Raw genomic sequence first — 144,179 nt, 5'->3', positions numbered from 1 at the left:
CGCTCCTGGAACGCCCATGGCCCGCCCCTTTCCACAGTTACCAGGATACACGGGCGTACGCAGGCGCCTTTTAAAACCCACGTGGTGCGCACCGGCCCAACTTCTTGGTGAATCTCCCGGCTTTGGCACGCGCCAGGCTTTTAAAATTCACCCCTTATGTGAGCACACTTAGATGACATCAGCGCTCAACACCGGTCTCGCAGCCTCCTGTAAGTCTGGGGCCAAACATGCAAGCTCCTAGGCAGGGATCAGGGTGTGCACGGCCCTGGCAGGATTATAGCCAGCACAGACGGAGGGAGCAGCATCAGGAGGGGTGCCCACAGCAGAAGCATTCCTCGCTCACTTCTCCAGTTGCTGGCACCACAGGAAGAGGCAAAAAGGGAGACCACCACCTAAAACAAACTAACTATCTGCTTGCGTGACTATTAAGCAGCAGAGTAATTAGGTCGCCTCTCTCAAAACATTTATTTACACACTACATTTCATAGACTGCATTTAAGAAACATGACTGAAAGGCATCGGAGCCGAGGTGCCATGGCATATCGTGTGCACCAACCCTCATGAGTATCGGTGGCGGGAAAAGAATTTTCTTAATACAAAATGAGCCCAAGCGTACACCGGCAAACATCAGGCCCGCTTACTCACCGAGCAGCCCGTTGCATTATGGACTTTCTGCACCACTTCTTCCATCTGCTCCTGGAAATCCTCCGTCTCCTGCGGCGCACTGCTCTCCTCATCTGGCCGGTTTTTTGTCTTCTTGTTTAAACTGTCTTTGCCGAGCATCTGGAGAAATAAAAGTAGTAGCAGCAGCAGCAAGCTAACTAAACTTTCCAAGAGAATCTATAAACCAAGCCATCAAAGGAAAAGGGAGCACATTTTATATCAGCTCTGTGGCCAAAATTAGCCCTTCCAGGAGAGGCAGCAGCTCCCAGCCAAACTCTACAATCGGCTACTCGGGGAATTTTGTAAAATTGATCAATTGTATTGTTTCCTTTAAGTTAATTAAAAAAAAAAAAACACAAAAAAAAACAACCCAAGTTTTGTTGAACCCTAAAGGTTCAGACATGCAGAAAGAAAATGACCTGCTGGCAGCAAGGACTCCTCCTGAGACCCACCAACAAAAAAAAAAGAGAACGGGTGACGTCACTGACCTCCGTCCGAAGGCAAGCTGGAGTCTCTGAATTATCATTAAAGCGCCGCACACTGTCATAGTGCTCGCCATAGCGGTATGCAATGTGCAGCTCCCGGGCATTGGCCTTGTCCGTTCCACGGATCTAGGGAGGACAAAAAGGAAGATGCTTAACAGTTTTGTCCTTTCTTTCTGCTTGAATTAGTGTTTAATATTAAAGGTGACTTCATTAGCATCAATCCCTCTCCATGCACATTGCAAAATACCGAGGCATCCAAGGCTTCTAAATTCACCCAGGACATACAGTCTTCCAAACCACTACCTCTCTCGAACATGCGTATCGATGCACCCAGACAAAGAAAACAAGGCCTAGGAGCTCACTCTTGGGTTTCACTAGCCTTTGCACCACCATCAATCTTAATTCAGGTTCTGAATTCCATACCAAGAAAATAGAATGAGCGGACGACTCTCCCCCCCCCCCCCCCCTTCCCCACAGATCAGGTGAGTTCTGGACTGATCTGTGCTACTACAGGAATGAAAACTAGCAGGTAAGAACCAATTTTCCTTTCCCTTACGTACCCAGATCAGTCCAGATTCCTGGGATGTACCAAAGCTCCCTACTCAGGATGGGACCTGGAGAGTCCCGCTCGCAAGACACCCTCGTGGGAAAAAAAAAAATCAGGACCCTATCCCCCCCCCCCTTCCCCCCCACATCCAGACAATAGTGCCTTGCAAAAGTTATGCAACTTCCAAGTCACTGCTCTGCAAATTTCCTGCAAAGAAACTGAGCCTTTCAAATCAAAAATCATTTCCAGACTACAGAACTGCAAGTTCTGGAGACAGAGAAATACTGAGGAACTGTAGGTGGCACACATGGTAATGTAGTAGTGTCAGTAAAGTGTTGTCTCCATCCGCTGGCAGGGAGGGCAAAACCCAGGAGTCTGGACTGATGCTAAATTAGCCCATCCAGTCTGCCCATGTTTTTATGATAGACGTTTACAGAATAATGAGTGGTGAGGAAGAAATTAATAGGAAAAGGTTATTTATTCTTTTAAATAGTACTAAAACTAAGAGGCACGCCATGAAACTTAACTTGTAAAAAAATTAACACAATTGGAGAAAGCATGTTTTCAGTCGACCCACAATTGTGACCTGCCCCTTCCCCATGTTTCTGTAAAGTCAGAATTGCAAGTCAGGGCCTGGGACTAGCTTGGTGGCATGTGTGTGTGAGAGCTATATGCCTGTATGGAGCTGCGGAAATGCATGTATTTGAGATTACACGAGAGAGATTGTGACCAAGGTGTGATTGTGTAAATTTATAGCAGAAATGAAAGGTGAGATGAAACAATAGTAGGACAGAAAATCAGAAACAAGATACTTAAAAACAAGACATAGTTAAAGTATAGATAATGAGAAACAGGGAGGCAAGCTGCAAAGAAATGAAACCAATAACAGAAATCTGAAAAACATTATGATAATTTTAAAATCTTTATACATTCAGTATACAGGATGTGCTGGGAGTATTTATTTGTAACCACCATGGTGTATCCATTGAAGGTAACCTAATGTGGCATCAATGACAATACTCGGCTCCCATCATTTAACACTAAGAAAACAGATGGACCAAACAAATGATTTCTCAGTTCTGTAATATTTGGTTTAATCTACGAACCTAGTTCATAAATATCTTCTATGTTAGCAACCATATAAACCGTTTTTTGGAAACATTGTTAAACATTGTAACTTTGTAAACTGTTGTGATGGCAAAACCGAATGACATTATATAAAACTCGATAAATAAATAAAATACAGCAACCACCACTGGGACAACAGTACCACTGGCACCCCCAGTGGCTCTGTCATTGTTTAGGAAAGGGAAGAACAAGCCACAGAATGGCCTGCGTTATCTATTTTAAAGACCTGCTTCAGTCCTTACCTGCCAAAGAGGTTTGTTCAGTTGATGAATCACCACATTCACTTCATTGTTTCTTGCAAAGGCCACAATGGCATCGTTGCCAGCAAACGTGCCAGGTTTTGCCAAACTGGCAACTAGGAAAGCAGAGGGAGGGGGGGGGGGGGATAAGTTTTAGAAGCAGTTGAACTGCATTCAAGTGAGATGCTAGCCTGGTACACAAAAAAAAGACAACTGTACGGCAAATGCCAGCTCTCATGGTGGTTACAGATATGTCCTAGAACAATGTTCTCTCCTGCTTGATATTCAGCACTTACTGTGTCTGTCAAAGGGAATGTCATCCTCCACGAAGGGCTCAAAGTCAGTGCGCTGCCTCACCATGTAGTCCACAGTTTCCTGGCGGTGCTTGAGGTGGTTTCGAGAGTGGCCCTCCAGCTGATCTCCCAGAGCTCGGAACAAGCAGTTGCTGGAAGTTGAGATTCGATGAGTCAGATACAACTGTCAGCATAGAGTGAAAAAAGGGCCAAGTCGGAAAAAAGAAAGGTAAATAAATGGGGAAGTGGGACAGAACTGAACAAAACAGGGAAAGGAGAGAGAATAATGCAGGGGGACCGGTACAACCATAACACAAAAAAAATGGAAAGAGACCAATGGAAAAATGCACAGAGCAGAAACCATTTCACAGACTCAAATTTTCACCTTTAATCATTCTAATGCCTCTATAGTTTAATAAGCACCTCAGTATAAACTTATTAAATCAGGAGACTGATGGACTTTCTGCCTAACAGAATCTCCTCTACAGGCAGCAGAGTGGGACTGAGTGGCTAAGTCCCACTCTGCTGCTGCCCCTTTCAACTTTCAGAAACAAATCCCAGCTCAGTCCTTCCCTTATGATCCTGCCAGCTGGCAGGAGAAATGGTACTAAATACTGGATCTACTTCCTCTGTGCTGCAGAGCCAGTCTCACTGTATGATCCTAGACACCCGGACTGAACGGGGCAGAATTGGAGTGAAATTCGGCAGGATTCAAGCATCATACAGGGAAAGGGCAAAAGGTTGTAGAGAGGACCTTGAAAGCATGTGGGGAGCTCAAAGGGGGTTCATGCAAGCCAAAGGTGTAGACAAGGTGTGTGACAGACCTGAAGGGAAAGGGAACAGATGGTGAGTGAGCTGGCAAGGGCCAGGAGGGTGAGAAAGCTCCTGTAACACACACACGCCTGGATTAACTATAACACACATACACCCACCTGAGGCTCTGGTAAACACACACTTCCAGCTCATGCAGTCATATAAAGTATATTTAAGATACAATATAGTTATAGACTTGTTGAAGACTATAACTGAAAGTAAAACAAACTAAACATTAAAAGCATAATGCTGCACTTTTCAGATATCAGTTATGTTACTAGTAGTGTTTTGGTGGTGTGGTGAATGCAATTATGGTAAAATAAGTCAAATACAAAAAAATCACGGAGAGGGATCACTATTCCCAAACCAAATAATTGTTAATATTTTTAATTATTTATATATAAGGAGACAGGTATCAAAAAACTCAGTGCCTATTATTGTCTATCCACCGTCTCCCGCCCACATAGGGCCTCAGACAGTATCAGCTCTTATGGCACCATAATTATAATCATGTACCATCTCCCTTGTTGGGTTTTTTTTTTTAATTTTTACTGTTTTTTTTATTTGTCACTTTATTATTGTAAACTAATCATCAATATAAAAAGCTTTATCTTAGTTGTAACCTTGGTTGTAACCTCTAGTTACTTGATTTCCAAAAGAGATACTTAGCTCAGGCAGCTGGCGGTTAGATAGAATTCCTGTGAAAGTGACAATAATAAAGTGACAAAAAACAGTAAAAAAAATTGTTTTTAAATGATATAAGGGAGATGGTACATGATTATAATTATGGTGCCATAAGTGCTGATACTGTCTGAGGCCCTATGTGGGCAGGAGACAGTGGATAGACAATAACAGGCACTGAGTTTTATGATACCTGCCCTCCTTATATATAATTAAAAATATTAACAATTATTTTGTTTGTTGGGAATAGTGATCCCTCTCCGTGATTTTTTGGTATATATTAGGAGAGGAGTTGGCTTTTGTGTGGTGATTAAAATAAGTCAAATGCCATGGGCCGGATATACTAAGCAGTTTTCTCAGTGTATGTGCCCCTATATGAGTAGTTCATCTTGGCTTAATACATGCCAACATCTGCATTAACTGAAAGAAATAAGCAACTTCTTTATCAAGGTATTTCCCTCCCTCCCCGATTAGTGAAAAAATGCTAAATATTTGATTTCCACCTTCTGAGTGCTTAAGGGACTACTGCAGCTATATATAAAAATATTTCTTTAAGTGAGCACTATGTTTTATTTGATCTTCCATGCACATTTGATTTAGCACACACTAAACACAACAAACAGCACATCCCTGCCTCTCAAGCATCCCAACCAACACCATCCTCAGGACGGTTAAGGGCACAATCCAAAGTAAAACGATGTTTGTCCTTTATTCGTTTGCTACAGGTGAAAACATGTACATTATTCTCTATTCATTACCACCCCGCCCTCCCCTTGAAAACAAGTCTATTCATTATGACAGAAGAGATTATGGAGACTAGAGAGGGTCCAGGGAAGAGCAACCAAATTGGTGCAGGGTACAGTCCTATGAAATGAGGCTGAAGGAACTTAACATGTATACCCTAGAAGAGAGGAGAGATGGGGAGGTTACGATACAGATATTTAAATACTAGAATGGTATTAACGCACAGGAAGCTGTAGAATTAGGGGGGGGTCACGGTAAGAAGCTCCAAGAGGAACTGTCAGGAAGCATTTAAAAAACCTGCGAGACGTGGCATGAAACTAAAAGGCACTTCCTTACGTGCAAACAGACGAATGAATTCGGCCAAGGCCTCGCGGATTTGTTTATAAAGCTGTCGGCAGCACCACTCCTCCCCCCCCCCCCCGGTTGCAGCCGTCAGCACGGGTCCCCCCTGCGTGTTGATAACAACCTCACCCGCCCCCTCTCCTCAATCCGTCCCCCCCCCCCCTCCCTCCCTGGCCGCGCACTCACCCGTCCCCCGGCACCTCGCGCAGCCGCAGCCCCAGCGCCTGCAGCTGGTTGGCGAAACTGAGGAACTCCTCGGCGGCCTCGCCGCCCTCCGCCTCGGGCCGGTTCCGGCGCTCCTTGGCCAGGGCCCTCCGCGCCGCCCTCTCGTCCCTCTTGCGCTCCACCTCGGCCTTCCTGCCTGGCCGGGCCTTCACCACCTGCTTTCGGGACATTCCCGCGAGCGGAGCCCCGGTTGACTAGGACGGAGGCGACGCTTCCGGAACGGAGAGCCACGCACGCGACCCAGCCCCGCCTCCCGCGCTCTGGAACAAAAGAGGCGTCAGGGCGTCCCCTGTCACGTGACGAGGAATAACCATAGAGATCGAGGCCAAAGAGAGGCTAGAAGAAAGCCGGCAGCTGCCTGCCTAGGGATGGGGGCAGGCAGACGGTGCTTTCTTATTCAAATAACTTTCTGGCTTGTTTTTGTGCGAAGTAATATTTGACAACATGGCCTTTCTTTTTTTTTCTTCGGAGTAGGAATAAAACTTTGAGAATGCACAAATATCTAGGCAGGGCCGGCGCGTCCCAATAGGAGAACAAGACGGTTGCCTAGGGTGCCAGCCATTAGGGGGCGGCAAAGAGCAGCCATATGGGGCCGTTTGCGGAGCCAATTCACTCACGGCTGAGAGGAGTAGACTTGGTGGACCGCGAGCAGAGCCTATCCCGCTTATGGCCGAGAGGAGTAGGACCTCATGTAGCCAATGACCATGTAGCCATGGGAAGCCGAGGTTTCATGAAAGTTTTAACATTCTTCAATGATGGACTATGTCTTTTAATATCTGTTAAATGTAGAAAAGTGATTGAACTGGCACAAGTTTAAATCCTATTCATCAGACGCTCATTTGAGATAATACTTTGCTAGGTGGAGGTCTGAACTGAGAAATCATCATGGAAAATAAAGTTTAAAAAAATAAACTGAATAAAACTAGATGGATAAACTAAAATGTGCTTCTTGGAATATGTTGCATTCGGCTGGCCATGGGTCTGGCCCATGACCGGCCGCCCTTACCTCTCTTCCGGCTCTCAGAGCAGTCCACAACGCTGAAGATGTGGCCGACCGCCATGAAGGCCCAGAGTGCAAAGCTAGGGACACCACTCAGCTGAGCCGTGTGTCTCGAGGCGTGCACGCGGCTCATCACCATTTAAAGAGCCCATGGTGGGAAAAACCACTGTGGCGCCCACAGATGATATCACAGGCTCTCCAGTATTTAAAGCCTGTTCGGACCTGCTACTGATGCCTCAGCAATAGGTCAAACTTGTTGAGTAACTTGGTTGCCATGCAGTACCTGTGCTCTGTTCGGTTCCTATCAGCAAAGTAATATCAACATTGAATACAATATCACAGTAAGCTGTACATAAATCAATACAGGTAAATAGGAAACAGACAATAATAAAGATAGAATATTAACAAAGAACAATAAAGAAAAAAAGAACAGAACACCTCCCTTATACGCCCTCCTCTATATAAGCCAGTGTTTATAGGAAATCTGGAGGAATCGAGCCTGGGGACTCTGAAGAAGAACAACTTGCTCTCAGTTCATCCAACTAAAATAAGCAAATGCTATGCTTTATATATCCCTCTGCAAGTTAGATGTTTCAAAGGCATTTCAATACCAGTCTTTGATCTCCCATTTGGTAAAAGACACAAACTGCTTAACTTATTATCAGCTTATTGATATGGGTACTAGTCTTTAGCATTTCAACTTCCCAGGTGATAAGAAATACTAAATGTCTTCGTTTTTTATGTCCCCAGAGATACCAGATGTTCCTTGGAGCCATCCCAGCTCTTTATCAGCTCATTGTTGCCAGAATGTCTCAGGCATGCAGGGAACAAATGGCGTTAGTGTCACGCCTTTATACAATCTCTGCACTCAAATCACATGCAATATATTGATTTATACTCATCAGTCATTAGAACCTGCTCTGATCCATAGCTGTCTATTCGCAGTACAAAGTCTTCCTGAGATTTAGCTGTCTAAAATTATCTTCCCACAATCCTTGCTTCCTGTTCTTGTGTCTCCGTTGGTTCCTGTCTCCTCATCTGGTGGTTCCTGGTTCATCTTCTCCCTGCTGACTCACCTTGATTTTTTCCTTTCGATTGACTCTTCAGCTTTGGACTTCGGCTTCTTCTTCGGTATTGGATTCTTAGCTGACCTTGGACTTCGATAGATTGCTGCCTGCCCCGACCTCGGTTTGTCTTTGTTTCTGCTGCCTGCCTCGACCTCTGCCCAAACTGACCTGTCTTCTTTTCGCTGGCCTTCTAACACGATGGATTCTCCTTCATCCAGAGGCCCGGGCCTAAGTCCAGCCAGCCCCAGCACCCAAGGGCTAAACCTGCGGGGAACGTGGTGTGGTATTGGTGAAGTCCCTGTTGGGCCTCTGCTCCAGCCAGCTCCGCCTGCCGACAGTGACGATTTGCAGGGCTTCTTCCTGTGGGTAGTGCTAACCTCACCTCTGTCCAAGGGTCCACAAATGCAACAGAATATAGCAGGCCTGGGCTCTCCTATAACACATAAGAAAGGCTTTGCAAGCTTTGAAAAGATATAAAACTCAGATAGCAATATTACACAAAACAGATTATGTGGAACATGAGAAACAAAGGGGAGAATGGGTAGGAGAACCTAATCTTGCTTCCTTGTGAACAAGGAAAGCTGGAGTAGCAATTGTTATAGGGAAAGCCGTGCCCTATAAAAAAAAAAAAAAGGACCACCCATGATCCACAAAGCCAATAAGTTATTATAGAAATTACTGTATTTGATAAGGAGATTATTCCTTGTAAAGCCTATGCTCCAAATGTTTGTCATAATTTTTTTACACAAGAGGTCAAAAAATGATTAGAGCTAACTGACATACCAATCATTTTAGATGAAGACCTCATCTGTGAGCATGATTCCATATTAGATAGTTCTGTCCTTGCTGCTAAAAAAAGTCTTGGTAAAATAAAAAAGAAATAACTTATTTATGAAAAAGGTAAAGCTGCTTATGCTAGGTTGTTGCACCCAACATAGAGGGGACTGTACACATGTCTCTAGAGCACACATAATCCAATCAAGAATTGATTAGTTTCTAATTTCTGAAAAAAAGTCTCTAAAATTATCAAAACAGAGTTAGGGCTACTTGAAATTTCAGATCACACATCCAAGTGGATAGATGTGATGAGCTATTTTCTGATACAGCCCAGACAAGAAACAACATTCCCAGAATATATATGAATAGCAATTCTGAATTCATGAAATATCTCATGTATGTTTGTCTTGACTAGATTGTCAGCTTCATGGAACAGGGACTGTCTCTTATGTGTATCTTGTACAGTGCTACATATGGCTGGTAGAGCTTTATAAATGATAAATAGTAGTTGTAGAAGTAGTAATATATTAAAAAGAAGTGGGGTGAGTTCCTGGAATTCAACAAACATCATAGGAAAACACCAATATTGCTATAGGAAAGTGAAAAGGTTCTAATGAGGGTAGAAATAATAGCATGTACGATAAAACACAAGTGGGATACAATTAGAAACTTCTTAAACCTTCAAAAATTTACTAGAGAATGGCAAGTCCCGGCAGCCCAACCAAACTCCAACATTACGCTCTGCATCAATGACAGGGGATGGCAGGAAATTTGAATCGAACAGTTACCAACAAGAGCCCTGAACTTGGCGGTTGGTGAAACAGATAAGTATGGGAAAATAAGTGTGGGAGCTTGCTGGGCAGACTGGATGGGCCACTTGGCCTTTTTCTGCCATAATTTCTATGTTTCTATGTTTCAGACCAGACCAATACAGAAAAATGTAAATCTATTCAAACTATGCTAAACACTTTGATGCATTGGTGTACAAAAAAATTCCATACAGGTTATTTCAATTTAGCAACAAGTTGGGGAAGATGATGGCAAAATTGGTTAGAATGTGGGAATGTGTTAAATTGATTCTTATACTTAAATATAATAAGGGGAAACTGCAATTCTAGTAAAGATATTGTCAACATTATTTGTGACTTCTATCAATCTTTAAATGCAGAGGAGAAAGTTAATTTGTCAAACGTGAAGTCTTATCTAGAAAGAACTTCATTTCCTAAACTGTCACAAGACCAACTAGACCAATACACCTGAAACTATACAAGACATTCAATATTAAGAGGGCAAATTTCAAAATGCCCACAGAAATACAAAATTCATGGGCACTTTTTATCGGTGGATGTTGCACCAGTTTTCAATGGGAAAACTTTCCCTTTGAGAATCACTCAAGAAAAAGTTTCCAAACAACTATGCACTGGCTTTTTGTGGGGGGTACTTTTTCCAGGTAAAAGTACTTGCAAGTCCCTCGCCTACTCCAGCCTTGGAAATGCCTCCTTTTACTGTGGGTAAAATTACACGCGGAGGGCCACTATGCCTGGATGGGCAATTTTCAAATAGCTATTTATCCGCAGAAATGGGGGTCTTTGAAAATTGCTCTACTAATTAGCTAAAACTGCAGAAGCCCCAAGCCCAGATGGGTTCAGTGCTGAATACTGTAAGATTCTCGTAGACCAGATCAGCATCCCCCCCTGGCCTAGGTGTTCGAAGCTGCTTTGAATGAAGGTATATTCCTTCTCTCTTCCAAAAACCCCATTACTACAGTAAACCCTACGAAAGGAAGGAACCCAGAAAATCCAGCCTTCTATCAACTCATCTCTATTTAAAATAATTTGCAAAAATCATAGCAACTAGAGGGCCTGATTTACTAAGGCTGTTTTCCCATTCTGTGTCTATTAGGGGAGAAAAGGTTTAGTAAATCAGCTTCAGTTAATTTCCCTAGATGTTCCAGTACACATAGTCATAAAATTATATCATCCTTGGAGTTTTGTAAAAATAATAACATTCCATCATTGCTAATTAGTTTTGATGCAGAAACAGCCTTCAGTCATACTTATATCCTGGAAATGGCTTTTCCTTACGTTTAAGACTTTTGGATTTACTGGGGAAGTACTTAAAAATGTTTCACTTCTATGACTCTCTTACTGCTACAGAATTAGTAAATGGAGAGACATCAGGTGACTTTATGTTACAAAGGGGAACCTGACAAGGATTACTTTTATTGGCGTTATTTATTTTAACCCTAGATCAGCTGATTAGATTGTTACAAAATAATAAATATACGGGGACGGTAACTTTCAAACCGGCATGTGGGTGCACTTTGGCGTGCGTGTCAGCGCACATGTTCTAAAATAGCCTGACCACGCGCGCAACTGCACCCAATTTTAAGTGGGCGCGAGCCTATGCGCGCAAATCCCACTTCTACTGCATAAGTCGGGGAATTTTAAAAGGGGTGTGCATCCACGTTGCTGGGTCCTCCAAACCCCCCTTGTTTGATGGCGCGTATTCCCCTCGGTTACCCCAGGTCCTTTAAGTCCCTGAGAAATGGCTCTCTCTTTTTATTTTTAAACTTACACCTCCTGCACAGCAGAAGTAATACTTAGGCAACGGGGGATCTGGACGGGCGCCCAGGCGCGTAAGTAATTTACGCGCACATCTCTTGGCCACGCCCCAAAACACCCATGCCCCGCCCAGACCACGCCCTCCCCTTTTTGAAAACTCGAGGCGTGCGCACAGCGGGAGATACGCGCGCATCTGGGCAGCTTTTAAAATTCGGTTGGTGCGCAAGCCCGACTCCCGCGTGTATCTCCCGATTTTGGCGTGCGCCGGCTTTTTAAAATTCACCTCTAAGAGCGTAACTGTAGCTTAGACAGAGTTTAAAACAGCAGCATTTGCAGATGACAGGCTGATTTTTGTTCAATCCTCTGACTTGTCCTTGCAACAAGTTTTGGAAGAGTTTAGCATGTATGGGAGTGTCTCTGGATTCACATTGAATATGGACAAATCTGAAGCATTAGATGTCTAAGTAACCTAAAAGATTACTAGCCAGGTTTATTTCTGCTAAAGCAGGTCACTGAATTGTTTAAATGTTTAGGGTCTCCTGGAATTACTATTCCTAACTTAACTATACCATATTAATATATTGCCTTTAATTCATCACGTGAATCCTGGAGAACGGGATGGTTTTACCAACCTCTCTATCGGGATGAATATAAATAGTTAAAATGGCCTTCCTACCTAAATGGCAGTATACCTTGCAACTGCTTCTGATACTTTTAACAAAGATTTACAGAAAGTTCATAAACTATTCAATAACTTCCTAGGGAAAAAGAAACGGTCAAGACGTGGCCATTTTATAATATATGCGCTCATGGTATAAAGTAGGCTGTGCGCACGTACATGTGCACAATTTATACAGATGCACGCATGTCCACACAAATGCTGCCTCTACCGCGTAAGTGGGGGGATTTTAGTAGATGCGCGCTGAAGCCATTACCAGTTTCCCCAATACATTCCCAGTTTGCCCAGGTAACGGATAGGACTTCCTAACCCCCTTAAACAGTCTTCCTTTTACCCTGCTAGCACCAACTCTTAAAACCCCGCTGACTAGCCTAGAATTTTTATTTTATTACTTACGCGCCATCCATACCATAAAGTTACGCGGCAGGGGACCCCAGTGCGTGAATGTGTGCGCAAATACGCACACATTTCATGTTAAAGTCCCGGAACGCCCAATGCCCCAACCAGATGATGGCCCCTAGTTGTGTGCGCACCGGGAGATTCGCGCGTACACGGGCAGCTTTTAAAATCCGATCGGCCCCCGTCGGCTGGACATACTCGTGCAGCTCCTGGTTTTGGTGCGTCCCTGGCTTTTAAAATTCACCCTTATGTGCGCTCACGGTATGTCGTCCCATTTGAATACATTTTGTGTGCACAAAATACATGCCTTCGGCGGGGCAGGGTCGGGGGAGAATATTTAAAACTCGGCTTTTGTGCACGCAACTCCAAAGGTTTTTCAATATTGACCTCGGTGGTGAGTGAGGCCTTCTCGTTCCAGACTTCAGAGTCTCATCACATGCCACGTATGGTGAGATGCGCAAACAACTGGTCACATGACACAGCTTCAACTATTAAGATATCAAAGCTTATTTAAAAAAACAAAAAACACAATTATTACTTCAATCAGGAAATCTTGGAAGATTTTATGTAAGAAAACAGGTGCAAACGAGACCATCTCTTCCTTTTTAGGAGTTCTTTACGTAGGACGCCTTATGGGCAGGTCGTGCCCGGCAAGCTGTAGTATCGGTGGAGAAACGAGGCATCTTGGAGCGTGGGGGCGGGGAGGGTAAAGCACGCTGGCATTTCTGTGTCCAATTGGTGGAAGTAAGCATCGTCTACTTGTTACCTGCCATATTATTGACAATCCAGATTTCCCCCGGTACGCAAGAAGCTATTTTCCAACACTGGAAAAAGGGTTTAAATCACATTTGCGATTATTTTGCAGAGGGAAAATTTGAACTGGAGACATTTGAGCAACTGGTTCAGATGCGTGATCCACAGAATGAAGAATTCTTTGGGTATTTACAATTAAGGCATTCCATTGAGATTCTGATGCATGAAGACCCCCAAGCGCATACTTTAGTAAACATTTATTTAATATTTTTTCTAGAAAAGGTGCATCAATCTCATCAAGTTTATTCTCGTTTAATTAAGATGCGGATGGATTTTCACATCAGAGCTTTTTTAGATATTTGTCCAATTGATTTATTTTATTTATTTAACATTTTTTATATACCGCTTTTAACAAACATGTTCATAGCGGTTTACATGATTACATTCATAATTTAAAACAAACTTTACAAAAAACATACATAGGTATACAGCTGAGCTTGTCCCACTTTCTTGGTTGTTATACAAGAGTTAAACATCAGCAACAACAGTATTAAGAGTACATTTACAATTTTAAAGCAGATGCATCTACTCTATGTATATATTCACACACACGACAAAAAAGCATACTGCATAGGGCAGAAACTGTGACCTCCGATACATGTATAAAATGTAAGATACTGGAATTTTCTGGTCTTCTCCATAGTTATACAATAAGCAAACTCTACAAATGTAGGCGAACACCATCCTCTATCTGAGGATTTAGGTAATATAGGCCCCAGTCATCTGGAGGGCCATTTTCCAAGGTATTTCCCTGGGGTAAAAAGGTGCTTTTAACCCTCAGCAATGAACTGTAAGAAAATTGCCTGCCCGATCGGCAGCCCGAGCTGAGGTGCTGCCAGGGGAGGGGCTTGCATACCGTTGCATTTTCAAAAGCGTGCCCGCAAAATGTAAAGAATAAGCCTGCACCCAAAGTTAGCGGATGAAACCGATTGCCGGTAGTTGTGGTGGGATCGTTTTCAAAGTGAACATACGGACGTAAAACTCACTTTGAAAATTGGTGAAACTTATGAGCGGATTTGCGGCCTTTCATATGCAGGCTGTTGTAAAATGACTTCCCTCCTGGGTCCAAATTAAGGAGATTTTATATTTTTGGATATCAGGTGAGATTCCATCGCCAACAAGCTGGAAAGACCAAATGCACGAACCATGCATTATGGAACATCAACCAGGAACATCTTTAAAACATTCTAGATAGGACCCTTTTCTACAGATCTGGGGAAACCATTTCTTGGCACTCCCAAGCGGTACCCACACCACGTTTCTGAATTACTAAAGCTTGTTTAACTTGCTCCTGTCTTGGGCATACGTACTGAATAAGGTTAAACCATAGCACAGAACTTATCAAGACCTCAACCCTCAGACTTCATATATACAGGAAAGAGGCATCATTCATCAGTACATGTGCTCGAGATAGCTCCTGGGGAAGGGGCAGGCTGGAAGAATTTAAAAGGGAAAAACGATAAATGGCAGTGTTTACAGCCATGCTCAATGTATGTCAAAGGAACAACCATGTGCCATAGGGTTTCATTCTGTAATTCAATCAACAGATTTGAGCTAACAAAAAACAAAACATTGCATTCACTCACCCCAGCAGGATTTAGGGCTGGGAAATGTAAATATCATTGGAGTTTGTAGGGCAAGGTGCTAGCACAGGGAAAGGTCCCAAGTAAGGGGTACAGCAGCTTGGCAATGATCACCCATTGCCTGCCACAATCCTTGTCCCTCTTTCTTCCTGCGTACATTTCTGAAACGTGGAGAATCCTTCTTGCCATTGGGAAGCTGGTCAAAGGGTTTAGCTGGCTAATTTCAGGAGTTAGCTGCATAAGCCCCTGCTTGTTAATATTTTACCCCCCTTTTAGTGGCTAAATTTCACTAAATTTAGTGCTTGAGAAAAAGTGGCCTCGAGGGCAGGGTGAAGGGAAAACATTACCCCAGTGAGCATTACTTTTCAGCACTAGGCAGAAAACTTGTGAGCCCGAAAAATCAATAGCAGGCTTCAGTCTAGGTGGTCAGAATTTGGCCAGCTTAGATGTAAGTGCATTTTCCTCTGCAAACAGAAAATTCTCTCACTTTAGCCAGCCAAAATCCGGTCGGCTAACAGAGAGCTTTGAAAATCAATCCCATGCGGCCACAGACAAAGTGTACACTAGGTGGCGCCAAGCAACCACAGTTCGCAATCTCCAGCCTTGTCCAGAGAAAGCAAAGGAGCTGGCAGTGCAAAACAGAGCATCCATGGAGCACAGAGTGCCACTGGCACTTCTCAGCTGAAATGGGCCCCAAGAGTCAAACCATTACATTTTTTGGTTCAGTTCCAGTTTGGGTTTAGTTGCAAATGAAGTCGTTCCAGGTTGGTTCTGGTTCACGTCAATAGAGGCGTTGTAAGTGGGTCAGCACACACGTATAAGGCATACTATAATGATCGCTTTCAATGTGAGGCAGGGCAAGCTAACGGATCTGAATTTGTTACAGCGAGTGTCAGCCAGAAGTCTGTGCGGTATGCAAGAAACCAGAAATACATTTGAAACTTAAGAATCAATTTGAAAAGCTTATTTGTACCATTAAATCCAAAATGCAAATCTTTCTAGATATATGTTAGGTGCTCATTCTTGCTCTGGGTCCAGTGATGTAGTATTCAAGTTGTGGGTTTTTTTGTTTGTTTGGTTTTTTTTAAGTTGATCCTTTATTCTGTGCCAGTGACCTGGAATGTATTTATTTATTTTTTGCAGGTTAGTCCCATTCAGGTTCACCGATGATGCTGAGTGCTGAGTCAAGGAAGCAACCTTCTCCAACCAGCATTAATTTAGCATTCAGGGGAATAAAGGTTGATGGGATGATAGGAAATTGTGAAGAAGAGGGAGGGAGGGAAAGACTGGGTATAGAAGGAAAAGCTTCAGCTCTTTACTCATATTGAAGGCTAAATGGCTTTCACTGCTTTTCAGTTTTATTTTTTAAGTCAGTCATTATTCTTTCATCTGGAGTGGCAAGAGTGGGAAAGCTGTCATCTCGCTGACGAACGTCTAAGCTTCCGGCCATCAAAGTGCACGCTGTGCTGGTAATCCCCAACCAGTCAGAGCAGAGGTCCTGCTGGGGACCATTGTGGCCGGAAAGAACCCTCCGCGCTGAAGATGAGCTGCTTTTTCTGCATGCAGTTCTGAGTGATATTGATTTTTGCTCTTCTGGACAGAGTTAACATGCTGAACTTACACTCCCTTGAAAAAATTAACTAAAAAAAAAAAACAAAACAGCAATAAAAGAAAAGGAAATTTCCAAAATCTTTTACCATCTGAATTACTTCTTTCATTTATTTGTATTATACAAACACAAGAAAAGTGAAAATCCCAAAAATATAACAAAGAGTTGAGAAGCCTTAAGTTGTGGTCTTTCCTTACTACGTTGTCTGCCTTCTTCTGGCATCACCCAGGACCAGATTTAAGATTATGACACCCATAAGCCGAATATTGGGGGTGGGGAATTTCACCTCTGGACATGAAAGAGTAACGGGACAGGCCTAGTTTTTGGATACCTTCAGAATTTGGCCCTCCTAGGCCCTTGCCTATGTTGCCTGTACCTAAATCCGGCCCTGACATCACCCTGTCCCCATATCTGTCTCTGGATATAAATGGAGCTGAGGAAGTCAGCAGAAAAGGACCATTTTGGTCCACCTGGCCTGCCCATTTGTGCCTTCCCTCTGCTGCTAAGGTCCTCTTGGGACAGTTTTCAGCTATAGCTAAGTCTCCAACAGCCTGCTAAAAACGCCCACGTACTTCACTCCTCCTGTTTCTGCAGTGGCGCAGGGGGAGTGAGGTGAAATAGTGTCGCCTACTTTTGGAAACGGAAATGCATGCGCATTGTTTTCTTCCCCTAACCTTGACACACTCCCCGGAAATGCCTTCTCGCAATCTGGCTAAAAGCTTGCACGCAGCAGGATCACGCACTTCCTTGTAGCCGGGCTGAAGCGCGCAACTTTCAGACAGGCCAAGTTACCAGGTAAATTGTTTTAAAAATTAGCCCCCATGCTGCCAACTCCTGGCCTAGAGGTAGGGTAGGCCCGGCAAGGCTTAGACGTCAAGTTGAAAGAGCAGAAAGCAGAAATGAACTATGCAGCTCTGGTGACTCGATGGCCTGGACTACGGAGAGGGGAAAGGACGATCTCAGGCTGAAAGTTAAGGAGAGGGGAGAAGAAAAGAAGCACTAAAATAAAGCTTGCATGTAGGCATTGAGAAGAAACCCAACCCGGTACACAAGATTAAGGCTCGAACCTCATCTACAAAACCAATCTCCCGCTGAAATAAATGAAAGGGAAAAAAGGAGACGAGATAAGAGGGTAACTGGGAAACAGAGAAGCAAGGAAGAGAAAGAATTCATAATCTCTGTGCGAACCTCTGGTTTCTCCTCTCTTACCAATGCAGGGCCCCACTGGGGCTTCCGTGATGGTGAGATTTAAAGATAAATGACAAAGCCAAAAAAAAGGAGAAAGCTGGGGACGAGGACTGATGTGGTATCAGAAAATGGGAAAATCCTTTTTCTTATTGTACCAGGAAACAGCCGTAGTGACCTTTCCAGCCATTTGTCAAAAAAGCTGCTTCTTTATATTAAGTGCTTTAACTGCACATAAAACATGAAACATATCCAAAGCCCATTTTTTCTTAAGAAACAAATCAAAAATACTTAACTCATAGTCCAATGTCCCATGAGTAGAAGTCCAAACAAACAATCAAAAGATGTTATTAATGCTGCAGGTCTGAAGCCGGCACGATTCACTTATATATCACCACCAGAATACATCACAAAACCCTCACAATTATCCATAAAACGTTGCACAACCAAAATATTCATTGGTTTAAGGACTCCTTAGACCGACCAGAGCTGCCTACAAAGGATCCCTAGCTTTACCCTCCCACAAACTCACCCACCGTATCTCTACAAATGATCGCGCCGTCTCCATAGCGGGACCCACTCTATGGAATTCCATGCCCCCTGAACTGCGCCAAGAACACTGCACTAAAAAGTAAAAAAAAACCCAACTAAAAACTTGGCTATTTAATAGAGCCTATTCATAATAATCACTCCCACCACCCTCTACCTATAAAATCCCCCTCCCCCTAGAAAATCATCAGACATTTATTTACGCAACTTTTTAGCTAATCTGCTTGAACAATAGCCTTCAATACAGAATCTTGTATATAGTTTATCCATTTCATTTCATGTCATGTTGCTTGCATCATTTTATTTCTTTTATTAGGCTACCCAATCTGCCACCTGGACCCGTTTTTCTCTTCCTCTACATCCCCATCTTGTTCCTTCGCATCCCTGTTTCATGTAACTATATTTTTCACTTTCTAAATCGTTTTGTATTATCCCCGTTAATTGTGAACCGATGTGATATGCAAACGAATGTTGGTATATAAAAGTTCTGAGTAAATAAAATAAATAAATATAAACTCCCCAATGCTGGCAGCGTCTCAGCGAGTGTCACCTGCTCCGGGGGGGGGGCTTTACTTTGCAACAAAAATTTAAAAAGTACTCGCATCACCTCGCTCCCCCAAAAAAACATTCTGTGCTTGTAGAATCTGTAGGTCTGATTTTGCCCAGGGCCTTCTCTCATTCCATGCCCACATGAAAAAAAAACAAAAAACGCCTTTAACAAATCAGTCTGTGTGAACCTATAAGAGGGGTAAACGTGAAAGGCAGCAGTTTACATGTGGAGTCCAGGGCGTTTGCATATGGACCAGGGTTTAAAGCTCAAAATAAATATCGCAAGCTCTGCTAGAACATTCTGGGATTTCTTGGCAGCACTGGCATTTTCTGCTTTCTGAGTTTGCCTTCTAGAGCGGCTGCCAGGCCTCGGCTCCAATGCTCTCATCCATCACCAGCAAATTAAGCAAAACTAATTTTGGGGCCAGGACTGATTCATCTGCAAGCTGTCCAACAGTCAGTAGCCTGCGTTTAATTTAATCTTTGCCCTGATTTGTTCTATCAGAACCCCACTTCTCTAAGCAATTTGTCCAGCTCCATTCAGTTTAATAAACTAAACTTTGATATTCTATTTTCACATATCCAGAAACAAAAGAGAGTTACGAAACTAGGGTCTGTAGAAAATTGTTATGGAAGGAGCCAGAAGTCCAACTCTAAAATCTGTCTTGAAGCAAAAGTAGTGCAATTGTTTGGAAAAATATTGCACAAACATAACTTCTTATCATCAATCTGCTTTTGCAAAAATGTGAGATTTAAGGAGTGCTATGCTGGGTAGGGCCAATGGTCCACTGAGCCCAGCATCCTGTCTCCGACAGTGACGAATCCCAGGCATTTGGATGTGCAGGGATAAGGATGTGCATTATGGCAGACTAGAAGTGAAAGTGTGCCTGTTTGCAAGGGACATGAACATCTGTTACAGAGCAGACATATCAGGAGGAGACAGATAATTTGTAGGCTCATCTATCCAAAGTAGACAACTGGGCAGACCAGATGGGTCAATTGGTGATTTTATCTGCAGTCATTTTGTTGTGGGCTGAAAGAAAACACTTAATACCAATAAGCTGGAAGAGAAAAATCTAAAAACCTTTATTCAACACATTCAAGATATCTTAAGGAGATACCTTAACATTTAAAAGGCAGATGCAGACCCGAGGATTTCTAGTGATTCAATGGGGTAAACACAGTAGGTCACCACTTCTAAATGACAAACAAATGAGTTAGTTACTTTGTTAGTATAACATTTTTCCAACTGGTTACTGCTTATTCCTTATCTCTAATATGCAAAAAGCTGTCTTCTTGTAAGACGAGCCTGGAGCTAGCATAGCAAGCAGCATTGACCTTAATACCTACAGCATCCTACAATTCTGAAAACTTCCAGAAAGATCTCTGTATGCATGTTCTCACCCACAACGAAATTTCTAGGCACTCCTGGCTTAATAAAGACGCGGATAGTGGTTGATGTGCGCCCCTGATGCAGCCTTTGAGCGAAGCATAAAGTTATGTCGGGTGCATTAGGAATAAGCACCGCTGCTGCCGGCGCTTCTGATGCATGAGGGAAGTTGCTTGATTAATTCTATTTTACCTTGCATGCTAAAAAATCTTTAAAAAAGTTTAAAAAGAATTGAATTGAATTGAACAGGGACCAATGATTAAATATGACTCGGGCATTTTGTGCTAGAAATTATTCTGCATGTACGGGTGTAATAAAGGTCTTTTTGCAGCCATTGTCCTAATGTTTTTGTGTCTTTGTGAGAATTCTTTAAAAATTCTGAATTATAAGAATAATAAAATGAAACTCGAAGCGAATGCTATTGATGCCTGCACAAAAGCAACCTGGAGCCACCACTGGTAGGGATGTTGTTATAATGGGGGCGAGGGCAGGGAGAGAGGGAGATTCTTGGATAGAGGAGGGTAGAGAGAAGGAGATGCTGCTAAGTGGATGGGAGGGAGAATCTGCTTAATATTCTTCTATTGTCTGGGCTTCTGTCCTCCAAAATAAGCTCCGATATTTACCTGGAAAAATAATGAGTCATTTTTTTTCAACTGATTTTTTTCCTAATTTGTTCTTGACATAACAAACCCTGATAATTTCCCAGGAAAAGTAATGAACAATAAAAACTGAAAATAAAGGTCCCTAACTATGCTTTAATTAAAAAAAAAAAAAAAAAAAGCAAAATTATCCATTTGGGGTGTAGAATTCCAAGAGCCAAATAGCATTTTGGTGAGGAAGATCTAGCAGTCACCATCTCTGAAGACCTCTTGCTAGCCAGTCAGCCTGACAAAGTAGTTGGAAAAGTTAATAGTATAGCTGAGAGCATAAAGAGAGGTATCACTAGCAGAAAAAGGGAAGTAATATATATGTAGGTCTTTGGTGAGATCCACCTTGAGTGATGTGTGCAGTTCTGGAGACCGCACGTATAAAAGGACATTGACAAGATGGAGGCAATTCAAAGGAAGGCCATCGAAACCATGCACGGCCTGCATAGAGAGAACGAAGCACCTGAAGAAGAGAAAGGGGAGATCTGATACGAGCATTCAAATGTCTGGAAAGGCTGCAATAAGGCACCAGAAGGTAGCATTTTCCATACTAATGGAACGCTGAGAGGAAAGAGGCTCTAAACATTTCGGCCAGGAGCATCATTAACTGACATTTTGTGGGGTGGTTCTGAACGGGAAACCACAGCCCAGATATCTGAGATTCTGGATTAAGTGGGATGGCTAGTTAAGTTTACAGATTCAAGCATCCGAAGAGGTGTACTCAAACAGTAAGAGAAATAAATAGACCCAAGGCATGACTTTAAATGAGGCGCGGCGTTCAAACGCATACCGGTAGTGAACTTGCTTTTGAAGGGTCATAGGGTTTTGTAACAGCAATGTCTGTTGACTCAGTTGAAGGCTGCTAGCCAGGGCAGAGACAGATGACAGGGTCTGATTTTACAGGCTGGTGAGGTGAGGCATATACACAAAGGAGTAACACCGATTTCTAAAAGGTTATGAGGGGAAAGGGAGTACTAATTTTCCCATGTTAATTCTTGGTTTTCAGTACTATCTAACAGTCCTAGTTTCTAGTGTTGCCATGAAATTTTGATCTAGTCCTGGATGCTGAACATTCATTGCAACAAAGAGAAAAAAAAGACCAGGTAGCTGTAGAACAGAAATTAGAAAGTGGGAGCTCGACTTGCATCTCATGGTGACCTGGAATTGAGATTGGTCACAGTGGACCTGTTCATGTGTTCATCATTCGTCAGTGATAAGGATAAAAACTCCTCATCCTAAGCCTGACCAGCAGATGTGTTACCAGACTGTCCGATTTAATAACCCCAGCTCTGCCTGTCATCACATCCACCAGTTTCTTGCCTGCTGCCATAAATCTTATCTTTGCCGTTGGTAACTGATTAACGACTAAGTGCTTAGTAGTGACAACAAGTAATTGAGGGAAACCTGCCAAAAGATAACTAGCACTCAAGCCTTCAAACATGTGACAGGCGTAATGTGTTAAATAAAAAGGGTGCAAACAGTGTGCTGAAAGGATCCTTCATGGAGGGCTCAGTTGATGGGCTACGCTTTGAGAAGGAAGCGGGCCCTTCCGAATTATCTAGGGCACGCAAGGACTGCTCCGACTTCCGTGCACTTTCCGTAGCAGAAACGGAGTGCCCAGCCTCTTCTGAATTATCCACTTCAGACAGGGATCGCACAGCCTTTCCTGAATCACTCGCCACCACAACAGCAGATCTTCCTGGACCACCTGTGGCAGACAGAAACAGTCTCAGTTCTAAACGCCCATCAGTGGATGCAGACCATGAAGGCTCTCCAGACTCATCACCACCTGCTGGACCCAATTACTTAGACTGCCCTGATATGTCGGCGGCAGGAAACCACCACACAGACTCTCCTACGATCAGAGCCGTAGAAACAGATTCAAGGAAGCCTGGAGCTGCAGAAAGAGACCGCTCAAGGTCTCCACAGCCATCAGTTACAGCAATGGACCACAGGCACTTTTCAAAACCCTCACCTATAGAGCCGGATTGCCTGCTCTCTTATAATCCATCGTCTGCAGAGATGGACTGCCCAGTCTGCTTCAGCAGGTATGATATCCACAGGACACCCAAGCTCTTAGCCTGCAAGCATACGTTTTGCGCCGTCTGTCTGAAACTCCTCCTCAGGAATGAAGATGGTGCCTGGCTGATCACCTGCCCCCTCTGCAGGACATCCACAGTGGTCTTTGGGGGACTGATCTGCAGCCTCCCTACCAGAGAAGATCTGATGGGCAATGCAAGTCCTAATGCTGAGATTCACCATTCCACTCAGAGGGGGGCATGCCCCGATGAGTCTACTGTTGGTAGACGCCCACACTTGGACGATGATGAGGGCAATGTTAGCGTCACTGCCCGAAGACTTGTGATGCTGCTGCTGATCCTGGTAATTCTTGTCATAATTGTCCTTCAGTTCATGTACTCAGGCTTGATGAAATGGATCCTGTGCTTTACCGCAACTGTACTCATCATTATGTCTGTGATACTGTGCAGCAGAATCAGCTTCCAGCGAGCACTGCACTCCACAGACCTCCAGAAGGACAATCAGATTGTATCTGCCTCTTGATTGACTGACTGATTCTACTAATTTTTTGTTTGCCTCTCCAATTATCATCAAGGCAAATTACAATAAAACATTCATAAAATAAAATGCACAAATACAAAGTGTAAAATGAACATTCTAAGCTAACTTAATAACAGTCAGGGATGTGTGGATTAACATAATCCAAAAAGTAGTCATAAAATACAATAAAACAGTAGTTGATCTTAAATCAGCAGGGATTGAAAGCTATGATAATCCACATATGTGCCCTCTAGGAAAACGGATTCTAAGACACAGGGAAATATGCCTAATTCTTACAAAAAGCCTCCAGAAAAAGATGGGTTTTGAAAAAGGTAAGACAATGCAGACTGTTGTCCTTCAGTGCAGAGACCAACTAACAGAGAGACTCATGCAATCAGCTCAGACCCAGGTATAACAAGGTACTGGTGATTATATCTGATAGCCTTGCTTAATTTTATTTGCCAGAAATATTTTGAATAAAAGGTCTGATATCAATAAATGTTCCGATGCCCTAATTTAAGTTTGATTTTTGGCTGAAGGGGGTTGGATGACGTCTGTGAAAAATGAGGTGGTGGTCTCAATTCCCTGGCAGGTAGGGACGTCACCTAATTCACCATCACAAGAGGCCAAAGATTGCATGAGCTCATGGAAACTTATCAGCCTCACTACCTGGAGGTGGTCCCAAACAGCTTTGGAGGGGCACATGGGCAAGGCGGTATGGAGAGGCTCGCACCATTGCCTCTCATGTAGTACCTGCTCTGTGCATTCATGGGCAACTTCCTTATCCATTAATTTCATTCCTTCTGCAAATGTCACGTTTGCAAAGTGTTTAATGGAGTTATGTTAAAAATCCTAACAGGGCCTGAATATTTGCTGTAGATTAGGGAAGTCTGGACCACACTTGTCTAATCCAAATGCATGCAATGTGTTTAACAGAATCTCTTTTCACTACTGTAAAGATAAGATACCCATGGTTATTAGTTTTTCAGAACTCTTGACTCACTCTACAGCTAAATTTGCAGATTAACTCTTAAAACGTTCATTTCCAAGGATCTATAATTTCATGCGTCTTTTCAATTTTATTTAGAGGATTTATAGTTCACAGTTCATGGCATGGTATGAAATATACCTCACTAGTGTAATTTGAAAACAAAGGAGAATTAAAATGTATTAAACATTATGAGGTCCATATTCAAACTCATATTTGGGCACCTATCTGGCTACATTCTGGCCGCCTAAAACTTAAGCAGCTAGAATTTAACAGGCTAAGTAAGGGGCATTCCAAGGGCATAACTGGGAAGAGTTGCGTTAGCCGTCGAAGGCCTGGATTTTCCTATGGCGCAGAGCTCTTTGAATCGCGTGGTAACAGGGGGGGGGGGGGTTGAAGTGGGGGGCAGGCCGGCAAAAGCCGGCAGCGATCGCACCACCGTGGTGTTATCGCTGCCGGCTTTCGTACCCAATAGCGACATCGTAAAAGGTGGTGCTATTGGGCGCCCTTCTGGCAGCGATAAGGGGTCTTACCTTTTTGCTGCCAGCGATGGTTCCGCCGCGTCTGCCCCGGTGCCGCCCCGACTCCTCCTCTTCCGGTGCTGACGCCGCCCCGGTGCTGCCCCGACTCCTCCTCTTCCGGTGCTGATGCCGCCCTGACTCAGCTATCGCACGCGAAAAGTCTCTTTTTGCGTGCGATAGGGTTAGAAAATAACCCCCTAAGTTAACTGGCTAACTTACAGGCCGATACAGTACAGCACGCTCCGACGGAGCGCACTGTTAGCCTGCTCTTGGACGCGCGTTTTCCCTTAACCCTTATTCAGTAAGTGGCGGAAAATGCGCGTCCAACCCGCGGCACCTAATAGGGCCCTCAACATGCAAATGCATGTTGAGGGCCCTATTAGGTATTCCCCGCGATACAGAAAGTAAAATGTGCAGCCAAGCCGCTAATTTCTTAAAGTATTTCTTAAAGTAATTTCTTAAAGCTATGATATTAAGTCGGAGGGTGCACAGAAAAGCAGTAAAAACTGCTTTTCTGTGCGCCCTCCGACTTAATATCATAGTGATATCAAGTCGGAGGTCCCGAAGGGTAAGAAAAAGAGAAAAAAATCAGTTATAGGTAGGGGCAAACATACTGTGTAACTTTTTTATTTACTTATTTATTTTATTTAAAATTATGTATTAACTGCACCCTCCAACAGATCATGGCAGTTTTACATAAAAAAAAATAAACCATACATAAAAATTACCTAAAATATATATATATATGCAAATCAAACTAACATTAGACATACAGTTTATTCACAACCCAATTGATGGAAATAAAGACTTTAGACAAAGAACGTGCCTCCTAGCTGTTGTGACAGAGTATTCAACTACTCTCATTCCTACTGAATATTCAGTAACTACTGGTACCAGCAACTGCTCTAAAAAAGGATTGGATAAGTTCTCGAAGAAGAAGTCCATTAACTGCTATTAATCAAGCTGACTTAGGATAGGTGTGTAGGCATCAGTAGCGTGGCATCTGCTTAGTGGTTTGGTACTTGCCAGGTTCTTATGGCCTGGATTGGCCACTGTTGGAAACAGGATGCTGGGCTTGATGGACCCTCGGTCTGACCCAGTACGGCAGCTTCTTATGTTCTTAATTTTCTGTAAAGGCCATGTTTTTTAAAGAAGCCCAAATTTGGCATGGCCCTAAGCTGTTCAGACATTGATTTCCAAAGCAAGGGAGCAGCCACAGAAAATGCATGATCTCTGATTTAATCTAAGGGTGCTCCATGATTAGTCAGAATTATGAGAAAACCTTTAGTAGTTTATCGAGCTGAGCACGATGGAGTATAAACAGTAACACTGATACTAACCGTGGGGAGGTCCCTATTCAAACACATTTAGCCAGATAACTAAAAAGTTGATGCCCCACCCCACCCCACCCCACCCCAAACCCCTCCCCATTCAATCCAAAAGCCCCTGATCCAATAGCTGACCCCCCTCCTTAATACAACCCCCCCAAGAGCTGCCCTCACCCCTCCAGCCCCCCTTTCCATTAAATTTAAAGCCAGATAGGTGCCCTCCTCCCCCAAAACATTCGCTCCCCCGCCCCAAATCCCCCTGACCCTGCCTTACCTTTAAAAATATCATTGGTGGGTAGTGAAGGGCCTAGGCTGCTCACCGGCCTTTGCCCCTTTAACTTATCGGGCTAACTCTGGCCGGCCTACACACCTGTCCTAAAGTTAGTCAGATAAACTTATCCAGCTAACATTAGGATATCCAGGTATATTCAGCGATACAACTAGCACTAGTTAGCTGGATAAGATTATCACATCTGCCCTTCCCAGTCCTCCGGGACTACTCCAGACTCTAAAGAATCATGGAAAAGATCAGCAGCCAGCAGAGCTGCCAGGACATCTCTAAGTTCCCTCACTACCCTCGGATGTATCCCATCCCCTTATCTACTTTAAGTTTAGTTAGCTCTGAAAACCGACTGAGGTTTACCTCACTGCCAATCTTATTTGTGTTTGTTTTATGTGCTCCTGCTCCAGGCCCTTCCACTGTGAACACAGAACAGAAATATTTAAGTCATTCTGATTTTTTTCTCATCAGTCTCCACATATTCCTTCCCTTCACCTGAGTCTCACAATACCACGATTGCACTTCCTTCTATCACTAACATATCTAAGACAAGGTCTTGAGCCCGTTTTACCATATTGTCAAACCACTGGTCCAACTTATGGCAGTTCTAGAACCTACTTTAAACTGAAAAAGATTTGCCTTAATCAGGGTTACACTTGCCCAACACCCTTTGGTTGCAAAAGCTACTGGAATTCGTTACGAAGAGCTTAATTTGTAATGGAACGCTCCAGAGTTTGCAAAATAGCTTACTTATAAAGAAAAACAAGGCAAGATTTAAAAAAAAAAATCTGGGCCCCATCAGCCTTTGATGCATCCCATCAGCTCCATCTCCTTATGGCTCCCTGGAACAGCAGCAACCATGCAGAGGCCAGCTGCAATGAGGTCTGAGCCACGGAGCGGGATGGAGATGCGCCACTTACAGCTGCAGCCGCAGGGTACCAGCACTGGGGGATGAAGCCAGGCAGGCTGGACGCTCAGAGCAGCACGGAGGCTGGCAAGCTGGTTTGAGCTGTGCGGGCCCATCTTGAATGCTGTCGCCATTGGCCTGCCTGGAGGCCAGGGCGTGTTCAGGCAGCACACGCAGACAGGTCATACGTATGCCACAGACAAAGGCTTGGTGTAGCCCCGAGGTGCTGGAGCGGCAAGGATCAGGTGATAGCGCTCCAGGGCTGGACTCCCACGCATATGTATGCACCAACCCCACCATCATCCTATGCGGTACCACCGTGGTCCTTCCTTTTTATCTGTTAACTAAGCCCTGACTACCCCAAGCCTAATCTCGGCTCGACACCCCACTCAAAATTCACAGGGGCTCTGTTAGACATGATTTGAGCAAGGGCTTTTCTTTCAGCAGAATCACATTCTCTGCAGTGGAACAAGTCAGGAAAGCTCATCTCTTCTAGCATGAATTTTATGTATAACTTTGGGTAAGTGATTTGCCTACAGAAAAAGGGAATATGAAGGCAAAGACTCTAAGACCCATCTTTGTCTATTCAGTTGTATTCCTGCTGCAGTGCACTGTTGATCCCTGATATCAGACTTTCCCCTTACTTATTCACTGCCCAGGTTCCTCTGGGCTTATTCCGGGCCTTCTTCAATTCTGGTTTTGTCTCCACCACATCCACTGGCAAGCTGTTCCGACTCAAAGTTCTTTTTATCAACATGCCATTTTCTCCATTGCTCTCGCTGCAGGTAAATTACCGATGCTACCCAACAGTTGATACGGCAAAGAGACTAACTGACCCAGTTGGCTAGTGATCAATCCTTCTCCGTTCTTCACTCCTTAGGGGGCCAGTGTATGAAGTGGAAAAGATTTTCACTGAAATGAGCCAGCACAGCGGGAAGCAATTTTCACAATGCTGGCTCATTTTAGTATTAGACTTACATACAATATACCCGTATTCACAATTTAAATACTTTATTCCATATATTCATTTACAAACATACATAAAACATCCTACATTCCATACACTCACTCATTCATTCAACTAAACACCATGTTATGAACACACTTTTTCTTAAAACATCACTTTAACAATGTTACAATAAACAATAATACAATGTAAACATATCCCTGCAACTACAATGTATCACCTTGTTTTTTGTGTGAAAAAACAAGGTGATACATTTTTTTGTGTGAAAAAACAAGGTGATACATTTTTTGTGTGAAAAAACAAGGTGATACATTGTAGTTGCAGGGATATGTTTACATTGTATTAATGTTTATTGTAACATTGTTAAAGTGATGTTTTAAGAAAAAGTGTGTTCATAACATGGTGTTTAGTTGAATGAATGAGTGAGTGTATGGAATGTAGGATGTTTTATGTATGTTTGTAAATGAATATATGGAATAAAGTATTTAAATTGTGAATACGGGTATATTGTATGTAAGTCTACTATATAGAATACCTGTATTGAACCCAGTACGGGGAGTTATATTTTCTGGTCATTTTAGTATTATACAATTGTGAAGATTTTCTTTTTTATTTTGCACAAAATTGCAAAATACAGCCTGCACTAAATTTTGCAAATGCTATTGTGCAAGTTATCAGCCCTTGCATGGCTGCACAGAAACCATAAAACTGTTGACGAGTTTTAGCTTTGGTTCAAATAAGACAGGTCTCCCTACCCTTACTAATCAGCACATGATATTCTGGCTTGAGTACACAAGTAATGGATATACAGATATGTGATATGAAATACTGCAAAAGATGCGAGAAACACCTATAACTTTCCTCCTACTCTGAAGAAACCTTTGCCTTTATATCCTAATTTATTTTTTTTTTTATTTCGTACGGCTTTGCTCTCATTACAGTTTCTTCTGAAGGGGAATTACTCAGTCCCTGTTACAGCAGAGGCTTGGCCCCATCCAAGTCCTACATTATAAATTCATTCTGCAAAGCGTGCCAGGGCAGCACTGATAAAAATGGAAATGAACCGGCAGGGCAGAGCACAAAAAGTAAAAAAAAAAGCAAAAAAAAACCCAACCCTCGGCTCAAAGTCCGCAGCGGCCGCCACGCCCGCAGCCGCCGGCCGCGTGCTGCGCGCTCCAGCCCGATTCAGCGCCACGGCTTGCGTCATCGCCGCCGCGGGGAGCCTCGCGCCGCTGACGTAGGTGCGGCCTGCGCGCCGGTTGGTGGGCCCGAGGCGGAAGGAGGCCGCCGAGCAGGCACGGTAGGACGTGGGTGGCCGAAGCCTCGGTTTCCCCTCGAGTCGCTCTTCCTCCTCCTCCTCCGTGGCGGCCCTAGTGCAGCACTTCCGGTCGGCGCGGGTTGTTGGATGTCGCCTCGCTCGCTTCCTGACAATACACAAGGTCTTAGGTCTGGTTGCTGAGGCGCCCTGGCGTTATCTCGGGGCGCTCGCTCCATCCCCTGCCTGTTTTCTGTATTGTGCTGTAATGGGGTTTGGGCTGCTGAGAGGCCTGGGCTGAGCCTCCTTGGAGACAGAGCTGGGTCATTTACCTTCATGAGATAGGAGTGGTCAGGTGTCCTGCTCTGTACAAGAAAGTCTATTATTATTATTATTTTGTAATAAATTCTCCCATGTCTTACCTAAACTAGAAACAGGAGGCACAGTTATGTTTCTGTAATCTGGTCCTACAGAGGAAATGAAATTGAAGTACGTTTAATACATGACACACACAGGCAGATATGGTTTTTACTATGTATGTTGTACATGTAAACCGCGTAGACGGTCAGATTACTGCCCTATTCTGAGGTGTATAAAAACTTTTATAAATATCATTTTGAAAAAGGGCTGGAGGAGATGTGGTGCATGAACGTCTCCTCTGCCCATTCCAGGTTCCTCTCCACCTGCTGTTTCTGTCTCATAACGTAGAAGAGACAGCAGAAAAGGACCAAATGGTCCATCTCGTCTGCCCAGCAAGCCCACGGCAGCACCTGCTGTGCCATACAGGTCACCCCCATACTTATCAGTTTATTCGTCTGTAAAACTCGGAGCCCTTGTTTATTGCTGTCTGACTCCAGTTACCTCTTGCTGTTGAAGCAGAGATCAATGTTGGAGTTGCATCAACAGTATCAGGCTTATTGGTTAAGGGTAGTAACCACCACAAACCAGCAAGTTATCCCCATGCACTCTTTTTTTTTTTTTTTTCATTTCCATCCTCTTGCCTTTAGGGATCCATAGAAATATTTTACTGTTTTTTTTTAAATCACCTCCTCTTAAGGAAGGGCATTCCAGGCATCCACCATCCTGTCCATGAAGAAATATTTCCTAATGTTGATTCTGAGTTGTCCTCCCTGGAGTTTCATTATGTGACCCCTGGTTCTGATTTCTTTCCAACAGAAAAGGTTGTCGATGGTGCATCATTAAAACCTCTCAGGTATCTGAAGGTCTGTATCCTATCTCCCCTGCACCCCCCCCCCCCCCTCCAGGGTGTACATATTCATATCGTTCAGCCTCTCCTCATAAGTCATTTGATGGGGACCCCCCCCCCCCCCACCACCACCACCATTTTGGTCACCCTTCTCTGGACCGCCTCCATCCTGTCAATGTCTCTTTTGAGATACGGTCTCCAGTACTGAACACAATACTCCAGGTGAGGCCTCACCAAGGACCTGTACGAGGGCATCATCACCTCCTTTTTCTTACTGGTTATTCCTCTCTCTATGCAGCCCAGCGTTCTTCTGGCTTTAGCTATCACCTTGTCACATTGCTGTCTTCAGATCACTAGACAGTATCACCCCAAGGTCCCTCTCTTGATCTGTGCACAACAGCCCTTCACCCCCCATCACATTCAGCTCTTTTGGATTACCGCACCCCAGATGCATGACTTTGCACTTCCTGGCACTGAATCCCAGCTGCCATATCTTCGACCACTGTTCAGACTTCCTTAAATCACATCTCATTCTCTCTGTGCCTTCCGGAGTGTCCACTCTGTTGCAGATCTTAGTATTATTCACAAATAGATAAACTTTACTTCTGTCCCTAACACAATGTCGATGACAAAGAAATTGAACAGAACCAGTCCCAACACGTTCCTCGTGGCACTCCGTTTAACACTGTTCTCTCTTCAGAGTAGGTTCCATTTATCATTATACACTGCTTTCTAGCCATCAACCAGTCTATAATCCACTCCACCACCTTGGCGCTCACTCCCAAGTTTCTCATTTTATTCACAAGCCTCCTATGTGGGACTGTATCAAAAGCTTTGCTGAAATCCAAGTAGATCACATCAAGCACTCTTCCTTGATCCAATTCTTTAGTCACCCAATCAAAAAATCAATCAGATTTGTCCGACAGGACCTTCCCCTGGTGAATCCATGCTCTACTCAAAACTATTTAGACCCTGACTAAACTGGGAGGAATAAACCTGTTAAAAAAAACAAACCCCAAAAGTGTCTGTTCATCTTTGATGGTGTTTTGACTTCTCATGTTCCTTCTACCAAGTATGATCTCATTCAGAGATGGTCGTCTATTCTTGTTCTCTAACTTGGCCACACCTGCCACTTTATATATCCCTTTGTAAAATCGGTGAGTTATTCGGTGTAATTACAGTGCAAGTCAGTGTTGGGGGTTATATGAAAAAAACAGAAATATTGCTATTTATTTCTTCCTCCAGGTCACCAGTAACAATATTGAATAACAGTATACGGAGCTCAAACCTCTGTGGAATCCCAGTTGTCAATTTTATTCCAGTAATTATGACCCACTGGGGGAGGGGGGGTGTTGTTGTCCTGCATTTTCCTCTTTGCTCCTTTTGGTTTCCAGTTTAATCAGAACTGACCTGTTTTGGGCGTGGGGCCATGAACTTTCATTTACAACTACCCCAGGGATTCCCCCCTCCCCCCCATTTTATATTCTCTCACCACATAGTCATTGTGGCAAAAGGCCTTGGCTGGGGGCCAGGCACCGTGGCTCCTTCCAGAGCCTTGCAATCATGGGGCCTCAATTCAGCCACTAGGTGTCGCTGTTGTGCGATGACTGGGACTCCCTCTCCCTAGGAGATTGCAAACATTGCTGCCTCAGCATCATCCCCAGTCCCAGCCCATCCAGGGAGCGGAAGACCTGAACCCAGGTTCTTCACATAGGAGGGCCGAGCTGCCAGGCCACCCTCTGCTTGGTGTTAAAATCGGACTTCCAAGGTGTATTATATCAAAAGTGTTTGTAAAAAAATGGAATGCTGTCATTCACGTTAGCCATATTAAGTTTGCTAATATCATTCTCAGGGAAAGCCCCCTGGCAAGGTTGCTCTGGTAAGGCTTGTTGCTCTTGAACCCCCAGCTTGATAATGATGTTCAGCTTGGAGGGTTGTTCAGCTTGGAGAAGAGACGGCTGAGGGGGGATATGATAGAGGTCTTTAAGATCATGAGAGGTCTAGAACGGGTAGATGTGACTCGGTTATTTACACTTTCGTATAATAGGAGGACTAGGGGGCACTCCATGAAGTTAGCAAGTAGCACATTTAAGACTAATCGGAGAAAATTCTTTTTCACTCAACACACAATAAAGCTCTGGAATTTGTTGCTAGAGGATGTGGTTAGTGCAGTTAGTGTAGCTGGATTCAAAAAAGGTTTAGATAAGTTCTTGGAGGAGAAGTCCATTAATGGCTATTAATCAATTATACTTAGGGAATAGCCACTACTATTAATTGCATCAGTAGCATGGGATCTTCTTAGTGTTTGGGTAATTGCCAGGTTCTTGTGGCCTGGTTTGGCTTCTGTTGGAAACAGGATGCTGGGCTTGATGGACCCTTGGTCTGACCCAGCATGGCAATTTCTTATGTTCTTATGTCCCCTCCCTATAAGAGGGTCAGTTTACTGCTTTGCTTACTTTTACATATTGGCAGCTAACTTCAATTTTTTTCTACGGTGACATTCCTGCTTTAATGTTAATGCTTTTCCATACAAAGGCCCCAAAGCATGCAGTCACCCCTCGGTTATGGTTTCTAGTACTTTTCTTGGAATTTTGAGACCAACTGGCCTTTAGATGTTTTGATTTCAGCTTGGGTCCCGTTTTCACTGTGGAGGCTTATGTTGAGTCCTTTGCTGATCTTGAGGAATATCCCTCTCCTGGGCTGATCTCCACCTTTTACTTCCAGCATAGCAAGTGTTTCCGTTCACTCCATGAAGGCAAGATCTTTCTTCTCTGCCCGCTGAGAGGAAGGCCATTTCTTAGCCTTCCTCTCAGCATGGGATCCTGCAGCCTTTCTTGCTCAAAGATGGTTATGTTATCTTTGATTTATGATTTATTGCATAGCCCTCATTTATTCTGTAAATTTATATTATTTATTACATAAGCTTATGATGTGCATAGCTCTGGGTTTACCTTGGAAGAGCAGTTTATACATTGTACTGCTGGGGTAGGAAATACCCGTTTTCTTCAGCTTGGCTGTCTGTATCTCTCCTATTATATGCAACATCGTGATGCCCTTAAACATCCCCACTCCCAGGTTTTACAAGGGCTAAGAATCGTGGCTTTTGAGTTCTTGAGGGGGTTTGTCTTGATTTTTGTCTACTGTTGTTTGTTCTTTCTCTGGGGTTTGGGTATATGTGTTGTTTTTTTTTATAGCTAGGTCTTTTCTTTAAGACTGCACCCAGACTGTTTCCACTCAGTTGATGCTTGGACAAAATTGCCAGCTGGCTACACCAGAACAAACTAAGCCTAAATCCCCCAAAAGACAAGAGATGATGTGGATTGGGAAAAAGAGCCCGGTCACCTTCTCCAGAAAGTGACTCTGCCAATGCTTACCCTTTCTACTTAATCCCCAGCTGACCACCAAAGCACAGATCCACGCAATAACAAAAACAGCTTTTTCTGTTGATATGCAGGGCTGAATTAGCCATGATCTGGGGGTGGCATCATCCTGCGGTACTGAACGGAACTGCCTCTCCAAGCTAGTAGAGCCTGGACTACTGTAATGTAGTAGATTTTCGGGATATAAGAAGTTTAAATAAATATAATAAAATAAAAATATGTGGGAATTCCCAGTGCTTTCATTGGCTGCCTATGACTCAGACAAAATGTTGTGCTCCACATGATAATGAGGGGACATAAATTTGGCTGAATAACCCTTCTGCTTACTAAATTCAAGATCCTGACCCTGAGCTACAAATCCCTCAACAGCTCCCTCGCCCCCCCTATAAACCTTCCCACTTCCTATGCTCTCTGTCTCAGGCCTGCCTTGTAATCCCATCCCCATTAAGTATGGGCCCCACAAATACCACAAACAGTTCTGCCCCAGCCCTTTGGAACTCCCCACCCCTTCACATCAGAATTGCCCCGGACCTCCTCACGTTCAGAAACCTTGTGAAAACTTGGCTGTTTGAGGCAGCATTTGCTGCCAACCGATAATCGTTGCTGGCTAAAACCGGCACATCCCTACCACTTTAGACCTTGCCGAAAACGTCCTATTTTACCTGCACAGGACATTTAGCCACCTGCCTCACCGCTTCAGCCCTTCGCCTTCTCTAATGTGACTTACTAAAATGTCCCTTCCTGAGCGATCACGAATTTGAATGCCAGTGTACTGCAGTGAGTCCAGCCTTGTTGATTCATTGTATCTGATTATTGCTTAATTGATTGTAACTCGTTTTGAACTCTCTTGGTGGAAAAGCATGTCATAAATAAATGACAATAATAAAGCAACTATTAATTTGGGCAGCAAAGATTGGCAGTAAAGTATAGTGCGTATGACACAGAGCTACAATCCTAGAGACCCCGGTTTGCTGCTTCTCCTTATCAGTCAGTCTTAACCTTCTACTGCTCAGAATTTGAATTGTAAATCTCTTGGGAGCAGGGGGGTATTATTCCCATTCATATGAATTACCTTGTACGGTGCTCTGTCCTATCACCATATAAATAATTTATACCCATCGGCCAGTGAATGGTGCATGAATAGAATTGGGCATACAGCGCTGTTAGTAATCGCTTGCCTATAGAATGAAATGGTTGCGTTTTGAATGTATGTGTCATAAAAGCCATAGGTTAGAGAATATCTTCTGATGATGCTTTGATGCCTGACACCCGTTGTGGACTTGATAATTTATCGTGTTACCCAGAGCCAAATCACATGAAACAAATCCTGTGGACGCTTCCCCCCCCCCCCCCCCCCTTCATGAAAAGCAGACATTCAGAATCTAGTGGCAGGTATACGTGGTTAATGATTATTAATAAGTACATTCAGCAGCCATCACCTGCAAACACTGGAAGAGAGAGCTCTTGTTCTCTGGGGTATCTCACAGCTACCATATGCTGCAGCGTCCTTGGTTTGAATAATCATTGACTAACAGAAAAGCCCAAAACTTTACTGTATTGGCCTGTTAGTTTATTCACAAAAATAGGGGGTTTGTTTTGTTTTTTTTTTAAAACCCTATTTTAGAAAGGCATCTCTTAGAAAAACCATCTCCTGAAAATTCCCGAGCAGCTTGTTAAATGTATTTCCAACACCGGCTTTTTGACCAAATGGGTCTGAAGTTTAAAAAATGCTTCTTATGTGCTCCGTCTTACATTTCTCGGTGAGTTACAAACACTGTACAGAAAAGAAAACATCAAAAACAGAGCTTAGTGCTCAGAGTGTGGCTGGGTGAGGGATGCATTAGGCACTTTAAATAGAAGGATTTTTCATGCATTCATGAATTTTTGGGACGTTGTTTTTAAGAATGGTGGTAGAATTAAAAGCTTCTTCAAAACATTATTAAACGTAGGTTGGAAGAAGGAAAGGCTTTTTTTCCCCCCCTCTGGGATTATAATTACACAGCTGTGGTTGCCTGCAACCAATATTTGTTGGAGCATTATGCCAGCGACGTCCGATTTTTCAATTTTGTATTGCTAGTTTGGAGCCACATTGCAAGAGAGTGGTTTTTAAAATGTATTATTGTGAGTGTAATTATGGTGTTGAAAGCTTGTCATTTTAGAGAAGTAATCGTTTGAGCTAAGTTTTCCGCAGGCTTTGCTTACACTTTGAGATTTGCTGGGAGAATGTTTGGTATATTTCCCCTCCAAAACTGTGGCCAAAGTAGGGTTTTTTCCCCTCTGGATTTTCTGTTCTATTTTCCTAAAATACGTTTTCCTTCTCCAGATGTCCCAAACCGTTGGTGATGGAATTCCTTTCCCTGGCTCCCGACTATTCAGAACATGTGTGGCGTGCAAGCTCCACAGTAACTAGCCTGGCCCGTTGCCACCCTGCTCCGATAGGGCTAATGTGCTACTTACTGTCGGAAATATTTAGCAGTCACATTAAGGTAAGTGACTGGAGTCTTTCGGACAGATCTCCTCTCTCTGTATATAATAGGCTGTGTTTGTGCGTTGGTCACTCTTGTCAGTCACGTTTTAGGAACCAAATTTCTGCTGATTTTTCAGGACCTTCATCAATTGATTTTGCTTTCTTAGAATCTGTATCCCACCCAGAGCTGTCCCTTAATGACATTAATTGACCACGAAATGCAGTAATTATTTTCTCATGGGACATGCAGAGACATCAATATGTTATACGTTTCACCTGTAACATGACCTTTAATGCTTTTCCTGCCTCACTATGTATAAAAGCACGCATGCTCACATAGCATGGCTGAGGGAGTGTAAATCTAAATGCCCCCTTTTTTTTTTTTTTTCCCTGACGAACTCATGTTAATTGTGATAGGAACATGAAACATCTTGCGGATGTCACACAAGGCCGGGCTTTGATCAGTAAAGAGCCAGGCACTGGGATTAATGAAAAACCTTTTCAACGTGTTTATGTGCATGTGCAGACATAGCTTTACTCTTTTTTGTAAATAACAGGTGACAGTACCAGCCCTCGGTGGGGACCCCCATCATGGATGAGTGCACGGATGACAAAGACCCCAGCGAGTTTGCAGGGAGGCTGCTGAGCGAGCCAGCGAGGTTTGCCTATGCCGGCCTTTCTGCAGTCTCCTTGGGGCAGCTTTTTCGGGAGAAAGAGCAAAGGTATCGTTTATTTTGGTTTTTTGTTGTTTTTTTTTCTTTTAGTCACAGTTGAATTCTTTCAGTATTAGTATGAATCATACTTTATAGCCAGAGTGCTGTGATAGAAATTCTTCAGTGGATGTTAATGGTCAGGAGATGCTGTTGCCCCCTATCTAAATATAATTTCTGTGTACAAATTAGCATAAAATCATAGTATTCGTTTTTTAAATCACTTGCTGGGCTATAATTATGGGTAACCAGTTGGGATGGACTGATAGCCTTCCCTTTCCCCAGTCATTATTAAATTAACCACCACTGCTGCTACTGCTCTTGGCGACCGGGTGAATTACAAAAATAGGCAATCTGGAGAAGGCTGTATTTGATTTATAATCCAATTTATTTTAGTCGAGAATGACTGTCGCTGTGATGACACTGAAAGAGTTTCTGCCTTCACGATACACAGCGGCGGCGTTGTTGGCATTAAGCACGGTGGGAGGGTGGAGACATTGTCCCTTAAGTTCATCAAGGAAAGGAATTAGCCTGCAGATCGTCACATCTCTCTGTAGCCGAAGATTTCGTAAAACTGAACGTCATGAATATTGATGGATCAGGATCAGACAAGCTGCTCCTTAGAGGACCCTAAGCAGGCTCCCAGGATCATCCGGTGAAAATGTTCCCCTCCCCCCTCCCCAGTGCAAAGGGGAAGGGGTCAGGGGAGAGCAGAGCTGGCAGTCAGCCCGTGGGGGATTTCATTGTGAAATCCCCTTGTGTGCTTTGCGGCACTGACGTTACACCAGCTGTAAGGAAGAAGCACCGGCAAAGCCGGCCAACCCTGAATTTTCAAAGGAGACCTCCAGAGGGAGTTTCCCTGTGAAAATTCACTTGCGGGGGTACCCGTGGGACTGCAGGCAACGCGCCCGTTTTGAAAGCCCCATCCCCTGAATGCCTCTGTGTGGGTTGCACCTTGGGCCCCCCTGTCAGGGTTGCTGTGTTTGAGTCCTGGGGGGAGGGCTGACAGCGGGATGCGTTCCCCGTTGACAGCGGAGCACAAACCTTTCCGTTGTTAACCAGCTGGCGATGCAGAAAGACGAGAGAAGGCAAAGGCAGGGAGAAAAGAGCCCCAAAATGTTAATCATTAAGGAAGGAGGGGGACAGTAATCAAACTGCCCAGGGAAGGCCGCAGGTCTGTAGGTGCTTCGTACCTGCGAGCCTCCAAGTACATTTTAAAAGGGAAACGTCCGTAAATCGTACGTGGGAATTTCAAAATGAAATCTGCCGGCTCCATCTGCCTCAGGCTCCACCCCTGCAGCACTGGTGCTTTTTACCTGCATGGCGGGGAGCATCTCAGTTCTCAGATTTACCTGGGTGGCTCTTATGTGGGTCAAATCTTTTGAAAATTGCCTTCTAAACGGTTAAGGTTAACTCGATCATGACGACCGATTCTGTAGGAAAAATCTGCCGTAGACCTATTCTGTACCCACTAGAAAGATTTGGCCTCGTTTTTATATTGGCTGACATGTTTGTAAATGTGAGACAGCAGGCAGCCCAGAAGAAATGCCGATGGGACAGGAGAGGCCGAGAACAAGCGGTGCCGAGAGATGGAGACGCCGTGTCTTAACCCAAATTTCGGTTTATTGCAGGACCTACTGCACAGAGTTTATGGAAGGCTTGGTGAAATGGCTTCAGTTGTCAGATTCGGTCATTCCTACCATGGTAGCATTTGCCAGCGGATTGGGAGGGGAAGGCACAGAGACCTTCGTGCAGCTTTTACTAGAGGAGCCAGTCCTGAAGGACAGTCCAGCTATCATCACTCAGGTAGATCTTCCTCTCATGTTTTCTCTGATGGCTTGTTTGCATGGTGTGGGTACCTTGACAGGCTTTGGTCTGTTTTCTGCATAGAATCAAAATCTTCATAATTACTGGCTGTATTGGACAGCTTTGTGTAGTGCTTTTGTAGCACTAGCAGTTCTGAGACGGTCACACTTGTTTTGCACTTTATATGTTGGTTTTTATGGGGATGTTTTGTGTTTTATTGATTATAGTTTAACAATATTTAATGTTTTTTGATTTGAATTTAGTGTTTATATTTTAATATTCTGTGTAGGCATAAAATATCAAAATAAAGATGATGATGACAATGATAGCCAAGGAATAACCAAAATTACCTAAACAGAAGATTTGACCATAGTCTAGAAGTTAGTTTTTTAGGTTTGTTGTATTTAATATATCGTAGGTATGTACCAGTCCCAGCAGTTTACATCATAATTGTAGGTTAAAGAAACATTTGTAATGCAGATATTCATGTACAAATATGTGTTTGTAACACTGGGGGATAGGTAGTGCATGTAATGGAAAGCATAGGAAGTAGAGACAATGAAATTGCAAAAGTTTAATTCATCTGAGGTAGATTGGGACCCAGAGATGGACTTATATTGGGAAAGGCCCGAAATGGATGTTGAGGAACGGAACATATTCCAGGAAAATCTCAGAGATTTTAAAGTGATAAAATGGTGCCTGTTGACATGAATGGGAGCTCTGCTCCAAGCCAGGGTACCTCCTGCCTTGAGTGACAATGAATACCTGACACTTACATATTGGGGTGAATCTGGCTCAGGGGTAAGTCACGCGAATTGTACAAGCTCCTTGCATTAGTGAAGCAGCTATGCTGGCCCCTCCTTTTCCTGCACAGTTTGAATGTCATTTTTCAAGGTATTTCTTTTCTTTTCTTTACGCAAACATTGCCTAAATATACTCTTTTATGATGGTTGATGTTTAGAAAATCCCAGCTGTTTTCCATTGCCCTCCAGAGGCCAAATTAATTTTGGAAGAATCAAGTCCATCAAGGAAGGATGCAAACCGAGTGCAGCCTTCTGCAGATTCAGGAGCTCTGTTCCCATGGGGCTGGCGTATTTTTCAGACCTGCTATGCATACATGTTTACAACAAAGCGGTTGGGAAAATATGCAAACGGCTCATGAATATGATGCTTATTATGAGACCCAACTTTAGGAGAAATCTTCCAGGCCTGCGCGCCTGTCACCGCAGCAGCGTGGAAGAAAGTGCTCGTCCGGCCCATATCTTTGATCCTCTGCACTAAAAGTCGTCATTAAACTTCGGTTATTACAGCGGGGGCTGAGTTTGACTAGGTCTTGCCTTCCTTTCTGTAGCTTCCCATTGCTGGAGGGCGAGGCCTGGCAAGAGGTAATTGGCATGTTTTGATGGAAGGTCACTTGGATTGTCCTAAAAGGAAAACAATGACTGGAATAAATGCAGTAGTAGAGTGGTTCGGTCTGTAGTGGTAATTAGATATCTTTGCATAGTCTGGTGTAAAGTTAGCAGCATTCCTCGGAGACCAGTTCTCAAATTTATCAGACCTGATTCACCAGCAGCACGGCCATTTTGCTCCATATTTGATAGAGGAGTAGCGTAGTGGTTAGAGCGGGAGGGGGGGCTGCGAACCAGGGAAGCCCGGGTTCAAATCCCACCGCCACTCCTTGTGACCTTGGGCAAGTCCCTTCCCCCTCCATTGCCTCAGGTACAGACTTATCCGTGGTTCACTAAGCCGCAGTGTTTTTTCGTGGTAGGGGTCCCACTATCCTGGGGGAGGGAGGGTATTGCTGCAATTGTGAGGCTCCCCCCTCCCCTGAAAAAACATTGCAGCTCAATGGCACGTTTCTTTTGTCTGGCAGGCAAACCCCGCGGGGCAAAACAGTGCGGCGTGCGGCCACTTTATGTGATGACGGCCATTGCCTTTAAGGGCCGCTGGCCACAAAAAAAAAAAACAACAAATAGCGGGAAAACAGGGAGGCTGAGTGGGGGGTCAATGTTTTGATTTTCTGCCACTTTAAATGTGAGGTGGGAGCCTCGGGACCCGGGTTAGGTGTTATTATTTCCAAGCGGTCTTATTTTATCCTGGCTGACCACCTTCTTGTTTGACTGTGCTATAATATTTGCATAAGATTGCCTATGCATGGACTTCTTTGCATGTATTTGCATTATTCATGCATGCAAATAGGGTGATTGTAATAGGGAAGGGAACTTGGGTGGGGAGATGCAAAATATTGCATATATAGTGCAATGTACGCAATATAATGCACGTTAGAGTACTGCTGCAGCTTGATGCATCTCCCAGTTAGATTGTAAGTCCTCTGGGGATAGGGAAGTCCCTATGGTACCTTCATGCAATCTGCTTTGAAATTCTAAAAAGTGGACAATAAAATCTGAAAGATAAAAAAAAGGTCAATTGTACCCTGAGTGGGCCATTAGATGACAGTACGGTAAGGTTTTCTACCCTGGAACTCCATCTTCTCTGCTGCTGGTATGATTTCCTTAATTCAGATCGACATACACGTCCGCTTTCTAAGGAACCATGCCTCCTCACGTACTGTGCTTTAGAAAAGAGGGTGAAAAGAAATCCTGGCACCTCAGTCCGAGTCCATGCTGTGTGTGTCCATCCGTCTGTCCTTGCTAGAGCACCTGTCTCCAGCTGTTTCTGGCTAATAGTAATAAAATGTCCCCCATGTCCGAAGGCTGCAGTATAACCCATGCACTAGACAAGTATTGCTAAGCTATCTACCAGATCCAGTTGCATGAATATAGTCTGTTGAGGTGTAATTGTCAGCATGTGGTGATTTTGTTTGCATGAAAGATGTTGTTTAAATTATAGTTACTACGAATTAATTTGGATTGTGTGTGTGTGTTTTTTTTTTTCAGGATCTCATGTCCTTTTCTCTTAAAGATGGTGAGTCTCCTTTTTCCTGCGATTTACCTAATATGTATGACAACTTTTGTTTGTCACTATCTATAATTTCTTTTTTTCACTCTATAAGGCTGATGTACAAAGGTGCAGAAACGTTTGCAAACAGGATTTCATGCGCAGAAATGCTGAAATTCTGGAGTTTTTATGTTTTAGCATGCAAAGAGCTGTCTGCCTAAGTTTTCCCAGTTTTCCCCTTGCGCTGGTAAACGTTTGCACACAGTCTGCTGCATGCAACAGTTTATCTAAAGGCAAACTAAATCAGCTGCTGCAATGCAAAAACACGCAGAGTAGCTTATTAATTATGAATTTGGCCAGAACCAGTGCATGAAATGTCTTCACATGACAGTTTTGGCGAAAAAAGATAATTATGCCTTAGGGAGATATAGTTATCTTTTTGCGCCAGGCTTGTGTGCAGCCATAGAAAAACTGGGTGCAAAATTACCAAGAACCCACAGGTTAGTACATTGGCGCCTGTGAAAACTGACCACTCTAAGGATGGTCAATATCTGCGGGCTTAGATAATTTCTGCTCTCCAGGCTGCTTTCCTTATGGTATAAAACTCCCAGTAACTTTAAAGACTTCTCTCCTTCTCAAATGCTGCGGGTTTTGAGGAAGCTGTATCTCTATACGAGGGCTTTCATGTTCGGTTGCAAGATAGATTCTCCGGTGTTGGTTGACGTTGTCTTTTGTACCACCCCCAACCCCCATTCGGGATTTTGGATTTAGATTTTAGATTTAATTACTCATCTTTTTTTGCAAATCCAAGCAAGTTGCAATTCAGGTACTGTAGTTATTTGCAATCTAAATTGTACCTGAGGCAATGGAGGGCGATGTGACTCGCCAAGGTCTCAAGGAGCGTCCGTGGGAGACCCTGACTTCCTTGTTTCTTTGCCTGTTGCTCTAACCACTGGGTCAATCTACGACTCTGCCGGCCCCCATTGTTTCCAGAAAGCATGAGGAATCTGGGCTGGGAGCTGAGGCCAGGCTCTCTCCGTGTGACTAGTACAAAGCACCAGCCGGTCAGTAGCAGCTCAGATGCACCATTTTCTGAGCCTTGGGGGGGTGTCCCAGCTGACTTCCTTACCCTGCTGACTCCACAGCCATGCGGGGTTTCCAGGTAGTCACAACAAGTAAGCATGAGACATATTGGCATACATTGGAGATGCAGTAGATGCATAATCGTTGTGGATGTCGTGAGAACCCGACTGGCTGTGGGATCACCAGGACAGGTCTGATGTGTGATTGCAGAGCTTTCAGCTGTCATTCGCTGGCTTTCAGAGCTGAAGTTGCATATTGGGAGGCAACAGCCGACTAAAAGCCTGTCAAAGAGGACTCCTGATGCCCCTTTTCATAGAGGAAACGTTTTACTCTTCTTCATATTTACTTTAGACGTATTGTACCGTACACAGTGAACACAGCTGCCTTTAGAACATTTTGAGCGAGTCTCAATTTTAGCAACCTGTTTTCCCGGCTGGAGACTCCTTTTGATTGTTTTACCATATTTCTTTCCTCCAGGGATGGCTTTCAGATTGAGAGTCACGGCAGATGCAATCCTTAACATATATCCATAGGTAAAGGACAGCATGGGGGCAGTGGCATTGCCTGGCCGATCTGCTTTGTGTACATGTGGCGTGGCAGCTCCCTTTCCAGGCCCATTCAGGGCTTTTTGCCGAGGAACAAAGTAGTTATTTCCAGTCCTAGGAAGAATATAAAAGCCCAGAAGTAGTCAGTCGACACTGAGTGCAGGAACCTCTTTCTCTCTTATCAAGATATGGTAGCAAACAGACTATTCAATAAAACCTTTTATTATTTTACTGTGACTAACAGCAGAATTTTCTTATCAACCTCCTATCTTTTGTGAGCACCAGTTAGCTAGCATTCCAGTCCTACCACATCTATGTGTTCTTTCTTTGCGTCACTGGTGCTTTTGTGGGTCACATATTTTTATTCTCTGTTGAGAGAATTTAGGAAACATGAGCTAAAATCTAGCCTAAGCTTTCTGACTTTCAGCAGTACTTGTAGAGGTTGGGATGGGGGGGTGGGGGTGAGATGAAGTTTGGAGCCTGTTCTGCGTTTTTAAGAAAAGCATAAGCAGGTGCTCTCGATAACTCCTCTACCCTTCAGAACTGTGAGACTGGAGAGCGGTGAGTCATGAAAGGTGACATTGGATGGAAGACGTGACTTTCTCCATCTCCTTGTGGCGGCTGCAGAGATCTGCCAGTCTACTTTTTAATTAAGGCAGACCTTCAGCTTTTTGTTTTTTAATAGCTTTACCCGCTAGAGAAGGCGCCGTTTTGTGCCCTGGACAGATAAACATGCCTGGCGTTAAGAGGCTCAGGTGTGCTGTGGCACCGCTAAAATTCACAGTGAGCTGCAGTGGGATGCTAAGAGGCTTGACTAAGCAGCATTACAGCCATTGCAGGCCAATTAATCCAGCAGCACCCCCTGGAAACCTGATAATGCTGAGGCCGTGTTGGCAAATTCTACTTTTTAAAGGCTCGGGAGACAGTTTTCAAAGGCATTTAGCCAAGTAGCTAAGTAACAATCTCCTGGCTTTTAAAAAAAGCCTTCACATTTTAATGTAGGGGATCTTTTTATTTTTAATTATATTTTTACTGTTTCCTGTTTCACAATTTGTATTTTGCTTTGCATATTGTTTTACTGGTTGTTTTTATCATTTATTTATTGAGGTTTATGTTTTAAATTCTCTGCCTTTAGTCTTGTTAACTAATTTTCTTTACTTTTTAACTATTGTCTTGCTTTATGAAATATCCCAAGTCTCTTGTCCTGTACATAAGAACATAAGAAATGCCATACTGGGTCAGACCTAGGGTCCATCAAGGCCAGTATCCTATTTCCAAGAGTGGCCAATCCAAATCACAAGTACCTGGCAAGTACCCTAACATTAGAAACATCACAAGCTACTATTGCTTATTAATTACCATAATAGTAGTTTATGGATTTTTCCTCTAGGAACTTATCCAAACCTTGTTTTAAACCCACTTACACTAACTGCTGTAACCACATCCTCTGGCAATTAATTCCAGAGCTTAACTATGCGCTGGGTAAAAAAAGGAGTGCCCCCTGGGCCTTTTATTATCTGAGAGAGTAAATAAGATTTTAAGCTCTATTGAGCAGGGACTGTCTTTTTGTATGTTTGTACAGCGCTGCGTATGTTGTGTAGCACTATAGAAATATTAAATAGTAATAGTAGTAATTATTGGATTGTTCTGTATTTGTTTCACCTTTTTGTTACTGTGATCACCGCCTTGTGCTCTTGAGGCAAGGTAGGTAATAAGTTTAATAAAATACAAAGGAAAAAGAAACAGCAAGAAAAATGCAGAAATGAGGAAAAAACGCAGGAGTTCAGAGTGAAAAAAAAAAATAAATCTAATCTTGATGTGTCAGATGTAAATAATTACAGACCGATTTCATCTTTGCCCTTTTTGGCAAAATTACTTGAATTGGTGGTGTTGAAATAGCTATCCGATTTTATTGAGGTCAAGGAAATCCTTGATGCTCATCAATTTGGTTTCAGGCAGCATCTCAGTACTGAACTGCTATTGCAAATGAGGCTTAAATAGTGGTCATCGTTACATTCTTGTGTCCTTAGACATCTCCTCCGCCTTCAAAACTATTGGCCATTCCATTCTCATCCACCATTTCCAGGCATGGTATAGGAGGGACCGTTTTGGCTGTGTTTTCTTTATTCTTGGTCAGCTTCAACAATTTAGTTAGAAATCAAGTTTCTCAAAGGTCTCTTGTCAAGACTGTTGTCCCTCAGGGTTCTTCTTTATCGTCCACGCTCTTCAACATTTACCTTGCACCCATCTCTAAATTCTTACCTATCCTATGCAATGGTTATAAGATTTATGCAGATGACATTCAGTTTCTCATTCATCTTCATCTCACCTGGCATATGATAGTGTTGAACATATCCAAATTTGCATTAACACCATAAAATTATGGCTTCATCAGAACAACTTAACACTTAATACAAACAAAACTGAATTTATTGTCATTCAAAGATTTTATTCCATACTTGATTATTCTTCCCTCACCCTTGATGGCTCTTCCTTCATCATTAATCAAAGTATGAAGTCTTGGTGATCCGCATTTTGAACACACATTAAGTCAGTAGTTAATGCTGGCTTCTACAAGCTGAGAGTCCTTTCTGGTTTAACATTTATTACATGCCTCTGAGTTTTGCACCGTAGTGCAGGCCTCCATCTTTTCCCTTGTTGATTATTGCAATGGACTTTGTTTGTCTCCCTGATTCTACTATTCAGCCACTTCAATTACTTTTGAATGCAGCCACACGCCTTATCTCTTTTCTAAAATGTTCTGAACATGTCACTGCAGTCCTTATACAGGTACACTGGCTATTTCTGCAACAACACATTGAATACAAAATCGGGCTAACTAATTTCAAACTCCTTAATTTGAGGTCCTGTCCATGGCTCAATGCTTTGTTGAAATTGTATCGAGCCTCACGTCAGTTAAGATCATCTCAACGCGGCCTCCTCGATGTTCCAGCTTTAAAAAGTGCTCGCCTGTCCCTCACAAGGGAATCTGCCTTTTGTATTGCATGTCCAGTGCTTTGGAATTCCTCCTCTATGGAACTCAGATTGTGCGATTGCTTAAAAACCTTCCTGTTTGGGAAAGCTTGCTTCTGATTGGGGTTAGTTTTTAACTTCCTTATCATCACAGGTTCCTGCAGTAAGCTATTTTTATTTTGTTATTGTCTAGTGTGTTTTATTTGATTTTATGAATGCTTTTTCTGTACGTCGCCTAGGCCTTTCCTGTGTTAGGTGACTGATAAATGTTTAATAAATGTAAATGGCTTTTCAATTTGGACTTCTAGGAGGATAGCTTTCAAACAACTGCACATGGCGGCATAATACACATGCATGCAGCCGTGCGTAATTTTACCACAGTACTTTATAATGTGCGTGCGTAGCACATACATGCATATCATAAAATCCGTGTATGTTTACCAACATGCGAAGGCGTGCAGTGCGTTAAAAACCACGTATTTCAGTGCCTTGAACGCATGCACTTTACCCATCTGTTTTGCAAATATATATGCGGGTATTTTATACGTGAAAGAAAACCAGGACCTACTCGTGTAAGCCCGATTTACATCTGCAAGTCGGCCAATCTGAAAACTCGCGCGCAGTGAGGAAATGAACCAGTTTTCCAGTTTGTCCAGTCCATCTCCAGGTCATCGCGGCCTTCCTGGTTCTTCAGCCAGACCTCCCACCTAGTCAGAACTACCCAATGAACATGTTTACGCCAGATAATTAGCAGGCGTAACAATACATGATTAAGTAGGAAAATGTACGCGTCTTCTAAAATAGCAACTTGCGTGCTTAACTGTTAGCCCCACCCCCTTTCTTTTTTACACGCGTCCATGTGTGCGCAAAAGGGAACTCGTGCGCATATTTTCGACGTTTCAAAAGCATGGAGCACACGGGCAGAGGCTACTTTACGCACGTATATGCTAATTTTTCCATGCGTAATGATTTGAAAATTCAGCTTTTCAGTGCACGCGACTGATATGCTTGGAGCAGGCAAAGTGTGCTACAGCCATTGATTTTCTGCAGTGACAGCTTCCCCGAAGCGCTCTTTACTGGCACCTGCAGCAGGCTTTTGAGTGACATCCTAAAGATCCATCTCTTTTCTTCCAGCTGTGAGCAGAGCATTACATTAAGAGGCTTATGCCAGAGAGGAGTAGATGAATCTAGCCCTGGAATTAAATGATTTAAGTACAATAGATTCAACAGACCGATATTTGATTTATGTCTAAGCCCCTCAGCAGTTACCCTCAAGGCAATGGTAAAGAGTTAATAAAGGAATGGCAGAATAGTCTCTGTTTTCGGATGGCTATTGTAGTTTCTCTTTTATCCTGATTTCTATGGCTTTTCTGGGCTGCGTTTTATGTAGCATGCATTTTTTCTTTCATTGCAATCCAGAACAACTATTTTTTCGGGTGGAGTTCCTGACAGCCCATGCACTGTTGCAGAGCAGCTTCAGTCATTCAGTGGAAGCATTTTTGAGGCCGCCGCATATATTAGAAGTTAGACCTTTTTAAATCCAGGTTCAGGGTCACTTAGAACAGAACGGTTTTGCAGTTCCGCAAAGGAGATTTCTCTGCATTTTCTGTCTAAAACCTGTTTGACCGGAAGCTATTTCTAGAATTCAGAGTCTCATAGGCCAGTGACTCCCAATATGTCTCATGTCCCAGCACACCTGGCACTTGGTTTTCTTTGTCGTGGCCTGCTTCGCTGGCATCACCACCTTCCTTTCCCTCCCGCCCACCCACCCCTTGGCATCACCACCTTCATTTCCCTTCCCTCTCCACTCCTGGCATCAGCACTTTCCCTCCCAGGCCCCTGGCCTCATCATTTTCCCTCGCCCTTCCCCCCCCCCCCCCCCCCCCCCATGGCATTAGCAGCAACTTCCCCTCCCTTCCATCTTCCCGCATGGCTTCCGACCAGCAAGAAGGATCCGGTGACGGCGCTTCTTATATCTGCCGCAACCTCTGCTGGCTTCCCTCTGGTCAGAACGTCGGGGAGGCCCCAGGCGCTTCCAGGAGGAAGCCGGCAGAGGACGAGGCTGCAGCGGAAGGTGAAGAGCTCCACTCGCCGACTCGTCCCGTCAGCCGGAGGCCATAACGCAGAGGACCAGGAGGTGAGGAGGAAGGAGAGAGAGAGAGAGAGAGACTTTGCTATCGGTAGCAGCCGCTGTGACCTGCCTTTATCTTCTACAGACGGCCACAATTTTGCAGCACATCAGAAAGTTCCCCTGTCTCGTTAGGCTAATGTGGCTCATGACGGCTTTTAATGACTCGGGGTATTTATTATGAGGGAAAAGTTTCCTGAGTTGCTACTTGAGTTTGTGCCTTCATTAAGAAAGAAAAATACTGGAAGTATATAATAGTCAAGTATGCCAACATCAAAAAGATACTGAAATGGTCGGGTTTCCTGGAGACTATTCTCATCTTGCTTGTTTAGTGAAATCATGAACTCCCACACAAAGCAGTAAAACCTCTCTAGAGCAAAGGAGATGTGAAACAACAGAAAACAGAGTTAATATTGTGACTGAACTTCAAAGGCTGGCAGTTCCAGTGGGCGATGCCAGAATGCTTTTAGGGTGAAGAGCGGTGAGCACTTCAAGACTCCTTGCAACCTGGTTAACATTTAATAGCTAATTCCTCCTCCCAGTTCAGATCGTATCCTGTTGGCTCTAATTCAAACAGTTATTATAAGCCCTTTGACCACCAGTATATCCTGTCTGATCTTAATCACAGTAAATGAATCCAACTGCCCTTGAGCACTAGGAGGTCCAGTGGAGGCCAGAGATGTGCATGGCTTTTCTTTAGATGTCGGTCCGTTAAGAACCAGGACCAGAACGCTTGTTGGCCAGTGGCCTGCGGTCAGGGAGTTCTTGGGGGTTCAGTGATTCCCCAGCCCTATTTGGCAGCCCTTCCATACCTTCCCCCCACAACCGTGGGGGTTATTGTCACCTTCCTCTGCCTAGAAACAGAAGGATCCTCTTATCTGTCCAAAAATATTTAATCACGCCACACTTCCATTCTTCGCTGTTGTTCTTAAACGTGTTTCATTTGGATCGTGTGGCATTTCTGCATTTTTCCTACCAGAAGGCCCTCTTAAAAGCTTTCAGTCTTAACTTGGTTAAAGCGACACTACTAGAAAATCTTCTTAGAGAATGCAGAGGGTGATTTTCAAGGGCAGTTCCATGAAGAAAACGGTGCTTTGCCCATGGAAATGTCCGGTTATTAAATCGCCTATCCATTATGTGGGTAAACGTAACTCAGGTGGGTCCTGCATGCAGGTAAGTTTACCTGGAGGCGTTCCCTGGGGGCAGAACCGAGGAGGTCTTGATGCACGGGCTTTGTGGCATTTCAAAAGCCTGCGCATCCATTTTCCTGCACGCCCATCAGCGGCTGTAATTGGACGGGGTTAGTTTTGGTGGGGGTAATTTTCGAGGTGGGCATACGCGTGCGGGTTCGCAGCGACAGGTGGTATAACGTATGCACGTATCTGCCGTCTTTGCTGTGCAGGCGGTTAGAAAGTGACAGTCCCTCCTTTTCATTCCTTTTTTTTTACTTCATTCTTAGAGAGATACTAGTGTCATTCTCACCAGGGAAATGGGCACCCTCTTTTCTGACCCTTTATTCTCCATAGGGAAGAGTGGAAAGGTTTGAAATCACTGTGGCATTGCGTGGCTACAGGCCCATGATAAAACCCAATGAACTGCAAATGCTTTTATTACTGCTCGGTAGTGACTTCTATTTTTTTGTGTTATCACAACAGCTGCAGCTTGCTTTTGCCTGGTTCGGTATTTATTGCCCTTTATTGTTTTTTGATAAAGGTCGCTGTTGTCAGATGTCTCCTGTTATAGACTGATGATGCAGACGCCTCAGAGGAAAGTCAGATTTTATAGTTGTTCTGGCTGTGCATGAACCCCGGGGACAGCCAGACCTCAGCCCTTCACACGTTGAATGCCAGGTGCTGCTAAGGGGGCTCTCCTCTTTGCTGTAGATTAGGAACCTGCTCAGTGCATTGGGCCCTGGGTGCTCAGTTTCCTGTTTCTCTCATCTTCCCAAAGCAGCTCTGAAATGCTCTGAATCCCACTTAAATCCAAAAGCAGTTATAAATAAATTACAAGGAGTCATTTTTCCAGGGTGGTTGGGGACGGAGCACATTGAGAACTCCTGGACCTAGTTGTTACTTGACCTACATGCTAAAGAACATAGGGGGGCATTTTTTTATATTGAAGCCTTAAATTAATTGTTTTTTGTGTATTGTTTTTTTTTAGGTTATTATGATGCCCGTGCGCGGGTGCTGATCTCCCATGTTACGTGGCTGCTAAGAGTTCCTGTGCAAGCAATGGAGATTGTTGAGGAATCGTTGATAGAGAACCTGAAGGAGCGAAAACCTGAACCATCAGAGTAAGAGTGAGCCTTAAAAAAAAAAACAACCCCAAAACCAAACCATTAATTGCATACTTTCTTTATTACTTATTTATCATTTCTGTAATGCTGATGGATGGATGGTCCTGTCATTCTAGGCTCTCTCTCCACCTCTCCCATTCTCTTTTGATTCACTTTGCACAAGCAGAAAAGACTCTATTGGCCATTCTAGCCCCTCTCACATGCCACCATGTCCCAAATCCGAAAAAGCTCTGTCCCTCTCCCTGCCCATGTCGTACATCATGTAGTCTCTGCAGAGTTGCAGTAACTCCTCTGGGATGCTGTAGCAGCATGCACTAGGAGTCCTGTAGGGTTAGTCTCCACAGACTCCATACTCGCTCTCTTTGGCTCTACAGTTTTCTCTAGTGATATGAGTATAGGGATAAATCTTCAAAGGCTTGGATGCCTTTTACATGGATAACAATAGAGTTAAGTTTCCTAAACACAACGCGTGTGCCACATAGGAAAAGCTGTGAACGTGCGCGCTCCTTTCTGCGTAACTGGCTGATATTCACGCACGGTGCACAGGAGTATGTGATAATGGGCAGGCTGAAAAGTGTATGCATCCGTTGCCAGTTGGTAAAGGAACCCCATTGTTCCGAACTCTCCAGCTGTGGCTTGCTGTCTGTGCAGCTGTGCCCATGCTCCCAGACTGCGAAACCCTCACTAGAGCTTGGAGCAAGCGAGGCTGTCCATATTCAGTTGTGCAGGGCTGCTTGAAATTTGATTTTCACTCCAGATGTAGCTGGATTCAGAAGCTTATCCATGAGAACTTCCTGGTAAGATTTTTCCCTTTGCAGCCCATGCTATAGATAGATGTGCAGCTTTTAGTATTTTCCATGTTAACACTTGTTTACGTGCATGCTGTAATTACACTAGCGATCTGGTGCAAAGTAATGCTGCTATTGAAATGAAATTATGTTTTAATCCACCCTTCTTTTGATCTATTAAGAATATGTAAACTCTTCAATATGGCCTGTCATATAATTGGCCTACTTACCAAACCTTTTTTGCAGTGGGTTTGCCCTGAAACCATGTTCAAAGTTTTGTGTTGTTACTGCGGTTTGCAGTTGGAAAACAGTGATAAGACCTCAGCTAATATTTCTTTCTGTAAATTGGTATCAGCCAAGAAGAACAAGACAAGCACCAGGGTGGCATTCTTAGCTTTAGCCTTTGAAAGCAGGGGTAGTGAAGCAGCTTTGCATGAGCTTGCCACAATATCTGAAAATAAAAAACAAAATCCCATTACTATAATCTACTCTGCGAATGCAGTAATAACATTCTTAACAAGCCTGCAAGCCTGTCTTCCATTTGGCCTTGTGGTTGGTGCATCAAAGTGGTTGGCCTTAGATGCTTTTTAATTTGCTCTCAATCTTGATACGGCAAAAAAAACCGCTGAAAGGTTCACGCAGGCTGTTGATCTGCTGCTCGCTGGTTTCCTGGGCAGAGAGAGTCACTGCAGGAATTATTTTCCTACTAGAGATTTTATCTTCCAATAAAGCTGCTAACAATCCTGTGAGATTGTGCATTATGAAAGGGGCTCATGTGCCCTTTATATTCATGTTGGTAACACAGAAGGATGGGCATGAAGATGTGGAACCATGACATGCTGTTCCCCCGTTCAGTTCTTATTTCTGCCTCTGTGCAGTTTGTCTGTCGTTACCTCCTGTACCTGGATTTTAAGGCCTTTTAGGGAAGTGTGCATGCTTTATGTAACTCTCGTACCTTGTTATACAGCTGTGTAACTGGATGACTCTCCATACATATCAATTAGTGACAGCAAGTGACTGTCTCTAAGAGACATCACACATGGTTTCACTTCACTTAATGCTGGATTGTTTGTTATATTAAGAGTGCAAACATGGTGGAAAGTGCCTGGCGCACCGTATGACAGACGGCGTGCCCTAGTTTAATGGCATTTGCTCAGCCTACCAGCATATGAGTTCTCAAAGGGACTGATCCCTTAATGTGCATTAAGGCTGACGCTTGCATGTTAGTCTGCGTTAACATTAATGTGATAAAAATATTAATGAGTTGTGTCGTGTGCAAGTGCATGTAATACAGCTCATTAATATTATTAAAATGGGGTTAATGCAAATTGTGTTACTCGACATGATTTGCGTGAAAAGCGAACAAAAAGACCCCACCCCACCCTTGATTATGCAAAAAATGTAACTACCCCCAGCCCAGGGCAAATTATAATGTGAGGAATATGCATGGTGGGCAGGAGGACTCGCCTGCCCAGTTCAACTATTGCTGAGCTGCCATTGGGGTAGGCGGGGGCCTGGCATGGATGGGAACATGGGGAGAGGAGCGGTTTTGGATGGCCCAGAAGGATTGTCGTCAGGTTCAGGGGTAGGGTGGAGCCTTCTGTTTCAGTCTGAGGGTGGGGGGGACACTGCGGCCCACGTCAGACTTTGTGTTACTGGCAGCAGTAACCCACCAGTGTTGTCTGCTGCAGATCACCAGGTTCGCTGCCTGCTAGGGCATCAGGCATTTAACATGATTTGCAGCTAAGTACATTGGCCTCAAAGTCATTGTATCTCGGATCTAGTTTGTCCTGAGAATGTTTGCAAGCTTTAAAATTAGCTGAGCATGCCGTCCACCATGCACGAGAGACTTTATTTGCTGACGTTCACCTAACAATGTTTGGACTTGGCAATCTGAATAGTATCAGTAACTAGCATGGTGCAAACAGGTTTTATTGTTCCTCTTGGCTTTCTTTGCAGTAGAAATATCGTGAGAACCTGGCTAGCACTGCAGAGTACTTGGAGTTATGTCAACAGTGTACCAGCAAAAACTGACCGTTTCCTCATCCAGGAGCCCAGATTTCTTATTTACTTGTGACTGGCTGCAGAAGGAGCCAGATCGCTTCCTTTAAAAATTGCCATGTAAAGTATAAGCAGAAGGAGCTGATAGTTTGATTTTATTGTAGGCATAAGATGCTGGTAATTAATTATCTCAGTGAAGAAAGCATCTTTATAAACCCTTTGAAATCCAGGGCTTGTTTCTGGCTGCAGGTGGTGGACATTGTGGCTTTTTATAGTTACATAGCTGGGCAGGTTGATCAGTGGTCCATCAAGGTCAACCACCATCAGATTGTCCTAAACGTTCTTTCTACGGAGAGAATCTATAGTGCAGCCAGTGCTGCGACACAGCGGGGAGGAAAAGGTTTCCAAGCACCAATTATGGGACTCGGCTTAAGTTCGGGCTGAGCACATTTCCCTGACTACGGTGTTATTTGTGCCAGTCGTTTTCTTCAAAGAAGTTTCCAGTTTGGTTTTAAAGTTAAGTGCATCGTAATCATGTTTTTCATCGTTAATGCCATTTTCCGTCTTTTTGGCATACTTTCAATAAAGAATAGCTTTCTCTGAAAGTGGGAAAGCTTATTTCCCCTTCCTCTTAAGTTTCTTTGCATTTGTCCTTCCTAATTTTTAAGTGGCAAAGTTTCTTTCTCTACTTTTTTTCACAGAATTGTGCCCCTTTAAAAAAAAAAAAAAAAAGCAAATTTTGGGTTGAGGCGTGGGTATCTGCTGGCTTCGTGCCAACATCATATTTTGGCCTGCCTGGGGGGGGAGGGGGGGGTCTCATTACATGAATCTGAAGGGAGGAAAGCCAAAAGTGAATGTGAGAAAATACTTTTCCAGTGATAGGGTGGTGGATACTCCCAGCAGAGGTGAAAAGAGCCAAAACAATAGCTCAATTGGGGCACGCATAGGGCGGACCTAAAGAGATCTTAGTGGCAGAGGGAGGGAGAAGAGGACAGCACAGTAAGGTCTAAAAGGGACATTCCCATTCCCTCGGATAAAGAGCTCACTGCTAGCAAACTGGGCATAGTGGTAAAGGAGAAAAACAGAACAGCATTGCTGATAGAAGTGTGAGAGAGAAGCTCCTCAGGTACCAAAAGATGCAATCAGAGCAAGAAAATGTGATACAAAGATACCAAAATTGTCCCCGTTGTATTGGGCACCACCAAATTGATTAAAAAGAGCATCCAGGTGCTTTTTTTTTATGTTATATCCTTTGAGGGGAGTGAGGAGCCTCTCAGAGGAGGCCTGGCCTAAAAGGCTGTGTAAATACTTCAGATGCATGTTTTCCGACCCTTGGCAACATTTTTTTTTTTTTTTTTTTTTTTTTAAAGGCTAGACAAATAGTTTTGACCTGGACATTTTCCGAATGTGGGAATTGGGATGAATCGAGCTCTCTGTTTGCAGAACAGTCAGCTGTGATATTTTTACACTGTTTCCTCATGTATCTAAGAAACTTTATAGCTTTTGCAAGGGAGGCAGTTGGAAGCAATAAGACCAATAAAACAAAAGCAATATCCTTTCCAATAAGATTCTCCTCTTGTCTTCAGAAACTGGTATATAATATATATAATATATCGTTGGGAAAAAATGTTATTTGCCCTGTGTTTCTTTTTCCTCCTGGTCCTAACATCAGCCAGGCAATTGATGTCATGGTGGGCCGTGTCTTAATCTTGCTCAGACAATGCTGACACAGAGGTGACCTTGACTGTTACGTCATCTTTCCATTTTATATGGTCAGTTTTTGTCTTGCTCAGAGGGGAATACAGCCCTGAACCATGGAAGTGCCCATGCAATTTATTTATTTATTTATTTATTTATTTAAGGTTTTTCTATACTGGCATTCATGAAAGCGTTCACATCATGCCGGTTTACATGAAACAGGGGTGTGAAGAACAAACCAAGAACATAACTAAACGTGATGAAGAGATGCAGTTACAATTAACAGGGGCTGTAAACTGGGAGGAGGAAAAATAGAGAGAGAAAGAGGAGGTTAATTATATACAATAGTACAGTATATATACATAATCCGAAATATATAGTTGCTGAGTGGAGTCTTTAATGGTTGGCGTGTTAAGTGGGATATCCTTATTGCCTCAGTATTGGTTGGTTGGTGTGTTAAGTGGGATATCCTTATTGCCTCAGTATTGGTTGGTTGGCGTGTTAAGTGGGATATCCTTATTGCCTCAGTATTGGTTGGTTGGCGTGTTAAGTGGGATATCCTTATTGCCTCAGTATTGGTTGGTTGGCGTGTTAAGTGGGATATCCTTATTCCCTCAGTATTTTCCTAAAAGGCAGCCTATAGATGATGATGATTATTATTGTCAAATGTATCTGTCGCCTTCCAACAGATCTCAAAGCAATTTACAATAAAATTACAAGATACAGATTTAAAATTAAAGCCATTACTGCATAAGGTCCCTTGACTCCGTCAGTCTTCATTCTGAAGACTTTTTTATTGATACGGGGTTCAGGATTTCTGTTTTCTCGCGAAGGCAAAAGCCTCTTGGACACACATTAAAGCAATAAGGCTGTCAACCCTTCAGTTTCTTGCCTTTCTTGGTACTTCTTAGGGTCTTATTGCTAGGTCACCTTTCTTTTTTGCTACTATATTTTACAAGTGATGTTGGGGGAATAAATCTTGCCCAAAACAGATGTGCTGGGAGCTGCCCAGGTGGTTCCGTGGCAGTGCTTCCACGCGGGTAACACAAGATGGCGTTCCAAGCCCAGCTTCTCCTCCGTGGGCCGTCCAGGGCTGGGGGATGCTGCGGAAAAGGAGGGGGAAGGAGCCAGTTGCCGCTGCCCCTTCTGGTTAGATCTGGAGGGGCCCGGGCAGCATGGGTTCCCCGGGCCAAGGACTGTCACTTCAGTAGCTGAGGGGCATGAAAAAACGGGCGACAGTTGTGAATGAAGGCTCTCGGCCCCCATTGCCCAGTACAGATCCATTCCAATTGAACTGGAAGAACGAATGAGCAGGAGGAAAATTTGCAGGCCAAGAAAGAAAATACGTGATAAGGTGATAAATCTTTTTTTTTTTTTTCTTATTTGCAATAGGTTTTTTTTTGTCCTATTTGTTTTGGTTCCTAAAATTGAGGGCTCACTGCTGGTGCCGCTTAGTATAAGAAAAAATTGTTTATTGGATTGCCAGGGTCATCCTTTTTTATGTACCTCGTAATATTTATTCTTGCCTGGGGGCACCTGAATCTCTTCAGCAAACATGATTGTGTTTCTATCAGGGCCGTAACCTCTATTATTTTTAACTCTCTGTCTCAGATTCTACACTTTGCTGCTGAGATACAGCGGTGTGTCTCCTACATGGAGGTCAGATCAGGAGCTGCAAGAGCAGTGCTCCCGGTTTACTTAGGAGTGGTCAAGCAGAAGACATTTAGAAACATTAAATATTTTCTGAAGACTATGGTGAACCTCAAAATTGAAAAAGGGTGCTTGGGTTTTGATGGCCATCCGAATTGTCAGCAATAACGTTCGTTCCAAAGTAATGCTGCTGTAACATAGAAGAATACCAACCTCTCACCAAACAAGCCCCAAGCATGATCTACAAGAACATCGTTTCATTAAAGGACTAAAGCCTTTTGCACTCATTTATCATTTAAAAAAAAAGAGAGTTCCACAAGGTGCCTCTGATGTTCTATCTTAATGCACTGCCTTAAGGCTTTTTTTTTTTTCCGATGCTGAAAGTCATTTTCTGCATCCTCTCTGCGTGTGAGGATAAGTATGGTCTAAGCAGTCTGCGGGAGGGAAATCAGGGTATTGTAATGGGACAGCGTGAACGAATAAGCGTCAGGAGCGTTAAAAGGGGAACGAAAAGCTTGCAGAAAGGTTCATCGGTGGTTGGACAAATGGTGGACAAGGAACAGGTAGAAGTGCAACTTTAAGAGCTAAAACACACGCAATGGACTTTTCTGATTAATAGGAAGGAGGTGGCACATACACTGGAAGGAGAGCAAAGAAAGGAAGGTGGAGGAAAGAGTACAGAGAGAGAGACCGTTTTAGCAGGTTGATGGGTTCTCTCACTTAGAAGATGAACATTTAGGTTTCATTAGCATCAGTTTTGTGGAAAGGGTGAGCGAGAAAGAAGACGGGAATATTAAAAAGCACATCCCTTACCAGCAGGTCTGACGGTGGCAATATCCTTTTAAAGCAGGCTTAATAACAAGGAGAGTTAGAAATATCAGGGTATGCATGTGAGCATTGGGAAAAAAAAGACTCCTTTCCCTGAATCTTTTCTCGCGCAGATTTAAAAGAAATTTAGAAAGTGTAAATATTTTATGGGGCAATTTTTCAGTGGGATTTCCATGGATAAACAGTGGTTTACTCATGGGAGAAAAAATGCTTTGAATAGTGCTCTCCCCCTCCCACCCATATGAGTTAAAGGGGCAGCGGCAGGGGGCGAGCAGGCCCGGGTGATCTACACACAGGGATTTAATTTTAAAATCACGTGCGCGCTGTAGCCCACTTCAAGGATCCCCGAGTCACCAGCCGCCACTGGATTATCAAAGAAATTCCCTGGGGAGTTTTCCATTGAAAATTGACTTACAGGCCTGCAGGGTACTTTTGAAATTGGCCTCCCCATCTCCAAGGCCTCTGTCAGCTGTATAAAAGATGTATCCAAATGTGAGCGCATCAATGTGAGGAATCTGGTCTGGGGAGCATCTATCGTGTGTCTGTGGTGTGTTCAGTACAGTCAAGAAGTTGAGTGAATATATTTTTTAAAAAATGAATTTTTTGACAGCAAATATTCAGAAACGCTTAAAATCTCCTGCTATTCACGCACTTCAGGCTGGGTGTCCCAAGATCTTAGTCACTCCGCAGCGAAAGTGCATTGCTCGCCTCAAGTTTTGTTTTTCCTATCAGTGCGTTTGCTGGGCAGTTCTTTGAATTGCACGAGCCCCAGCTGAACCGTAAGAGCAAAGGAGATTTTATTTAGAAATCGAAAGCAAATATAAACTTGCACAGCTTGCACAAATGTGGACTCCCGATGGCTCATTTTCACATTTCATGCAATATTCGGTTTTGTCTGCTTTGCGAAGGGAGGAATGCTTATGAGACTTCCTGCATGCTCCCCCCCCCCCCCCCCCCCCACTTCATTCTCCGATCATTTTTCGTTGAGTGCCCTGTCCACATCAGATATTCAGTACGCACACATTTCGATGCTCAGTTGCTAACATATTTTTGCATCCTTGCCATCACAGAAATCTTTAGTTGGGATTTTAAAACCTGTCGTGTTCATTGATGTTTACAGTAAAGGAGAAGGTGACCTGGGTGTTTCCAGCCCTCTTTTCAGTATCTTGGGGTGGGAACTGTTATTTTTAAAAGTCTGAAGTTCAGCTGTTAACTCTTGTGGACTGAAGAACCTGCTCTGTGCCCAGCAGCAGGTCTGGCTACGTGCATTCCAGTAGCCAAAGGACAAAAATTTTAAATGTAAATAGTCTTTGTTGACTTAATGCAGGTAAAGTGTATACCTAAGAAGGGCAAAGTTTGCTGGCGGAATGAATAAGAGGCCTGTGCTTTTTTGAAGCCCAGGTTATTGTGGTGGGAGTACAGCATTTAGTAACCCAACCCCCTTCTTTCATTTCTTCTTCTACCATTTTTCTTTTCTGGTCAGACCTAGTAAGGTTTCTTCTGGATGCACCACCACATAAAGTGCACTAGGAGGTATAGGTATAGTACCAGATTGTACGGCATCCATGACACAGAGCCTGCTAGGAGTTTAGGGGACTGTACCATTACACAGAGTCTGTCGTCATACAAACGCCATGAATGGGTTCTTGATTTTCCTTCCAAAATTGCCAAGGCAAATGTATTTGGTTAAATAGGGTATGTTTCTATGAATGAAGTGTACTGTAGCTTACAAGATGTCAAAGGCAAAAGCCATCAACAAAAGTGGCTGTTAGCAATAGGCAGTTCTGGTGCTTGCTGTCATAAACCAGTTAAGTGCTCATGCTGTATGAACATGGGTAGGTTTTAGGTAAATGTGAATGTGATGGATCTGAACGAAGAATATTTGCTTCAGTTTTATGTAAACTGAAAGTCTCATGTTCAGCACCCGAGTTTCAGAGGCGCAACCTAGTAGTCTCTCATTTGTGCAGACTGTGCCTTGTGTCTGGTACTTTAAGTACATATCGCTATTCTTTTATTCTTCTTTGTCTGCTGACCTGTTAGGATGGACGTTTCACGTAAGTAACCTTTTTCTTCACTCCTCCATAACCTTATGCTGTGGTCCTGGTCAACACACTTTTCATCCATAAGTTCCCCATGGTAAGAGTTCATCACTGTTAGATTATAGCAATCATGTGACTGAGAATTTAAGGTGGTGTGCTTTTGTTCTTCTTTTGTTCTTTAAACCAAAATGCAAAGTTTATTGTAAGGCATAACATTTAATGGAAGTCTCATCGGTCAGTTTTTTGTTATTCTTAGCCTCCTGAGTATTTCTTTTTTTAGATGTGCAAACTTGGCCTTTTCGCCTGCTTATCACATGGGAGATCCAGGTTCTGACACCCCAGGCCAGTAGAAGCTCAGAGACTCACACAGGGAATCCTTACAGAGCCTGACTTATAGGCATGTGCATTCGTTATTAACAAATGCCAAAAAAAAATGTAACAAATGAGGCCATTTTTGGTTTGTTCTAAATGGAGTCTGGATATTTTCATATTCGTGGCATTTAAATAAAAATGCCTCTGATGGCCTTAGCTGAGCTTTCTCAACCAGAAAGAAAGCCTGGTGCCGAGGCCTAGGTCCGGCCCGGGGAGCTCCTACCCTTCTTGGATCCACTGTAAATGGGCAGGAGAAAGGTCCAGTCGGTGCTTTTAAAAATGGTGCCATCTGCCTGGAGGATGGTGCTGAGGTGACGTCCCTTTGGTTCCTTTCACTGGTGTCATTTTGGTACATCAGAATGGCACCAGCCTCACCAGAGGAAGGCACTGGAGTGACAGCACTTCGCTGCTATCCTCCTCCTGGCAGACTGCATCGTTTTTAAAGGATCCGGGACCTGGGCAGGAATGACTGGGCCTTGCTCCTGCCCCTTTACAGCGGATTTGGGAAGCAGCCCCAGCAACTTTACAGAGGGAGAGGGCTTTGGCTTCGACACAAGTGTAGGCCTAGGCTTTAGTACAGGGGCTTAGGCATCAGTGCCAGCCTCAGCCTGGGTCTAGGCCTTGGGGCCAGCCAGGCCTGGGCAGTTTTTTGGCCCTGGAAGGCCCAGTTAGGTTTGCCAGAGGCCTGTTTTTTGGGGGTTTTTTTTATCGGTTTAGGTTTTTGTTTGGGAGTAGGAATGGGGGTCAGTTTGGCAACTGAACTGATCCAATAAAACATTAAACTAATCTAATAAAAATGAAAAAAAAAAAAAATCCCCAAAACAAAAAAATGAATTGAACCAAAAATGGAGCTGCACATCCTTACCTGACTATAAGTGACATTATGACCTTAGTAGTCACCAAAGGGCTTTCATGTTTACGGTTTCTAGATGGGAAGAATTTGTCAGAAGAAAAAGCCTGAGAATGTCCCTATAACCCTAACTGGATTCATCGCCTTCTCAAGCCTGCAGAAGTTCAAAGATGCATAAGCCAAACCAGCTTCCTCATGTCTGGGGCCCCTGTGTGAGGTGGTAGCCACAGACATGGCTACCACCTCACACAGGGGCCCAGGGGTTGTGTGGAGTTGGATTAGGGCAGTAAAGCTAATGGAGGAAAAATGTAATAAGTTACAAAATAGTGTTGTTTGATCTATAGTCTTAATTATGGATGACCTTTAAAAAAAAATATTTTTTATCAAGTAAATAGAAGTAGCAAAATGCTGTAATAGCCGGGAATACAGCCCTGCTACTCTTAAGCACTAGTTCTCCTGACTCTTGTGTTCCAGGAGCCCTCTAATGCTGGACACTGAATACATCTCCTTTGATTTAAACCTTTGAAGCAGTGACAAACACTTTTCTAGGAATGAAAGCACCCGAGATTTCATTTTATGACTGAGCACTATGTCTACTGCTTATTTCCAAACAGAACTGCGGAAGCATCTCGAAAGAAAAAGGAAACGAGGAAAAAACTAAAGAGATATCTCTTGATTGGCCTGGCAACAGTTGGGGGCGGTACCGTAATAGGTGAGCAGCACTTCAATTTGGGTTAAAAAAAAAAGTATTAACCAGGGCGATCGGCATGCAAGGAACTCCAGTACAGAACAAGGGTATTCCAGCTCTGCAGAAAAATCTCATGCAATCCAAAAGTTGGAGGAAAACTGGTCAGAGGGATCCACATTGTTGTTCCAGGGTGAAAAATAGAAAACAAATACAAGATTCTGGCACTGTTTGAAGCGATGAGCAGTATGCATTCATCATTAATGAATGTCTCTAACAATAATACATCTTTGAGCCCTCTCAGTGGCAGTGCTGCGCCGGATTCAGCTCCTGGATCAGCTCTTCCAACCCCCGAGTTGATCACAGGGGAGGGATTCGTGACCATCAGCGAGGGTCCCCCACCTGTTGGCCGGATTTAGCGCCCATGGTAAAGGGTTCCGGAAGTCATGCAAGGCCAAGGCTTCGCCCTCAGAGCCGTCGTTTCAAGACCAGGCCAGACTAGAAACAGTGGGAAGGTCTATTAAAACGGGAAGGGAGGTTCATGGTGCCAGGATACCAGCACTGGTTCCGACTGAGCTGGAAGAAGGAGACAGGAGGAATTATTGCCCCCTCCCCCCCATAGAAAACATTAGGGGCAATCGTATGCATTCAAGTTGATTTTGTTTTGCATTTTTACTTTGTGTGCATTGTTTCGGTCTTTTCCTGATCAGAAATGAATTGTACAAATCAGCCAGCACTGTTTTTTGTAGGCTGCACTATTCCCGAGCAGTGTAAGCGGCCAAGTAATTGAACATATTTGGCACATGCCCTTTATAACTCAGGTTGCATTAAAAAAAAAAAAATTAGCTTGGCTTAAGGATATTTAGCTCTATCACTCCTTAACAGGGGTGGCCCTCTGTCTAGTGTAGTTTATAAAACGGGAGCCATGACTAAACAAAGGTTTCCCAAGCATGTTGCTGAGAAGGTGAGACTCTGGCTAGCGGGACTCCAGTATAGCAGTGTCTGCAGGACACTTAGGGGGCGGGGTTTGCGGCAGTCATGACAGAGAAAGTGTGCGCTTGTTTTTGCTTTTATCGTTGCCCCCTGAAAATTTATTTGCAGAGAATTGTGCCCACTTTCTCTGGGGATGACAAAAAGCAGATTAGAACATATGCAGTGCCCTTGGGCTGTACATGCCGACTTGACCTCTGTGCGGGGAGTTATAAATTAACCTCCCCCGTTACCAATTTCGCATGATCAGTACAAGCATAAAGATGGCTGCAGTCAGAAGAGCGGAAGAGCTGTCCGGTCGGCAGTGGCTCAGTCCGACTGCCTGTGTTCAGCATTTTCCATTTACTGTACCCGGAACCGACCAGAACAGGGTCGTCTTGCATGCTTTTGCTTTTGGGGGGGGCTATTTCTTTCTGTCACAGTGGTGGTGAGTCTGAACTTGGAATGTCTGCTACGTTTAGGCCTGACGGGGGGTCTTGCAGCGCCTCTGGTTGCCGCTGGCGCTGCTACCATCATTGGGAGTGCCGGAGCCGCGGCCCTAGGCTCCACAGCTGGGATCGCTATCATGGCATCGCTGTTCGGCGCGGCAGGAGCTGGCTTGACAGGTAAGAGGAATGAATACTGTACCAACAGCTGAAAGATGTGCGCAGACAATGCGGTGCTATAGCCCTAACAAAAGCGTAGGCCTTGTTGTTCCAGAAAGTGTAAAAAGTAGAAGGAATTATATATATATATATATATATATATATATATATATATCACTGCAAAAGGAGGCATGAGGCTATGATCAACAGAGGAAGGAGTAGCACCAACAAGAAAGCAGTCTGGCTAGACTTGCTCTTTTAAATAACATGGAGACAAATCTGCCTTTCTAAGATTGTCAGCATGCTTGGTATTGTATTGCAGGTCCCATTTCATAATTCCAAGTAGGTATGGTCTGAAATTGAAGGCAGAGGGGGGACAGAAGGATCAAGAAATCGTTAGGACCCATTTTTTTTTCCCCGTCACGCTGGGTGGACTCGCTTTCCAGAGGCAGCAGTGAAAATAGTTAAGAAAAGAGTAATTTTGGACTTCATTCCCTTAGATTCGGTGAATAGAAATCACCTTATCCTTTGTTACAGCAGGTGGCGAGGGGCTTTGCGTGGCTCAGGAAATCAAAGTAAAATGTTTTTGCGCCGGCTTTTAGACTCTCTCCTGTTTAGAACTGTGTGCATACTTCAGTAGCTTCAGGACCCCCCTCGTCCTTCCCCCTTTCAGATTCAGGTTACCAACTTTCAGCCGTCAGATTTCCGAACACTTGGAGATGCTGTTCGGTATCTTTGCCGATGGTGTTTGTGTACATGCGATTTTAATTGCCACTCTTCCCCATTAGAAAAACACAGAAATACAGAATATAACCACAGCTAAGGATCCATCTAGGCTGCCCATCTGCCGTGCCATAGACCCCAGTTTCTAACTTTCCTGACATTAGTGATCCTCTGTATTTGTCCTGTGCTTTCTTGAAGTGATATTGTTTTTGCCTCTATCACCACCTTTCTGTGAAGAAATATTTTGTCATGTCACTCCTGGCTCTATCCTTTTGCATGATTTGCTTTCACCAGCCCAGGGGCTGAACTAGTGTGTTGTAAAATATTTTAGGCCTCTGATTAAATGAGGACACAAAAGAAATGCATCCAACACATATTGAATATGCAGGGGAGGACCAGATGCTAACTTGCAGGTGCAGGGCTAAAATCAGGACATTGCTGAACATTTTATCGCCGCCTCTCTTTTCCGCACAGTACCACGAAAATCTGTACGGTTGGGAAAAAAATCAGGACAGTTAGCCCTATTTTGGATACACAGAGCTGCTTTCCCAATGTCACCAACATCAAGAAACGGGCATGGCAAGTGCTCCGAGTGCACTCCCACTATGATGTCTTGCTTGGATGAAGAGCAAGAAGCCAAAAATGCTTGCCAACACTTAGTCGCCACACTGCCTCCCTGAAGTGTGCACACAACCATTTACGTGCCACAGCTCCATAGGAAGCAATGGGGAAAAAGGACAATTGTAAGAAAAATATACATTTATCCTTCCTGGTAGAAAAAAGGTTATTAAATATCCCATCTAATACTTTGCCTTGTCCTTGTTGCCTTTTCAAGGAAGACCAGTCCTTTCACAAACAACTCATACCTGCACTTTACTGACTCCAGGGAGGGCAAAAGGGACTTTTCTTTTACCCACATACTGCAAAGGTTGGGGGGGGGGGGGGGCCACAACACGCATAGTTTTGCCTAGAAAAGGTACCCGCAGGAAAAGCCCCAGATCCCCCCCCCCCCCCACATCAATCAAAGCAAAATCTCCCACTTATGTTTGCTTTGATTATTGGTGCAGAACCAGCAGGTAAAAAGTACCCACGGAGTTTGGCCCATCGTGGGCAGCTTGATTATTTCCCCCATTTATATGTAGCTCCTTTTTCCTCCAGTTCATGACTCCGAGCCCAAAGAATGTGTTTTATTTTCCTTAACAACATTACTGGACTGAAAGACCATTTTTCTCCGTTTGGGCAGAAAGGCACTTCCGCGGCTGCCAAGTGCTAAGAAGCCATTTTGAAAGGTCTTTGGGTGGGTGAACACGTTTATCTGTGTAACAGTTTGCTTGCCTTCCCTCTTCCCTTCCCTTTAGTACAGGTAAAAGGGAATGGGGTTAGGTTGGGCCAAGTAAGTACCCACTGGGATTCCATTTTGAAATCCCCACGCATACATTAAGGTGCGTACTTTGTTTATACTTAGCAGCAAGTAGAAAGGATGAGGCTAAAAAGTACCCAAGGTCCATAGAGAGTCTTGTTCCTGCAAGCTGCTGGGGGAGACCGAAAATCTGCCCCCCGAAATGTTTGCTGGTGGTTTCACTTCTGCTCTTGAGGTGATATGCCCTGCATTTTACTGTGAAATTTGGTGAGCAGGTACCGCTTCACAGCCCCGTGCTGCTAGCAGATCCTGACAGCGGTTTGTTCTGTGTCCCGAGGTTACAAGATGAAGAAACGCGTAGGGGCCATTGAAGAGTTTGAATTCCTGCCGTTGACAGGGGGCAAGCAGCTGCACATCAGCATAGCAATCACCGGATGGCTGTGCACCGGCAAATATGGTAAGACTGGGGCAAAAACCAAGAAATGAGGTGAGAGAGGCCGCACAGTAACCCCCCCCCGTTTCGCCTGTGACAGTCGTCATAATGCAGTGTGTTCTGTTAGTTTTCTAGAATATTGCAAGTAAAGTGTGTTTGTTCACTGAGGATACTGGGCAGCTGTTTCTCAATGCATGTGCTTTTAGATGCGGGGGGGACGGAGTTACGGGAGGAAAGGCAGAGTATGCACTGGAATTTCATTTCTACACTGCATGCATTTTGCACTTTTTATAAAACAAGCGCAAAGACCGTAGATAACCTTTGTACCTGCAGCTCCTGCTGGCCCCTGAATTTTAGAATTATCTTGCAAGTCCACAAATCCTAGGCCCTTTAAAATGTGTTCCCCCCCATATGGAATCTGCAAGAACTGCATGTGTGTCACTTATCCATGGTGCTTGAATGAAGCGTGATTTCCATTCTCGTGCTGCTGGCATCCTCGTCATTTGCACAGTAAAGCTCTCGTCTCACAAGCAGAGGATGGCGACTTCAAGCTCCTCTGTGATGTCGGCGGTCTGAACACATGACACTGTGTTGGCAGAAGGGCTGGTGTGTAGGCGAATTATCAGCCTACAAGAAACCTGTAAACTGAATATTTGTAAGCACACGGTGCAAAGTTACAGTAGATCCCTTAACATGTTAGTGCGACATATGCAGGCCATCTGCTGCTGCAACTCAGAAGCAAACTACTGGCGCCAGCGTGCCAAAGTCACCACAAAAGTCCCCGTGTGATGGTGTTTCTGAACCCTTGTAAAGAATGCTGACAAATTAGCGTCTGTTTCACAGTTTGATACGTTGAAGAGCCCTGGCAGACTCCAGACAATCTCTTAAACAGTGCACCCTTCCTGTTCGTACCCAGATCAGTCCAGACAAGTGGGTTTGTGCATCCCTTCCAGCAGACGGAGGCAGAGAACAAAACCTTTGAGGCACTGCTACATAACCGAGAGAGCCACCGGCAGTCCCTCAGTATTTGTCTGTTTCCAGCAGAGGTGCAAACCTGCAGTCTGTTAGTTAGAAAAGACCTTTCCATCTCGCTCTTGCTTCCATGAGATGAGAAGATTTTGTGCCAGCAGAAGTTCGTCCAGTTCTTCACAGAAGCAGGGTTCAGGACGGCAGAAGTCCTTTTTGGGGGACCCGTAGATGGGCCAGAGAGGGTTCCAGTCAGGGGTCAAGAGGTGCCAAGCCCGCCCAGTGAAGGCAGGCTGGTCTACTCCTCCCTTGTGGCTGTTGGAGGAAGGTGGTCCTGTTTCTACGAGGAGTGGACCAGAATTACCTCGGATTAGTGGGTGCTGGAAGTAATAAGAGGCAGCTATTTGTAGTGTCCCGTTGCGGTTCGTCCACCAAGCGAGCAGTGGTGCAGGACACTCTGCTACGCCTGCAGCGATTGGAAGCCATTCTCCTGGTGCTGCTCGAGGACCATGGTCAGGGAAGGTGTTCTGTGTACTTCGTGGTTCCCAAGAAAGAGGGCTTATGTCAGCCCATTTTGGATCTGCAAAGGGTCAATGCAACATTGCGGGTCCCTCGTTTTCGTACGGAGACGTTGCGAGCAGTTATTGTGGTGGTGCACAAGGCCTCTCTCGATCTGACGGAGGCGTATCTCCCTATTCCCATCAGAGATTTCTGCGATTCACTGTGCTAGAAGAGCACCAGTACCAGCTTTTCCTTTCCTGGTATCCTCCTCCACCACGTCCTTGGATTTGCAGCCCAGTTAGCCTCTTCTGAATCACAGTCTATCTTGCTGTGTGTCCTCATTCCCAGGTGGCTGGGAAATGCCCATTTCTATTCCCAGTTCCTATGCTCGCTTCTCCCAAACATTGCAGCACCAGGGCTCGCCAAGGGGCTTGCGCCACAGATCTCACCGGAACCCGATTCGAACGCACGTTTCAGCCTAATCAGTAGGTTTCTCTGCCATGCGATGATTTGGATTTCATTACTCAACATTCCAAACCCCTGCTTGAGGTGAGGTACAACAGGGGACTCCTTCCTTCCTCCAACAGCCACGAGGGAGGAGTAGACCAGCCTGCCTTCATTGGGCGGGCGTGGCACCTCCTGACCCCTGACTGGAACCTGGCTCTTCAAACAAGAGAAGGGGGAATAAAACCCGGTGAAGTGCAAGGTACGAACAACTGAACACCCACCCACACCACCGTAATCAATTTGTGTGTAGTTGTAGTTTTATTTTTTTCGTTCATCACTATAGGATAAAGTTACAATTATAAAGCTGGTATTGTATTCAAAAGTGATACAAAGATTTGGACATTATTTATCGCAAACCAATTATTATTGTTTAAAAACTATGTCCTGAACCATTACGGCACCTGTGTAAATTGATATATTTTAGCATCGTTATTTTATGTGCCTTACTGTAAACCGTTGTGACGGCATCCATCTTAACGACAGTATAGAGAAGATGTGAAATAAATAAATAAATAAATAAATAAATGCTGCTTCTGCGGTATTGCCAACCCCGGGAGCAAGAGCTGGGTCCGGGAAGTAAAACTACATCTTCCGTACTGCAGCCTAAGGCCTTTGGGCCAGCCTCAAGCTCAGCTTATTGCCATGCAGATCTAATTTTGAATAGCAGATTACAACTGCTAGATTGTATGTGGCTTGCTTGATCTAACCAAAAAGAGTGTTTTTACCTACTGCCATGGAACATGCAAGAATCCGCAGAGCTGGATTGCCGCAGAAGCGCTGCACATTTCTTCACAACCACCGCACTGAGTACGTAAGACGGTGGGAAATGTTCACTTTAGCGGAAATTCCATTTTGGCTCTGGGCTTCAATATCCGGAGCATGCGGACTCACGGGAACTGAATTTTGACCCGGCATTCTTCCCATACTGCTAGGTTTTGTGCAGGGCCACTTCCTGTGCTGCACGGAGGCCATAAGCTTGCTGCAGTCCAGCACCATTCTAAACGGTGCCCTACGAGGAAAGGAGAGGGGAACTGTGGATCCATTTCAGGGGAGGGCAAAGCCCAGGACAAACAGTCCTGCCACAGCCTCTCACCACATTCTGCTTCATCCTGTGGGAAATAAAAGCATCCATCGTCTGCAGGTCTCAGCCTAAGTACTGAGAGAGAGAGAGGAAGAAAAAGAAGCACCTTAGAAGTTTTAAAGTGCTTTTTGAGGCTGGTGAAAAAACGACCGAGAAATTGAAGGTATTAGGGCCTGCAGCATCCACACCAGGAGCAAGCCCTGAAAATAAAAACAAAATGTAAAGCAAGTTCTCAAGCCGTAACACCTTGACAGGCACCCAGGCTGTCTCGTGGGGGAAAGACTGCTGTGAATGTATGAATCGAAAATCCAGACCAGCACGGAGGGTAAATTTTCAAAGCCGTTTCCACTGGTAAAATGGGTGCTTTACCTGCAGAAGTGGGCTTTTCCCCAGACCGCCCGCCGGATCGTGTGGGTAAAAGGATGCAGCTAGGGCCCGCACGGGCGCGCTTCTACCCGGCAGTGAGCAGAAGCATTTCCAGGGGCTGGGAGGGGCTTGCACTTGCGTGACTACTTCTGCATTTTCAAAGTGCGCGTGTGTGTGTCTATTTTTTTCCAGTTTGGCTCTGCTGAATAGCTGCCTAAAGATAACTGGCTAAAGTGAATCGGATATCTTACTTGAATATTGACTTGCTAGTGGGTGTGCCCCAAGCACTTGATTGGCTGTTTTCCTAACCCCATGAAAGATTCAGGACATATCAAGGGGCACTTGAGGGCTCTTACATGCTCTTCTTTTTTTTTTCGCAATCGCACATCTGTGGGCTCCTTTAGTTCAGGGTTGTTGAAAACTGAACACGCTGTAAACTGCTTGCTCCCTTCACTTGTTTAGCAGTGTTGGTAACCTTCCTTGTTTGATAAATATAGGCTTAATAAACCATTGTTAACTGTTAATGGACATTTTAAAGTGTAAAACAACCCGGAGATGTGCTTAGATTGCATTTCAGAACACCTAACCCTGCAAAGCACCTGGAGGCCTAGGTGATCCCCAGACCTCTAGCCATTAACTTTCATCCCCCCTGCCTCCTTTATTTCACTGATCCTCAGTCTTCTCCCTTTATCACCCTCAAACGTTCTGGAGCCAGGACTAGAACTGTTTCTGTGGCAGCAGAGCTTGTTGGGAGAAGGGGAAAATGATATAAAAACCCAGAGCTCCAGGTGGGTTCCACTCGGTCTGGCAGGAAGCAAAGGAATCCATCCAGTCCAGAATAAAAGCTGATCCTGACTTCTGCATCTCTCCTTAATTACCAGAATGATGTGATGTGAGATTAAAAACAGCAGGATTGTCTTTAGGTTTAATAAACTGAGACAACTTGAAAAAATCAGAACCATATCTATAGCATTTTGCTTCCACCCCTTAAGCCTTCTGTACCATCCAGCCCATACGTACCTGCAGATAATGTTTTGGTCTGGAAACCCCATTGTCATGAGAGCACTTTTATTCCCCACTCCTTTTTGTGTTGGTGTTTACTAAAGGAGCTGCGGCAGGGAGCTGATGGGCAGTATTGAGATTCTGTACCTCGCCTGAGGTGTAATCAGAGATAATTAAGCCACACAGCCTCAAAATATTGTGATGCTCTCTAGACTTGGGGGCAGGGGAGGATTGACATGGCTCTTCTGTTCTCTTCAATTAACTTGCTCTGCTGTTGAGCCGGAGAGACCGAGGGCTAACGAAGCTGCCGACTTTTGCATCTGGAGCTGTTTATCTCCTGGCAGCATACAGGCTGAGCACCCATTAACATATCCTCTGTGCCCTGTTGATCCTAAAAACAGGTTGAGTTGTCTAGCTGAATGCTTGCATGGCAGCCAGAGAGGTCATGGCTGTGTTTTTGTTTTCTCTCTAACATGGCATTAACCCTTGGCCCCCTTAGATTTCTGCATGCATTTTGGGAGAAATATGGGGGCTGCATGTGGGTTGCTGCCTTAGGAGGTAGATGCTATAGGGGTTACCGCAGTGCAAGGTGCCTGGCCATGCTGTGCTGGCTGGAGGCAAGTCCCATTGGGCTCCTCTGTGTTTTCATTAAAAGCCTTTATATATCATCATGCAGGACTTTTCTAGCCTCTGTGTCTGATCTATTTTGCCCTTGTTTGTTCCTTAGCAAGTTTTGCAGCCCCATGGCATAGCCTGCTGCAGTCTACGGAGCAGTACTGCCTGGCTTGGGAGTCCAAGTACCTGATGGAGCTGGGCAACACCCTGGATTTATTGCTCAATGGGATTGTAAACATGGTGGCTCAAGAAGCACTGAAATACACCGTCCTGTCAGGTATGAAGGAAAGGTGTCGAGGCCACATCCGATCCATTCATTTTCTATTTACTTCATGTCCCCGTATGACCCTTCAGTATGTTTACTCTGCTCTGATTGGCCCCAGCAGGGCTTCCCAAACCTGGCCTGGGTTTCCAGGATATCCACAGTGAGCATGCAGGAGATGGAGCTGCGTCCATTGCAGATCCGGAATATGCAAATGTAATCTCCCGCATGTTTATTGTGGGTATCCTGCGAACCCGACTGGCTGTGGAAGCCCTGGACTACAGGGCGAGTAGCCACACCGTGCCCATAAAATCCTCAGACCCCCATTCTGGCAGAGCGGCTTTAATGATGCCAGCTGCTAATTAAATCACAACTGCATGTTCGTTGCAGCAAGCTCAGTCTGAAACCTTTCAACATGAAGTAAAAAGCATATTTCAAAATTTCTTTCTAGAGCAGTTTTCATAATTTTTTTTAAAAGAAATGTAGATATTTTACAATTGTAATAATTTAGTGCCTCTGTATTTCACTCCTGTTATTACTGACGTTATTCTTTACTGTATGTGAACATGCATCCTGGGTAGTCAGGGAGGAATTGGGGGTTCCACGGTGGGACAGATCCTCCTCCTCGATGGCACACGGGAATCTCCCCCTGATGCAGGGCAGCCCCTTCAGCCCCCAGCCCTGGTGTCATGGGTGCTCATCTGCCCCGGTTGTCAGTTTTATATATCCCATATTGTCTAATCATTCTCTTTGTTGGAGGGAGGGGGGGGGGGGGTTGGGAGGTCTGGTTTGCCTTTCTCCATACCAGAGGTTCCAGATTAGTTGGGACCTGCCTCAGCCTTGCTCTCACCGCTGTTTGACAGGTGAAGCTGTCAAAACCCGAGGGACCATGGGCCTCCGTTTACAACCAGCAGGGGTTCCCTCCCTCCAGATTAGGTGCCACCCTCATTCCTCTCACAGTCCTTGATAGGAGGTCACATGCTGCTAGCATCCTGACTGTCATCCCCAGCTGTCCTACTTGTGCAATGGATGAGGATTCCTGCGCTTTCTCGGACCCTTCTAGCCGTATGGAGATCCCACATCAGGCAGCCTTTGGTGTCCAACAAAGCTGATTATCCATTTCTGCATCTTTCTGTCTCCCAGGTATTGTCAGTGCTCTGGTGTGGCCCACCTCACTGCTTGCTGTTGCCAGTGTAATTGACAATCCTTGGGGAGTGTGCCTCTGCCGTTCGGCAGAAGTAGGCAAACATCTGGCACATATCCTACTCAGCAGGCAGCAGGTAACTGGATAGTAAGAACTTCATTCAGTTTTTTTGCATCTGTGATATATGTCTGGGAATCTCTTTGTGTGCTATGTGGTATCTTTTCTGCTTTCCATTTTATTCTAAGCCAGGTTGGAAGTCCCCTGCAATTAATGTATGGTGCGTCATTTTTTTGTCATTGCTATCCAATGATCTGTATTTTTTTTTTTTTAAAGGCATTGCTCCTCACTTTTGCTTAATCCATGAGAACTATCTTCCTGTAGCTTGATGATTTGATTATGCATATTGCTTAATTTTCTCAGTAAAAAGAAATCTGTAAGAAAAATGAGATTAGAAATCATATTACCTAAGTGAAGATGCTAAAGGATGCATCACGTAGTGGAAGAATCTGTGCATAGATGCATTTATTGGAACAAGACAGACACAATTGAGGCAAACAACTGATGTATTAGAATATACATGGAGGGAAATATTTATGTGTGGAGGGGGTTTTTTTTTAGCTGTTTTAGTTGAAACACTGAATTTAGATTTTGTTTTAGATTTGAATTTGCTACTGATGGTGCAAGTTAAAAAAAAAGTGGTTAGGACTGCATTGTGTAAGCTTAGATTACTGAAACCTCCGCGTTTATGTCCTTCCATTTCACAGTTTCCGTTTAGTTGTCCAAGCTCCGGTTCTTTCACATGTAGATTACTGCAATTCGTTGTATGGGGCTTACCTAAGTATTTGTTATATATGCTTTACAGTTAATTCCGAATGCTGCTGTTAGGACAGTGTTTGATTTACAGGTTTGCGACAATATCGCCCCTTATTTGAAAGATTTGCATTGGTTGCCAGTTGCACAGTGAATCAAATTAAAATTGTTGACATTGATCTATAATTCTGAATATCTAAACACATTTTGTTTGAAAAATGCTGTAATATGTTGTGTACCACATTGTTTTCTAGGCTTTGCGTCTGTCTGTCCTCACTGTACCTGCATTGTCTCCAGCCAATTTGACTATAACTAGAGTTAAAGCCTTTTCTTTTTTTCTGCTGACCATTTCTCTCATGTATCCAAGCAAGAGGAATGGTTATATCATTCACTATTCAGAGACAATAGTGAATGATATATATATACTTATGGTGAAAATCTTTTTCAGTGGTATCTCTTAAAAATGGCCCTATTTACTTGCATCAGGAAATGCTTCCAAAATAGGCAAAATTGGTCTGAATTCATATTATAAGAATCTTGCTTTTGAAATGCTGTTAAATGGATCCCTTGCTTGCTTAGAAGCTGCCATTTTGGCTGACTTTATTAGTGACACCTCTCAGATGGATACCCAGTTGATCCCTGGTGTCGTTCCTGACCTCTTTAACAGTATGTATAGTCAGATTGTATTATCTATCAGCTGCCACATTGGAATGTTAAAGCATCACATGACACATACTTTTCCCTCTGTTCTGATTGTTGACGTTCTCATTCATGCCATAGAAACACTCCTGAACAAATGGCTGTCTCGTTTGCCTGACTCCTCTAGTGATGCTACAGATGTTGTGCAACTGAATGAAGGGACTGAGTTTTCTCCTTTTCCAGCGGCTGATCAGCGCCCTGTACATCCTCCTGTGTTTGCAAAGCTTTTTTGCATTGAATGTGCCAAATCACTTAAACGCAGATGGTGTCTGTACATAAGGGGTATCACCAGTATATACTGTCTCATTAATCATGCAAAAAACCAAATATATGTAGGCCCCTTACTAACAGAGTCTGTATTGTGTAACAGATCCTATTTTCGTATAGGGTCACCTTACTTTAATTTAAATCAACGATAGTCCATTTTTTTGAAAATTTTCATTATAATAAAACCTGAATGTCACACATTCTGAACGAGAGGACACAGATACTCATCTACTCCTTGGTAGTAGTGCACCCGACACAGCTGTGTTTCGGACGGAACCCGTCCTGCTTCAGGGGGTGTCCTTCGAAGTCTGTTTCTTTGAGAGCGTCATAGGGAAGCCTTGTCGATCCTTGGTAACATCTTTTCTTAATGATCCATGGCAGCCCCGTTGGACTGCGTCTCTTTTTTTTTTTTTTTTTTTTTTTTCTTTTTTTGTTACCAAGGATCGACAAGGCTTCCCTATGACGCTCTCAAAGAAACAGACTTCGAAGGACACCCCCTGAAGCAGGACGGGTTCCGTCCGAAACACAGCTGTGTCGGGTGCACTACTACCAAGGAGTAGATGAGTATCTGTGTCCTCTCGTTCAGAATGTGTGACATTCAGGTTTTATTATAATGAAAAATTTTCAAAAAAATGGACTATCGTTGATTTAAATTAAAGTAAGGTGACCCTATACGAAAATAGGATCTGTTACACAATACAGACTCTGTTAGTAAGGGGCCTACATATATTTGGTTTTTTGCATGATTAATGAGACAGTATATACTGGTGATACCTCTTTTGGTTTGGAGTTGTTGAGAAACGATTCGGTACACTGGAGTACAGTAAGTGTGGGTTTGTTGGTTGTGATTGTCTGTACATAAGGACCATTTGGTCCACCTAGCCTGCCCATTCGTACTATAGATAACGGATCTCTCCCTTCCTTCACCCTGCCTCTAAAGTTCCTTTGTGTCTTGTTCCAAGCATGTGTGAATTATATCACTATTTTGATTCCTTATATAGCTAAATAAATTGGACAGAGAACATCTAAAGAATCAGTCATATGAGACCCAAAGCTGTCCAACTTAACCTGTTGAGGGAAATGGGTATTAAAGCACAAAATGGGTTGCAAAACAATCTTACCTTTTTCTTGAGTTTTCTTTAACAAAAATGTTTTGTGCTTCAAAAATTAACAATGCAAAAAACTATACTGGAGTTGAAAGAAAACATTCCATTCTGTTCTGTTCTTCTTGCACTCTTGTCCGATTGGCAAACTTACACGTTTTTCATAAACATGTACGTTCCAATTCATGTTAAAGAGTTCCGAGTTAATCATGTTCAGAAATGCTAAATAGCTTGCTTGCAAACGTTTGGGCCGCGCTCCACCAGACTCCATTCACAAGCTGCTCTCCCTCCTGGAGATTACGGTGGAGACAAACTTGCCTTGTGTTTCGACAGGATAACTGCATCAGGAGTCATTAGTTCATTGCTTTAGAAGAAACATCTTGAACAGATTAGAATACATTCTTTGAAGTTTTTTTCTCTCTCCAAATACTGCCATTTCTAATGAGTATCTTGCCTCTTCACATGTTTGTTAAAGGCCCTGGTACTCAGCAATTTGGATATGGTCATTCCAAATCTAAGACTCCCTCCTCCTAGGCTGATACTAAACTAACCAATAGCAGCCTACTGATGCTATTGCAGTGCACTATGGGGGCTGTGGTCCTTGAGTGGACAGATTTTTACATATAGATGTTGCTCACAATGAACTGGGAGCTATAGTACTTCCTTAAAGCACCTCTTTTACACCCTGATAAGGAGTACACAAGCAGACCCCAAATTTGCCTGGCTATTTACATGGCTTCCTTCTGATTACAAGCTTTTCCATAAGGTTGTCTGAGCAGACACATTATTCAGCTAAGGAGAAGAGCACTGAGGGATATTATATAGCTTGGTTTCTAATAAAGCAGAAGGATGAGAGTACTGTTTTCTTTCAACTCCAGTACAGTGCAGTGATTCCCAGCATAGTGCGTTGTTGGCAGTGGTGGTCCTTGACATTCCATTTATCGATAGTTTTGTTGCCTGGGTGTCCTTTGGCTGCTGCTGGGTGGTTGTATTTTTTTTCTCATGTGCTCCATTTCTTAAAGGGTCTGTTTTTCTGTCTTAGGGCAAGCGACCTGTCACACTGATTGGCTTCAGTTTGGGAGCGAGGGTCATTTACTTTTGCCTGCAGGAGATGGCGCAAGAGAAAGGTAGAGTCAAGTAAAGCATCATCCATTTTCCAGGAATAAAACTGAAAGCAGGTTGAGAACAATTAGGGTTGTGCTTAGATGGATTGGGTTTGAGTTAATGTGTGCTGGGTCTAGTTGAATGAAGCAAGCATAATTGAGGAATAATTGCCACCATATTGCTTATCCTCACACTTTCTCAGAAGCTTTTATCCTGTCTGAGTGTCTGAAATATACTCTTGGGCCATCCATCCTAGAGGAGGTCCCATGCAGGTATCCAAAGCTGGGGTTCTCAGCTCTGGTCCTCAAGGGCCACAAGCAGGTCTGGCTTTAGGTTAGCTAAATTATTTGTTTAACGTTATAGGCCACCTATCCTTGAAAGGCATTAGCAATAAATCGCTATTACAATGTATAAGAAATAAAGACAATGCAACAGAATAAAACTAATCATCCGTAAAGAATAACAAGAATAGAGTAACAGGTCAGTTCTGACAGAACTGCAGACAAAGCTCTCAAAACTTAAATAGTAAAGGCCATACCAAACAACCAGGTTTTACATGGCCTTCTAAAAGCCAGGGAATCTCTGGTATGCAGATTAGCCTTGTTCTTAAACCACATGTACACAAATGCATCTAAGGAATATTTATTGTGTATCTCTTGAAAACCAGGCCTGTTTGTGGCCCTCAAGTAGAACCCAAGGTGCAAAATATACGTTTGTAGATTGCGTTGATATTCAACTTGAATAAATTGTGCCAGATGAAGGAGAAAGGGGAAGGTCCAAAATGGCCATGATGAGCAGCCACAGCTAAGCCATGCTCCATTTGCTCCTCTTACTTTTGATGACTATTTGTTTTTGTTTTTGTTTTTTTTGACTGTTTTCAATGGAGAAGAGAAAAGACCAGGGTAGATCTTACCATTCTGGACCTTCCCAGTCATCTTCGGAGCAATGAATGCCTCTGCCACTTGAGTGGTTGTGAGCCCACGCCTGATGGGTCCTTGAGGGGAAGGGAAGGGGTTGGTTCTATCATTACTACCTCCTCCCTACCATACACTTCCCCCTCCCAGGCTTGGAAGCTTCGTTGAGTTCTCCCTAGGTCAGAGGTGGGCTGACTACAGCCCGCAGGAGATCTCCACCCAGCTTGCAGTAACGAAAGACTGCTATATCGACCTGTTCAGTCTGCCCATTTGAGATCATTCTGGTTTGAGTAGATGGGCATGCAGATTCCCATATGCAACCCAATATTTAGTCCTCCCAGCACACCAGTCCTCTTTTCTCTGATTTCTGCTGTGCTCCACATCAGTTCCAGAGATACCCAAAATCTGTTGAAAGTGCTGGCCCAAACCATCTCTTGTCTTCAGCTTTGATTCTTTCAAGACCAAAACCTATTCCATCCTTCACGCTCCCTTCCATGTTTTATTACCAGGTTTTTTAATAATTAGGGAGGCTGTGTTATTGTCTGAAAAATATCCAGCCTACACATGCTCACTGGGTTTTACCCCTCCCCCCGCCCCCAATGCCTTTTTGGATATCTGGTGCTGTTTAGGGTTGATTCCACTTCATCTTGCAGGTTACCCCAGTGCCTTAGGTCCGTTGCAGTCACCCCATCGCTGTGCTGAGTTGTAAGCTATTTTGGGCTGTCCTTTGCCAGACTGGATAAGCAAGGTATAAATCCAAACTAGAAATGGAATAGCCGTCAGCTGTTGCCCTCGCCTTTTTCCTAAAAGGTATGTGGCCCGGCACCTCAGTTTCGGTGCTGTGCAGAGGGGAATCTGGGTTGAATTCCCAGGTCGGGTCTTCCACGCTCTAATTTGTCGGGGCTGGGGATACTGTGGCAGCAGCCTTCCCCATATTTATCTGCATGATAAAACTAACGACGTGTCCCAGTTTCTGTGACGCTGTGGTTCTGTAATCCTCCACGGGCCTTTAGGCTACGTGATTGTGGGCTCCTTGAGGTTCCTTCAGCGCGTTCGGCCCGGCTGTTGAAAACTGGTGAAAGAGCGCTCCCTCTGGGATCCTTTGCATGCATCTGTGTTCTCATGGCATTCAGTGAGGGCACATATTAGGAGATCAGTTTTATTAAGTATATGTCTGTCATGTCTTTTGTGTGATTGGGACACCTACTGACTTGTGTTTTACTCATAAGAGGGGGCTACTAGAATTAGAAATGACTTCAGGTCTAGCATTCCCTCCTTTTCAGGCAAGCCTTTCGAATTAAGCACACCCAGCCCTTTTTTCTCATGTTTATTGGGCCTGCATTATTCAGATCAGTGTACTCTGTTTGCTTGATACGTGTTTTTTTACTGTATGTGGATGGATATTGTTTTTTGTGCACATGAGGCTGTGATTGTTTTTGTGTTCCCCACTCTTCTTCGGATAGAGGGGGAATAAATCTTTTTAAATGAATAGCATCCCTTGCACTGTAAGAGATTTTGCATCCCTTTTAGAAACTTCAGTGAATGTCCTGCATCTTGCTTTTTCAGAAGCCCTTCCCTCTAAGTTTGCTCTGTGAGTTTTGGCTGTAACGGGTTACCAATTTTTTTCTAGATGGTGAAGGAAGTGATTTGGGGTTTTTTTTTTTTAGAGCGAGAGATTGATCATGCAGATGCTTCTTATGACTGCTCTCGGTTCTCATTTGCATAACAATTACTTTAAAATTAAGAAAACAAGCAGCCAGCAGCTTTGTTCAGATGCCCCGAGATGACAGAGATTGAGAACGACAGCCGAGCAGAACGCACTCGGTCCCAGCGCATTAGTATGTGCGGCACAGCACCTCCAGTCTTCCGAGAGCTCTCAGGTGTCGCTCATCCGAGGTGGAGACCAGCGCTGAGAGCCCTGAGCATGCCGGCCTGCGAATGACATTCCCCTGTGTTCTCATGGCATTCAGTGAGGGCACGTCTTAGGAAATCAGTTTTGTTAAGTATATGACTGTCGTGTCTTTTGTGTGATTGGGACACCTACTGACTTGTGTTTTACTCATAAGAAGGGGCTACTAGAATTAGAAATGACTTCAGGGTCACCTTGTTGGATGGTTTTAGCATTCACTCTTGAGATTAGGTAATAGCAATTACAGCTCCAGTTAAGTAACTTAGTTATGAAAAGCTTCTCTTGAATATGAAAAGGATTAAGCCTTTCCTCTGGAGATCCACATGATTCGTAAGCCATCATAATAGAGGAAGCTTCTTGTTTAACGGCATACTTAATATGCAGTGTTCAACATGTGGCCAGGACATCCCAATTAACTTGAAATGCACCAAGCTTTATTTGCAGAAACCAAAGTACTGCTCATGAGAGGCTCCCAGGACTTCAGAGCAAGTCATCTTGGCCTACGGCAGTAACACGGAGGAGTCGCACAACATGCAGTTTATGTGTAGTCACAGAGGAGAGCTTAGAGAGGCAGGCAGCGCTTTGTGATTGAGGCGTGATAGCTACACGTTGATGGGTGAACAGATTGGTGTTGCCTGCACATGAAAATGGTGCCCGACGAGGACGTGCCGGGACTCCGCTGCTGTTCTCCTTATGATCAGAATTATTAACGATCTGAACGAGTCTTCTGCCCTTGCGGGTGCGCAGTAGGGCTGCACTTGACACGGTGATGCCCTTTCCTTTCCTGGCAGTTGCTCCTTATTCGAGGATGCACACCCTGAAGAGGTGCTTACAGATTTAGCTTAACCGCTTAAAGACCAAAATATAAGGAAACTGAAAAAAAAATGCTAAACCCAGTTGTCTTCCATTGGGAGGAAGAACTAGTGCGTGACGCATGGTATATCAAAAGTTAAGACTGTTATTGTACTGAGCTGGGACATGCAAAAGGCATTTGACCATTTTTGTATGTAATAGAGCATTGTATACTAAGGACACCCCTTTGTAAAGGAAATGGTTTATAATCCCTGTTCCATTTTTGCCACAGATAAGTGCCTCCCTATTAAAGATACCTCTTCATTGAGTTTATGGTTTTGTTAACTCTTGAAACAGCTTTCACTTTAAATTTGATTAAGCATCCCTACTCCCTTAGATAACTTTAACAACTGAAAAACAATAAGATACAGTCCTGCAAAAGGATGGAGCTACCCAGCCTATTGCACAGAGCATCACATATATGATTATCTACCTTTTGGGGAGGGGTTAAATGTATGTACCCAGTGCAAAGAGCTCCTGACCCTCAGAGAATGAGTTTGATCTCTGGAGGCTAGAGTGGCAGATCTGGAGGAGCTGAGGCAGACAAAGATATAAATGATGATCTTCATGGACTAAAAGGCTTAAACATTACCCCCCAAAACCCACAAAGAAACCTACGCTCCAACAACACAGGATTCCTAAACATCCCCACCTTAAGAGACGCTTCCCCCAAAACTTGGAACACCCTACCCATAAAACTGAGGACCCAGCACATCCAAAAAAACATTTAAAAAAGACCTAAAAACATTTTTATTCCGCAAACTCTATTCTAACTATCTAACACCTGATCATCCCAGCACTCAACAGAACTCGCAAGCATAATCCTCCTTCTTCATGCTCTCCTGATGTACCCTCCTTTTCTACCCCTCCCTGCTCACTCCCTTGATCCATTAAGTTCTTTGAAAATGTTCTCCGCAATATTCTGTTATTCAACGACTAAGAAAATATGTTGATTGTTCACAAAACCCTACTGTTCCCAACTACTATGTTAACTCCATTTGATTGTAAGATAATTGCATATGTTGGATGATAATTGCAGATTTGTAAACCGTTATGATGGCTCTACCGAATAACGGTATATAAAACCCTACAAATAAATAAATAAATAAATAAGATGCGACATTCAGGGAAATAGAGTACTTCCATTTCCACGCTGGCCGCCATTGGCTGCTTTGGAAGAACAAGGTCTCCAGGAATGAGATCTTAAGTAATCCTGATGCTGAGATCCGCCTTCCAGACCTTGTATCATCCTCTCACACTGATGATGTATCTCCAACTGCATGCATTTGTTGGCCATTCGATCACTGGCAATGTAGATGACTGGTGGGCCTATTGATTGCTTGATAACTTGTCTGCCTGGTGTGAAGGCAGTGGGCCTCACATGCTACCTAGATAAGAGTTTACAGATTTCTGGGGAGGATCCAGCTGGTACACATAGGAATATGCAGGAGGGAGGTTCAGGAGGCTGCTTTTCAAAATAGAATAGCTCCTTTTTTTGCTGATCTGCACTGGCGCCCAGTAGAATTTCTAATTTATTTTAAGAAGTTTGGTTTTTAAAGTTTTGTGAGGATCAGGAACAGGTTACTTGGAAAAATGCGTGGAGTGGTATACACACGCAAGACCCTTGCATTCTTTACAGGGCCCTTTGTTGGTTGTATCCACATTGATGCTTTTAAATTATGCTCCACTAGTGCTATTAGCGCGCAGGGCATTTAAAATCCGCCCCTTTGTGTAAGAATCATGCTAACACAACATCAAAAAGTATATCGGGAATGAGTGGGTCAATGTTTTTACTCCTCTTTTTCTGATAGGCAATGTGGAGTTGCAACATTGGTGAATAAAAATACTCCTTTTGTTTTTGAGCGCCAAATTTCTAATGCACAGGGTCGTTATATATTAGTTCTAGGCTCACTTTTTTGGTATCAAAGTAGTATTGGCTAATATTTTTGCCCCTAATCACTACACGCAAAGTTTTTTGCCTCGTTTAGTTTCTAACATTGCCCAATGGGAAGGATATGCAGTGTTTTTGGGTAGAGATTTCAACATCACAGATAATCCACTTGTTGACTGTCATCCGTCTAGAACGCCAAAGAAAAATCAGGCACAGCTGGAAATAGGTCTTATATGTTCCAAACTGTGTCTGATAAGATGCATGGTGAATGAAAACATGGAAGATAGTAAATTCACTTTTTATTCTCATGTCCATAACATGTATTCACGCATAGATTACATTCTAATATCAGAATCATTGTTTACAGAATTGTTGAATGCATATATTATTGCAGTACCCTTTTCAGATCATTCTGTGGTTCAGGTACAGTTGTCCTTTTAAGGGGGTAAAGATCCCTCCTTTATGGAAGATGTCACAGCAATTGTTTAAAGATAAATAATTTGTCAATTTTTTACAGAACAAATGGCAGGAGTACTTTGATTTGAATTCAAGTGTTGTGAGTTCTGTAGTTTTTTTTTTTAATGCTGCAAAATCTGTATTACATGGTCAGATAATCTGTCAAGCCTGTTTACATAAAGGCAGGAATCTCTATTCTCAGCTAGCTACTCTCAGATGCATGCATACATCCCTCCTGTCTGATGATATAAAAACTCAAATAGTTTCGGTGAGAAAGGAGTTAAACACTCTCTTCAATTATCAAGCACAAAAAAATATTTTATACTATCAAAAGTGGTAAAATGTTGCCCAAATTGGTGAAGAATATAAAGCCGAGAACTCTCGTTACTTGCATTCAGTTTGAATACTCCTGCCAAGATTACATAGGTTTTGCGTTGTGATGTTAATGCATGCATTAACGCGTTATTGCTGTTCATCACAATAAAGCTAATTTGTTCTTGAAGTTTGATGAACATTTCTTATGGTTTCTTATTATAGTTGAGATACTGTCATGAATGTGTCATTAAACAAAAGATCATGGGCAAACTTGAGTCATCAGCTTACCCCCTACACAAATGCCACACATGGCGCCTTGGCACATCAGGCCAATTGAAACAAAGGCATACAGTTACTGCCCACCACCAATGCCAGCAATAATGCTGCCCACTGAATTGGGGCACCAGTAGACATTTTAAACTCACTTCATTTATCAGCAGTTGTATAAAGTAAATTACAAAGAAAACAATCCCACATTCAGTCTGATCATGATTTCACTCAGTCAGAGGGAGGATTGGAACTATTTGAAACAAGTGTGCACGGGCACCATCGCATGATTAGTTTAGTCAGGCAGTTAATTACAGTTAACGATGTGCTGTATAAAAATGTGAAATAATTCTTATTCAGTGCAAGTAGAGTTATAATAAAAAATTGCAAGATAGTGTGTCTGTTTCTTGTAGCTATTAGAAATTACATCTTATAACAACCATGTTAAACAAGTCGATAATCTGTCAGCTAAAACAGAATTGTGCAAATTTATAATTCTCAGCAAAAATGAGTATTTAAAGGACATTTTCCCTCCCCCCTGAGCCATCTCCTTTATAAATCTCCGTAAATCAGGAGCGCTGTTTTGTTGATCATCTTCAGAACCTCATGCAAGCGTCACAGTGATTCATTTAAGAACATAAGAACATGCCATACTGGGTCAGACCAAGGGTCCATCAAGCCCAGCATCCTGTGTCCAACAGTGGCCAATCCAGGCCATAAGAGCCTGGCAAGTACCCAAAAGCTAAGTCTATTCCATGTTCCCTGTACATACCCGGATCAGTCCAGACCATGGGTTGAGCCTCCTGTCCAGCAGGTGGAGACAGACCAAAACTGAAAGGGTATCCTGTATGAGGACAGAGCCTACCCTGCAGCCCTTCAGTATTTGTCTGTCTCCAGCAGATGCCAGGCAGCTCACCCTGCGGTTCCCTGTTTAGCTTGCCCTTTTCCCGGCGGGGTTTCTTTGTGGGGCAAGCTCAAGCAAGTATTAAACTACAAATTCTAAGTAAAAAAAAAAAAAAAGGAAAGAGTTTTCTCTCTTATTCTGTGTCAGGGAGACAGTTTTGTCTCCCTCGCTCTTGGGGGGCCTAGGGGGGCTTGCCCCTTGACTTGGTTAGCCTAGGCTCCCTTTCCCGGTGACCTCTCTTTAGTGGGGGTGATACTGGTGGTGCCAGTCACTCCCCCCCCTAGCCTCCTGCCTCACCCGAGAAGTTTTCTTTCCTCGGGCTCTCTGTCAGGGATGTCTCATTCCCCTGTGTAAAAAAAAAAAAAAAAGGAGCCATAGCTGATTTCTGAACCTGTTGACTGGAGGTTCCAGAGAGGCAGGGGCTTTGCTTGAGCATTGAGGCTCAATAGCGGGAGAGTGCAGGGTTTGTTCCCCTGATCTTCTCCCCGGGGGTTTTCCTTCCCCGGCTGATTTTTTTTCTGCCTCGCGGCAGCTCCCCTACTCCTATGCCACGATTGAATGTCTGCTTGGCTTGTGGAGAGCCGGCCTCCTGGCTCTCCGGCGATAACCTCTGTTCCAGCTGCTTACCGGGTGGGGAGGGCCCCTCCTCGGCAGCGCCGAAGAATTTAGCCTGGGGACGCGCTCCCCGACGCGTGGCCAGGCCGTTCCCGTCCCGAGAAACCGCGGGAACGGCCGACATTTTGGGAGTTACTGCCTTTGCAGATTCGGGGCTGCAGGAGGAAGAGGACTTGGATTTGCAGGTATTTCTCCCTGATTTGAGCTCGGTACGCTCTCTGGGTGATATCCCGGACCCCCCCCCCCCCCCCACCCTCTCCCCGCCCCCCCCCCCCCCCCCTCGGAAAACGTTTTGCGGTCCCGTTTTTCTGCGGGCTTTGTGCTTCTCCTGCACATGTCTTATCTAGCAAGCCTGCAGGAGGATGAGGAGTCCCTCCCTGTTGTCGTCCCCCCCCCCCCCCCCCCCCCCACCTAAAATTCCCCGGGTTCCTGCTCTGATGCCCCCAGTGGTACCGGAGGCGCCTAGTTCCGTCCAGGTACAGGTAGTCCCAGGGGCTCCCCTCCCTCTGGACTCTCCACAGTCTCCCGTGCCCCCCCCCCCCCCCCCCCCACCCCCCCCCCCCCCCCCCCCCCCCCCAGGATCCGGGCGATGAATTTTCTACACCAGTCCCTCCCCTTGAGGGGGATGACCCCCGAGTCCTCCGTCTTTTTCAGCGGGAAGAACTCGAGCCGCTCATTCCCTTCATTCTACAGGAATTGGGGATTGATGCCCCCCAGAGGACACGGTGACAGCCGCAATGCCGGCAAATGCGGACCCAGTCCTGGCGGGACTCAGGTCTCTTCCGCGCATTTTTCCTTTCCATCCCATGCATAAGTTGCTTCTGTTACGGGAATGGGAAGCTCCTGAGATGGGTCTCCGTGATGGTAGGGCTATGGACAAGCTCTACCCACTTCCTGAAGATTGCCTGGACATGCTGAAGGTTCCAAAAGTGGATTCTTCCGTTTCTGCGGTCACCAAGCATACCACGATCCTGGTGGTGGCTGCCACGGCTCTAAAAGATGTTCAGGACCGCAAGCTTGAATTTTTCCTTAAGCGGATCTTTTAGGTCTTAGCCTTGGGAGTCTGGGCGATGATCTGCGGTAGTCTCATGCAGCGGGCAAGTCTCAGGTGGGTTCAGCAATTACTCAGCAACCAGGACCTTCCGGCTGCAGAGGCTGAGCAGGTGGAGCGTTTGGAAGGCGCCATCGCATATGGGGCCGATGCCCTTTATGATCTGCTTCGCATCCAGGCCAAGGCAATGGTTTCCGCGGTGTCGGCCCGGCGCCTCCTCTGGCTGCACAACTGGTCCGTGGACTCTTTTTCCAAGGCTCAGCTGGGCACTCTTCCCTTCAAGGGCAAGTTGCTTTTTGGAGAGGACCTGGAACAGCTTATTAAATCCTTGGGGGAGAACAAGGTCCATAAGCCGCCTGAGGACCGCCCTAAACATTCTAAAGCATTCTTCCCAACACGTACCCGCTTCCGGTGACAACGCCAGTACAATAGTAGGACACGTGGTTCCTTTCCAAGGGGATCCACTTCCAGGTCGCAGTCTTGGTCTCATTCTTTTTGAGGCTGTCGGGCCTTCAGAGAGGGTAACTAGCAACATCAGGCCACCAAGTCCGCTACCCAATGAGATCCGGCTGGTCCATTCCTCCGTGCGAAACTTAGGTGGGCGTCTCTCCCTCTTTTTTGAGGAATGGGCCAAAATCACGTCAGATCAGTGGGTGCTCGAGGTGATAGAACACGGCTGCGCGTTAGAATTTGCCCGGGACCTACCAGATCTCTATCTCGTTTCTCCTTGCGATCGCCTAAAGAGGCCTGCTGTCTGTCAGACCCTTGCCAAGCTCCAGGACCTTGGAGCGATAGTCCCGGTGCCAATGAAGGAACAAGGCGCCAGCCAGTATTCTATTTACTTCATCGTCCCCAAGAAGGACGACTCGTCCCATCCTGGACCTCAAGAGGGTCAATGGTGCCCTCAGGGTGTCCCATTTTTGGATGGAGACCCGGAGGGCGGTGTTAGCGGCAGTTCGCCCTGGCGAATATCTGGCCTCCCTCGACCTGACGGAGGCTTATCTCCATATACCTATTTGGCACAAGCACCAGACGTATCTCCGTTTCAACATCCTGGATCAACACTTGCAGTTTCAGGCGCTGCCCTTCGGTCTCGCCACCGCTCCCCTCACCTTTACCAAGGTTATGGTGGTTGTGGCGACGGCACTATGGCGAGAAGGCATATTGGTTCACCCTTATCTGGACGATTGGCTCATGCGGGCCAAGTCACCGACTCTCTGCAGGCTAGCAGTCAACAGGTTCCTAGCTCTTCTAACATCCCTCGGCTGGGTAATCAATTTCTCCAAGAGCAATCTCCAGCCCTCCCAGGTCCTGGAATATCTGGGAGCTCAATTCGATACCCGAGTCGGCAAGGTCTTTCTCCCGGATACTCGGGCACTCAAGCTCCTCGATCAAGTACACAGCTTCCTTTTGCTTCCCCTTCTCACGGAGTGGGATTACCTACAGGTCCTGGGGACCATGGCCTCCATCATCGACCTGGTCCCCTGGGGGTTTGCGCATATGCGACCATTACAGAAAGCGTTGTTGTCCCGCTGGCAGCCACGCTCCGAGCAGTTCCAGGTGATACTACCATTCTCTGACTCTACCATTGCAGACGTACAATGGTGGCTGTCGCCGGCGCATCTTTTCAAGGGGATGCCTTTACTGACGCCGCAATGGATCATAGTCACGACTGATGCCAGCCTCACCGGGTGGGGAGCGGTCTGTCAATCCCAGACAACGCAGGGCTGCTGGTCTCCAGCCCAGTCATGTTGGCACATCAATCATCTGGAGGCTCGGGCTGTGCACTTGGCCCTCAAAGATTTTCTTCCGATACTCTGCCGCAAAACGGTATGCATCCTCTCAGACAATTCCACCACGGTGGCCTATATCAATCGTCAGGGGGGTACATGGAGTCGGCTGGTGGTGTTGGAAGCCAGCAAGCTCCTCACCTGGGCCGAGCGGCACCTAGATCGTCTGTTAAATAAATAAATAAATAAATAAATAAATAAATTACTTACTTACTTACTTACTTACTTCATGGAGTGCCCCCTAGTCTTTCTATTATCTGAAAGAGTACATAACCAATTCACATCTACCCGTTCTAGACCTCTCATGATTTTAAACACCTCTATCATATCCCCCTCAGCCGTCTCTTCTCCAAGCTGAAAAGTCCTAACCTCTTTAGTCTTTCCTCATAGGGGAGCTGTTCCATTCCCCTTATCATTTAAAATGTTGGCTTGCTGTATAGATGGCTAAAAACATAAGTTATAACTTAAGAGGACAGCCCATCTGTTTGTGGATCCTCCTCCCCAGTTCCCCAGTAAATTTTTTTTTTTTTTTTTGTGGTGTCTTATCCACACCAGAGTTTCAGGATGACAGTGGAACCTAACAAAAGTATTTTTGGGAGGATCCACATATCCATGCATTCTGGAAAGTAGGCTCCATTAGTTCTACATGGAACTCATTTTAAAATATAAGCTGTGCCCATAATAAGCTGCACATCTTTAAATCAAGCAACTCAAATGTAGTGAGAAGCAAAATATATTAGAACAAGTTGGAAAGAACTTCCTTAGAACCATGACACAAAGGCTCATTTCCCTTCCTCTGAGCGAATGAATGTTGGCAGAGGAGATGGAGAGTCAAAAATTGTGATCAGGCACTTGTGATTTTGCACCGATTCGAAGCAAAATCACGATTATCTGCCAAATTTGAGCCAGATGCGTGCAGAGGTTTTCGAGTTGCAGCATGCAGATGAATGGACACAGCGTCGACAATAAGCACTCTCACACCAGCGAAAGCAATCCTAGGAATTAGACATAAAGGTGAATTTTAAAAGCCCTACGCCTGTCAAAGCTGGGAGATTCGTGTGTGTCTGGGGCCGGCGCGTGCTGTGCGGATTTTAAGAAGCACCCGAATATGCGTGCATCTCCAGGTACGCGCACAAATCAGAAAGTCAAAAAAAAGGGCGGGGTGGGCATGATCTGGGCGGAGCATGGGCGGGACATGACTTGAAATGTGCGCCCGCCAGAATCATGCACTGCATAGCTTTACTTCTGCTATGGACGGCGGGTAAGTTTTAAAATAAAATCAGGGCTAGGTCATCGGGGTTTGAAGGGGCTAATAGAGTAAAAGGGAGGGTTAGGAAATCAGGAGACTTTACCTGAGTGAACTGGAAACAAACTGGGAAAACTGGTAATTGCATCGGTGTGCATATTGAATAAAATCCTCCCACGCCACTAATGCGGTAGAGCCGACCTTTGCACGCACAAGTGCGTGTCCACACAAATTGCACACACACGTACGCGCGTGTGCTATAAAATGGCCGCATCCATGTACATGCACGCCCGCGCGGCTGTTTAAAAGTTACCGTCCCCGAAAGGAAGCAGCTAAACCGAGAAACAGGCAAGCTGATATTTTTGAGCGATATAGATAACACATTGCCTCTTTGGCGTCACTGAAAAGAGTAATGCGCCGTGGTGTTAATTTAAAAGTAGACATTTATTGCAAATGCAGTTTAACTTTGTCATCCATTAAAGTAGTCATTTATTGTACCTCGCATTTAATGAGTTTCTGAAAGACGAAGGTAAACGGCTAAACTAGAATGATACGGAGAAAGATATTCCGGAAACTAAAGCTAAAACTGTTATTATGGATTCAGCCTTGATTAGATTTAATAAACACGTGAGTGACATTTTTACTTGCGGTTTGTAATATAATTACCCAGCTTGAAAAGAACGAATGTTATCTTATAATTTGTGTTCCGCACGTGTGTGATTTTTTTTTTTTTTCTGTAATCCATTCTTAATTAACTTTTGATTGATTATGGAGTGCAGGTACGAGGTAACTTGCTGTGAATACAAGAGTTTGTCGACTTCCCCGAGAGAAGTGAAAAGGGGAAATGATAATTCAGGCTTTTTACGGTTCAGCCGTAAGTGGAACTGTTTCTGTTACGTGCCTTTCAAACAGCCGTTAAATGCGCTGAATTTATGCCGCAGCTCAGGCGCACTTTGTCGGGGGAATTTTAAATCCCCGGCGCGCACCGATACTGGGAGATACGTGCACGCGCTGAGCGCGTTTTCAGAGCGGCCTGGCCACGCGCGTATCTCCTGGTACTCACGGAAGTGCCGGGCTTTTAAAAAAAAAAAGGGAAGGGCGGGGAGGCTCGGCCGGGACAGCGCACGGAACTTACTTCAGCTCCTGGGAACAAGTCTCACCACAAAAAAATCAGGGTAGGTGGGTGGGGTTTAGGGGTCGGAGAGGGGGAAAAGGTTAGGGACGTTCCCTCGCAGTCCACACCTTTATTGGAGCGGACTGGGAGGGAACTGGGGAAATGCCCGATCGCGTCGCCGCACATTTATTACAAAATCACCACCACCCCCTTGAGCGTGCAAGTCGGCACCCGTGCACACATGAGCACGCCGATATAAAATCGGGCACACACGTGCGCGCGGGTAGCCAATTTTATTACGCGCGCGGCGTGACCCATGCATGTTATAAAATCGGCATGTCCATGTGCGCGCATCGGAAACCTTGTGCACGTGAATTTTTACCTCTGTAGTTTTACCATTAGCCCCATGGATAGGACAGATCCTGCCTCACTGTATCCGCCCCAGAGTTAGTACGGACTTGCTTGGCGTCCTTGATGTGATGAAGGTTTTCCTGGAACACCAGACTTAAGGCAGAGGAATATCTGTGGAATGAATGACTTTACCTCTTGTCAATGGGATTTTACGTGTATCAGAATTCATTAAGTGAAGGTTTAATTAGATTTCAATCCCCTAGATGTATGTGCAGGTCGTAAGGTTGATGGTTGTGCTCTGTGTTGGTTTATGGTGTTTCCTGCCTGATAGTGTGTACGCAGGGCTGGATTTGCATCTTGTGTGCTCCTAGGCACAGGATCTTCAGTGGCAGGTGGGAGGGGGGAGAATTGTATTGATGTGATCCATGGCACCTCTTTTGTGCCTAATGGGAAATCTGGCCCTGTTTGTATGCAGAGGATCACACGTTAACGGAACCTGCAGGCCATGTTATTGGTTATCTGAAAGAGTCCTGTAGTAGTAAGTGTTTTATAGCTGCACTATCAGAGTTATGTACCGATCAAAGAACAGGTATGAAACCAGGAGCCTCTATTTATTAAAGAAAGAGAGAACCCTAAGGCAATGCTTCTCAACCCAGTCCTCCGAGCACAGCTAACCAGTCAGGTTTTTACGATATCCACAATGACTATCAGAGTGCATGCAAATCTCTCTTCTGCACAGTCATTGTGGATATCCTGAAAACCTGACTGGCTAGGTATGGCCCCAGGTCTGGGTTGAGAAGCACAGCCCAGGGGGTCTTCAGATGCAGATTAAATCCGCAAAACAACATCTTTGTAATGGTGCTAAGATTATTATTGCAGGTACTACTGATCCAACTGCCGCTCCTTGTGATCTTGAGCAAGTCACTTTGCCCTCCATTGCCTCGGTTACAAACTAAGGAGGTAATTTTCAAAGGAGTTACATATGTAAATGTAACATATTATTGTAGCAATTTTCAAAAGCATTTACTCAAGTAAAGTGCACTTTACTATGAACAATTCAATGGCATATATTGTCGCAATTTTCAAAAGCCCACTCACTCGAGTAAGGTGCATTTACACATGTAAAACCCAGTTTTAAGTGTGTAAATGCTTTTTAAAATCAGGCCTTTAGATTGCAAGCCCTCTGGGTATAGGGAAATACCTATAGTACTTGAATGTAATCCACTTTGAAGTGTCAAAAAGCAGAATAAATAGATCAGCATCTTGCTCGGTCTTTAAGTTGCAGTTAATACGTTGTCTGCTCTCCACTACACCATACTCTGAGATCCTGTTATGAACGAGGGCAGTTTTCGAAAGCCCAGTTTCCCAAAACTGCCCACCCAGAAGGTACCCCTGAAGGTGCATTTCGGGAGGAAAGCAATGTGCATAGATTGCATTTTCAAATCTACCTGTGCTCTTTTCCTTAAAATTCTTCCCCCGTGCAAAAAGCAGGGCAAATACTGCCCCTACTTTGTACTGGTGGCAATCATCAAAGCAGAGCTCCGTGCAGTAATTTCTCGTTCATTGTTAGTGCAAACGCCACGGGTTCAGAAGTCCCAGTGTATTTGCACGAATGCTGGCAGTTTGATTATTGCCTCTTGAGAAGCTAGATTGCTGGTGAAGTAATTGCACTGCATTTCTTTGTAGGAGAGGCATAAAAAGGGGCTTGAATTAGCACAAATGTGAAACTTGGGAGCAGTAGCACCGGTCACCCAGGCTTTGTAGGGGAGAAAATTTGACAAACCCTGTATGAAAAGCAAATAGAGAATCAGGCGAACATGAAAGGGAAATAATTCTGAGGGAGGATAGATAGGAACGTTGGTGAATGAGTCCGGTTATTAGCGAAAGAAGCGCGTCTTCTGGATCCGGTGGTTATTGTTTTACATTTCCAAGTTAGCTTAGGCTTCTGCTCCGCTGGCTTGCTGAAGCAGCACTCAGAAGCCTTTTGTGGGGCAGGGGAGGAGAAAGAGAGCCAAGAAATGTCTTGTTGCAACCTGTGGCAGAAAGCTAAAAAGCAGCTAGGACCTGGGTTTGTATCACTCAGCCTCAGAGGTTGCTATTATGGGATGTGGAACCGGGGGGGGGGGGGGGAATGGCTAAACAAAGCTGGAAAAAAAGAGCAAGAACCAGTGGGAGATTTAAAAACAAATTCTGATATGTGAGAGGCTTATTGTTGAATTTATGTTGGTGAACAATGGTCTCCCTGTGACTGTTTAGTGGTGACTTTTAATGCAATGCTCCTGGTGTGATGCATTTCCCAGGATAAGGAAATAATTATTGAAGATTAGAATTCATTATAAGAAAGATCTTCCTCTTGGAGCCTGAACATACAGCAGTGTGACAGCTGTTATTCCATTCTGGGACACGGAGGACTGTCATCACCGTAGAACTAATATTGTGACTGTTCTGAAAGCGGAGTGAGAGTTTCACTGCCAGCCTGTGAATAGTGTTCAGGTGAGAGGCATGATACTGCTTGAGGCCAAAGTCCCAAGCCGTTTCGGCAGGTGAGAAGCCTTTTACCCGCGTTAAACGGCCAGCTGAAAATTTCCCACCAAGAATGCGTCCATGCGGACTTGTAGCCGTGTCACGAGGAGGTGTGGTCAGGGGAGGAAAAGTACGCACATGGATTGCGATTTGAATTCTTGGCGTATACGTTTTCCAGCCAGAGTCTATCCAAAGGAAAAGCCGGTAGTCTTGACGATGCGTCCTATGTACCTGCTGCAAGTTTCAATACAGAAATCCATCCGTGGCCCCTTATGAGCATGGTGAAGATCATCATAGCCTTGGGATGACTGTCTCTCTTCCCCCTCTCCCGCCCCCCCCCCCCCCCCCTCCCAGTCTATCAGTCTCAATAGAATACCCTAAAAACAGCAAGAAGAAAGGCTCATATAACAGCACAAGCTTGAAATAAGCCACTGCTAACAATGCTTCCATGTATCATTCCTGCAGATGTTCGTAATTAGATTGAAAGGTTCCTGGGTTGCAAAGTAATGAGAATAGCTACAATGCACTGACAGTGGCGGTAAGGCCAGATGCAAGCAATGAACCAATCTAGAATGAATCTGGCCAAGCATTTCAATCTGATGCAAATCTCTTTGCATTGTGTAACAGATAGGGCCTTATGAAAAACAGCAAAGCTATTAGAAGCTGCCGGCTCTGATTGTAAGCTTTTATTGACTGGAACTGGATGATAACTTCTGAAGTTTATATGGTGAATGGTTGTTGGGACTTATACGGCAGGATCCAGCTCTTCTGTGTAACTTCAACTGCACAGTGATATGCAATATTGCTACATCATATTTATAGCAGAAACTTTATGTTTTCTGTTCCTTCTGTATACAGAGGAGGAATCACGAGCCTGCTGGCAAGACAAGTGGGACATTCAGCGTGAGACCTTCCTACATAATAACGTTGCATGTGTGTGTCTTTCCAGATTGTGAAGGAATCATTGAAGATGTTGTCCTATTGGGAGCTCCCGTAGAAGGAGACGCCAAGTGCTGGAAACCTCTCACCAGGGTTGTTGCAGGCCGGATAATTAACGGATACTGCAGGTTTGTGAATAATGTGGATGATGATTTTAGCCAGGCTGCTGACATGTTGTTCAGGCATTGCGTCACTGAAACATACAGCCAGTCGTTTCTGTACTGGCTGCCATGCCAGCCGCTTTCACTGCATTGGTACTAGAGTGAAGCGGAAGGAAATCTGCAGACTGTCTGTTGAAATCACGCCTACCACACAGCCCAAATCTTTCTGTGCAACACTAAAAGAATATTAGGAAAATACTGCTGTGCATCTTTTTGTGAGTAACCCTGGAGGTTGGTGCACTTCTGCCTGCCTTCCATTAGGGTTGCTCTGTAGCCTTTACATCATGTTACATTGCATCTCACCACTAAATTATTGTGTACCAGAAAGAGACTGCAGGCTTCTGCTTTTATGCCTCCCTTCATTTCTGGTTACATCTAAGATTTGTGGGTTCTGCCTGCCAGTTTTAATGTTTTCTGCTAGAACTGTTTGTACTTAGGAAGTCTGTTCTTTTGGCTTTTGTGAGCCAGGGAGTTGGATTGTGCTTGGAAGTGCAGCTGTCACTTGAGCCAGTTTTCCACCACGTGATCTCGGTGCTGTCCTTTTAAAATGGGACTCCTGGAAGCTGTTAAAGAGCGCACAGAGTGTTTGACAGGCACCCGTTGCTTCTCAGCTCATTGTGGATAAAGCCGAGCATGTCACTGCAGCCTGGTAGAGACTGTGCAGAAGCTGCAGGTTTCTCTTAGCAATCCGCTGTCTACTGGCAGCCCTAGATTTCCCACAGTAGCCTTTGTCCTTTGTCCTTCGGGCTTCCAACTCAATCTCAACTAGCCTCTTGGGCTATGTGGCCAAGATGCTTTATTCACAATTACCCAAAGGCGTTTTCACTCTAGTTTTATAGCACCCACCCCACCCAACTTACTTAATCCAGCTGTTGTAGCATCAATCCTGGGATGGAGGCCGCACACTCAGGCTGCTGTGGGCCTCGAGTCCATCCACTCAGTGTTGCTATTGCACAGAGGGGGGCTCCCTTCCCTCATCAAGAACTGTGAACACTGCCTCTGCAGCATTTCCAGCCCAGGGAACAAAAGACCAGACATGGGAACCTGGGCTAGGTCCTCTTCATGGCCATGCACACTACTGCCACCGAGCCATGCTCTGCACTGCAGTGAGGTTAATGAGGATCTGGTTATGTAGATGCTGGCCAACTAGATTTAGGCCGCCATTATGTGACAGGGATTGCCCAGCTAAACTTACCCAGTTAGTGCAGAAAATCAGCTCCAATTGAGCCATTCCCAGAACCATCCTTTATATGACCAGCTCAATTTTTCCACCTTGTGATTTTAAACCAGTAAATTTAGCTATTTTTAACAGCAAAAATGTAACCAGCTGACTTCCCAAGTTCACCGATTTAAACCTTTTGAAAATTGACCTTTATATATATATTAGCTAGTTATCGTAGGTGTATCATAACATGAATAGGGCTTCTGTTCTTCCGAACTGAATAAAACATTATTCAGTAATGGAGTTTCCCCACTTCTTATTGACTTCGTGCCAGGAATAATGATTGTGAGAATAACTTGTTGATTGGCATGCAAGCAATATCATGTGCCCGCTTACCTACAACCAAGGCAAGGGGCAGTTGTCTAGTGCCCACCAGGATGTAGGGCCCTCTGCCGTGTCAGAGTCTGGCTTATGAGACATGATTTAGTCATCGAAAACCGTGCAGAGCAGTATCTCTCACAGCATGAAATGATGAACACCAAGAAAGTGTGAAGGACTATTCACAGAGACGCATAGATTACTAATTTGAGGGGCATCAGGGTCCAGAATGAAGCTGTAGAGGAAATTAAATCAGCAACGCATTTTTCAAGCTATGTGAATGCCACATATAGCATAAGGTGGCTGTCACAATGTGTTCCATTGATAAAATTAGTGGTGCACCCACTAGAGAGGTTTTTTTTTAATTTGGGCCTATTTATTTGTAGGGTTTTTATTTGTAAGGTTTTATATACCGTTATTCGGTAGAGCCATCATAACGGTTTGCACACAGGTAAATTTATTGGCAGATATGATTAAGACATTGGAAGATCATAAGATGGCGGCAACATAGTACGGTATTTTCTTAAAAGCAAGGGGGACCCGCTGCTTTATACTTCAGCCATGGTCCCCTAGTTCCTTAACATGGCCTTGCTTACAGCTACGACTTCCAGCCATATCGTAGCATCTTTTGAACTGAGCATCCCATCAACAAGGTAGCAAGGCAACCAGCCAATGTGAAGTTAATAGTATTCTTGGGATACAAAAAGAGCGATCCCTCTAGTAGAAAGAGGACAGTAATATTTCCTCTCTTGAGGTCTCTGGTCAGACCCTCCCACCTTGACAAACATTCCAGTATCTAGTAAAGTAGCGGAAGGAAGTATCTTGCATAGAATGAACAGATAAGGGATCCTCATATAAGGAAAAGGAATGTGAGGAGATACTTTCACTGAGAGGGCACCCCTGCAGGAAGTCTGTTATAGGAGCTAACACAGTTGTAGAAGCCAACCATGCATGGGAAAGACACAAAGGGATCTTAGTGACAGAGTGAGCTGGAGAGGTACAAATGGGCAGACCAGCTGGACTAAAGGATCCTTTACTGCTGACACCTTCTAAGTTCTCTTCCCTTCCCCTCAACCCTTCAAATCATCTCCCCTCGGATCCCTCCTTCATTTTTCTTATGTCATCGCATTTCCAGGGGAGACTGGCTGCTGAGTTTTGTGTACCGCAGCTCCTCGGTGAAACTTTCTGTGGCAGGTCTGCAGCCTGTGAATTTGGATGATAGGAGGATGGTGAACGTGGATCTTTCGTCAGTGGTGAGTGACGCTTCTCAGCTTTTCTTTATTGTAATCTGTGGGTCCATTAATGGTTTTAGTTATTGGAAGCGCAACCTGTGCTGACTCTTGGCTACCAACCTGCACCCCAAAAAGCACCACGTATGGAGTTGTTAAGTTTTAAAGTTTCTTCTGAGCACAGAACATGCAGTATCTCTCCATCCCACCCAATTCAGTCTTCTGTGTACTGCCTCCTATTACTGCCGAAAAAGCAGAAATTAATGGTAGATAAAGACCTGCAGCAGTGATGAACTGGAAGGGGTTTCTGTGCATTTTTGGGAGCCCCTTGTTCAATTATTTTAATTTATAGCAAGTAGTTTGTGTCCAAGTGAATGAGACCTAGTGAGAACCCTGCTAAGAAACTGGAATAGACTTAGTTTTTGGGTACTTGCCAGGTTCTTATGGCCTGGATTGGCCACTGTTGGAGACAGGATGCTGGGCTTGATGGACCCTTGGTCTGACCCAGTATGGCAGGAACGCGGCAAACCCTACATGATCTCTGACTTTTTGCTTGCCTTTCCTTTGAGGATCTACCATGTGTCTCCTAGTCATCCTTGAGTTTTAGTGTCTCGGAGGTGAGGTTTAGGGAGAGATTTTCAAACTGTCTGCATTGGGACAAAGACCACCTGTATTTTATACCCATGGCCTTTGCACCAGTCCTTAAAGCGAACATCCGTGCAAATGTTCACTTTGAAACTTGGCCTGTGTACACAGCACATGGACTCTCTGCCCTATGCTCTTTCTGCAGCTGGAAGGGCACATGTGCAGATTTTAAAATGTGAATTGCAGGTGTACTCCTCCTGCCCTGTCCTAAGCACGCCCCCTGGGAATGCCTCCTGTCATAGCGGCTAACAATGTGCACGTTGTGAAAGAAGATGCAAACTTTTAACCGCAGTAATGAGGGTAAAACACATTTTACCTGTATAAATCATACTGACAGTTGACATCTTTTTTTTTTTTTTCATTTTATTTATAAATTTCTAATTTACATAGCCAGAATCACATGACATAGAAACAGCAAGAAAAAGAAATTATTTGTAATAAAAAAAAAATTAACAAGAAACAATTTTCATGGCCTTAGACCACAGTCCAGAGTGGAGATACAAATATCAAGAGAGAATATTAAAAAATATGAAATAAAGAAAACAGCAATAACTTGCTACTTGTCATAGCATAATACTACTTTTAAATGCCATTGCCTGACTTCTGATCAAGCAAAAAACACAATTGGTCAGCAGCAAAGAAAAAATATCTATTACCAGCACATGTGACTATGCACTTATATGAGTATCTAAGCAAAAAAATCGCACCCATAGATAACACTTCCTGACGGATAGCAAGAAACAATTTTCTTCTCTCCTGAGTGGACTTTACAACATCGAGATAGATCCAAAAATGTTTCCCATAAAACAAAGATTGAGCATTATGAAAAGAAATTTCAAGATCAAATTTTGCTCAAAACCAAATGAAACCAAAAGAGTCTCCCTATCTTCTACTTCATCAGTGGAACTCTCTAGCAAGGCAGACACATCCAATGGAGAATCAGATATCAAGGATCGAATATTCCCTTCTCTTCTCCGAACTGGCAAAAAACAAGCTTTACCAATAGGTAAACCCAGAATTTCAGTCAAAGGTTTTTTCAACAGATCTCTAACAGGATTCCCAGATATCTTTGGGAAGCTTAAAAATCACAAATTGAATTGTCTTGAGAAATTTTCAAGCTGTTAATTTTCCTGTGAACAGAGTTTTTATCTTGAATTAAGGCAACATTTACTTTCTGAATTTCCTGCACTTCTTTTTCCATATTATCCACCTTAGTCTCAATTGAATGTAGCCTTTGCAAATGAACCTCACGAAGTTCAGAAATTGTTTACTAGTAAATGAATATCAGAAGCACAGTTAGATATTGCTGAGTCCACACGTGCTAATACAGTATCAAGAGAGACTTCCCCAGCGGATGTAGGGGGCAACTCAGGAGAGAAACAGAAGGGTCTCCAAGTCCAGTACTTCGTGGGACATTTCCCTCAAGCAGAATACCCTCATCCCCCACCGAGCTGATGACCACTAGCCAAAATTATTCTTCTCCAGCAACAACCCCTCCCAAGAGTACAACCGATGCATCATCGTCCTGCAACGGATTCAACGCTGCAGTCATGGAGCACCCTAGCTGTGGTGGAGGAAGACGTTCACGGGTCTAAAAGTAACACCCAGCAGCTCTGATGCTCCCTTGGTAAGATTCACAATGGAACTTTCATTGACTGGCAGATTAATTCATTAATCGTAAGCTGACCAGGGAAAACCGAGGACTCAGAGGGGAACTGCCTCTGTTTGCCTTTGCGCTTAGGCGGCATTACGATCAGGAAAACAAGATAACAAAAAGAGCCTCGATGCTGAAGGAGCCTATCTAGTCGCCATCTTAATTCCTCCTGAAAGTTGACATCTTAGAGACATAATATTACATCTGCCCAGTGTATATATATATATATATTTAACATAGTAAATGATGGCAGATAAATGGTTCATCCAATCTGCCCATTAAGTTGCTTGGGTGGTAACTGCCGATCCATGCAGGATATCCCACCATCCCCTGAGCCTTCTGTTAGACATCAATGCACAAGAGGTAAGCATTTTTCATTGCAAAAGGAGTTATAGAGCAAGAATTCATGGTATAAAACGTAAAATAGTCAGCAGTAACATATAGAAAAATTTCCTTAAAAGAATTCAAGAAAGCATAAAATTAAGTACAGAATATTGTTAGCTGCAGGGAAGCGAGGTTAAAGACAGAGATCAAGTAGAATCTGCATTATTTTAACAGAAAGGAAAAATGACCAAATTAGATGGACCTTGCGGTCATCATCTGTTTCATATTAAAGCATTCTCTTCTCTGTTTCCTCCTCGGAAGACAGAAAAGAAGATGAATGTGTTAAATTATGCCGCTCTCTTTCTATCATATTCTTTGTAATCACCGTGACCTGTTTTTTTCCTTCACTTACAATACCACAGCAATAGATGCTTGAATTACGGCAGGACAGTAATCAGCCTCACAAGTTGGGGGTGAGGTAATCTAAAGGCGCCAAGATGGAAAAGCTCTCTCAGAGCTCAGAAAAGCCAAGAAGGCTTTTCTAAGCATGCACAGGTATCCCTGCATAGCCACTGCCACAAAAGTCTCCTCAGTCTTTCCACTCATGCAGAAGGGCGCATTTTTGCTCTCTCTCTCTCCTTAGTCACTCGTCAATATTTTCTCTTCCTTGTTGAAGTATTCTTTTTTTTTTATCTTTCTAGTCTCCTAAAAAAAAAAAATTCTATTACTTTCAATTTCTTCAAAATTGAATTCAACCTAACCTCAACTCTCTTTATGGTGGCAGACGGCAAAATGGGCTTCAAAAGATGTCTCTGCTGTTCTTACAAAATGACTTTATCGGATCAGTATGACCATTGTGTTCCCTGCTTAGGGCCATCCCATGATGTTCTGTGGTTTTCCTCAGTTCCTATTTATTTATTTATTTATTTAAAAACTTTTCTATACCATCGCTAAGTTATATACCATCACAGCGGTTTACAAATAGGCACATAGACTAAGGTTAGTAAATCTAGGATATCATACGTTCTAACAGGTGCCAATAAAGTTTGGTTACAATTTCATAAATAAAATCATTATTTGAGTAATGTTGGTCAAGTCCAGGTATATTATTGAGTTACTATCTCTTTGAGATATTACTTCTTCAATGTAGGATTGAGTAAATTCATTCTCATCTTAACTGTGCTGTCTGTGCCCGAATGTCTTCCAGGGCCATAAGATCCAGGAGTTGCAAATTCAAAGAATTTTTGAGTTCTCCTCAACACTCTGGGTCAGCAAAGAGAAAATCATCACCAGCTGAGGGATCGTTGCCTAAATCAAAAAAGGCAGAGTCTCTCATGCTATGTGCCATGACTCTGAGAAGTGTCGGTGCAGGTGCCATTCTCCCTTTTCTAAAGAGGGAGAGAAAGTGCTTTTTGGCAGTAAAAAAAAAAACCTCTGGAGTCAAACCAGGCCTAGCTGGTGCTGACAATACGTCAGCTTATAGAGAAGCACTTTCGACACATCACTCTTCAACACAGAAATTTTGCCAGCACCTTTAACAAGCAAAGGCATCGTATCTTTGTCAGCATTCTCAACTTCTCAGCACCAAGATAGAAATGTTGGCACTGATCAACAAAAAACTCAATCTTTTCATAATCCGTGTCTATTTAGCAATCCATAGCCATTTTAGTTCTAGAATCAGATCGTTCATCTATTGGGATTCCTCCTCCTAAACAGGACTTTATCAGGAAAGTATAGCCAGACTTTATAAAAATCTATACAAACCTATTTTATCAATATACTAGATGCTTTACCTCCTCCATCACAATTGGAGCTAATGACTCACATTTTGGAGTCCATGTCTCCATAATCTGAACCTCCTTTCTCTGTTCTGCTAAATCATATCAGGCAAGAAATCTTGCAAATTGGGTTACAGATTAAGTCTCAAGGTCCACCTTCATCCAAAGATAGAACAGCCTCAGAAGAACCATCTATAGTATTGTCTGACTCTCAAGAAGAATCACAATCCTCATACAACTCTGTCATATCATTCTGGTCTTCCTCAACCTTCCAGAAGTGCATCTCTGCTGGAGAATATGTCATATCCTGCTTTTACCCAAAAAATGGCAGAAATAATCCCTTTTACCTTAAAGGGCAAGACTGAACTGAGAGAAGATATATTTGGTATACTAAAATACATACAAGCCCCAAAACAGATAGTAGCTATACCGCTTCATAGTGTACTACAAGAACTCCAAGCCGGCATGTGGCAAAAGCCTTTCTCTATATTACCAGTAAGAAGAAAATAGGATCTCAAATACAAGGTTAAACTTTGTTCTGGTCATCAGAAGGTACAACTCTCCCATGAATGAGTACTAGTGGAATCAGCCTTGAAAAGAGCCAAAAGGTCTAGAACACATTCTAGTACTCCTCTGAGAAAAGATGCAGATTCATTGGACACCATGGCAAAAAAGATGTTCCAATCAGCTATGTTAACATCTGGAATGGCTGTCCATCATCTATACATAGTACAATACATGTATAACCTTTTACAAAAGTTGCTTCCTTCAGACACCTTACACTGCTTAGCTCCTGTGCTGCAGGAATGTGGAAAGTATCTGATTCAGTCGGCTTGTGACGCACACCATACTTTCTCCAAAATGTCTGCAGTTGCCATTGGAGCCAGAAGGTTAGCTTGGTTGCAGGCTTCGGGTCTTCTCGAAGTTGTTCATGAGACGCTTGCTGATGCTGCAAGCACAGGAGACAATCTTTTTGGAGACAAACTGAAGCAAACAATAGATCTTATTAAAGGTCACTGCTTCACTCTCCTTTGTCAGCAGCTATAAGAGCAGCCATCTACAAATAGGAAGCAAAAAGATGGAAATGTGAAATAAAGAGGTTGTGGATACAGGCAAGTTTGCTGGAAACAGAGAATGGGCATGCCAAAGGAAATAGGAGAATGGAAAAGAAAGTAGAAGGAAGAGGATCAGATAAGGTTGGAGAGGTTATGGTTTGAAATAGGGTGGTTTGTTTGAAAATAGCCTCGAGGGACCAGGATTGGGACTGATATCCCCAGCTGAGAAATTGAATTTATTAAAAATGTATATTCCGCACTTTCATAGGAAGACCATTACAAGAGAGGATGGAGGCGAAAGCAGTGGGGAGGAGATGTGAACCTGTAACAGTGGCATTTAACGTTATATGCTTTGGGGGAGAGTAGTGATGGCTGCCTGAGAGGAACAAAATTCTGAGGTTCCAGAGGAGGCCAGAAGTGTGGATGGCAGGAAGTTAGGGTGGTAGAGAATGGGAACAATGGAATTAAAGTCAGGGTTAATGTCATGTGGGCTAAAAAGTTGGGAAGAGTTAGAATCAGGAAGAGGAAGCACACACGAAGTATTAGGACATGAGAGAGGAAGAGCCTTTTTATTTATTTTGATTTGATTTGCATTCTGTCTCTCAGTCCCTTCAAAGCAGATTACATTCAGATAATGCAGGCCTTGATCTAGGGTGATTCCTGCCAAGGGAGGCAGGAAGAGAGAAATACAGGTAACGTGGGTAACCGTTAGAGTCATTTACATGCATAAAACCTGGCAGAATTAAAATAGCCCAGGGTTGCATGCATGTAAAAGTACTCACGTACCCTGGTTTCATGCATACTTTTATGCAAACTGAGCAGAGGCGTTTCAGGAGGTGGAGTTGGGGGGGGGGAGGGGCAAGTCTGCACTTATATGCTTTACTTTTTTTTTTAATGTATATGTGTAAGCATTGGCGAACATAAGAAATTGCCAGACAAGGTCAGACCAAGGGTCCATCAAGCCCAGCATCCTGTTTCCAACAGTGGCCAATCCAGGCCATAAGAACCTGGCAAGTACCCAAACACTAAGAAGAACCCATGCTACTGATGCAATTAATAGCAGTGGCTATTCCCTAAGTAAACTTGACTAATAGCCGTTAATGGACTTCTCCTCCAAGAACTTATCCAAACCTTTTTTGAACCCAGCTACACTAACTGCACTAACCACATCCGCTGGCAACAAATTCCAGAGTTTAATTGTGCGTTGAGTGAAAGTTATGCCCTTTGAAGAGGAGCTGTGACTCTAATCAGGTGAATGTGTGCACGGCCAGTTACCCTGGGATTTCCAATGCCAGTTTCCATGCATAAATTTGTTTGAAAGGACTTTGTAAACATGAAGAGCTTTACCACTGTGCAATCTGTTTGAAAATGATCGTCCAAGCGAGCAATCCCCCACAACCAGTCTGCTGGATCTACTCTAAACCGTCCCGGACTGCATGGAGTATTAGAAATGGCTGCGACCCAAAATCTTCATCCTGTATTTTCTGACCCGAAGTGAGCACAGTCTGGATCTTATTACCCTGGGAAGACATGACATAGGCAATCATGGAAATGCCCAGTGACGACAATAGTTAAGTACAGTACTCTGATAATTCATGTTTTTAATGGTATTTTATGGTAGTGGTTGGATTTTGTGTTAGGGCTATTATATTTTTATGTTTTTATTTGAAGCAGTCACTCCCTGCTTAGGGTGTCATTGCAGTTTACGCAAAGTATAAATGTAATAAATGATGGGGGCTGCGGTCCAATAGAGATTTCTTCCAATTGACCTGGAAATTCAAATGAGCAAAGGGAAACTACTGGACCAAAAATACAATAAAAAAAATATCCCCCACCTTTTTTATTATATGCATGAAATTCCAGCAATGACATCAGAAATTCCAAGGGTGCATACAAGCTCGAATCCCAATTCCCAGTATTGCAGTGCTGCTGATATCAATTAAAAGCACCGTGTTAAAATAAATAAATAAGGAAGTACTAATTTTAAAACAATTGCAATGGAAATTTCAGCCTTCTCTGGTAAGTGTCTATGGTGTTCATTTAGAAATGTACACCAGGCCCCCCCCCCCCCCCCCAACCAGTTTATTTGGCTTTTCTAGTTAACAGATGACAAGAAAATGCTATCCTACAATCGTTTTCATTCTATTCTTAGTACTGACCATTATATTTGCTCTCAGTGAGCATGAAAAGTCTCATTGGAGCCCTGTTCTGCAATAACTAGTATGAAGTAGGGGCCTTTAGGAAGCGTGCTAAGAAGTCACTGTGAAACCTTGGGCTGGAAAGATCTTTGTGGCTGTTCCACTTCGCCGTTCTAGAAGGATCAGAGGAGTTGGCACACCCAGCAGAGCTAGATCTGTCAAAAGGAGGACTGTAAAAGATTCATTAACTACCTGCTTTTGACATCTTAATTCATCTCCTGTGACAGGTCCTTCCATCACTTATTTCCATTGTACATTTCTTACATGGTTCCCCTAAATCACAGTGCACTTTTGTAATGTGTGTGCAGAATATTTAAAGATACGTTAGGATGGTTTGAAAATTGGACAGTAATGCTAACAGCTATTTAACATATTGGATGAGTGGAGCTGTCACTGTTCATTGCCAGCTCACCAGGAGCCATCACACAGCCAGGCACTTCCAGTAAAATAATGCCTTTAATTTATGGCCCTATTTCTTCCCAGATAACAGCCCAGTTCTACGCTCCTAAGGCATCAGGGTCATTTCAGACATATGCAGCAGGCATTTAAACACAGGCTGCTATAAACCCCTCCGGTGCTGTTTCCTGTCCGACCCCCCAGGCTGCAGATTCTCCAGATCTCTTGCTGGACTTTCCCCACTTAGAGGGGAGCTCCCGGCTTACCATGGTCTTGCTCCAATTGGTCTGTGTTTGTCTGGCTGCTCCTTTGCCCAACCTCCCCTGGTTGACTCCTCTCCCTTTAAGAGAGACTCTGCTCTTTTTAAGTAAATCCTGAATCAAGCTCATCTTGCTTTTCTAATTACTCTTCTGTTTCTCTGCTGTCATGCTCCCCTCATGATTGGCTTCTGGTTCTGATTCTTTCTCCCTTTCTTAAAGCAGTATTACCTCTGGGATTCTCTTTACAGTACCTTTTAGGAGGTAAATTTTGTAACAGTCTGCATAGGAAAGTTGGCAAATATGCGCATAAGTTAGGCCAATTTTCAAAATGAACTTAACGTGCATATTCAGTTTGATATTATTACTCCAAAGTTACTTGCACATAATTACACCTGCTAATTTGGAGAAACTTTATGTGCATGATTTTCAAAATCCAAAAGCATGTGTGCAAAGTCAAGCCCTGCCCAGCTCTGCCCTGGGAACATCTCCTCTCATTCCGGGTAAACTTTGCGCGCACACAGGACATACGTGCGTAAGTTTGCCCGCCTATCAGGTGAGTAGTTTTATAGCAAGCCATTTTCATGGGGAAAGCACTTTTTTACCCATGGAAATGCCATATAAAATTACCCCCCTGTCTTTGGCTGACTGATTTCTCCCCATCTGTGGGCTGTGGGGTATCCACTTCATCACAGCAGCACACCACTTGGCATATCTTGGAGGCTTTTCTGCTAGTGAAACAGCTTGTGATGATGCTCCACAGATAAAGCAGAATCCAGGAAATGGAAAGCAAAACAGTAAGGAGCAGGTACAGCTTCAGTTCCACTCCAAGGGTGTACCCTAGTGCATGCATCCATTGCTAGAAACCCTGGATTGGAGGGCTCGAACCCTTAAGAGCGTCAGCTGCATGGTCTTTGTACAGTCCACAAAAGACATTGCAGCACATGGGGGAAACATAAGAAGAGAAAGGTAACCAGGGAATCTAGACTCCACAGAAGGGAAAAGAAAGCCAATATAACAAGACCAGGTTCGTTGTAACCGCAGAAAATATGACATATACTCCTTATGCAAAAGCACATGCCTTTGCATTGCATGTGCCCAAAACGCAAAATTAAAACTGCCAGAGCACGCTTACTCAGAATGAAAGTGAAATTGCAGCTATCACCCAAGGAGGCCTTCTGAACCCTCCAGGAGTCCAGAAATTGGAATTTGAACTGCTCCAGCCGCCAGATCAGGATAAGGGGTTTGATTAGGGCTGGAGAGTGACTGGCAGCATCGCTCTTGTGGCTTCACCTGTGTCGGGGCTTTTCCTCGTGCCGTGGTTTGCCAGCTGAAAACCTAGGAGGAAAGAAGGGCTTTATGTGGTGGTGATCATTTTCCCGGAGGGGGTGATAGACATGGTGAATCCGTTTCACGGTTTCTGCTGTGAGTGGCACGGATGAAGACAGAGCCCCCTGCGAGTGTGCCCTTTGTGGAGTCCTGCAAGGTGGGTGTGGCAGAGATGGAGGCCTTCTGTTGAGTAGATGAGGGTCCATTTCCCACTGCCCATGCCTTCGCTGCCCTGCAGTCATGCATTGAATACCATTGTGAGCTGTTAGGCCATGAAAGCATTGCAGGGCTTGACCACTGAGCGAGAATTTCCAAAGGATTATACCCGGTTACTCAGGAAAATCTTGAGCTGACAATTGGCTGCTCACCACCATCACCACCACCACCACTGTGGATAAATGTATGGGTGCTGGTTCTCACTGGGAGCGTGGGGGAGGGTGGAACCGACAAGACAACCCCTGTGGATTACATTTTGAAATCTCCCATGTGTGAATTTTGGTACAGGCTTTGCACTTGCATGGAGATTCTGGGCAGGCAGCATTCACAGCCCCCGAGGGGGGAGGGAGTTGTGGTCATTGATTAAGGGCGACACCCGGTGGCCGAATTCAGGGCCCATGATTGCAGGGTTCTGGAAAGTTCCCCAGGAGATGGCCCCCCCCCCCCCCCCCCCCGGCCAAGGACCGTCATTGCCGAGACCGGGCTGAGCTATGTTTGTGGGGCAGGGGGATATAAAATAGAAATCGCACAGGTAGTTGTGAATGGAGACTATCGGTGCCGGATCCCAGCCCTGTTCTGATTGAGTAGAGGAAAATGCTAGGTCAGAAAGAAAAGGTATATGATTGCTTCTGGTTTTTTATTATTTCAAATCTCTTTTCCCTAAAGTTTGCATTTTGTGTCAGCTCCATAAAGTTTGGATGAGAATTGTATCTTCAAGCATCTGAAGGGTTTGTGAAAGATAATGGGGTTTTATTTAGTTTATATGACATGTAATACATATTCCTTATTTTGAAATACAATAGTTTGCATTTCACAATCACGGCTATATATATATATATATATATTTATTTATTTATTTATTTATTTTTTTAGTTAGCAACTATATGTTCCCTCAGCCTTCAGGCTCAAAGGTTTGTGCTTAGGATTGTTCGCATTCTATTACTGCAGACTTCGCCGCTGTAGGGCCAGTCTCAATATCTTATGGTGATGAATCCTTTCATGGCAGCGTCTCTGAATGTAGCACGATCTAGCTAGCTCATTTCAATTCCAAGCTGAATCCCAGTGTTGCCTATAAAATGTATTAAGCAAAGGCATCTAAAAATTGAGATTCAGGAAGCTTATAGTTTTCCATTATTTCTTGAATGGAGCACGGATGACCATGATCCAACAATAACCCCAGAAAAATGAAGTATGCAGGAAGAGCTTTCTGCCATAGAGAGTATATAAATCACAAAAGTAGTTGAGAAGACTCGGGTAATGCCAAACAGGCATCTATTATCTTTGGGGTTTTCAACAGATCCACCTAGATAAGAAAGAAGGACTTGATTAAGCAATTCATTTTAGCTTGTTCATCCTGGCAGCCACTTAGAGTATATATTTTCATAGCTCTGTTGGGGAAATACTGGGTTTCTTCTATAACAGTAAAAATGTCTCTATTGGATTTCAAGTTTAGCAAGATACACCAAGAAAACAGGGTCCTGACCGCTGAGTTAGTGACGATGCTATGGGCTGCCGTGCTTGGATCTCACCGTGAGCAACCTTTAGACGAGTTTAAAACAAATGTGATTAGAAACTTGAACAAGATCGGCCTCTGCTCCTTGCAGCCCAGCGGGAGTAGAAGTCGGGAATGAGGCGGGATCACGGGGAAGCCTCTGCTCTTGCCCCAGCTGTGACGCCTGGCAGTGAGGCTGTGGGTGCACACGTGTCAGGTCCCAGAGGTAGCCATGGTCTGTGGCTCATCTACAGAAGCAGCACAGGGAGCTGGTATGGAAAGGGGTGGGGGGGAGGGGGAAGAACTCAGCTGCGAATGAAGGTTCAGGCTGCCGTAGCCCAGCAGAGGCTGCTTGTGAATGAGCTGCAAGCCCAGAGGAGCAGAAATAGCCTGCCAGGTCAGGCAAAAAAGAAAAAAGCCATTGTGCTCAGATTTCAGAAGCAATCTATCAGTAAACCAAGTTCTTTGCGCCTCCTAGCTATTTCTGTTGCCTTGTCAGTTTAGATGAAGAATAAGAATTCAAATGTTTTGTCCTCTGGCTCTTTGGAGAATGATTTCTTTTTCTGTGAATCATAAGCAGCAATCCAGGTACAGCATCTGCATGAATCGGTCAAGGCCAGTGCTCAGGTACAGTGTGCAGAGACATCCATCTGCTTTCTGTCACATGGAAGGCAGTGAAAAGCATTTCCATAATCCTGTCTGTAATTAATCAGCCTTATACAGCTTTCCAACATATCCTTTAATAATACCACTGGTAATAATTAGCATTTATATAGGATGTTTCTCCATGCGCTCTGCAGTCCTAAATACATTAAGGGGTACATTTTCAAAGGCTTAGTCGGGATCTGCACAGCTGGAAAATGGTAGATTGACTGAATCTGGCTAAATGGAATTTCAGTCGCCCGAAAGCAACCCACGTATTTTCACACCGCGTGCACTTTTAGCCACGTTAAAAAGGGGGCATTTGGGGAGGTCAAGAGTGGCCGTAATTTTGGTTGGCTATAGCTTTACGCATAGGTTTAATTAATTTAAAAAATATCCGTGCCTACTTTACGCCATCATTGACATAACATAACATGCTTTTTATCCCCCCAATAAACCCAGTCTTCAGACACAAACCCTGCTGGGATTTGTGTCCAAAGATCAGGGCTGCAGAATACACACAGATTTTGTTAGGCACCGTACCGAACGTTTACCCTTACACACGTACCTAGTTGACCAGTTTTGTGATGGAAAGCCTAATGTACCAATCTTGTCTTCTCTGCATGACAATTTTAATGCAGATTTTGGGTTTGTTTGTTTTTTTAAGTGTTTTTGATTAGGACCAGCCTGGTGGCTCTGTAGCAGTGCCACACACTGCCCTGCGGATTGCCCGGGTTACATTCCCGGCCCAGGTCTTCTGCTCCCCCGGGTTGACAGCTGGCTGACCCTGACACTGATATTTAGGTCCTGATATTTTGCCATGCTCGGGAAAGAAGGAGAAAATGGAAAAGAAGCGATAGAAGAAGGCTGGAAGGGGATAGACTCGGAAGTAAAACAAGGAAGTAGTCCTTCACAGAAAGAGTGGCGGCTGCATGGAGCAGCCTCCCGGTAGAGGTGAGAATGGGGGGGGGGGGGGGGGGGGTGGCAAAAGCTACTAACCCAATTCAGAGATGCCCTGGGGTTCCTTAACCAGAGGAAACTAGGGTCTGTGCATTGGCACAGGTAGGAAAATGGACAGACTTAGACGGACCTTGAGCTCTTTTGCTTTTCGAAGTTTCCCTTTGAAGCACATTAAAAGCGGCCACATCCTTCCGGCCCGCTCTGTAGTATGGATGGCCAGGAGGGGTGTGAAAATGTCATGTGCCTGCATTTTAGCCAGACTGAGGGCAGTGTTCAGACAGGCCAGTTCGCCTGAGTAAGTCGCCATTTAATGGCTTTAAAAATGTCCCCCGATAGCGCTTGCAGTGCTTACAGAGAACAATTCTGAAAGATGTTTGCCTGGGTAGACTGCCAGTTTTGAAAATGGCTGCCCTGCATGCGGCTAAAATGTTGCACGCAGCTGTTCATCGGTGGATGTCAGTGGAGAGGAAGGGACGTAGACTGGGGATGGGAGGGCAAGTTAAGAATATAACCCACGTAGCTTGCATTTTCAAAATTTGCCCGTTATTTTACCAAAGTAATTTTATCATGCAAGAGGCCACAGTCTGCAGGTGCGCGTTACCCTCTGCAATTTTCAAAGCGCAAGCAAAGCGCCTACATAATTTCCCTTTAGAAAATGAGGTGCAAGATCCGCGCTATGCACAAGCCATTTGAAAATTGCTCTCTTGATGTTACTAATGGAATCTGTGTGGTTTACAGCGAAACATTTTGGATCATTCTGCTATCTGCTTTCAGTACAACTCTAAAAATCATGCAGTAGCTGATTTCAGACTGTCGCTGTTGACTGTCAGAGTACGAGCTCTGGAAATCATTACCTGGTAACATACCGCCTTTTATTTGTGGTTTACTGTTTGCGCAAGTGGCTTTGCAAAGGTTAAATTGGACACTTTGCATTTGAATATAGAAGGCGTATTTTCAAATTGAAAATCGGCTTTCAGGCAACATGGATGTCCCTACATAAAGAAGAAATGCCAGCAGCTGATAGCCCCCGTGGACCCCCCTGACAGTGTTGCAGACAGTAAAGTTGAAGAAGCTTGTTTATTGGACATGAAGAGAGGCATTTTTTTAGGCATCTCCAGAACTTCACAGGGAGAGAAATTTTCAATAGAGTTCATAAGCCGGTGCATCTAAACTTACAGTAAGAGCTGTACAGTTTTTAGAATAGTCTCTCTCTGCCCCGATTGTGCATGTACAGGTATCTGTACGATGCTGCTCCTCCAAGGGGAGGAGCTAGCAATTTATAATACTCCGTAGGCGGAGCTAATGGTCTGTAGTGGGTTGACTCCCACAGAGTGGCAGATGATAATACCGCTCTATTAGTGTAAGAAGTAACACTTAGTAGAACTGGTGAATCCCTGGGCCGATGGCAGATGACAGGGCCCCCAGGAGGAGATCCTGAGAGGGACCATCTGCTAGGCCGGAGTATGAGACAAACACAGATAGTTCTTTATTAGACTGGAAGTTGAACCACCAGAGGTGGCAGTAGTGAGTCGCTGTGTCCGGCAGGGCTGAAGTCCTTCTGATACTGGAATTATAATCTCTGGGTTGCTGAGCTGTAGAGAGAAAGTAGAAGTAGTGAGTAGACAGGGTATACTGGATACAAGATGGTACACTCACAATAGTAGATGTCTGCAATGGTCTCTATGCCACAGAGAGTCTTCAGTACATTCAGGAACAGGAGCTGTAGGAGAGCACTGGTTCTTATAAACAGTCTGTAAAGGATTCTAGGAACATGGGCCCTCGTGGAGTGAGTACCGGTTCCGTTAATAACCTGCAAAAATAAGAGAGAGAGCAAGGCCCCCGAGGAGCGGGTACCTCTGGTAAGTCCGGATGCAGAGTAGCTAGGTCGCAAAACCGTCGTAGGTAAACCTTGCTAACTCAACATGTTAGCAAATGCCAAGTCCTCTTATCCCAGTTGCGAGTGAAGTCATCTTCGGGGGACGCCCCCGAAGTTCCCGCCATCGCCGGTACTTTCGTCGGGGCCACGCCACGCCCGCGCGCCCCTAGATCCACAGGAGCCATGGCGGTTCGCAGCAGCAAATCCTCCCGAAAGCGAAGAGGGAGGCGCCAATGAGGTAAGGAGTGCAGGAGAAGGGCGTCGGGAACCGACGGACGCAACAGTATCAGCACACGTTATTTTTCTACTGGAGGGAGCCACATACTGTAACTGTTTTATAAAAGTACGTGGATGCATTTTATGCATGTAATACTTGTAACATGTGCGCGTGATAATCCTGCTATACGTGGGGGCATGTACTTTATGCACTATGTGCACACTCCGCTCGTGAACATTCTTGTGCACTTACTTGGAGTTACCAGTTTGCCGCCACCACTTTCACCTTGACACCCCCCCCCCCCCGCACCCAAAAACAGAAAATAAAAGACAAGTGAGGTATAATGTACGTGTACCACTTACAAACTAGCAATCTGTGCACAAACTTCCAGCCCCCCCCCCCTCCCGAATGCCCCTTTTATTGTTTCATTTCATATTTACTCGTGACGCGGTTAGTACGCGTGGAATTCCGGTTTTTACAAAATGTGTGCATGCTCCCTACTGGCGGAACTAGCAATTTTACCAGCTGAATCCTTTTAAAAGCTCACTGTGATCTGCCTGGGATCATTTGTCCCGTCCCCCCCTGTGGTTTTAGTACCAACGATCTCAGGATCCCTGTCCCCTTTTCCAAACGCCCATTGCTGCCAGAGCCTAAAGCATTGTTTTCTTAGGTGTAAAGCCACTTAAACAACCACTTTGAAAAGTGCTAAATGCTTTCTGTTTTCCACATGAGTAAGCTCACTGTTCACAAAAAGAAATGAAAGAGCTAAGAAGCTTCCGTATTTTGAATGATACTGTTAATAACAATGTCTTGTTTTCATTTTTCCTCTCTGTCTCTGCTTACTCACACTTGACACTGCCGTAACAAACCACTTTTACGGTTTCCTCCTGTCTTGGAGCCATAACTTGAACCATCGCTTCCTGGAAGCCACCTGACTGATTCTGAATGCCTCTGCGTGCAGCCTTGTGGTTAGAGCAGTGGCCTGAGAGCCAGGGTTCCCATCCCACTTCCCCCACTAACACTCCTTGTGACCTTGTATCTACCCTTGCCTGAGGTGCCCTGCCCCCTTTTTTTTTTTTTTTTTACTTTATTTTTACTGAAATTTAAATTTATAACACAAAGAATCCTTGTTCGGAAATATGAAAAAAAACTAGACAATACGTGTTCTGTAAAATAGAACAAAAAAGAAATAAAAGAAATGAAACCTCTGCTAGTTAAAAAGAAAAAGGGAGAGACTACATTCATAATGAGTGAGATACAAGGAGAAAGGAAATAAGAAAACAGCAAAGAGGTTACCAGCATCAAATAATCAATTATGTCCTATGGGCCTCATTTTCAAAGGAGTTACCGCGCGCGATAAATTCGCAAATCACGCTAACAGCCGTTAACGCGATTTGCAAATGCAAATTTGTTATTCAGGGGGCGGAGCATATGTAGAGAGAGAGAGAGAGAGACTTGCTATAATGTCTATGCCCTACACAGGTATTTGTATCCCTATGAGAGGCCCACCTAGTAACTCGAGGTGGGGATTAGGTAAGAATGTAGGGGGTTGGGGCCACTTTCACATTCCACGTGAGACGTACGAACAGAACAGTGGTCTCTTGTGACGATTTGAAGGCCTTCGGAGTGAGGAAGCTCACTCCAAGATGAGATTTGGACAATGTTCTCTCCACCTAGCTTGTTGTTGCCCAGGAACATTGTCCAAATCTCATCTTGGAGTGAGCTTCCTCACTCCGAAGGCCTTCAAATCGTCACAAGAGACCACTGTTCTGTTCGTATGTCTCACGTGGAATGTGAAAGTGGCCCCAACCCCCTACATTCTTACCTAATCCCCACCTCGAGTTACTAGGTGGGCCTCTCATAGGGATACAAATACCTGTGTAGGGCATAGACATTATAGCAAGTCTCTCTCTCTCTCTCTCTCTCTCTCTCTCTCTCTCTCTCGCCCAAAGCCTCATTTGCATGGGAAACGCCCCCTAATGCGATATTGGAAAATGAGGCCCTATATCAGCAACTGAAGTTAGCCATTATTTACTAGTGATGTGCAATCGTTTTTGCCGAATTGGAAAATTTCAAAGAAATAGTCCAATTCGGCAGGGGTCGGAGGACCCGAATCCCGAGATGGATTTTCCCCGAACCATCTTAGAAAATGGATGGCCGGCGCCATCTTAGAAAATGGCGCGGGCCATCCATTGCTCCTTCCATGTGTCAGGGGCCGACCAATGACACCGATAGCCCCTGTCACATGGTAAGGGCAAAGGGCCACCGGCGCCATTTTGTTTACTGGCTGCCGACGGCCCGAGAGCGGGAGATCGCTCCCGGGACCCCCGCTGGACCACCATGGATTTTAGGCAAGTTTTGGGGGGGTCTGGAGGGTGGGGGGTTGTAATTAACGAAATTTGAAGGGTTGGGGTAGTTTGGGGGGTTTTTTCGGCGAAAATCGCCGAGAAAAAAAAAATGACCCGATGGAAAACGAAGTTTCCCACGGGTTGGCCGACCCGTAGCCTGACTCGGCATAAGAAAACGAAGCACATCTCTATTATTTACTCGAGAGTCCAAAAAAGAATCTTAACTGGTTCAAAATGTACATTCTTCATTGAAAGACTTTTCACTATGCATTTACATGGCCACCAAAGAGCAAACTGGGCACCAAGAGCCAAATCTTCGTGGCGCATAGAAGACATTTTTTTCCTACATTCTTGGATTACCCTATTAAATTTCTGGATAGGTCCAAACTTTTTGACCAAAGAATAAAGCAGATCTGTTATTTATTTTTTTATTTATGAAAAAATAATCTTAATATAGAGTCACGATCTTGTGAAAAGGCAAAGGAAACCAAAAGTGTGTCTCTAGTTTCACTTGCGGATCAGCAGAATTCTCCAGGAGGCATAGTCAGATCAGGACCAGCTTGAGATTCACACTGCCGCTCCCAGACTCTCCGACCAGCTGCAGCTCCTGAATTCTTTAGTTGCTGGCAAGATGGGCTTTTCCAGCTACCACCCAGCTGTGGTTAAATCCTTGGCTAGGGGTCTCAGCAAGTGCTGCATAGACCTTGCCCGCACCTTTGCCCATGCCTCTCTCCAGCTGCCTCCCACCCGCCAGCTGGGTTTCCACTTGCCACAGGGCAATAAGACAATTTTCAAATCAATTTGTGCATGTAAAAAGTAATTTACGTACAGATAATTGCATAATATATAAAGAATATTAGTTATTATAAGTGTAGATGACATAACCTTTTCTGTAGATCTCTTCAAATAAGATGTTAAGTTTGAAACATCTAAAGAAATTTAATCAGACTAAATAGCAGCTAAGGACAAGAGATAATGCGCTCTTGCTACTGAAGGCAAAGCTTTTTCTGGTATTTTAAACACTTTCATGCGGTATTTTCTAAACATCTCCAAAGGAGAAACATACTTTTTTCTTGGAAAATTAAGAACATAGAGCATAATATTTGAGTCCAATGTTTCTCCAACGCATTACATTTTCAAGTAACCCAATCCTTTTCTCTAAAACGAAATGGCCCTTGTTTAAAGAACTAACAGTATCTTTCCACGCAGTTATTTTAGACTCACATTCACAACTTACTGGGTAATGTTGGTAATCTCATTTTGGTAAACCTGCAATTAAGAGGAAAACCCTTGTTGTGCCACACACCTACCCCACTTGCAATGATAAACTGGCAATTGCCTCCCAGATAACTTCCAATGTGACCAGCGATGGTTTAGATAAAACATTCCCTAGTGCTACTTCCAAATGTTGCTGCTCCTGGATTGCAAAAGATGAAACTGTTCCAGAAGCTAAAGAAGTCCACTTGGACTAAGTTTTCATCCTGTCCTCATACTTTCTCCTGGAGAAATCCACTCCCACCAGCTGGGGGTCTGCACATGTCATCTTGGGCCTAGCAAAGATGTCATTTGCCAGCACCGAGGAGACCGTGGCCACCTCCAACTCACCAGCTCATGGTCCCAGTTAAGGATGGATGTATTGCTGCTCCAGGGAGAGTGAAGCCTCCATGTCAGAGAGACCCAGCAGGAATCCCGCCACTGTCGGAAACTCCAGCACCAACACCTTGGAGCCCTCCATAGGATGAACTGCTCTTACTCGGAGTTCATATTTATCCAAGGGACCCAAAGATGTCGATACCAGGGGTTCAGGGAAGGTACTAGTCTTTCCTTTCCGATTTCCCATTAAAGTGAAGGAAAAAAGTTTGAGTCAAAAAGCAACCTCGGCCAAACAATGACAGCCTGACGCCATCTTGGGTTTTCTCCTCATGCTGTTATTTTAGTTTTCAGTGTTATTTGTTGTATGCTAATATTTATTTTATTGCCATTTTATGCTTTATGCTAGATTAATAGCATCTATAATTTGATTATTGTTGCTGCAGAAAGTAATTGTGCTGCTTTTACACAGCTTTATAGAAAAAGCCGGCTATAAATGATTACATTAAATGTTAAATAATGCAATCCTACCTAAAAATAAAAACAAAGAAGCTTCTAAATATGTATTTTTATTTTTTTTTTTAGTAATAGAGCAGTAAGAAATGAAACCACAAGCAGGAGAGAAACAATAATACTCTCCTACATCTTAATGAGGTATACATGAAGGTGTAAAAAGTCACGTGTGCTTTTTCATATACATGTCAGCAGTTTGCCTCATCTTAGCACAGTTGTCAGTTCTTCTGTATTTTTCAGCCACCATGACCTCATTTGTCTCAGACACACTGGGTTCCACCAGTACTTCTGAAGTATTGCGGTCTTTCCAATTACTGCGAATCTTTTGCTGCCATCTAAAACCAAATGATTGTTGCATGAGTTATGCGAGTCAAATGCTTTTTTTTATTGATAGCTCACAAAAGTGCCTGAACAAATCTATAATAGACAATACATATGCAACAAGCGTGCAAGATGTCTGAATGAATCCATGACCCCCCGAGCTTAGCATCGAACTGGACAATTGAAAAGGCTGAGGCTCTGCCATTTTACGGTTGTAAACCTTTGATTTGCAAAGAGATGCAGACCAATGATTCGCTGGTCACCTCGCAGGAAGAGATTGTACGTACTGTCTCTTTTCCTCCAGAATTTCCAGCATATGGCATTCACCAGCTTGCAACCCTTTTGTACGAGGGGGATGCAACATGAGACATTTGATCTGTTTTTGAAAGTTCTCAAAGCCTAACGATGATGTGGCACCCCCTTTGCCACTATACCAGCAAAGAAGTCCAAGAAAAGCAGAATCTTCATATTGTTATTTTAAGCAGCCAACACATGTGGTATGCTGCCTGGAACTTGCTTTTTTTCTGTGTAATTGGGAAATTTGGAGAAAACCAGTCTCAGTCTGGATGTCTTATGCTTGACAATACCAATGCAGGGAGCTCACTCTGCTACCACACGATCAATGCCAAGGGTGTCTGGGAACCTTTTTGCACAGATGTTAGTAAGTTCTGCATCTTTCATGGACTCAGGCAAGCCAATGAGTCTGAGATTATTTTGGTGATTATGATTCTTCACATCTTCGACTTTATCTTCAACCAACAGACTTTTTTTCATTATGGCTTATAAGTATCTTAGAGAGAGAGAGAACAAAATTTCAACTTTGTTAGACTTTCCTCACTCCAAATGATGTCAAATCTTCACCGCCTAAACTCCTCCCCCGATCCCAACCTCTCAAAAATTTTCATTTGCACCATGTGCTGCTATACTTTTCGCATACATTATGACATCAATGCATGCAATAACACATTAAAGCATGCGGTAACACCATAATGCATTTTAGTGCATGATCCGGTTACATTGTAGTGTTTATTGAAATAATTTACAGTATCAACAGTTGTTTTCCCTCCATACCATGTGATCAAATGCTGAAATATTCAATTCAGTTTATAAACTACCTTTCCCAAGACTCAAGGCAAAATTTACAAAATAAAAGCAGCATGTAAAAAATTAAAAAATATAGTCAAAGCAAAACAAACTCAGTATAAAATAATACAAGCATAAATACAATGCAGGTAAAAATAACAGGCATAATAAAATGGGTGATAAATAATACAAACAAAAAACCCAGCAATAACATTGAAAAAGATAACACAGAACCACAACCAAAATTAATGCGTTTCATCTAGTAAAGACAGAGGCTAATTTGAAAATAGATCTTATTTATTTGTCAGGCTCTAAAGATTTTCTCTAGAGATGTAGCAACATAGCAGAAAATCTTTTTCACCTTTCACCACTTGGGTCTGTATTTGGCTAGTAATCATTCCTTGGACCCCAAGATTGTTGAACGTCAAAGCAAAATGTAAATCCCAGTATCGTGGGATATTTTTTTTGTACCATTAAAATGCACCACAAAGTTTTTGCATGCAAACCTGAATAATCCTCTGAAGAGCAGAGAGGTAATCGGGGGGAATGCTTTTTCCTTGCAGATGACTTCAGCATTTGCGTAGTTACTTATTATCTGTTGCCTCTCTGCTGATATTAGAAAGAGAAAGGAAATAGGGCACTTTGTCGTCTTGCCCTTGGAGCTTCCGTGAATGGCTTGGCAGAATGTGGAGAGATGTTCTGCAAGAGAGAGATTTATTTCCTGGAACACTAAGCCTTCTTTTGTGAGAAAAAGATAATATAATCCTATCACTTCCACGCATTGTGTGCCTGTAGAAACTGCCTTCATTTTTTATTCTGTCATTCTCTTTTGACTTTGATTTCCAGGGTTGCCGGGGATCAGCCACATTGCCACTATTCTGGCAAAATTCTGGTACCCAGTGCCTCTCGCCCCCCTCCATAGAGGGAAACAGATCTGTTACTATCAGACAGGCTGATCAGAGTGAGGGGAAAGTGGCATTATTACCAAACATCAGAGGAAGGGCAAATGTTATTACTCCCTGCCAGTAGGTTGGGACAGTCTGAATCAAAGCACAGATCTTTGTCTTGAGTACCTTTGATAATGATTTTGGACATGAATGCTGCTTCCCAATAGCTTTAGTCTTTGCTGTTTGATAAGTAGTAATATTATACACTAAATTTGCATTGTATATCTGCAACTAATGCTCAACCCAAGGATCCCCAGATGTCTCTCTTACACTTTTTCTTTATTGGATTTTCAAATATAAATCCAAGAAATCTTGATTTCAGAAAATAGCAGACATCCTCTTCACAGCAATTATATATTAAGAAAACAAAACAACAGAGGGCTGCAATTCAAACCACAACTTTACCCAAGGCAAGTCTTGCCTCACAAATCTGCTTCACTTTTTTGAAGGAGTTAATAAACATGTGGATAAAGGTGAACCGGTAGATGTAGTATACTTGGATTTTCAGAAGGCGTTTGACAAAGTTCCTCATGAGAGGCTTCTAGGAAAAGTAAAAAGTCATGGGATAGGTGGCGATGTCCTTTCGTGGATTGCAAACTGGCTAAAAGACAGGAAACAGAGAGTAGGATTAAATGGACAATTTTCTTAGGGGAAGGGAGTGGACAGTGGAGTGCCTCAGGGATCTGTATTAGGACCCTTACTTCTCAATATATTTATAAATGATCTGGAAAGAACTACGACGAGTGAGATAATCAAATTTGCAGATGACACAAAATTGTTCAGAGTAGTTAAATCACAAGCAGATTGTGATAAATTGTAGGAAGACCTTGTGAGACTGGAAAATTGGGCATCAAAATGGCAGATGAAATTTAATGTGGATAAGTGCAAGGTGATGCATATAGGGAAAAATAACCCATGCTATAATTACACAATGTTGGGTTCCATATTATGTGCTACAACCCAAGAAAGAGATCTAGGCGTCATAGTGGATATAACACATTGAAATCATCGGTTCAGTGTGCTGCAGCAGTCAAAAAAGCAAACAGAATGCTGGGAATTATTAGAAAGGGAATGGTGAATAAAACGGAAAATGTCATAATGCCTCTGTATTGCTCCATGGTGAGAGTGCATCTTGAATACTGTGTACAATTCTGGTCGCCGCATCTCAAAAAAGATATAATTGCGATGGAGAAGGTACAGAGAAGGGCTACCAAAATGATAAGGGGAATGAAACAGCTCCCCTGTGAGGAAAGACTAAAGAGGTTAGGACTTTTCAGCTTGGAGAAGAGACGGCTGAGGGGGGATATGATAGAGATGTTTAAAATTATGAGAGGTCTAGAACGGGTAGATGTGAATTGGTTATTTACTCTTTCGGATAATAGAAAGACTAGGGAGCACTCCATGAAGTTAGCATGGGGCACATTTAAAACTAATCGGAGAAAGTTCTTTTTTACTCAATGCACAATTAAACTCTGGAATTTGTTGCCAGAGGATGTGGTTAGTGCAGTTAGTATAGCTGTGTTTAAAAAAGGATTGGATAAGTTCTTGGAGGAGAAGTCCATTACCTGCTATTAAGTTCACTTAGAGAATAGCCACTGCCATTAGCAATGGTTACATGGAATAGACTTAGTTTTTGGGTACTTGCCAGGTTCTTATGGCCTGGATTGGCCACTGTTGGAAACAGGATGCTGGGCTTGATGGACCCTTGGTCTGACCCCATTCCAGCAAAAGTTACAGTATATTAATACATTGTATACGTACTATAAATAATCAAACATGCATTTTATGTGTTTCCTTGGGCCCTGCATAAATCAGGCTCCAGCTAATCTCTAGCATATTGCTACTTGACAGTTGTGCTTCTCTCCCTTAGCTGATTAAGGACCAGCTTTGCCTTCATCTTTCTGTTTTTGAACACTGACCTATTTCATTGTTCTTGGAGGTTTCCCTTTCTGTAATGCATAGGTTCTGATTTGGTTCAGAGAAAAGTTAAGCGACAGGTAAGAATTTGGACAGCTTGATTAAAATGTTGGGCATAGCTTTTAGGAACCAGCATGTCCTCCTGTTCATTCTAGCTGATGTGGCGCTTTCCAGTAGCTTCAGTCAGGAATGTATTAAGCCTTTCCACAGGGATCACCATATCCATGTTTCCTGAACAAGAACGAAGGTGTTCTCAACCCACCCCCGACATATCAGTCACTGCTTGCAGTTTGCAGGAAATTAAAGAGTAGTTCAGGGGCTGAAGGCATCTTCAAATCTAATTATTTCTAAATCTTGCTTCTTAACAGTTTTCTTTTATGACCCTCAATAAAATCAGGAGCGTGAAATGAAAGGTTAAAGCCCCTTTGAGTTCTGTAGCCCCTCCTCCACTCCCATCTCCTGGGTTTCTATGGAGAATGTGTACACACTTCTCTGAATCTCCATGTACTGCATATGGGCATTAGCACTTCTCCGAGGAGAGTGACCTTTTAAATAAGCTGTGCTCTCGAAGATGATTGCATCGACCTACCTCTCTGCTACGTGCCTGAAAGACTTCACTCTAATTAGATGCTAGTCTTTCATAATAAAATCCATCCCACTTCTAAATGTGTGCGCATGTATTTATACCTAGATCTGCAAAAAGATATTGATAGATAAGAAAATAATGGATAAGCTACCCTTGTTCTCTTTTTTTTTTTTTCAATCTCTATGAAGTGGTGTTGGAGCACTGGTAAAGTATAGAATATGCTGAAAAAAATAATCTCAGGAATATACATTTCTTATTAAATCAAGAGACTGTTGCTAGCCAGAACAGCTAGGCTTAACTGTGTACCTGTATTCAATTGGATTCGGCTGGGCACTTTATCTCATGAGCTGGCAGGATTAAATCCATCAAAACGAATGTCTCGCCTCACTTATTTTACTTATTTTACACATTCCTTGTTACCTTCCTGGTGGTTTTTTGTCTAACTTTAACAGTGTGTTACTTAAATTTGTATGGCAGAATAAGGCGGGTGTTTTTATCTGGCTCAACAAGAACATTACAGTTCCTTGGTTCTCACTGGAGAATGCACCGGCTGAAGACGTTGATTTCTCCTCTAGCCAACTGAAGCTTGAGAGTAGGGCTCGTCATTCATGTTCCCTCATTGCTAGTACTGTTCAAATCTGGAAGGCAATGTGTAGGACTGGTTTACACTCCCCGTCACCCCTCTCCTCTGGAGTAGTCCAGTTTTGTCAGTGCATACTTTTAGCTTGGAAGCCTAGGAATGGTGAGACTTGAGCTTTTGCTTTCATGGGCAGCTGTATGCTCAGAGTCGACGCCATTCTGAGAATTGGCTCAAGGCACTGCATGGACCCGGGATTGAGGGTTGGAAATGAAGTAACTGCATACCGGCTGAAGCAGTTTTTTCTACAGGAGGATGCTCCAGAAAGGCCGGTTCCCTCATTTATAAGGCAGTAGTACAAACTGGGCTGGCAGCTGAATGCTCATGCTCTATTGAGGAGCAATGGAGCAGCGATTCGGGGCTATGAGTAGGGGCAGAGGGTTGAAGGCGCATATAGAGGGAAGGTTATAGACATTCGATGCGCACCTACAGGTCTGAACTGATGGTTAATTCTTGGCTCTGTGCTTAAGATCCCCACTCTTCTTGGAAGTCTGCTCCCACCCCAGAGCATTGGCACAAGCTTATTGAGAAACTAATATCTTTATTAAGAAATAACACAGCTCTGTAAGAAATACTGGCAGTTTTATAACTCTGCTAATGTGTAATTTTGTTGATTAGATTATGCATGTCTTGGAAGTCCTAATGCTCCAAGTTTGGCTTATCTGCTCAGGTGTATGGGATTTGCCCAGTTCATAACTAATGCTGGATGACGCTGTATTGTTCCTTTGCAATGTGCACTGTGAACTTTTATTTATGTTTTGCTTGCTGTGTTACTCATGGACACAAATAACGAGTTTTAAAAAAATAGATTACAAGTGGTCCCTGAAGCAAATAGTCACCCTGATCACTCCTATGGGAAATTATGGATTTCATGTTTACAGTAAAAAACGAGACACTGCCCCCAGTGACGTTCTGAAGCCTCCAGCCAGGTTGGCATGTTTATGTTCTAGATACACTGTACAAAGATACGACTGACAGTTTCCCTAAATTCAGATCTCTTGTTTCAGCTATTTTAAGACCTTCCTCCAAGCCATTTAGAGTTGGTATCTCCTTCCAGTGTTTGGCTTCATGGCATCTGTTTGGGCTCGTCTGCAGGTCTCAATATGTTGATACTCCTTACGCACCTGGAATGTTGGACATCTCAAGATGATTTTTTTGTGGGGGGAGAGGCAGGGAGATTCTATACAGGGATTCACATGTTCCCCCATGAGCGAATGCAGGTTTGCTTTAAATTCTCTGCTGCCTTTGTTCACGTGAAGGAAGAGATGGAGATCAGGTTCCATGTTATTGGTGCAATGACTGATCTCACTGAGGAGGGGCGGAGGGACCCATTTCTAGATCACTTAACCAAAGAGTAGCAAACACTGCATTAAGTAGACAACTTTCAAAGCACTCCCACCATATTGAAATAGATTTATACGCCGCCTTGCCCTGTCTGAAAATTTAACCCCCTTCAGCCCTGCCAAGAGTATGTCCGTGCTTCCACAGCATGCGTACGTTTGGCTGGATCGCAAAGAGGCGTAGTGCCCAGCAGTGTGTTTAGTGGCGGGGAGAAAAATAGTGCCCAGGCGGGATGTTTTCAAAAGCAGACGCACTATTTTATCCTCCTCAGCCTACCGCAGAAAAAGAGCAGGTGCAAAGGGCATGGACGCTCTTAGAATGCCTCCATTCTGCTCATTTTTAAAGCATTTAAGGTCAAATGTGCACACTAAAAGTGCGGACTATTTGAGAATTGCTCCCTTTATGTTTGTGACTGGCGTTTAGGAATTAAATGAAACTAAATCACATTTAGTCCTGGCGCAGAGCTAACCCACCGCTGACTGGAGGAATAGCAGGAGAAGAAGGGTTTGCCTGTGAAAACGGCACCAAGGGCTGGAAAGGTCTTTGCTGTTTGTCTGGATTTCCAGGTGCAGGAGCGCGATCCCCTCTGAGCTGCACACCATGTAGGGTTAGACTATTATGCAGCATTGTACGATAGACCCTTTGCTGCTTCCTTTGTAACATTCCTTGACAACTGAGAGCGAAATGCAAATAAATAAATGAAAAAAAGTTGGTATCTCATTGGGGGGTGTCTGTGGGGTTAATATCGTTGGGCTGTGGATAGGATGCAGGTAGAACCCCTGACACTGCTGGAGCGGCATTGACAGCAATTCGTTAATTGACTTAAGATCTGGCGTGCACGAAGGTAAAGAAATGCTATTAGCCCCTTTCTCTCTTCAGTAAATGCCAGTCTTTATTCTCCGTGCACTGAATTGGCCAGGTCTCAGCACCACTGCAGCAGAGAGAAGATAAAGGCGGGCGGGGGGCAGGCAACTATCCTGTTTTATTTATTTAGATTTCTATTCCACTCTTGTGCAAGGTTCCAGGCAGATCACAATAAAACACAGGTGCATAGAAATATAATAATAGCAGTAAATACAGTACAAAGCCATTATAGAAGCAAACATCAGTACAGAAAACAAAGAAATGAGTCTTCTTATCTTCTTCATTTCTTTTCGCATGTTATAAAATACGATGTCCGTGCACGCGTGTGCGGGCGACCCGCAACTCGCATGCACAGGCGCGGTGACACGATCAGCCTTTTTCCCGGGTCCCTCCCAGTCCACTCCAATTAAGTTTATCTGGCTAATTTTGCTAGCCAGACTGTGTCTGAATATGGACCGCTATGTTTTTACTACAAAAAATAATTAGGTCCGTTATCAGTTACCTGGGTAAAACCAGCGACGTAAACCCACCCTCCCTTCTGTGAGTAAAAGCACTGCACGGAGACTTCATTTTAGAATGCCGCCACGGGCTTTACGACCTTCGCTGGTGCAGAGTTCGGAGGAACAGAAGTGCCCTTCCGCGCAGGTCTGCCCCCAAATTTTCAAAGAGAAATACCACAAGCAGTGACGCCTTTCAAAGTGTTCCCAAGGGTCTACCAGCAAGATGTGGACTGAAACCATCGTCCCCATGATCGATCGGAAGATGTTTTGGGATCGGGTTATTGGAAGCATAAGAGCTTCCAAGGTACTAGGGAAGAGTTCAGAGTCCGGATAAATGATGTTCACTGAAGGTCAAGTTTTCACGCTCAGCTTTGTGCTTGGGTTTTGCAGCTCAGTTATAGTTTTGTTAACCTTGACGGCGTGAGAGGCTTATGTGCACAGGTTAGCACACTTCACACCTAAGGATCCTTTGTGCCTGTCTTCAAGGTTTCGTGAATTCTGTTGCCATTTAATACTGCCTCTTTGGAGGCTGTTCCACAAATCCAGCGCCCTTCTCAGATCTCTGGCTTTCCCCCTCTTCTTCTTATTTCATCCTTCCTTCCTCTCTCTTCCCGTTTTGCCGAATCCCTTTTTCATCATTCCTCCCCATTTCTTTTTCCTCACCCTTTCAGCTGTCATCTTTCTCGTGTCTGCTCTCGCCTTTTTTCTTCTCCCCTCTCCTGGTCTTCCTCCTCCGACACCTGCGTAATCTCTTCCATGCCAAGGACGGGTTGCATGTGAACCAGAACTGGAGGGGGGAGGGGGCGCAGGATAACCCTGCTGGGGGCTGCAGGATTGCTGTGTGATAACGGTAAATTGATTCCATTACCATCATTTTATTCTGATGCTCCTCTGATTCCACACCGGCCTGGAATTACTTTCATTAATCCCGACAGCTTACCTGCATGTTCTGTCACATAATGGGACCTCACGCTGACACCAGTTCAATTTACTGTAGCGGGCTTTTAGAACAGAACCATTTTTAAAAGGTCATACAAATTATACTGGGTTTTCTGCCACTGAAAAAGAATACGGTAAGATGTGAGCGAGAAAGCACAATGAACGGATGCTAACATGTACATGGAGGTTTGAATGGCTGTTAAATGAGTGACAGATCATTTTGCTTACAGCTACATGCAGAAGTGAATGACGGTCAAGCTGTCCTTTCCTCTTCTGTTGGGGAGGAGGGAGACCAGGTTTTTACAGTTTAAACTACTTTGATTCCAATAAGGACATACCGGTAATCTTTTTTTTTTTTTTTTTTTTTAAGAGCCCCAAGCAAAACTGCATTATGTTCAGAATGTGTTCCACCGCCACCCGGCTCAAAATCCTTCCTGGGTGCCCGAAGGAGTTTATACGTTTGGATTTTTAATCTGCCTTTCCAGATAATGCCCCAGGCGGCTTGCAGGATTTTTCAGAATTCAGGTGCAATAACTCCCTACCCAAAAGCGTTTGCAGTCTAAGTGGGTAGCACAGGCAGCAGGACATGAGGCGACTTGCCCCAGGTCACAAAACAAATGTCGGTGGGTGAAGCAGGATTTGAACCCTAGCTTCCCTGGTTCTCAGCCCACTAGGCCTCTCCTCCATTCCTTTTGTGCTACTAAATCCCATCCACAGTTACGCCCTTGAGCACTGGAGTAGCGTGAGTGGTGTAATCCAGAAGGAGGAGAGACGATTGCTCCACAAAAGCTACTCTAACATCCCTGCAGCATCGGACACACTGTATAATAGATTAATATGGCATATAAGTTGCTTCAAGAACTATGTGTTTTTTTTTGTTTTGGTTTTTTTTTTAAATTGTTATGGATATAGTGGGCAACGTTGAATTTCATGCCCTGCGAGTAGATGTTAAATAGCAGTGGCAGCTGGCGTTCAGGTATGGTACCTGCCCTTGAAGGAAGGATTGGCCTTTCTGCAGAGCGACCCCCTTTCTCTCCCTCTCTGCCTTGTCGGAGTAATACTGACGAGCGCTCCCCGAGTCACCCTGGGGGTGAATTTCAGACAGCCTGGGTAGCTGCCAACTGCACGGATGGCTTTTAACACACACCGCACGCACATACACACCCCCACACACGGATACGTTACCTGACTTTGCAAAGGGAAAACACACAGGTAGTTTCCCTTTGAAAATTCATGTAGGGCACACGCATTAAAACTGCCCACGTAGATTCCACCTGCTTTTTTCTACGGGGAGCCAAGAAGGGGAAAATCCTGCACAACCTTTTGAAAATGTCATAGAAGCACGCAACCTCGCTGGGCCGACTGGATGGGCCATTTGTGTCTTTTTTCTGCTGTTATTTACTGTGTTACTGCTTTCCTCCCCAACCTTAATATGCCTAAAGGAGCCCCTCCTCCCTCTTTCTGTAACGGGGCAAAACGGGGTGCGTGTTGGGAGCCCGGTGCTTTTTAGCGGCTCTGAGGGTGGGCTTCAGACTGGCCAGTTTTCCTGAGTAGATCACTGTTTAGCAGCAGAAATAGTTTTGAGAATTGGCCTCCCTGTGTACAGCTGGCAAGGGGGATGGTGCAGTGAAGAACCGAGGTGCTGTGTACAGTAGCAGCCTTGACGTGACCAGAGCCTCAGGTGTATCTAGCTTGGTGGCTCTGTACTCAGATGGTTTTCATGTAGGCAGAAAGATGCAGCTGCCCGAGACTTTCTGGATGAGAGGTACTGAGCGCCCGTCCTGCCTTGAGGGCCTGGAAGAGAGGAGGCAGGACGGAGCCTTTACTGATGCTGAGCCAGAGGGATACAATTAGCCGAGAACTGCCACTGCAAAAGAGTTAAGGGCAGGGAGCAGCACAGCAGCAGAAAACGGCAGCAGATAAGTAAGGGCCACTTGATCCACCCCAGGCCCTCCCACCTGTGTCTGCCTGCTGTGCTGTCACAGGTCTTGCTCAGTCTGGGATCTTCTCACTTCCCTGTCCCAGGCCTGTTTTGAGTTCTGCCACTGGTTTGGCTCCTCTCGCCTCCGCTGGAAACCTGTTCTAATGTCCACCACCTTCTCAGTGAGAAAGGAAAGAGAGAATGCAGAGGTGGAGACCCCGCCCAGTTGCCCCATTTATTTTGGAAGCCACCAAAGTTAATTAAGCTAGAGATTGGGAGTGATTTTTTTCATATGTGGGCTTTTGATCAGGAAGAGTGGTTAGTGTCTGATTTGACGGCACTTAACAACAGACGGTTGTGCTATTTAGCAGATCTAAAGAGCTCTGTATTGACTGTCACAGTCTGTGTACACAGGCAGGAGGCCTTGGCTTGTGCTCATGCATTTAAAACAGAAAACGTGCACTTTACAGGGGAGGATTCTGTTTATCCAGGGGTTTTCACCTCCATGTCCAGTGGTTTTCTTTCATTGGCCTTCTTCTTCTCGGTGTTGGCAGCATGGATCATGTTGTGCCCATCGCAGATCACCCATGGGGAATATGATGTTAGGTAAAACTGAGAATTAAAATGACTGTTCTCCCACCTGCTGCTAAACTGCAGATCAGAAATAACACAGGGGCTGGTGGCGCCTTCCAGATTAACAGATTTATTTAGGCACAAACTCTCCAGGACCATTCACTTGGTCAGGGGCAGGTCAGAAATCAGTACACTATTTCACAATTGACTTTTAGTATTTCCATTGAGATTTTATTTTTTTATTATAAAGAGCTGTTCTTATTGGAGTCTTTGCGTCATGAAGTTGTAGGGCAGCTCAGGAAGAGCACCAGGGGTCAGCACCAGTTCCTCACAAATCTAACAACGCAGTCACAAATATATTTGTTGAGAATTGATGCATCGCTCACAAGCATTCTCCAAGACCGTTTTTTCGCAGTCCTAATAAGATCTCTGTCTCTGTATGAACTTTTCCCAAGCCATTCTTGTCAGACTCGGCAGAAGGAGATAACAGCCTGGTAGGAATGCCCTGTGGCATTCAGATGAATTTTGGAACATGCACATAAAACAGGATTTGCTTTGCTATCAGTCTTGCCTGACAGCCCGAGCCTGCTTCTTCTTAAGTGGGTTTAAGGTGTTAGGTCTATGCTAAATTCCTAGTAATTCAGTTTATCTTCTGAGCCACATGAAAAATGATGTCTCCAAGTTTTGAGCCAGCTTTAGGGAACAGTGTCTTCCGAAGCATTTGAAACATTTGCATGCGGGATAAATATTAGTTATATAGCTCTTTATTGTTGTGTCCAACTCCTGGTACTCCAGCCCATTGGAGCCTGTCTCTCCCTCAGTGACCAGCATATTGGCAGAAAGAAACCAAAGACCTTCATGGAGTATGTACTCATTTAATTTTGGCCCCCCCCCCCCCCCCTCTTTCCCCCTCTTATAGCTCAGGAATTGTGACAATGTTTAATTTAGTTTAATTTATCTCATACTTGATTGATTGCAAGTTTTTACCACAGCAAACCAATGTGATGCATAATAAAGATAAATGAGGCTAACATGATAAACTAAATAGTATAAAAATTAAAACAATAGCCATAGTACATGATAAACAACAATAAAACAGCAAACCTTAATTTTGCCAAACCCAGACTATTGCAACTCCCTGTTTCTAGTTCTGCCCGAATACCTCTTAAAACCATTACAGATATTGCAAAATGCATCTGCAAGGCTCTTACTAGGAGCCTAAAAATGCAATCACATTTCTCCAGCACTAATCTCCTTACACTGGTTACTAGTTCACGTCCGAATGCAATTTAAAATACTAACTTTAATATTTAACATTATTCCCTCAATTAACACTGATATGAGTGGCATAGCATTACAATCCCCAACAATCATTAAGATCCCAAAATAACGGTTTACCTTCTGTCCCCAACATACGAAGCTTACATAACATAGGTAAGGGATTGTGCCTTTTCCATTGCTGGACCAAATCTGTGCAACTCCCTACCTGGAAGGCTACGACTGATCCCAAACAAAAAGTAATTTAAAAAGGAGCTAAAAACAGGGCTCTTCAAAAATGCATACAACCTGACCTAACTCAATCAGAAGAAAGGAGTCTCTAAATTGACACTTAATGAACTAATCAATTACATTCTCAAATAACTCCCACTCAGATACACTCATCCTAAAGTGAAGCATGATTATTCTGCATACTCTTCTTCATGAACTATGCCTTTTACTCACCATGTCATCTACTATTCCTCTTTCTAGTATTGACTGAGTTATGAATGTATTGAATTGACCCATAAATGTATAGACCCATGTCATCTACTATTCCTCTTTCAAGTATCGACCTGAGTCATGAATGTATTGATCTGACCCTATGAATGTATAGACCCATATTATGAATGTCTCATGGAACTATCGAATAGCCGTGATCTATGAATGTCTCTTGTGAACCGTTGTGAACCAGTCGGCAACTGGGCCCTTCACTGTCACAGTGAAAGGACCAATCTCCTTTCAGAAGGCTGTCCTAAAAGGGCATTGGTCCTTTCACTGACCTGTGACAGTGAACTGACCAATCGGCAATAAGTGAAGGAGTGAATACATTAATATTAAGGGACCAACACTTTAATATTGATTTATTCACGCCTTCCGATCTGCCCTAAACTCCCTCAGGGGGGAGGGAGCTTAGGGCAGGTCAGACACGGTGCTGGCAGTCAGGTTTGGAAAATGGGCACTGAATTTATCAGCGTCCGTTTTCCTAACCCATGGATGTGCACCGGTTAGGAAAACGGACGCTGATAAATTCAGCATCTGTTTTCTTAACTGGCTGACAGCGGTCCTCTCTCGGGCGCACGCTGTCAACGCGAGCCCTAATTTAAATATTGAATCGTGCCCCCAGGAGAGGTGCCTGGGGGTGCATTAGGAAAGTGGGCGATAGCCCCTTTTTTTTTTGCATTGGCCCCTTGGTCTCTGGATGAGGCTTTGGTCTAAATGTCAACATGAACTGCAAAGTGCTTTCCCACTCTCTGCTTTTATTGCATCTTTTAAGACTATTCCTACCCTCACCTGCAATATATTGATGAGGGAGCCACAATATAAGGTATTTTATTGGCTTTATTTTTCTCAGCGCCAGGCGTACATGGCAAATATTGCAGACTCGGATATCTGTGTAACGTGCAAGACAGAGGTGGCACATTTGGGTCATTCTCTTTGGAGTTGTAGCTTAGTCCAACCATTTTGGAAAAAAGGTTTTTCATTTTGTTACTCGGGTATTGGACTTTGCAATTCCATTTTTACCACAACTTGCATTATTTGGCATCTTTCCAGCGAATTTTGCAGGTACTCTGACACTTAAATTGTGGATTAATAAAGTCTTTATACTAGCAGTCACAGCCGTATTACGGGTGTGGCAACAAGCTGAGGAGCCCTCCATCACACATTGGAACAATAAAATGATCAGTCTTTTAAGTATGGAAACGTGTCCGAGTAATCACTCCCCTATATTGACCAAGAAAAAGACTTTCTCTGTATGGATGCCTTGCATAACAACTTTACCATACAAGGCAAGAAGCCAAGGTCTTAATGCTTTAGCGTATTAGCGCTGATCTTTTCCTGGTTTTTTTTTTTGTGACATGCCTTCTCGGGAAGGGGGGGAGGAGGGTTGGGGGATGTGTGGGGGCTTTGAAATGTTCTGATTGCCCTTGACTTTACATTAATGTGATGTGTAAGAGAGCACTTTATATGTTACCTTCTGTGGTTGTTAATTCTTCCTGAAATGTCAGTAAACCTGGATCTCGTGTACAGCTTCACACAATGGGCTAGATTTGAAAAGGCCGGCGCGCCTATTTTGCATAGGCTGCCGGTGTGCGCAAACCCCCGGAACGCGTGTAAGTCCCGGGGCTTCGTAAAAGGGGTGGGAGGGGGCATGCCCAGGGGTCAAGGGGCGGTCCAGGGCGGGTCTGGGGGCGTGGTGACTGTTTGGGGGCGGGCCGGGAGGGTGGTCTCGAGTCCCCCGGCACTGCGGCCTGTGCCGGGGGATGTGAGGCGGCGCGCGCAAGTTACGCCTGCTTCAAGCAGGCGTAACTTGCCCAACAAAGGTAGGGCCAGGGGGGTGGGTTAGGTAGGGGAAGGGAGGGGAAGGTGGGGGGACGCGGAAGGAAAGTTCCCTCCGAGGCCGCTCCGATTTCGGAGCGGCCTCGGAGGGAACGGAGGCAGGCTGCGCGGCTCGGCGCACGCAGGCTGCCGATTTTGCGCAGCCTTGCGCGCGCTGACCCCGGATTTTATAAGATACGCACAGTTATGCGCGTATCTTATAAAATCCAGCGTACTTTTGTTCGCGCGTGCGTACTTTTTAAAGATCTACCTCAATGCGTACAACTCAAAATGTGTACACACAAATCAAAAGTTAAATCTAAACAAGAAGTTTCACGCAGAAGTAACGGAGCCCACTTTGTGTGTGCAGGTCCACAGGAATATGTAGATGCCCCTAAAACTACCCCCCCCCCCCCAAAATCAGGCTTCTCCTGGCCTCCTGACGTGTCCTGAGAATTTGGTGTGGATAGGACCCCAAACACGAAAGAGATGAGGGTGGGGCCCCGCAGATGAGCCCCTCGGATGCATAGCATAAAGAGACTGATAAAGCACCACACTTAAAAGTCTGCTACACATGCAGCTTGTCACTTTTTAGACTAAAACAATTTCGGTGAAGAACTGCTTCTTTAGGAAGCTCCAAGCATCTTCACTCTTTCTGTGAAAAGCTGGTTCCCTACCCAGCCCTTCCGCTCCCTGCAAGCCTAAATACTTCGGCCTTCTGCTGATGCTATTTATTGAAATGACTTCTTTTCCCTAGCATTGTAATGAATAGTAACAAGCTTCTTCATATCTTTTTCTAGGAACAATATCTAACACTCAATCCATTCTTCAGCTCTTTTAATTAAAGAGCTAATCTGCTAAAAAAGCTCGAGAGCCCACAGAGCCATCTGTGCTGATTAAAGCTGCATATTGCATTACTAATGTGTTGATTCAGTGTTCACGTTTTCTTCAGATTCTCAGTGTACCTAAATATGAGTGCTTGAGCAATGCCTGGGCTTCTGTATGCAGCACATACACATTCAGTATGTTCTGTGCAGCCTTAGTCTGCAAAGGTGTAAACCAAAGGCATTTGATTTATTATCAAATTTTAATAAACGGAGGCAGAGTGGTCACAGTGCAGTGTTGCCACAGGTCCTACTGGTCCCAAAACATATTTCCAGCTTTATGTTAACTTTACACTGCCTTGCTGTAAGGTAGTTAGGAAAGGCAGTTTATACATTAGTAGTAGTAGTAGTAGTGGTACAGGTTAGTGCTGAGCCTCGACAGGGCTGTCTTGAAGCTCCTGGAGGAATTGCTGAGTACCAGGCAGGGTCGTAGTAGGATTAGCATGGATTGTTACTGCGTCCCCAGCAGCGTCGCGCTGGGGTTTCTTCAGGAGCTGCTGGGCCCCAGGCAGTCTGCAATGGAATTATCTTGGGTCATTACTGGGTTCCTGGCAGAACTATGTTGGAGTTACTTCAGGAGCTCGTAGATCCAGGCAGGGCTTTAGTGGAGTTATCCTAGGATAAGCAGGGATTATTTCAAGTACCGTGGCAGCTGCTGTGTCACAGACAGGGCAGTGCCGATGTTATCCACAAAACTATACAACTTCTGTCCAGTCTGGGATGTACTGAGTTTATAACAGGAACCCAAGCAAAGGCTGTGCTGAGTTTATGGTCAAGCCATTTTAGTCTCTAGCTTGGAGAGAGCTTGATTTAAACTTCTTCTTGTATTTTCTTGTAGGTGAAAGGGCACCTGGATTATATGAAGCAAATGGACACACTTCTGAAAGCTGTGGGCATTAAAACCAAGGAGTGCCATGTGAGCCCTTTCATTAAGGAAACTATGATACCTGCAGAAGGTGCTGCTGATAAAGGCACTTGCATAGAGGCAGGTAATGCTACTGAGGACCATGATCACTGGTGCTGGGAGCCGGTGCCAAGGAAGCCAGAGAACCCTCCTTCCAGCGCCGAAGTCTCAGGATCGCCCATCCAGTCAGACAGCACCACAGTCCGAAATACAGTTCTGCCAGAAGACTCTTCAGTGGTCCATTCTCCAGAGCCCTCTGATAGTCCCTGCCGTGATGTGGACGCAGTAACATCCTGCTGCTCAGACGATATCTCAAGCCAGGCGGCTGACAGTGGAGGTCCCGTACTTCATAGCGAACCTTATCTTTAACAGAAGCCTCTCCCTTTTGGCACTTTGTTAAATAAACATCGGTCTTTCATGAACCATTGGCAGTTCCGCAGAGTATTCTGTTGGCGCCCCGGGCTCACAGCCCAATAGATGAAGAGGCATATTAGTGCCAACATAAGGGGTGGAACCATGAGTTTTGACAAGAGTTTTGTTTGACGAATTCTTGTCGTGACATTAGACCCACCTTGGAAGCACCGCTACCCAATCAGGTGGCTGGATTCTACGCTTGTCTCTAAAGGCAGATATATGTGGATGGAAAACCAGCAAAAGTAACCAAGCTGCTCAAGGAGACAAACTACTCATTTATTAAGTTACAAAATGGACACCATGTCCATCTGAATCTCTTCTAGATGATGATCATCATTTATTATGTACTCGTCACAGCATTTGGGGGCTTTATGCTAATAAGAAAGGTATTGCCACATGTCATTTTAACGTACTTCTTAATTTTGGCCCAGTAGCTGCTGCTCCCTCCTCTAGACCACTAGCTCAGTTAGAACAAGTTTCTGATAGGCTACGGAACCAGGGATTACTATCCATGGTTTCCCGCATTTTTACCTCTCTCATCTAGCTCAGCCATCAGACTGCACTCTGTTTCCCTCTGCAGCTGATACCCATGTGCCATGAATATGACCAGTAGGTGTCACTGTTGCATGATTGCTGAGATGTCTTCCCCCCGCCTAGGGGCTCTGTATGCAGCAGCTCCCAGCTCCAGCTAGCCAAAGGAGCCAGAACCCAGTCCAGATTTTGAGCCTTGGGTTTCCTACACATTGGGTTGGACCCATTTTAAATCACTTCTGACAGTGCCCGCCAGCATGACTTCCTTCCTTAAAACTGATCATATGCAGAAGTTATTTCAGAAAATGCAGATGGTTTTTTTGTTGGTTTTTTTTTTTTTTACTTTATGATATCAGTGACTTACCTGCTTTTATTGGATAACAGAAGAATAATCCAAAGCTGTAATTCCACCTGATATTTTAAGACCCCTTGGCCCCTTCTTTAGACATAGCCTCAAGGCTCATTTACTACATTATCCAATAAAAGGTATTTGAACTTGCAAAGAAATCTACGGGACCATTGCATCCACGTTTGATTTACACCTGAGATGGTCCTAACAAAATAAATCATCAAGGAAGCTGATGAAGGCCTCTGGTTGACTGACACTTCTTTCATAATCTGTAGCAAATCCTAACCACTCTGCCTGGAGGCAAGATTTTTTACTGAAAAAAATCACATTAGAATGAACGGTGGCAGCTCAGAATCTCTAGGCCACGAGGGGGTGACTAAAAGTGCTGATCCCAGGTCAGTAGAATCATGGCCCGCAAGCTGAGCCATGGAAGCACGTTGCTTTCAACCACCTGTGCAGCGCAGAGCTCATTGCAAACTGAGCAGGACGACATTGGGATAACTCCCAGAATGGGAACAAGGAAGCAGAAACATACATCAGAGAGTAAAACAAAAGTATGCAAAGAACAACACATTCCCTATTCTCAAAAGGAAAGAACCATGCAGGTGGCTGATTTTGTTTTTTCTTCATTGCCAAGTACATACAGTTTCATTCCTGAAAAGTATATGCAGACAGGCCAGAGTAAGTAGGCGAGGGCAAGCAAAGTGAGTTTGGAGGTTTCGGCTGTTTATGACCAAGTTCAAACACCTTGCTCAGAAGTGATAAACGGCTAATGTATGTTTTGCTAAACATCAAATTAACTTAAAAACAAATAGTAGTTTGGGTTTAATACTGCACCTATGTAAAACTGTTTCATCAATATAGTACCATCTGTACATTAACTTCTAAGATTGTATAGCTCAGAAATAGCTTCTTATGGCCCTGTGCTTACTGATTTATGCCAGAAGTTGTACAGTGGGCACTCTGAACTCGGAGGCCGAAACCATGATCCCTTCCCTTCACATGCTCTCCTTTAACAAATAGCATGCTATCTATACTTTTCCAAGTCATCTCCATGGGTACGTGCACGCCTAGGGGCTTGTATGCAGGTACTTCTACTCACGGTGATCAGAGGCATGGGGCTGGGGAGGGGTCTGCACTGACATACTTTTGCCTTTTCTAAAGCATGCGCGTATTTTTTTCCCCCAGCAAGAAACTGCGCGCACACATGAGCAGGTTTGAATATGTGTCGGTCGTTTTGATAGGATCATTTTCAAAGGGAAACCCCATGAATGTTTTCCCTTTGAAATCGGGTAATTGACTTTAAATCCAGTCAGGCAGTTACCAAATAACCCCCTAACAAAACTTAGCTGGCAGAATACCTGCATGTGTAAGTCTGGTTTGCAGATTATCCACACCCGTACTTTTTAAAATCCTAAAGTAATGTTGCCTACGTCCCAATTCCGCCCAGACTCCACCCCCTGGAATGCCTCTCTTCCATGCACATGAAACTATGCACACAGTGTGTATGGGGCATGTAATTTTACAGACGTATCGGTCAAACAGTTTTTTTCTCAAGGGCCCTTTCTGCAGATAAAGCACGACTTCAGCCTCCCTATATCTTGAAAAGCTGCAGAGCTCCGTGATTTTTTTTTAGCAGACCTGCTTTTCTGTTCTCCATGTTAAAAAGATGTCTCTCGTCACTAAGCTTCAAACCTTACTTTATGCCATCGATTTTACTAATCTGCTATTTAATGGACTTTGCTGATAGCTTTGGATTAAGTAAATCTGACTGTACACAGTGCATCTGGATAATGTATTACTAAGCCGTCTGGTGTAGGAAAACATAGCCTTAATGCATTAATACAAGCTGGGTTTCTTTCCAGAGACCTTTGTCATCAGAGCAGGCTGTAAAATCCACCGGTTGGTTTGTGAAATTGTTTCCTTAGTATAAAGGTCACTCATTCTGAGAGCTCCAAGCTATGACGTGTATTTAATATTAAAATCCTTTATAACCATGCTAGTCTGGGTTAGTTCTTTCTCTACTGTCATTGGCTGATCGGGATATCTTTATTTTTCCCAGTTTTGTCTCATTATTACTTCCAGGTGTTCTTCTGCAATACTGCATTCTGCATCTACTGCTCATCTCCCAGTGCATGTGCTGCTCTGCTTGGCATTTGTTGCTTATCACACTGCTCCACTCAGGCATTGCTCAGTTTCTGCTATCAACTGCTGCACTCTGCATGGGTTATTCAGTCCTCAGCATGCATGCATCGATCGAGTCTCAACACCTACTGTTCTGTACTTGGCTTGTATTGTTCATTGTGCTGATGTATATTACTCAGTTTCTACTGGGTGCTACCATGATCTGCATGTATCATATGCATTTTGGTGTTGGTGTGTTCTGCTGTAGGCACTGCAGTACGGTTAGAAATTCTGTCCTTTTAATTGATAACCAGGCCTCTATCTAGGGCAGTGCAACCAACACACATGCACTAGGGAGTGCTGCCAAGCAGGGCCACATGTGGTTTTCTGCTGCCCTGGGCAGCCCACCTATGGCCATCCATCCCACCTTCATGCCCTTGTACACATTCACTTTCCTAATTCTCCACACCCCTATCTCCAGTCCTCTCCATAGGTCTCGGCTCCTTTCTCTGGTCCACTGCCATTCACCACCTTTGTCCTTTGAAGCAGCTAAGGTTGGCCAGGGAATGACCGCTAAGAGGAATAGCAGTAGTCCTGTCTATCAGGCAGGCTTCTCTGATCCAGTATACACACATTCCTAACAGTACCTTTCCCCTTCTGGAGCAGGTATCCTGCCCAAACACAAAGTTTGCAGGAAGCGAAGGGGGGGAGGGGGTGCTCCAGGGATTATAGGCATGCTCCTTTGGATGAGATGGCAAACTATGGTCTTTTCCATTCTGTGTGAGTGGATGAATTCAGTCCATCTGCTTCCCTGTAGTGAAGAGTAGTGACACAGAGGATAGAGTGAGCATCTGCACCTTCTCTGTGGGTACTGAAAGCAAGACCCTGTAAGCATTGATGGAGGCTGCAGTTATGGGTCCTCTGCCCTTAGATAGAAGAACCGGAGCCGCTTCTTACGGAACCAGTGTGTAGCATATTTTCCAGAGCTTTAGGTGAGATTTTTCTCAATATCCAGGAGCATTGGCTTCGCAGTGGAAGAGGTAACCAGTCAGGCCCTAGAGAAAGCAAGATTAGTTAAGAGGTGAAGAAGACAATTAATATGGCCAGTTAGACCATGGGGGCCACTGGATTTGATATGAACAGCAGGAACGCTTGATCGGGTACAGGACTTACCTCAAAATTGGTACAATACAGCCAACAAGCGAGAAGGAATGGGCTAGAAAGCTTTTGTTCAGGTAACTGAATGCTTACATGGAAGCGCAAGAGTCCTGGAAACACCGCCCTTTCTTCCATAAATAATGAAGCTGGCATTACAAGAAATATAAGTTAATTCACAGTTTGGAAGGAAAAAGAAAGTTCAGATACTTTTCTGTCGCTCTTCCATGGGGGTCTGGTTAAAGATGTGCAAAACTGACTCGAGCCAAAGGTTCGGTTTTCCTACTGCTAGCAACTCTTAACTTGCCAAGTTAGAGTGTGATTTTGCTGCTGTTCTAAATTGTTTACACCTTTCTGTGTATTCGCTGATAATCTGATATGCTGTAAACCTCTTGGAGTGAATTCTGTGCTCAGAAAGGTGGGCAATAAATCTAAATAAATAAATAACTGGGAGGCACAAGGGGAAAAGTACAAAAGCAGCATTGCTAATAGACGTGTCCGGAATGTCTGGCGAGAGAGAAGATCGTTGAGTGCCAAAAGAGGCAATCTGAAGCCAAGAAAATGGGATAGAAAGATACAGAAATGATCCCAGTTGTATAGGGCTCCATCGACCTGATTGAAAAGAGCTCCCATGTGAATGCTTTCTTTGGTACAATGCAAGTGTAAAGAAGGGCATTAGCAGTAAATCTGAGAGATTTCCATTTATATCCAACATACCCTGGCTTATGAGTGAGATTCATTCATATCATGGTATGCACAAAATCTACCCCCAAGAGAAAATGTGAAATGCCTAAAAGGAATCATGAAATGAGAGTTGTAAGCAGCCCGACTATGCAGAAGGAAACCAGTCATTGAATGAGAATGTGGCTGTACAGTCTGGATGAGAAATTGAATTGATTACCTGAATAAACTTTGAATGATAATCTACCCCCAGTCTTGAGTCTGACTGTGTTGATTTGTAAGAGAAAATTTGCAAGTGATAAAGATGCAGTGAAGTCAGCCCTCGGAATATGTCTTTTTATTTTATTTATTTATCTTGGAACTCTGCTTAGCTATCTGATGTCCACTCTTACAGAACTTCAATAAGTACCCTGGGATCATGCTAACATCTGTAAATGGTAAATAAGGAAAGCAAAAGGTCAAGTAGAAGAAAGGATGGCCAAAGAGGTAAAGCGAGGTGACAAAACATTTTTCAGATATATCAGTGAAAGAAGGGAGGCCCGAAGTGGTATAGTAAAACTGAAAGGTGACAAGGAGCAATATATAGAGAGTGACAAAGAAATGGCAGAAATATTAAACAAATTCTTCAGTTCAGTATTCATTAAAAAAAAGGACCCTGGAGAAGGACCATTTCTGGTTAGTAAGACCATAGATGGGCATGGAGTAGACAAAACTCTATTTACAGAAGAGAATGTATGGGAGGAGCTAGGCAAACGGAAAGTGGACAAGGCCATGGAGCCAGATGAAATACACCCCAGGTTACTGAGAGAGCTCAGAGATGTTCTGGCAGGTCCACTGAAGGATCTGTTCAATAAATCCCTGGAAACAGGAGTGGTGCCGCAGGATTGGAGAAGAGCGGTGGTGGTCCCGCTTCACAAGAGTGGGAGCAGAGAGGAGGCTGGAAACAACAGACTGATTATCTTCACCTCGGTGGTGGGAAATTAATGGAAACTCTGCTGAAGGAAAGGATAGTGAACTATTTACAATTGGGTGGGCTGCTGGACCCAAGGCAGCATGGATTCATCATAGGAAGGTCCTGTCAGACAATCTGTTTTTTTTGATTGGGTGACTAGAGAATTGGATCGAGGAAGAGCGCTCGATGTGATCTACTTGGATTTCAGCATAGCTGTCCCACACAGGAGGCTTGTGAATAAAATGAGAAGCTTGGGAGTGAGCGCCAAGGTGTGGTGTGGATTACAACTGGTTGACTGACAGGAAACTGTGTAATGGTAAATGGAATCTACTCTGAAGAGAAAACAGGGTTTGGTTTTAGGACTGATTCTGTTCAATACCTTTGTGAGCAACATTGCGGAAGGGATAGAAGGTAAAATTTGTCTATTGCGGATGATACTAAGATCTGCATAGAGTGGACAAGCCTGAAGGAGTAGAGAGAATGAAAAGGGATTTAAGAAACCTGGAAGAGTGTTTGAAGATTTGGCAGCTGGAATTCAGTGCCAAGAAGTGCAGAATCATACATCTGGGGTGCAGTTATCCAAAAGAGCTGTATGTGATGGGGGGTGAAAGACTGATGTGCATGGACCAAGAGAGGAATCCTTGGATAATAGTGTCTGAAGGCGGTGAAGCAATGTGACAAGGCATTAACTAAAGCCAAAAGAACGCTGGGCTGCATAGAAAGAGGAATAACCAATAAGAAAAAGGAGGAGATAATGCCCTTGTACAGGTCCTTGGTGAGGCCTCACTTGGAGTACTGTGTTCAGTTCTGGATTCCATTTCTCAAGAGGGACAAAGAAAGGATAGAGGCAGTCCAGAGAAGAGTGACCAAAATGGCATGGGGGTCTGTATGAGAAGACGCATGAGGAAAGGCTGAAGGTTCTGAATATAGATACCCTGGAAAAGACGAGGTATAGGGGAGATATGATATAGACCTACAGATACCTGAAAGGTTTTAGTGATGTACATTCGACAAACCTTTTCCATTGGAAAGAAATCAGTAGAACTAGGGGTCACAAAATGAAACTCCAAGGAAGACGACTCAGAACCAACATGAGGAAATATTTCTTCACCAAGAGGGTGGTGAATGCCTGGAATACCCTTCTGGAGGAGGTGGTGAAGACGAAAACTATGAAAGAATTCAAAGGGGCATGGGATAAACACTGTGGATCCCTAAAGGCAAGAGGATGGAAATAAAGGAAAGAGTGCATGAGGGTAACTTGCTGGTGTGGCAGTTACTACCCTTAACCAATAAGCCTTAATACTGTTGATGCAACTCCATCATGGCTCTCTGCTTCAACAGCAGGGGAAAAGTGGAATTGGATTTGAACAGCAACCAACAAGGGCTCTGACTCTTATGGTCTGGGAAACTGATGAGAATGGGGGTAACTACATGACGCAGCAGATACTGGCATAAGCTTGCTGGGCAGACTGGATGGACCATTTGGTCCTTTTCTGCCGTCATTTCTATATTTCTATATAATTCCTGGAACTCTGTAAACTAGTAAGTGATGTTAACGTTTTTGTCAACATTCCATTTCATTCCCACAACATAGTAACATAATAATGACAGCACAAAATGGCCCATCCAGTCTGCCCAGCAAGCTTCTTATGGTAATATCTCCCACGTTGTGCAGGTACCCCCATGTTCTCTTAAGGGTAGCAACTGCTGCTCCACTTATTCCCAAGCCTTGTGATAACCCATAAAAAATGTACTGCTAGCAGCATTTTTCCTGGGTGACGAGCCTTGAAAATTCAGACAGTGCTGACGTGCTTTGCTTATGGACTTGCTCATAGAAGCAGTCCTGTGCTTTTTTTCCCTTAGGGCTGCGTATCAGTTCCCCAGACCATAAAAGTCAGGGTCCCATGTTGGTTGTTGTCTGAATTCAATTCTTCTTCCAGTCCAACTCCCCCCCCCCCCTCTCCCCCACCATAATGGTACACAAAAAAAAGTCTCCTCATTCCATCCCAGACACTAATATTTTTTGAGAAGTTCAGAAAATGCTTGGAGGTTCAGGTGGTGACTGCAATATAACAAGTAAAGGAAATTGCTCTAATAATTTGCATTCTGGTCTCTTGACACTGCTGACTTCATAGCACAAGCTTTTGACCTTTCACAGAGGTCCAGATTTCTTAAGAAAAGGAGGTTCCAGCAGGTCATAATTACTGGCACATGTTCAGCAGGAAGGATGGTGAGACTTGGAGCCGCTTTTCAGTGGAGATGAAAATGGTAACAGAATTCTAGGTAGCCTGGGGTTAGCAGACATTCGCTGGATGGAGGGGACCGCGTTAGAAGGGACAGAGGCTTTCACCAGTGTTATGGGGAGAAGGAGGCAAAGAGTTAAGATAAAACCTAAGGTGGGAGAGAGGGAGCAGACGGTGCTTATGCCAGGGGGAGAGGGAAGTGGAAGGGAAGGAGGGATCCCAGGAGAAGGAAATGTGATTGTGCCAGGGGGATACAGTGAGAGGGAAAGGAAGGGAATTGTGCCAGTAGCGGAGTGGGAGAAAAGGGAAAGGAAGGTGATTATACCAGGGGAAGAGGAAAAGGAAGGGAAGATGATTTATGCTGGAGGGAATAGGCAGAGAGGGAAGGGAATTGTGCCGGGGAGTGGAGGGGAGAGAGAGAAGGGAAGGTGACTATGCTGGGGGATGGAGTGCAGAGGAAAATGAAGAGAATTATGCTGGGGTGGAGAAGGTGATGGGATTTGGGCTCCTGATCATAACTACCTGAAGGTTATTATTTTATATCCCCCCCTTCCCACCAACATACCTAGTGGATTGCAGCAACAATTCTCAGCCAAGGGCCATGCAGTAGGGCTCCTTCTGGAACTGGATAGTTGTGAATGCTGAAGCCAGCCACTAGGTGTCGCCACAATCCCTTCTCTTCCACCCCTCCCCAGGGACCATGAGCACTACCTTCACAGCAGCCCCAGCCAACGGAGGGATCCCATCTCAGGGATTAAACTAAGGACCTTCTGCATGGCAGGGCTGTGCACTGCCACTGACCCACAGGCTGGCCCGGTAATGGGGTCTCTAAATTCCATTTCAATGACCAATGCTCAGGAACTCAGCTGCCTTGCCAATTTATTGCAAAAGATAGTTTCTTTCAATAAATTGGCCAGACATAAAGTACTAGAACCGGGTGCTCATCTGCCAAAGTTTTCCACAAGTGTTTTCACCATAGCAAATAACATTGATCAAGCTGGTGGGATTTTTACACTAGAACAAATCTCTAATAAACGTCTGCTGAAATAAACAGAATTTGGTTTCCACTCATGTGAGCGAGTGAAAGTGCAGGATGCAGAGTAGTCGGGACCTTTTAAAACATGTGCTTCATGCTTATAAGGATTATTGTTCTGAAATCAGTTGCTATATCATTTTGGGGAAGCATTTTTAGGTTGTTGCACACGGTATCTCTGTCACCCTCTTTCCTTCTCTGTATTTCTGCCTGGCTCACATTTCCACTGTCTCTGGCCAGGACAGCACTATATTTTCCTTTCAATAGAATCCCTTTCCACTGCTTTTTCTATTTTATTGCCGAAATACAAGAAAATGGTACAACAACAGGTCTCTCGGAGAAAACCAGAACATAGCCCCTGCACAGGTCCTTCAGGTAGCCTGAGGTCACGCTCAAGACTCAGGATCTCTCCAGTTTGAACCCCAGGATCCCAGTTCTCCTCCAATAGGGATGGTTCAGTTCATGATTGCATTCAGCTAATGGATGCTCAGTCGTGATATTCAACTGCAGACTCAGTCCATGGGGGTGTTGAGCTGGTTCATTTGCAGCTCCTGATCCGTGTGCTCCAAATCAAATAGATTGACCAGGTCAGCTCCAGTGGCAGGCAGAGCGTCCAGGTTGTTGTCCCTACAGGCAGGAAGCAGCATGTGATCGTTGCCCTGCATGACTGAATCCAGAGAGTCTGTCTCCCCACGCATGGTCAGCACGTTCTTCAGGGAGAGCCCGAGCCTGGGCCCGCTGTTGGAGTTGCGCACGGACAGAGAGATGGCGCTAGCTCTGCGCTCCCAGGAGCGCCGGCAACAGGGCAAGAACTTGGCCATGGCTCGTTTGAAGTCCCTCATGAAAAGCGGGTAGATGATAGGGTTCATTGTGCTGTTGCAGTATCCCAGCCAGGTCAAGACGTCAAAGAGGCCTGCGGGAACACAGTCACATACTGCCTGCAAAGAAAGGGCCAAAGGTCAAAAAGAATCAGGCTGGAAAAAAAAATTATATTTTATAGATATACACAAAGACCATTAAACAAGCTGCCCTAAAGGCATAAGAAACTATCACTTAACCCCTTCAATTCATATTTGATTTGGCTCTGGCTTCAGCTCTGGCTCACACCTTGACTTGATCCTGTTTTCGTCTGAGGTTTGTAGCTTGTACACATCAACAAGTCATTTAATAAACACTGCAGCGTTGCTCTCAGCACCCCCAGACTTGTTAGTACTTTAATCAGAAAATTACAGTTCTTCAGTTGCATATATTATTTGTACACTTGTTAATTAATTTGTGGGTTTCTCTCGTCCTGCACTTACCTGCACCACATTGGATATGAAAAAAGGGAGCCAAGCAATGAAGAACATTCCCAGCAGGATCCCCAAGGTCAGACTTGCCTTCAGAGCCTTCTTACTGTGCTTATTCACAAGTCTCCTGTTCTCATTCACTCCTGCAATCTGAGCTCTCG

The 144,179-nt window shown here is 44.1% G+C and overlaps 4 protein-coding genes across 8 annotated transcripts in view; 2 read left to right on the top strand and 2 right to left on the bottom strand.

The window, feature by feature from the left end:
• Window positions 1-6,440, bottom strand: part of OTUD3 (OTU deubiquitinase 3) — a 16,873-nt gene extending 10,433 nt beyond the window's left edge. The window contains exons 1-5 of one of the 2 annotated variants that reach the window (XM_029578573.1): window positions 6,122-6,440; window positions 3,359-3,507; window positions 3,066-3,178; window positions 1,152-1,274; window positions 646-783 (exon numbers count right to left, since the gene is read on the bottom strand). In XM_029578573.1, coding sequence (XP_029434433.1) covers window positions 646-783; window positions 1,152-1,274; window positions 3,066-3,178; window positions 3,359-3,507; window positions 6,122-6,330 — 732 coding nt within the window. In that variant the 5' untranslated portion in view covers window positions 6,331-6,440. The remainder of the gene's footprint in view (window positions 1-645; window positions 784-1,151; window positions 1,275-3,065; window positions 3,179-3,358; window positions 3,508-6,121) is intronic. The other variant, XM_029578572.1, reaches the window with a different exon arrangement.
• A 16,025-nt stretch (window positions 6,441-22,465) lies between these two features.
• RNF186 (ring finger protein 186) lies at window positions 22,466-24,032 on the top strand. Its single transcript, XM_029578741.1, has one exon. The coding sequence runs from the start codon at window positions 22,472-22,474 to the stop codon at window positions 23,531-23,533; it is 1,062 nt and encodes a 353-aa protein (XP_029434601.1). The 5' UTR covers window positions 22,466-22,471; the 3' UTR covers window positions 23,534-24,032.
• A 5,635-nt stretch (window positions 24,033-29,667) lies between these two features.
• Window positions 29,668-136,538, top strand: TMCO4 (transmembrane and coiled-coil domains 4). Of its 4 annotated transcripts, none has more exons than XM_029578411.1 (15): window positions 29,668-29,821; window positions 36,687-36,849; window positions 37,388-37,552; window positions 39,172-39,346; window positions 42,244-42,271; window positions 51,134-51,266; window positions 62,110-62,207; window positions 63,632-63,775; window positions 66,175-66,294; window positions 71,421-71,585; window positions 72,714-72,850; window positions 76,636-76,720; window positions 93,845-93,962; window positions 96,671-96,788; window positions 133,182-136,538. In XM_029578411.1, exons 3-15 carry the CDS (start codon window positions 37,422-37,424, stop codon window positions 133,614-133,616), a joined length of 1,887 nt encoding a protein of 628 aa, XP_029434271.1. In that variant the 5' UTR covers window positions 29,668-29,821; window positions 36,687-36,849; window positions 37,388-37,421; the 3' UTR covers window positions 133,617-136,538. The 4 variants fall into 4 exon arrangements, with proteins under 4 accessions (XP_029434271.1, XP_029434272.1, XP_029434273.1 ...); XM_029578412.1 differs by lacking the exon at window positions 29,668-29,821 and adding an exon at window positions 29,836-29,967; XM_029578413.1 differs by lacking the exon at window positions 29,668-29,821 and adding an exon at window positions 29,837-29,960.
• A 6,097-nt stretch (window positions 136,539-142,635) lies between these two features.
• Window positions 142,636-144,179, bottom strand: part of HTR6 (5-hydroxytryptamine receptor 6) — a 21,220-nt gene continuing 19,676 nt past the window's right edge. The window contains exons 2-3 of the mRNA XM_029579246.1: window positions 144,031-144,179; window positions 142,636-143,667 (exon numbers count right to left, since the gene is read on the bottom strand). The exon at window positions 144,031-144,179 is cut by the window's right edge and continues 4 nt beyond it. Coding sequence (XP_029435106.1) covers window positions 143,242-143,667; window positions 144,031-144,179 — 575 coding nt within the window. The 3' untranslated portion in view covers window positions 142,636-143,241. The remainder of the gene's footprint in view (window positions 143,668-144,030) is intronic.

The sequence above is a fragment of the Rhinatrema bivittatum genome, chromosome 15 (genome assembly GCF_901001135.1).
Source record: "Rhinatrema bivittatum chromosome 15, aRhiBiv1.1, whole genome shotgun sequence".
NCBI lineage: Eukaryota > Metazoa > Chordata > Amphibia > Gymnophiona > Rhinatrematidae > Rhinatrema > Rhinatrema bivittatum.
This window is presented reverse-complemented; position numbering and strand designations above follow the sequence as displayed.

What these genes read in the sequence shown, in the direction of transcription:
- TMCO4 (XM_029578411.1), top strand. Translation starts at nt 37,422, where the DNA reads ATGGATGAGTGCACGGATGACAAAGACCCCAGCGAGTTTGCAGGGAGG. An exon ending in CGAAAACCTGAACCATCAGA is followed by an intron (nt 51,267 to 62,109) that starts GTAAGAGTGAGC and finishes ATTTCCAAACAG; the next exon opens with AACTGCGGAAGCATCTCGAA. An exon ending in ACGTGGATCTTTCGTCAGTG is followed by an intron (nt 96,789 to 133,181) that starts GTGAGTGACGCT and finishes ATTTTCTTGTAG; the next exon opens with GTGAAAGGGCACCTGGATTA.
- RNF186 (XM_029578741.1), top strand. Translation starts at nt 22,472, where the DNA reads ATGGAGGGCTCAGTTGATGGGCTACGCTTTGAGAAGGAAGCGGGCCCT.